General features: G+C 41.9%; 1 protein-coding gene across 1 annotated transcript; it reads right to left on the bottom strand.

Annotated features, from left to right (window-relative positions):
- Positions 1-26,007: 26,007 nt before the first annotated feature.
- On the bottom strand, positions 26,008-101,766 carry APCDD1 (APC down-regulated 1). Its single transcript, XM_066579543.1, has 5 exons — positions 101,517-101,766; positions 59,316-59,499; positions 53,633-54,167; positions 34,050-34,371; positions 26,008-30,757 (listed from the first exon to the last, which is right to left on the bottom strand). Exons 1-5 carry the CDS (start codon positions 101,578-101,580, stop codon positions 30,309-30,311), a joined length of 1,554 nt encoding a protein of 517 aa, XP_066435640.1. The 5' UTR covers positions 101,581-101,766; the 3' UTR covers positions 26,008-30,308.
- Positions 101,767-144,179: the final 42,413 nt, after the last annotated feature.

Below are 144,179 nucleotides of genomic sequence, written 5' to 3'. Positions count from 1 at the left end.
TGCGGGGAGTTTGCTTAAATTTAGTGCAAAATTGCATCAGTCTTTCATGGGGTGCTGTAAAATTTTGGACTGTTCCTTGATTCATAGTGGTCCTCTTTAATGTTGTATATAAAATGTAATGCTCAGAATATTTTGCTATCAGCAGTGTCTTTGGAAGAAGTCAACCGTACTAAATTATGAAATATGAATTAAACTGTCTTTGTTCCTTCAATGTCTTCCTCTGCTTGCTTGAGTTATTAATGTAATACAATATGACATGGGTTAAGTAGAAAGCTGCCTTGGCTTTTACTTTGTCATTGTTTTATATTTATGGCACATTGTTTCTCAATTTTAAGTCTTGCACACTCTGCAGGTCATATTTTGTATCGCTTAACCCCTTTGACGGCGCTCTAGTGTTTTTATGTCCTGCAGATGCAGGACGTGTATGAATGGTGATCGTGAGGTGCCCTCCCTTCATACATCCCGGGTGCCGGCTGTTTTATTACAGCTGAGACCTGGCGGCAACAGCTGCGTGGCTCATGGGGGCTGTTAACCCCATTAATGCCGCTGTCAATTCTGACAGTGGCATTTAAATCCCTATGTTTGGGGGGGTCCTGTACGCCCCCCTTCCCTGCCATGAAATCGCAGGGAGCCGTGCGGGTATCATTGCAGGTGTCACCTACCGCTGGTTTTCCAGTCCTCGCAATGGTCTGCGGCGCTGCCGTATCCTCCTCCATGCCAACAGGTCATTTCTTCTTGGAAGCGGGGCTTGAAGACCCCACCTCCACCAAACTAATGAAAGCTGGTGCTGGATTAACCAATCACAGCCATTCAATGATGCGATTGAATGGCTGTGATTGGTTAACCCAGCGCCAGCTTGCATTGGCTGACGCAGTGCTGGATTAACAAATCAGAGCATTAGCTTGCTCGAGGCGGGGAATTCAAGTCCCGCTTCCAGGAAGAAATGCTCTGTTGCCGTGGATGAAGAGGCAGCAGGACGACTACTATGCCGCTGCAGCCTGCGCAAGGACTGGAACGCCGGTGAGTATTGACTTTTTTTTTTTTTTTTTAATATATAGTATGGTTAGGGCTTATATTTGGGGAGGAGCGGAATGGATTAATGGTGTTTCAATTCATTTTAATGGGGAAAATTGATTTGGGATAAGTGTTTTTGGATTAAAAGCTCAGTTACAGAACGAATTAAACTCTTAACCCAAGCCACCACTGTAAAAATGTTCTGGTCCTGCAATATGGCACTACAGTGTTTTGGTTTAAAAAAAACAAAAAACATTGTGCAATAGTAGTGTAATAGCTACTTACCGGATTAAAACGCTCTCTGATATCACAGCAGCTCATTCCTTGAATGCAGCTTGAAACCCATTAGTCATGGCAGTAGCTTAGCTAGCTGAAACCAACTTTGATATCAGCGTTTCCCTGGCTGAAATCCACTCTGCCATAGCCAGGACTGCATTACACATAGAGCAAACAACGCACCCATACCAGGCCCTGATAGCAATGGAATCCTATGCTGTATCTTTGCCCTGTAGCGTTGGAAATTTTATGCTGGAGCAGGTTTTTTTCTTCACCATACACTTTTAATCAACAGGCCCCTATAAGGCTCCTGCCCACCAGCCTCAAAGAATGTTGGCACCCTGATACAGGTGATGTCATTACAGCATGCCATGACTCAGAGCGCAGGAGAGGAAACGAGGCTACACAAGGGGCACCTCACAGAGCCGGGTGCATTGAAAGAAGCACTGAATGAGGGCATTTGAGCAGGGAGAAGGGCTACAGGGTCTGTCTTGCAGAAGATGGACCCTTTGTACCTAACTTGCTCGGGGTTTCTGAGTTGGCACAATCTTGGCAATGCCACCTGTAATTTGACAGCTGACGTGATCACATGTGAACAGTAGACCATTGGACCCCATGGTGGCAGGGGTGTCTACTCATGGAGCATTGAAGATAAATGTGTAACCTAGAGGACATATTGGTCTCCTTACAGGCCCCAACTCAAAGAAAAAAGAAAGGTAGTACCTGCTCTTGCACAATGATTTCTATGAACTTTTGTTATTGCTCGATGCATTTCTTTGGAAGTAGAGTCTGATACTGTTCGTTGCCCTGTTGTGTGCTATTGCAAACTCTTCTCCTATCCCAATAGCTCGTGTATCACATGCTATATCTCTACTATCCCAGTTTATTCTATGCCCTATTCTAGGGGTATGGGAATAGTTTAATATTGTTCCACTTAAATAGGTCTGCGTTCAGGTCAAGGCTGTGAGATTAACACATGATGAGATGACAGATTGTGCTGATCTCCAGGGCGAGCAGTACCTGAGTCCCTGCAGGGCATTTCAATGGTTGTCACCATAACAGACCACCCATTTACCATGGCACAGTTAGCAAACTGTCAAATTTTGCCATACAGGTTGTCTGTTGGACCTGCCAAAAAGTAGATGTGACAAAACTGCTGCAGATGAAGCAGCAACATTGGCTGTTCTAGCATCCTTCTGCAAGATCCCCCATCATAGCACCTGGCGTCTGTCACAGGAGAGCGGGGTGAGTCAAACCGTCATCGGGCAGATACTGGCAACGCACAAACAGCACCCGTATAAGATCCAGTTGTTGCATTGTTTCACTGAGGGTGATCCCGATTGCCATGTTGAATTTGTGAAATGGGTGTCATGGCAATTGCAACAGCACCCACATTGTACAGAGAAAGACTATAGTGTTCAGTGATGAAGTAAACAAACAAAACCTTTGCTACTGTTTAGACACAAATTTGCATTAGACCGATCCCTCCAAAATGGTTTGCACACAATGTCATTGTGTGGTGCAGTTTGTAGGGTATGAAGATAGTGGGTCTATTTGACCATAACCCTACTGCTGCCAAGTATCTGCAATTGTTATGTGGCAAGGTGTTGTCACTACGCAACAAATATAGCACATTCCCAGTGTTCTTGCAGCAGCCTGGTGCCTTCCCACATTATGGACGTGATGTCCACAAGTTTTTGAATCATCAGTTTTTGGGGAAGTGGATCTGTCGTCTTGGCTTCGATTACCAGATCACATCCTCCTTGGACTCCTGACTGATGTCAAGTCCAGGGTTTACACAGTGAAAATCCGTGTGGCGCACATAAAAACTGCTTATCCTGGATGCATGTGCAAGCATTTCTGCTGAGGTGTTACACTCAGTGCATCGTTAATGGCAGAAAGAGAGAGCCTTGATTAAAAAAAAAAAAAAAAAAATGTAGAGTGTATCCTTTAGTGGATTGCTATTATGTTCCATGTCACGGAAAATTCTTAACTTTTACAGGAAAAAAGGTACACTACATTTAATAAGCATAGAGAGCCTGTGTGGTGCAGAAGTGTAGTACTAAACTCTCACTCACGATCCGCGTGGTTCAGGTAGCCAGCTCAAGGTTGACTCAGCCTTCAATCCTTCCGAGGTCAGTAAAATGAGTACCCAGCTTGCTGGGGAGTAAAAGATGACTGGGGAAGACAATGGCAAACCACACCACAAAAAGTCTGCCAAGAAAACTTCACAATGTGACACCGCCCCAGGAGTCAGTCATGACTCAGTGCTTGCACTTGGGGACTTTACAGTAAAGCATATACTTAGATTTCTCATCAAATTCTCTATTGGATACATGTGGCACATGCAACCTTTCCCATTTGAGAATGTCAACTTGGTTCCAAGATGGCAGCTTTCAAAATGGCCACCAGGCTAGACAACACCTCTCTGATTTGCCCCCTTTCTCTTAGCAACATGCCACACAAAGGATGACATTCCCAAGCACAGTTTTCCATTTATTCAGGTGTCTCCATACCTTTGGACTACCCTCTATTGCATTCTCTTCCAACTCTCTCCTCTGCAATCCCACTGTTCTTTCTCAGTTCTCACACATATCCAACTGTAAGCTATTATATTTTTAACAGCTTAAATTTGTTACTGTATCCTGTTATGCTAATATTTGTAGCATGTCATCAGTTCTGCTATTGTACTGCATCTGTTTAAGTGTCATTACAGCACTGTCATAGAAATAAAATTGACAATTAATGAGTTTCGATTCTTGGCAAGTTCACACTTAAATCCTTTTTACTTGGCCTCCTAATCTGTTAAATCAGCCCTGGTCACAACAGCTTTCCTGACAAATGCACTTTGTTGTAGTAGTATACTTGACCGATGTTTGTGCTGTCACAGCTACCTACCAGATTAAATAGCTTAACTTGAGCAACAGTGAACCCCTTTGCAAGAACAGAAAATAGGTTCCTTTATGTCTAACTACTGATTTTAGTTTCAAAAGGTTTTTATTAGAATAGAAAGCAACAATGTAAATGTCCTTCATGCATCAATAATCCCCGCACAGGGAGGACTCAATATCTAGACAAATTATATAACCTTCACATTTATTTAAGCAACCCGAATGGAAATTTTCTTCTCAAATCTCAGAATTTATTTCATATAAATGCTATGCCTTTTATAATATATTTCAACAATCAAGCTTAACTGACTCAGACTAAGGTCAATTAGCTTTTAATTGGTTAACCAATCTAATCAGGTTTGTGATAGAATATCTATCTGTAATCCAGTAAGCAGGCAGCTCTAGGTCGAAAGAAGCATATGCTGGAATCCCGGAATACCCATTAACTGTATCCAAGGTTCCCGCACTACCCTGTACCTTTCCAATGTATCAGACACTATGGCATGTAATCTTTCATCCAGTGCTATCTGCGAGATCTTATTCAGCACCACCTGAAAGGACAAATGTGGTTGCTTTCATCTGGCTGCAATATGGTTCAAAAAGTATATTATTTTTTCCTTTTACAGAAAAGTTAACATATCAAGTCAATAATTACAGTATTATCAACAAACTCTTTAGTCTAGAAAATAAAACTGTTTTACATAAACCGGTCTCTTTTTGTTTATTTAGCGGGTATAATCAAATAAACTCCTCTGTCCTCCGCCATGTAGATTTGTAAAAATATACGAGACTGGCCTGTTCAAACTCTAAATTTACCACTTCTACAAATATTATAAAACTAGAAAATAAAAGATCAAGGAAGAGAAAGAAAGAGCAGAAAACAGAAATAAAGATGAGAAACAGAAAAGTGGGTGGTTGGGTAAGGGGATAGAGAAGGATAACCGGCCTAGCTGCCATCAAACCATAGTCTGATATTCAGCCAACCTGGTGCAGGTTAGGGGTTCAGGGGGAGGGGGTACTTTCGTTAGAGACCCAATTAGTCAGGTCCGGCATATCACGGAACCAGTTCTAAGCAGCCCAAGCCACCATAAATTTGTCACACCTCAATTCATTCTTGGCACATAGTTCTTCCATGTGTTGGATTGTATCAAAGGCCTCCAACCATATCGCTCTAGAGGGCAGGGTTGAAGATTTCGACTTTCTGGTTATCACCTGACGAAGTGCCAGGATAAAGAACCGCAGTAGCAATCTCTTGGCTTATGCCAATGAACCTGGGAACATGGAAAGAAGTGTCAGCTCCGGGGTTAGCCAAACCTGGTCCCCACGTACCCAGAAATAAAGGGCACCAACCTTCCTCCACAAAGAAAAAATCAGCGGATAAAGGTACCAAATGTGGATAAAGGTACCTTTCTCCACCAGGCATCTGCAGCAGGTATCCGGATACTGGGGGAAGATTTTGGCCAACCTCTCCAGGGTTCTGTACCATCTCGTCAATATTTTATAATTCAGTTCCTGTAATCCACTGGAAATATTGATTTTGTGCGTCAGGATATATGCTTTTTTCCACGACTCCTCTGAGGGCGAGCCACAGAGCTCCCTTCCCCACTCTCTCTCCACCACTCTTCCCCTATCTCTTGTATCCTCACCCACCAAGAATCTATATAATTCTGATATTTTACTTTAAGAAGCGGTGTTACAAACATACAAGCGTTCAAAGGCTGTGAGGGCCACCCCAGCCCGACAAGCCCCTCCAATGGATCTGATGTAGTGGCATAGTTGTATGTATTGGTACCACACCCCAGTGGGGGGGTCTCCCAGCTCCACAAATTTTTCTCAGCTTCTTAAGTCTCCCCTCCACTATCATGTCTCGCACCATGGGGGGACGCTCTCTTGGTCCGTCACCACTGCCGTTCCCCTGGAGAAAGTTAAAAGCTCAGGGTTTCCCACCAGTGGGGTCAACAGATCTGGTCTGGTAATCAGCCCTGTCTTAGAAGCTGGCCCCACCCAGACTGCAAGTATATTTTTAACAAAGGGGGATAGTCCTAAATTTCTATGTTTCTCCCATCCTGGTATCCATGGTAGACCTGTCCCTCTGTTGGGTGTTAAACTCTGTTCTGTCGCTACCCACCTCTTCTGTTGTCCCCTGTGGAGTAAATCTAGCATCAGTCGCATCAGGGTGGCTCTATAGTAGATGGCAATGTTCGGTATACCCATTCCCCCAATCTGCTTTGGGCCTACAAGGCACCTCTAATTACGTCGAGGCCTATTACACCCCCATACAAATTGCATTATGGATTTTCTGATCCAAGTGAGGAAGGCCCCAGGCAGTCTGATACAGTTTGAAGGACATACAAAAACCTGCGAAGTGCATTCATTTTCACTGTGCTAAACCTACCAAACCAGGAGAGTGGTAGGGTCCACCATCTGTCAAAGTCCCTCTCGAGCCCTTCCAGCAGCGGCTTGTAGTTATTCTGAAAGAGGTTCTCTAAATCTGAGGTGATCATTATTCCTAAACATTTAATCCCCTCCTTCCATTTAAAGGGGAAAGCCGATTTCATGGCCTCCTCCTCAGTGCAATAGATATTGATATTCAAGGTTAACCTTAAAGTTTGACAGCTGTCCAAATCTCTGAAACTCCTTCAATATATTACGGAGGGCGATTCTGGGGTTGGATAAATAAATTAATAGATCATCAGCATAGAGAGCTATTTGTTGCTCTCCATCCGCAGAGAATACGCCCTTTATATTAGTATTCGCCCTCAAGGCGATCGCCAGGTTCTCCATTACGAGGATATATAAGAAGGGAGAGAGGTGGCAACCCTGCCTAGTGCAATTTCTAATTAGGATCTGCTGCGACAGTTGTCCATTAATTCGCACCCACGCAGAAGGGCTATTGTAGAGTGCCATAATCCTCTTCGGGAATCTAGGGCCCAAACCCATCTGGCTGAGGGTGGCCTGCAGGAACCCCCAATCCACTGTATCAAACGCCTTTTACGCGTCTATTGACATGAGGCACAGGGGATCCTCGATCTAGTTATTTTTGACACGAGTGCTAAAGTTTTAATAGGAATAGCTGCAATATGAATTCTAGCCTCCATGCAAATATTTTGAATCAATTTATGAGCCTGGTATTTAACCCTTGGCAGACGATCTCCTAATAGAAACATTGTTGGAGATTTGTGGAATGGACCTATAAAGAGCCTATGGAGAAGCCTGTGTACCTGAGACCAAAGCCAGGACGCCTCTGGGCAGGTCCACCAAATATGTAGTTGTGTGCCCATTTCTGTACATCCCCTGAAACAAAAAGTGATTGTTTTACAGCAATGGTACCATCAATGTGTATGGAGTTATTCTGGATGCCTCTAATTCTTCCCATAACGGAGCTCTGACGCCACCCAAAGTTTCTATCCATTGAGCAGTTCTGTCAGCTATGTAATATTCCATTAAATTAGGAACAGAGAGACCACCTCTGTCTTTTATGGAAGTGCATTATATTATTCCTTATTCTAGGGCGTTTGTCGGCCCAAATAAATTTGAAGATAAATCGCTGAAAATTAGTTAAAACTGTACAGGGGATTGGGAGAGGCAGAGTCTGGAAGAGGTACAGTATACGGGAGCGCAGATTTACTTTATTCGCATGAATCCTTCCCACCCAGGATAAAAGCGGTTCCTTCCATTTAGTTAGATCTGAAGAAAGTTTCTGTAGAAGGGGAGAGAGGGTAGTTCCATTTATATAAAGCAGACAGGGAAGGGATCAGGTTAATACCCAGATAGAAAATCTAAGGGACTTAATGTTAAAGTTAATCAACCTGAATTTTGGTTTTATCAGGGAAGGGGGGTGGGGGACTGACAAAAGCGAAGTCACATTAATCTGAATTTACCCTCAGTCCCGTGAGAGCCTCCCACTTATCCGATAGTCCCAACAAATTTGGTAAAGATATTAACGGCCGGGTTAATGCGAGCAGCAGATCGTCCGCAGACAGGCTCAGCTTATATTCCCCTCCCCCCATGTTAACTCCCTTGATATTGGAGTTTTGCCAAATTGCTATTGCCAAAGGTTTGATCGCTAACGGGAAAAGTATTGGTGAAAGGGGACATCTTTGTCTGGTGCCCCACCTAATTGAGATGGGGGTTTCCCTAGTAGTAGTGAGTTTTAGCAGGATGGAGGGAGTGGAATCCAGGGACCGAAGGGCTTGCACAAAAGCCCCTCCAGACCCCATTTGTTGTAATATATAGAATAAATATTCCCAAGATATGGAATCAAATGCTTTCTCGATAACCAGGGCTAAGAGAGTCAGAGGGATATTACTAGTCTTAGCATGATAACTCTATTTAGCACTTTTCTTATATTATCCGGGGCTTGCATATGTGGGATTAACCCCACCTGGTCCATATGGATCAGATCTGGGAGAAATTGATTAGGGCGAGCCGCCAGGATAGATGTAAAAATGTTAGTCATTATTCAGCAATGAGATGGGCCTGTAATTCTTAGGAGAGAGGGGATCTTTATTAGCTGTAGGGATAACTGTTAGGTTGGAGTTTAGGACTTCTTGGGGCAGAATATCTCCCTTTATCAAAGTCTTGATCATGTTCTGTAGAGGCGGTATCAGTATATCCTTATATTTTTTATAATAAATAGCCTTAAAGCCATCTGGGCCCAGAGCCTTTCCCAATTTCAAATTATCAATAGTCTCAGCTATCTCCTCTGAGGTGATGTCTGTGTTCAGAGACTCCCTTTGAGCTTGAGAAATAGTGGGCAGCGAGAGGGACTCTATGAACTTCGCGCCCCAAAGTCTCCCCCCCCCCCCCCCCCATCCTTATGCTCTGTGTATAATGATGTATACTATTTAGCAAATGTGTCATAAATCTTATCTGGATTACTGGTGGTGGTATTATGGGGGGTGTATAGCTTAAAGACTGAATTCATCTTTTGTCTCTCTCCCAATTTTGATGCTAGTAACCTGTCTGGCTTATTTGCATATTTATAATACTTGTATCTAGTCCACTGGAGTGCTTGCTTCACCTTTTTTGACAGAAGGGCGTTGAGCTGCAGCTTGATATCTCTAATCTCCTTGGTCATCGCCCTCGAGGGAAGACGCTGGTTATAATTTTCTAACGAACAGCCTTCTTTCTAGAGCCAGGAAGGCTTGTGATTTTGTTTTTTCTTTTAAGAAGACAAGCGTATGAGCTGCCCCCGAATATATGCCTTATGAGACAACGATACCCATTGAGACTGTGTCTCAGATTTAGTATTAAGACCAAAGAAATCGGAGATCTTGCCTGGAAATATTAGGATCCCAGATAAGGGTTTCGTTCCATCGCCATTTAAATACAGATCTGGGAGCTTCATCACAGCTAATCTCTTAAAGGACCAGGTTGTGATCCGACCAGATACAGGGATAATGTCTCATAGTAACCAGGTGGGTTGGAGGAATCTGGACAGCAGTATGTAATCGAGTCTTGAAGAGGCCCGACTCACTGATGAGAAAAAGGTGTATCCCTTCTCATTTCAATGTATCTCCCTCCAGCTATCCGACAATTTACTCTCCCACTCCCTCCGTTGTGATGCCGAGAATCTATCTTGGTAATTACTTGATCTAGCCAGGGTTAGGTTAAAGGGGAAATTAAAGTCACTCGCCCATAATACCTTATGTTGTGGATAAGTAAGGAGGTTTTTAGCAATCAGCCGCATGGTGGGCCAGGGATTTCCCGAGGGGGCGTACATATTAATTATGATCAATGATTGGTTGTGTAATTTGCCCAGAAGGATACAAAATCTTCCCTCCTGATAACTCTGTCTGCTCAACCTGAAAGGAGAATGAATTATGTAATAGGGTCTGGAACCCTCTGTTTTTTAGTGGCCATAGCTATGAAATATCTAGAGTAGTGTTGGTGGAAATAGCTGGAGACAGAATTGTGAGAAAAATGGGTTTTCTGAACACAGACCATATCTGGCTTATGTTTTAGGTATGTCAGGAAAGCCCTTTTTGTTTTATTTGGGGAGTTGAACCCCCTTACATTGTGGGTAATTAAACACACCATAGGATAACTTGACTTACGCGTACTTTAGCCTCTCCTCCCAGAGCCTCTGGTCTTTCCTGAAGCTGTCCATCTACCAGACCTGATGTGAGATTGATGACCTGTAACCATGAAAAAAAGATAACAGCGAACAAACTGATGAGTGATACAACTCACCTCCACACAACTTGGGGAGATATTGCATCCAAAATAAGAACTAATATAACCAAGGTCCTAAGGTGTCACTCATGCTGTGACACCTTTCAATATAGGCTCAGTTTGTTCACACTACCGATGGCCAACCTTTTTTCGGACATATTTTGTATGAATTCTGTGGTGGACTGCACGACCGCGCCTCATGAACTGAACATCAAGCCGACGATTAAAACGGAGTGGATAAGAAGAGTTGGTGAGCACATTTTTGTTTTTTTGCTAAGGCCTTTGTGGTCAAGAATGAAAACAGTTTTTCTTAATAGAAAGTCGACCATCATTGAACTTCCAGGCAGCTATCTATGCCTGTATTAGCACTTTTAATATATTCGCTATCATATTCCAACCTTCACAAAAAAAATGTGTAGCAGGTCACCACTAACTTGTTAGCAGAGCACACTCCCCCTCTATAACCTTTAAAATTCAACATTCAAATGATAGCGGGTAATAGAGCAGACCCAACATCTCTCATCCCCTCCCAGTCCGCTCAAAGTGCTTTGGCCGAGCCCGAAGAAACAGAAGTAGCCAAAACTTAGCGCCCATCATGATGGGCTGGACTGTCCTGCTCTATAGTCCTGTATCGAGGTTCTAGGCGGATTCCGCTGAGGACGTGGCATGTTCCAATTACGCCTGGGATGAGGTCTTACAGGCCCAGCTTTCTAAGGCCTGTCCACTTGGATTTGAGCCCCCTTAAGAGCTTCATTAGCCTCGTCCAGCGATCGAACCGTATGTGACCGTCCAAGGTATTGAAAATGCAGAGCAAATGGGAAATCCCACTTGTACCTGATATTGGCTGAACCCAGAGCCTGGGTAATAGGCTTGAAAGCTCTCCACAGTAGATGGGACTATTTCCGCATACAGTTGGACCGAGGAGGGCAGAGCTGGAAGATTCCTAGCCACAGACAAGAGCTGGTCTCGGACCTCGTTATAATGCAATTTCTAAGATTACATCTCTCAGAAGGTCGGGATTAGGCGGGTGAACCAATGCTCTGTGGATTTGATCTATTCATAGAGAAGTTGGATCAATTTGTGGCAACAATACTGAGAAAGGATTAATTGCTGTCACCTTCAGGGCCGTAATAGACTCAGGTAGACTTCTTATGCGAATATTGGACCATCGGGATCTGTTTTCTAAGTCCTCAAATTTGGTTTCTATAAGTTCAATTTTAGCCTCCAACTCCGCCACATGGTTTTGGTCCGCCTCCAGAGTGTCGACTATATCATCTGCTCTTTTTTTTTCCAGATCGTCTGTTCTCTGACCCAAGTCCTGAATCTGCTCCATAAAATTCTTTCACTGCGGCTGATAATTCAGATTTAAAGAACGCCTTTATCTGATCAAGCAGAGTGGAATGGTCATTTATCGTGTGACCTGTTTCCGATGGACTCTGGGAGAGTGTCGGGGAGGGAGGGTCCGCCTAAGATTAGGATGCAAAAATTTCAGGCAGAGTAGCTCTAGAGGGTGTCTGAGACAACTGCAGTGTTTTGCCTTTGTTCTTAATCATAGTTGTGTTAGAATCAGGAAATACGTCAAAGGGTGCTGGTCTTGCGTTGGATGAAATATTAGGTCATATCAGGGTGCTATCATCTGGATGGAGCAGACTTTAGGCATACATTCTCCAATGCATCCTGGTCAGCACAAGCGCCATAGAACTTAGCTTTTTACAAATAGAGCCATGCAGCCATCATACCCTGTCTTGACAGTAGGTGAGAGCAGAGTCCCAAGGGATACAATAGGAGCTCCTCACCGCTATAACCTCTAGCAGATCTTTTTATTATTGGAAAGCCCGTAATATCTGTCCCATAAGCTGAGGTGTAAAAGTAAAGAGGTTTCAGTAAGATCCTTCTCCTTCACTCCACGCACTGGGTTCAATTGTTGATCGCACTCATAGCAAGCTGAGCAGTAAAGCCAAAAATCTGCCCTTCCCTGTTGTGACAGTACGTGGCAGCAGAGTCTCAGTGAAAGCTACAATAGCTCTATAAATGTATAAGCTCCAGCTAGCTTCTTAGTGTCCAGCAAATAGATATGCCATAGCTTTACTGTGGAGACATATAATGGGGCCTCATCAGCAGCTTCCACCCGTTCACTGTGAGCTGGGCACTCTCATCTGGCAGGCTCACCTCTGGCTGCAGGCTAGTAGTAGAGGATGACCCCTCTCCTTCCTCTCTGCGTCTTTCCAGGCCTCCATTGCGGAGACCTCCAGGCCAGCTTAGGCCCCACCTCCTCCTCCTCTGCTCTGGGGCCTCTTGCAGAAGCGGTGTCCTCTCCACCTCCCCCCTCCAACCGGGATCACTGCGCTGAAGACCACAGGAGCCCGGCACAGTTGGTCACCTTCCTCCACTTCCAGGTGCCTGCGCCCAGAAGGATGCTGCTGGGCAGGTAGGCCGTAATCTCTAACCAGATCCGATCCACCTGCGGATGGTCTCGGTCTGTTCCTCTGGGTCTGATGGGCGTCTGGGGTCTCAGGAGATCACAAAGAAACACCGTTGGTCCCGGATTTCAGACCTCTGCTTCCTCTCTTAGCTGGCTAGGCCATGCCCTCTCCAACTACTGATTTAATTAATAACAGTAGGGTGACCATAGGCCACGTCATTTATGACTCTCCACAAGTAATTGTTAGCAATGGTTAGAAAGAAGCCCAAACATATGATCTAACAGCTGATATACCCGGCTTCGCCCGAGTTAATTTGGTACTGTTGTTTATCTGGTGTTACCACGGAAAGCGTTATGAAGTTGTGGTTACTTTAGAGTACAAATAAATTCAGATAAGATAGATTTAATAGTTTAATGGGAAGTAAATTAAATTTTTTTCAATATTCACAATTTTATTGTAAATTATCACGGTTGGACAATGAATTTTTCAAAAACGCCTGCCTATTACCTGAAGTTAAACGCCTAAAGGTAGCATGTGTGCCAAAAAGAACTTTCCTAGGCTTTATATATTTTTGAGAAAAAAAACCTCTGTCATAAATCGTATTTTTTGCTGATTTTCAGTGTATAGGCAGATAGAAGAGATTTTCCTCAGACTGTGTATGTAAAAATTTCCCTCCATAAAATGTCCACCTCTCACATGCTGCTCATAACACACAGATCAGATAGATTCCTCTCAGTGTATAGGCAGATAGGAGAGAGATTTATCTTAGACTGTATGTGAAAATGCCACTACACAGAATGTCCACCTCACACATGCTGCTCATAACACACAGATCAGATAGATTCCTCTCAGTGTATAGGCAGATAGGAGAGAGATTTATCTCAGACTGTATGTGATAATGTCACCGCACAGAATGTCTACCTCACACACTCTCCTCATTTCTACCCTAAAAGGTAACGCCCCCTTTTATTCAAATTTCCTACCCAGACTGAAGGTTGCAGCCCCTGTTTTTCCTTAAAGGCATACTCCATCCCAGAAGTCCATGTCCACTTCCTTTTGTACTTTACAGCCTTTCAATACATACAACAGTCAGTTTTAATCCTGCAAGTATATACTCATATTTCTAAATGGGGTTTGTTTTGCTGAGAAGATAACTGTCTCATATATTGCGGGGTACAGATATGTTATTAGTTACATAACATAGGAATGGTCATGCCAAATTTCAAGATTGTGCAGTACAGATGTGTGTTATTAGTTACATTACGTAGGGGGTCACTTACTTTTATGCATAGAATTGAATAATCAAGTTGTAACCCGTTAAATTTCCAATATTTAGTACGCAAAGAATGGTCATGGCAAATTTCACATTTGTGCGGTACAAATTTGTGTAATTATTTGTTGCATCGGGAAGTGAGAGAATTATATTACGTACATAAAATTTGGACGCTAATTCTTTTGCGCTTAGAATTCAATAATCGAGTTGGGACCCATTAACTTTTCCTATTTATGACATAATCAATGCTCGTGCCAAATTTCAAGTTTCTATGACATCGGGAAGTGAGAGAATTAGATTAAATTGATTTTGTACTGCAAGACTGCTAAACTCCCTCCCCCTTCTCTCCTCCCCTCCGGCTGTTTGCAATGGGAGGGGGCAGGATGGGGGCTGAGCTAAGCTCCACCTCGCTCCACCCCCTCCAATTGCTGGTTGCAGACAAGGGGAGGGGGCAGGTGCTTAGCTCCACTGTGTCCCACCCACTCCCATTGCAAACAACCGGAGGGAAGAAGAGAGGAGGTGAGCCGGGGAGGGAAGGGGAGGCAACGGCATTGTGGCCTTGGCGTATATGCGCTGGGCCCATGCCGTCTGAATGGGCGCACAAACATCAGATTTGTGCGCCTGTTCACGCATTTTTACGGTGTCGGCGGGCGCACATAAAAACACCTATGCTCATGTTAAAGAGCCCTGACTTTGTAAATTGGATCAGGCTCCTTAAGAGCTCTCATGTAAAAGTGCAAACGAAGCACCTATAGATGAAACTGTTACATGACTGCAAATATACTGCAGTGCCAATACTGTTTACAGGTTTTCTCCAACACTCACGCAGCGATACCTACTCTTGTTATCTATGGGGAAACAAATTAAAACCAATTATAAATTAAGCTAATTGGATCAAAATAATTCATAAAAAGTGGATAACCCCCATTTATTATAAATAAAATAAACATTTGAAGTGGCTATAACCTATACTAATGAATGGAAAAAGACTGACAGATTACCACAAGAGGGCAGTATTGTCCCAGGTTTGCTCCTGTGATTTCGTATCACAAGTTTGTTTCTGCGGTGGAATTTTGAGATTCATCACAAATAAGTAATTCATATGAGATTTGATATCTCTGTGCTTTCTGTCTTTCATTCAGTGTATCTGTTTACCGCAAGAACATGCCAGTAAATGGCATAAAACACCATTATTGTATAAAACCTGGAGGGCTAGACAGATTAGGCAGCAGCCACTTTGTGAAAGACATATATAATACGGTTTCAGAAGTCTGTATAAGACGAAGAGGTGCACCCAGTACACCTGCGCACAAGTCATGGCAAGTCATAGTGCCTAAATTATCTAGACCAATGGGGTTTATTAGCAGATGTGTCACAGATTTACAAATTTAATTATGGCTTGCATTTCCTTAGCATAAGGCTTCTTTCCCACAAGCGTATATCAGCCAGCCGTTTTCACGGCCGGCTGATATAAACTGTGATGTGATGCATTGGATTCCAATGCATCAGATCACATGGCTGTTTCTCTGAGATGTAAAAGCGCCTGGCCAGGCCAATATAGCACCGGGCGTTTTTACGTCAGGCCCAAAAGGCTGTGGACAAGGGGCGGGACGTAGGCAGAGCTGAGCTCCCGCCCTCTCCCCAATCCTTGTCCATAGCCATCAATGGAAGGAGGCGGGACGGGATGGCGCTTAGCTCCGCTCCTGTCCCGGCCCTTCCCATTGCAAAGAACAAGCGGGAAGGAGTGGGGGCGTTGAGCCTGCGATGGGGAGGGAGGGAAAAAGGGCAACAGCATGGTAGTCTCGTACCAGGATCCATGCCGTCTGAACGGGCACACTCCCGCCCCCTCTCATTGCAAACAGACGGCAAGGGGTGGAGAGGAGGAAGGGGGTGAGAGTTTAGCAGACACACTGCTAAACTCACTCCCACCTCCCTTCTTCGGCAGCTACCATTGGTTCCCATAGAAGTCTATAGAGCTGCCACCGTATTCCGGCCAGGAAGATAGTTCCTATATATCTTTACTGCCCGGTGTAAAAGCGCCTGGCCGAAATGCGCTCCTATGTGCTGGGTGCTTTTACACAGCAGGAATACGCCCATCTGAACTGATGCTTCAGATGGGCAGCGCATATTGGCCAGGCGTGAAGGTGCGTCCGATATACGTGTGAATGAAGCCTAACTTTGAGATGTCTGAGATTTCTTTTTGGTGAATTTATAATCACATCCATTCTGCCTATTGAATTGTATGGACTAAATAATGGGCAAAAGCAAGGTACTGTTCTCTACTGGTTACATTATGAGAGCAGCAAATGTAGCGCTTTAGAGGCCACTCGTCATTCAGCCAGGCACATACACATGCATATAGCAGTCATTTACGCAACCAATTTTTATGTATATTTAAAATGTTGCTGGATCCTTGCAGATGAAAAGAGAAGAACGTTTCCAAATAAAAATCTTTCTTCCCTCTATTGTGTCACATATATAAAATAAACATGGCATACTATTATGGTGATACTGTCCTCCCTTGAGCAGAGAGAACTGCAGTAATCCCATAACCTTGTCAGCCAGAATCCTCACTTAACTAAGTTTAGGCAGATTCCCACAGTTTACCCGAGTAATATCAGCCAACTGCCATGAGTCTGACTCCAGAAACTCTCAGCAAAGTTGATTATTGGGTTGACTTTGTTTTATTGACATCTCACTACGTTTATCAATTACAGTATACCATAGTCATCAGATTGCCCTGGAGGACTGTTTATCACACCAATTCTATTTCACAATTCCCTCTGTAGTTTGAAAAAAGGTTCACTGAGGCAGAGGGAACTCAACAATAAAGCCCTAATCACAGAAGATCCCTAAAATCAAATCTTTATTAATATATATTAAAAAACGGCCACCAACCCATCATCAGGGCTGGAGGCTATATTACTCTCTCTATCTATCTAGCCTAATGGGGTATTGTCCCCTGTTTCTGCGTCTGTTCTCATCCTAGATAGCTCAGGCCATCTTAGATGGCCTAGGTTCTAGCTAGTATTTTAGCAAGCAATCTAGACCTAGTTTTAAGCTACTTGGTTGAGGAGGTCAGATCTGGTTCATATTAGACTACCTCTATGCGATCTATAGGGATCTCAGAGCTAGCTATATGATAATATGCAAGGAATATAGGAGCTCTGTCCAACCTCATTGATAGAGCTACCTCCTTTATCATACCTCAGGGTTGCATTATTCAGACCCTCAGGCATCTACCCTTGCTATAGTAATAAGGATTTACTAAACATTTATCCTGGTGCTTGAAAGTATATGTCTATTGGTATTCATTACAGTAACATCCAGACACTAAAATCTCTGTCTGGGACTGGTAGGAGCATTCCGGGCCCCCTCCTAGTCATTTCTAATATCTTTGACCACCTGGTTCCTGAAGAGTTGCAGGTCCAACTGAAATGCATTGAACCACATAAATCACATCGGAATCTGAACCACATGAATTACATCTGAATCCTGTTCTATCTAGTTCAGTAGACCTCCTTTGTTGGAGGCCGACTTTTACCGTACCGCATTTACACTTGCGATCATCAGGATATGATTCTTTCCCTCATCTATTCAGGCTAAGTTCGTATCTATTATAGGTGGTTTGTCCTGTAAATCAGCCCAGAACACTCTGATCTAAAAAGGGGGTGAACTACTAGACCATACTATACCTACAGTCAGTTTGATTATCACGAACCCCATAAATTTTGGGACTGAACTCAGACATTACTGGAAGCTCTCTATTTTTTTCCATGGGATATTTATTCTAAAAACCAAATAAAACAAAATAAAGTTTGATATTTGAGACGAATCAAGATAGTCTCGTATAGAATTTTCCCCATTGGAATAGTGTGACACGCACGAGTATATTTGTTTCTTTTTTTGTCCTTATTATTCATGATTTTGTTCCAAGCCCAGTGTTTTTAATATATATTAATAAAGATTTGATTTTAGGGATCCCCTCTGTAGTTTGCACACAACCCAGAGAGTTTCTAGATCTTTGTATGTATTTTCAGTTACTGTTGATTTAAGACTGTATTTTGGCTTAAGGACCTACTCTACCAAACACCCCTCCTTTCTGCCCTGAATTTCATGGTCAATGCATATCCATGTGCAGCTATTTCCCAGTCATGACAAACCTTGAATTATGTCTCTGTTGTCACAATGAAATCCAATTTATCCCTATACTCTCAGCGTAAAAAATGCTTATTATAGCCTTAAGGCTGTAATTTTTCTGTGTAGGATTTGTTCACTATAGTTTAATCCACCCAGAAGATACAAAACACCCAAATGACTGGCATAGAAAAGGGTAAGAACTTTTTTTTGTTAAACAGTTAATAATCTTCCCACCAAATGTCACTAACCTGTAGTAGTTGAACAAGGATATATAACTATTCATTAAAGATCTCCTTTAATGATATTCGCTAGTAGTAATGAGTTTAAAGGGATTCTGTCATCAGCATTTCCATTACTAATGGTCCTTTTGCCTGACAGCTCGTCCCAGTAATGTTCTATCCTGTGCTGCTACATAGGAGCAAGCATCGTTGGCATCACTCACAGTGCTGCTGGAATGGAGGCAGAGCGAGACGGGAGCATTCCCCGCCCGCCTCCTTTCACAGTAAGCATGTAAAAGGGCCATAAGGTGTCACATTGAACAAAATCTGGACACAATGGGGCACATTTACAAAACTGTCTACAGCACTTATGACTATTCTTAGTTCTGCACCAGCCCTGGCACTTTTTCAAAAAGTGCATGGAGCTTGCCATGTGGGGTCATGTCCACCCCAAGTTGGCAGATTTATGTACAATTTATGCCAGAAATTGGCATAAATTATACCAATTCTGAGAAGGTGCAGGGAGCTACCGGAATCCGCTGAATACATGCGCCTCTTCGTATATTAAGTGAATGGTGCACCTAGGTGAAAGTGTACTAAGACAAGTGTCGGAAATTCCGGGCTTAGTAAATTTTCCCCAATGTTTGTAATACAAAGCAGAATATTAATTTCAGCAGAATCTTACTTTTATATTCTACCACACTGTATGGTAATTGACCCGCCTGGAGTCACAGACATGGGCCACACGAACCCCGACTCACAGCTTCCATAGCCCTGCCCCCTGCCCTGCTGCTGACATCAGCATAAGCTGTGATGAAATCCTGCATTTGTGCTGTGTGGCTCTCTCCCCCAGCTGGAATCGGATGTGCACCACTGAAGTTGAGGTGTGGGCCATAATAGGATTTTATCCCTGCTTGCACTGATGAGACTGGCAGAGAGAGGTGGCGAAGCTTTGGAGGGTGCATGCATAAATAATTACTGGAAGCTGTGACTCGGGGCTCATGTGACCCGCCTCTGTGACTCTAGGCGGGTTAATTACCATTCAATGTGGAAAAATATAAAAGTAAGTTTCTACTGAAAGAATAATCTGCTTTTTATCGCATACATACCTCCAAATTCTGTTAATACCTGGTGATACGGTAGAAATTCTGATGACAGAATCCCTTTAACAGTTTGACGGCCCCGGCTAGCAGTAAGAAGATTTCTGCGATTGAGAATATAGAACGGAACTGCAGATATCCCAGCTTCCTCCAAACTAAATGGCAGAGCTATAGAAGTAATTAGGACATTTGTACTTTAGAGAATTTTGTATTGTGCTAATACATTGATTATAAAATGTCATAAAACATGAGAATGAATGAATGTAACACAGAACAGGCAGGTTCTCTTTATGTCTTCAGAGATTCCAAAAGTGTTGTGTTCCAAGATCACTTTTATTACCAGGTTAAGTTCACTTTATTGGATTAAAGTAAAAATAATAGTGAGCTGTTTCATTGCAACAGCTTTCAGGCATAGAAAAACACTTCTCTCCTTAGATGTGCTTATCTCGGTCACATCTGGATTCAAGACCTCTTGAGCTTTGCAAGCCCAAACACAAGAACACTTACACAATATTTCATGTTGGTTCAATAAAAGATCACACACTGAAGAAAAAGCTCTGTTTGGAACTAAAATCCCACAAGGGCAGCATGTAACAGCAGATTAATGGACTGCCTGAATACAAACCCGTTAACCACTATGACAGTGTTTGGTCACTGGAAGGATATGTCTATAGGTCTCTAAAAAATGGTTGAAATGCCTTGCTATGCAGTCCGTTGCAGTCTAATTTGTAGCATGTGCTTTAATATAGGTTCAATTAGGAATTCACACATTTACAAGAATTTTTTCTGCTAGGAGAAGTGCCAACCAATGTTTTTATATTTCTGAGACTAACGAATAGGTAAGATGAGCAAACGTCCCGATTTAGGCGGGATAGTCCCGCTTTGGGACCCGGTGTCCCACTTTCCCCAGGGCCCCAAGCGGGACAGCCATTTGTGCCGCTTTGGGGACACGGGGTTACCATTAAAGTGATGTAGTACCCCGGCTGGTAATCACTCAGCGGCGCTGCGATTGGATGCACACACTGACGGCAGTATGTGCATCCAGGATCTTCCTCCCTTGACCTTTCCTCCATGGTTCCGCAAGAGGAGAGGACAAGGGAGAAGATACTGCTGCGGGCGCACACACTTCCCCTCACAGCAGGGCTGAGAAGACAACAATGGGGAGGAGGTTAGTATAGCGGTCTCAAGGGGGTGACTGTAGGGGTCACTAGTAATACTGGGGCCGATATACGGAGCACTATTAGTAATAGTGTCCTCTAGATCCGTCCTAGTATAATAGTATTATTACTGGGGTCACTATTACTACTGAGGCTAGTATAGGGGACACTATTACTACTGGAGCTACTGTGGGGGTCACTATTACTACTGAAGCCACTATGGGGTCACTATTACTGTTCAAGCCAATATAGGGGTGACTATTACTACTGAGGCCACTTAACCTGACTAAGGGCATGTTTACATGTGGCGGAAATGCTGAGGAATGTCTGCAGTGGAAATCTCCGTAGCAAAATCTGCAGCATTAGTAAACCCATTTTGACTGGAAAGTAGCTGTGTACCCGCAGCTGATTTCATACTATGCGGCGCTCCCCTTCACCTCCTCCATAGGCTTCCGGCTGTCATCTTCCGTCTTACGGTTCCCAACGGCTTGGTCAGGTGATGCTGGTCAGGAGAGGCCACTACAAGCTGCTGGGAACTGGAAGCTGGGGACCGCTGACAGCGGGAAGCCTTCGGAAGAGTGCTGTATAGTATGAAGTCAGCTGCTGGTATGCGGCTGATTTACAGTCAAAACCCACACCAATGGTACGGCTTTTGACTGCTTTTTGGATGCTAAAATGCTGCGGAATTTGCTCCTTGTCTTTTTTGAAACAGCCCTGTACTTTTTGCAATGATGGAGGTAAAATCATACCTCGTGATAAGCCATGCCCCTGGTCACACCCCTCTTTCCCACTGTGACCCTGGGAAAATCTGACCACTTAAAATATAAATGTGTCTGATGCTGCTGTACCTTATTTCCCTCTTGAGCTTAAAGAGAATGTACCACCTTTATTTTTACATACAGATATGTATTTAAAATCTATTAATATTGTCTGATGGGAGATGTTTTTCTAGATCCTTAGGATAGGTCATCAGTAGTATTTGCCTGGAAAACCCCTTTAAACTCCATGCAATTGTCTTGCTGAATGGTACTACTGTGCCTCCTGAAGTGACAATGAGGCATAAGAGTTTATAGATGGTAAATTAATTTATGAACGACCATATTTTTATACATTATTTATTGAAAATTTATATCTGACTTCAGGTTCTTCTAAAGGTCCATTTACACGGGACGAATGTCGGGCAAAAGATGCCCGACACTCGTCCCCGCACATACTAGCTCCTGTGCACCTGCACGGGAGCGAGTATTGCTGGCTCACAGCGAGGAGGCTGGAGGAGATTTCTCTCCTCACTCTCCCCCGCCCCTCCCCATTGACTTAACACAGTGGCCGTTCAGTACTAAAAAGCTGCTATTTACACTGAACAATCATTGTTCAGCTCATTGTCCATCATCTATGCTGCATAAGCGATGGACGATGAGCTGATCGCTCAGTGTAAATAGCAGCCGTTCCGTACTGAACGACCCCTATGTAACGTCAATGGAGAGGGGCGAGGGAGCGGTAGGCGAGAAATCTCCTGCAGCCTCTCCGCCCCCCGACTGGCCACTCTGTGAGTGAGCCAGCAATACTAGCTCCTGTGCAGGAGCGCGAGAGCGAGGACACACAGGGACGAGTGTCAGGCATCATTTGCCCAATACTCGTCCCGTGTAAATGGGCCTTAAGAAAGAAACAAGTGTCTAATGTTTATGGTCAACATTAGCCTACCATGGTATAGCCACCTTTTTATAAAGGTATTCACTTCAACTAACGGGGTGTACTTTTTTCACTTCAGAACATTTTTAGTCCAAATGACAGAACAAGTTCTATATTTTACTGCCAAAATCGATGCATTTGAAGGGTTTGCGATCAAATAGTATTGTCTCCTTGTCTCTCTCTCTGTGTAATGAATCTGTCTTTCCTGTTGATTTACAGAGCACTAAATACAGATACCTTTACACAGTATGACAGCCGTTCCAGTGAGTATTGCCGTAATGCTGTCACACAGGAGCAATAGTCTGTCAGAGAATAGAGGCAGAGCGGGCCGAAGATCTCTTTCAGCAGCCGCCTGCCTCAATTTACCACAAACAGGCAGTCGCTCAAATATTAAGCACAGGCATTGATGACTGTACCATAGTACCTCTCTTGTATTGATTTTAACATAGTATAATGAAGCAAGAAGTTTTTATGGAATTTTGCTTGCGCCAGACTTTCTTCATCAAACTCCTGTTTATATTGAGGGAGATGCCGTTCAGTAGTCATTCCATTTCAGCTCATTTCTCGCTCAGTGCCCTGTTGGGGGACTTGTGTACACCGGCCAATTGTCACCCATAATTGCTCGTTTGAGCGATTATTTGGGTGAATATCATCCTGTTTAAAGGTAAGGAATATCTGCCTGTGTAAAGGTAAGGAATATCTGCTGTGCAATGTAAAAAGATAATGGATTTTTCTATAAATACATATGGAGTAATTATTTGGGGGGAAACTGGTCTTTCTGATCATATGCTATTGTTTGTTCTACAATGGATGCTCACTGTTATTTGTATTCTGTATGCTTTAATCATTGCTCAGTAACCATATCTACTTTACGATATGCTTCCTAGACATGTATATATGTTTCACTGTGGGATTAATACCCCTAGAGTTCCTGTTCCCCCAATGATGGACTGGCGTTTGATATAGTTAACATTTGTAACTATATCTCAAATCATTTTTGTGACATTCAGTTAGGGTTGCAGTCCGCTAATTTTTGTTGCTTTTTATGTCTATTGCCCACCCCCCCTTTACCTTATGCTTCACTCTATCTCTTCCTTCTTTGTGGGTTCGATGGTCTGCCAGTTTCTTAGGACTAAATGCCTCAAAGTATGATTTGTCTTGATCTGTACCAATTACTTGAGATTAGGTTTCATACAGGTATATAGATATACTTTTCATTATGACATCTAAACCAGTTACTTTGATAGCTAATAATATTCAAGGCTTTAATTCCCGTTAAAAGAAGGAACGTTTTTAATCATAATGCAAAATTACGAGCTAATGTGGCGTTTTCCCAGGAGAGGCATTTTCCCTTCCATCTGTACCAGTTTTCTTTGATAGAAATTACTCGCTCTTCTTTTTCGCATCCTCCCAGGAAAAGAGAAAATGGCATGTGTATGTCCAAGGTATGTCTCCTTTAGGAAGTTTATTGTAGTCTTAAGCAATCTGAATTATTCCTGCATTATTTTTATTAATTATTATGAACCAAACTCTATAAACAGTTCTATTCATATAAAATGTATTCTCTACTTCCTTGGTTCATTCAAATCTGACTTTAGATGTATTTTGAGAGAAGTATAATTCAAATGTTTCTAAAGTAATTCCCTGCAACAAATCTTATTTCCCTGTCACCAAATTCCTACATACCCATTACTATTAGATATATGGCATAATCACCAACTGACTTTCTGCAATTTTACTTACTACTCCATAGCACATAACATGTGCTCAAGATTGACCACGTTTTTACTCACTCTTCATACTCTAAGTTACGTAAAGCAACAATATCTAACTTCCTGTCCAAATATCTGCCCAGAGTTGAATCATTCACCATATTTGATTGGATTTGAAGACCTAGGGTGCAATACCTTTTGGAACTCACTTGCAATTAAAGGAGACTACACTCAGCAAGGAGTCGATATACAAGAAAACCCTGCAATCTTTGGAATAGCTTTTTTTGATTAACTGTCCAGAGAATACTTTTCAGGTTAATAATTAGGAGGCCCTTAAGGCAGTCCTGAGAGGGAAGCTCCATCAGTTGGCTTCCAGAATTAAGAGTACTTGCAGATTTGCATTACTTGCAAAGAAGTCCAATTATTTCTCACTGCTAAAACAACATAAAGCTGACCCTTCTCTTGACCAAAATAGGAGCAGTGTTGCAAGCAGCAGCTGCAAGAGAAATTTTCTTAATGAAGGTGGGGAGCACTGATAGCATGAAGACTGCGGAGGTGAGGGAAGTGCTGTATCTTATGAATTCAGCTGCAGATATGTAGCTGACTTCAAATCCAAATCCACACCAACCTGTGTAGGAATTGATACTGACATTGGATTTGACATTGACCTGTGCAGGAATTGGCGGTTCACAATTGCCATGTACTCTTGCGGAATTCACCTCTTCTCAATGAGGATGTGAATTCCACACAAGTAAGCATGATAAAACCCGCATCAAATGGTGTGAGATTTAATGCAGACTTTCCACATCTAATATACCCTGTGTGAACCCAGTCTAACAAAACTCTTGTTTTCCTCTTTCCCTGCCATAAATCATCACTTAATGCATCATAAAATGCAACATAATTGTATCATTAAACTATAGAATAGATAGGTTTTTAGCAGCTTACTTATGAAATGTGCCACTAAAAACTTATCTGCGGCCCCCAGAAGTTTGCCGATTTTAACTTTGGTACCTACCAACTGCCAAGTTATGCAGGCCAGCTATACAATAGTATATAGTCATAGTTTATACTACAGTAACATATTTGAAAATTGTGTAACAAAGCCATTAATGCAAAAGTCACTGCATATAAATTTTCTCACATTTCAAGGCACGAGATGGAATACTGTAATATGTACCAGACTGTTGGCTCACACTCCAAGTGTATGTGCTGTACTATTTAATGCAGAACAGAACTTACTGTAAAACTCGAGTGCAAACTAACAGTGGAGGTTTGGCTTTCGTTTACTGTCACTTGAAGGAGGTAAGATGTAAGCTATTCCGTTGGTATAAGTAGTATTTCCTCTTTTTTTGTCTATCATAGTTTTAATGCTTGAGACTTACTGTGTTTATAGAGCAGTTTAGTTTAGCTGTAATTTTTCAGCCTTTATCTAGCAGCAATACTGGAAAACCTGTATGTCCCCCTAAAGTACTGGGAATTTACTGGCAAGTAACGGGGGACTGCTAAATGTACTAATATTTTAGAAACTTGAAGGGAACCTTTCACCTCCAAACAGCACCATAAACTAAGTTGTGTTTTTGGAGTTAGCTGGGAGATGTGAGAATTAAAAAAAGACCTGTTCTGCCGTGCACACGCTGTTCCCTGGTGAAGTCCGCATGCGGTCTGAAAATCTGATTGTTTTTTAGACAGCCATGTGTGTGTTTTCCATAGACTTCTGTGGGAGTGCGTGTGCACGGTGGTCTAAAAAGAGTCAAATTTTCAGACCGTGCATGTACTTCACCAGGGGACAGCGTGTAAACAGGGGAGCAGGTGAAAATAAAGAAAGACATCCCCTGGCTCCTCGTTACCTCCCCGATTTATGGTGCTGTTCGGAGGTAACATATTCCCTTTATATCTTTTGTTGGTATGCAGTAAACACTTGGTCTTATATTGAATAATCTTAACTTAAATGATTTATTTTTTTATTATAAAGAGCCAAGAGTGAATCTGCCTCCTGTTGTGTAAGGCCAATATACAGAAAGAATGGATAGAATGTAGGAAAAGACTGTTGTTTATATGATAAGGATCTTTCAATAAATCACAGCAGAGAAGAAAAGGGAAAATAGGACATCTGTATAAAGGCCCTTATGCTTGTTATACATAAATTGAAACAAGCATACAACCAGCGGTGACGTACCAATGTCATATCGTTCTCTTGGCATGCATTTACACTGAGCAATAATTGGGTAGTTTTGTATGTTCATTGGATCATAACAGCGCCTCTAGTCACTCTACTTCTTTCGAAGCAACAGAAAATAATGATTTTCCAATGAAAGATCCAATCAGCGATAATCTAACCATTTATTGCTGATCTTCAGTCTCTTGAGTACGTTTACCCCTAATAACTATCATGCAAAACCACTTCATCTAACGATTATTTGCATGATAATTGTACCATGTAAAAGGGGTTTTACTTACTTACTTTTCAACTTTTAATTAGTGATATAGAAAGACCCTACGCACTTCAAAAGTCATTTTCTTCAGGGGTCAGTACTACTTAAAATAATGTGATTGCAGGGTTTCTTGTGGAGTATAATGTCACTGAAACAAGTCAACCTTAAAAATATGTACTTAGTTATGTTCATAAAAACAAGATTTGACAATCATTTAAAAATCAGCACACATGGGGTATCCCATCACACAAACTGATAGCTTTTCACATTAGATATATGTTATCCTTTTCAGACTAGTAGAGGCCCTATTTGCCATCAGACATGCATAGTACAGATTTTCCCACGCCATTGTTAAAGCGATAATGCGGGTACCGCGACCTTTACGCAATGTTAATTGTGGAAGGGCCGCGGGTCAGACAGCTTCCATGGAAGCCGTCCGTGCTGACACCACACAAAAATAGAGCATGCTGTGATTTTCCCTCCACAAACGGAAAATTGCAATTGATTTTCACTATGGATGGTATTTGCTGCGGACCCTGGAGGCAGACACCCGCCCCGGATTCCGCAATGCAAATATGCCAGTGTGCAGGCAGCCTTAGGGAGCCCAAAGGCCACTCCATCACATAAGAAGACATCAGTATGATAAATAGCACATGGTAGGTAAGGGTATCTGTTACAGATTTTGGATTGAAGCCCAAGAGCTTCTAGTTACACCTCTGGTTGGAATTTTGACAGTCGGGCAACCATTAAAAAATAAATGTCTCAAAAATGTAACAAGTGCGGTATAGGAAACTGCTTTCAAGCATACTCTAAATTTTATCAGGGACTGTTGTAGAAGCTTCCCCTTATTCCCCAGCAGCATACGGAGTGTCTCTGTCCAAAGATGTTATCAATTCATATTTTTTCCTCTATTTCTAATTTCTGATTGCTAAATATTATCATATAATGTATGTAACAATGAGGTAAGACTTGGGACTTACATGTGTTGTATAATTTATACTACGTAACCACTGCAGAATATACAACATATACAGCGCCAATTTCAAAAAAGTTGGCAGGCTGTGTAGAATGTAAATAAATCTAAAGGAAAATTAATGCAATGAATTTGAAATATCATATAACCATATTTTATTCACAATAGAACATATCAGAAGGTGAAAGTGGGACATCTTTCATTTCAAAAAATAAACTCATTTAGAAATGGATGACAGCAACACTTCTCACAAAAGTTTGGACGGGTAACAAAAGGATAGAAAAATAAGTGATACTAATGAAAAACAGCGGAAGAGTCAATTTTCTACTAAGTCACATGACTGTGTATAAAGAGAGGCAGAGTCTCTCAGAAGCAAGGATGGTCAGAGATTCACCAATCTGTGAAAAACTGGGTCTAAAAATTTTGGAGCAATTACAGAAAAATGTAGCCCACCATCTACAGTACATAATATTAAAAGAGTCAAAGAATCTAAAGAAATTCAAGTGCACAAGGGACAAGGCTGACAGTCAACATTGGATGTACTACGGGCCCTCACTGCGTTAAATACAGGCAAGATTCTGTAATATAAATCATCACATGGGCTCAGGAATACTTCCATAAAATCATTGTCTGTGAACACAGTTCATCATGCAATTCACGAATGCAAGTTAAAGCTGTATCATGCAAAGAAGCCGCTATATATCAACACCAGAAACAGCAGCATCTTCTCAGGGCCAAAGCTAAATTAAAATGAACTGAGGCAAAATGGAAAACTGTTCTGTGGTCAGGTGAATCAAAATTTGAAATTCTTTTTGGAAACCATGAACACCATGTCCTGTGGACTTAAGAGGAGAGGGACCATCCAGCTTCCTATTAGTGCACAGTTCAAAAGCCTGCATCTCTAATGGTATAGGGTTGCATTAGTGTCTATGGCATGGGCAGTTTACACATCATAAAAGGCACCATCAATGCTGAATAGTATTTATAGATTTTAGAACAACATGTGCTCCCATCCAGACAACGCCTCTTTCAGAGAAGGCCTTGCATATTTCACCAAGTCAATGCTAAACCACATACTGCATCCATCACAAGAGCATGGCTACGCAGAAGAAGAGTCCGGGGGCTGAACTGTCCACCTACAGTCAGACCTTTCACCAATAGAAAACATTTGGTGCATTAAGAAACAAAATCTGGTAAAGACGTCCCAGGACTGTTGTGCAACGAGAATCCTACATAAGACAAGAATGGGACAATATTACCCTCCCAAAATCTCATTAATTGGTCTCACTACCCAGACATTTACACACTGTTGTAAAATAGAGAGGGGATGCTACACAATGGTAGATATGCCTCTGCACCAACGTTTTAGAGATGTGTTGCTGTCAACAGTTTCTAAATACTGTATATACTAGAGTATTAGCCGACACGAGTATAAGCCGAGTCAATAAGTTTTACCACATAAAATTGGTAAAACTTATTGATTCGAGTATAAGCCTAGCTAGACTCGAGTATATACTAGGTAAAAAAAAATTGCAATACTCAACTCCCAGCCGGCGTCTGTGTCCCCGGCGCGATGGTCTCCCCGGCGGTGCAGCAAGCTGCTTCAGACTTCTCTCAGCTCTCATCTCTCTGCTCGGTTTTCAATTCCCCCATCGTCAGCACTGTGTATGTAAGCTCCGTGATTGGATTGAGCACCAGCCAATCACAGTCGGCACTCGATAAACCAATTACAGCCATTCAGTGAGGTCAAAGCCAATCACAGCAATTCTGTGAATGATCGAGCGCCGGCTGTGATCCTACACAGCGCTGATGGCAGGAGCATTCAAAGCTGAGCAGGAAGATGACAGTGGGGAGAATTCTCAAGCAGCTTGCCGCTCCACCGGGGAGACTATCACTCCGGGGACACAGACGCAGGCTGGGAGGTGAGTATTGCAGGGTTTTTGTTGTTGTTTTTTTTTTTACCTCACTCGAGTATAAGCCGAGGGGGGCTTTTTCAGCATTAAAAAATGTGCTAAAAAACTAGGCTTATACTCGAGTATATATGCTAAGTTTATTGTTTTAAATTAAATTGAAAAATGTCTCCCTTTCACCTTCTGATATGTGTTCTATGTTCTATTTCTTCCTTACATTCATTTACATTTTACACAGCGTTCCAACTTTTTCGAATAGGGGTTATATTATCTCGGGTCTATAAGATACCAACAGCTACTATTTTTATCTAGAATTTGTCAAGAGTTTATTCTTTGGTCTAAAATGTGTAATATGTTAATATAAATCAATGTATCTTTCATATATATTTATGTACAGTATGCAGATATATACAACAAATTTTCAACTCATAGGGGTACATCAGCACCTCCACCCCAAACAGTAAAGGAATAGCAAAAGAGTGAAAGTAAAGAAGCAACTGTCTTTAGGTTAGCGGCACAATACTGCATAAAGTATATCCTGATTTATCAACACTGTGAAGAAGAACAGACACAACATTTTGGAACGTAATAAGGTCACAACAGTAATATGGCACGGACGAAACTGAGACTTCAGTGGTGCATAAAATAGTTTTTTCTCTAGAATATATTAATAAAAAATGTCTGCTGGCGTAAAGTGCAATTACTGTTGTGCAGTCATATAAGGCAGGATAAGGCTTGGTGAAGTCCAGAGATCAAGTTTTAAATCGTTTTGGATTTACAGAAAAGGGTGCCGTAGACTATAGCAGGAAGGAATTGTTGTCAAGGTATCAGTTCTTAGGCATCCAAGTGCGTCAAGTAAACAAATTTAACAGGTCCTTGGTCCCATGATATCAAATACAAAGAATGTTTCTGCTAACATTTCATTTAGTCCAAATGTATATTGATGCCACTAGGCACCAATAAGGCACAGGAATACTCATAAACCAAGATAATGAATTTATGGATGTTCCAGATCCCATTTTTTGGCTTGCCTCAAGTGAACCTTCGGATTTTAAGATTGAGGAGGAACATTTGACCAGTGGCACTTGGTATGATGTTGCTCTTTTTTCAGGTCTATCCGGACTTGAACCATCGCTTGGTCTTTGGCCATTATAAAGCAAGTATCTTCCTTGTGAATCCTGTTCCATCCTGAAGAGCTCATATTCTGTGTGAGGAAGTCTTATTCCCAAAGCTACACATCCATTGGTGTGAGTGACATCTTGTTCCACTCCAACTTTCCATGATTTCTCTGCTCCACACTCATTTCCATTGAAAACATTTAGTAGAGAAGCTGTAGCATAATCCATTGGGGTCACCTTCATGTGATTTACTACAAAATAAGAAAAGGTAATGTAATTAAGAATGCTTCATATGCTTCCTATATGCCAAAATACATATACTAAAATCATGGCTGGCCTTAGCTACGTGCCACCTATGCAGTCACACAGGGTGCCAGCCACCAGCTTGTAAGGGGGGCATCAGATGGATGTAAGCAATTTTCCCCATTACGTTGACTTGGCCACATCAGCATCATCCTTCATGTGACAATGTTTTGTGAAACTACACAAATCAATAAATCATCCTCCTGGCTCTATCTCCTTGCTCCTAATGTTTTGAGGCGCTGCTGTCAGCACTCCCACAACAGAAGCACTTAGTTCTGCTACTGTATTTATGTTATGAGCTTGATTCTGGTATTGTATCTGCGCACTGAGTTCTGGTTTGTGCTGTATTTCTGTCGCTCGTTTCGTTCTGGTACTGTATTAATGTTATGAGCTTGCTTCTGGTACAGTATTCGTTCACTGAGCTTTTCTGGTGTGGGTATGTTGCTATCTTCCTGCTTTGTGCACAATAATACAGGCAGACTATTTATCAGTGCAATAGATATAGTTTTTTCTTCTTATGATGGTGGGGGTGCCCCCAAAAAATTTTGCACAGGTTGCCATCTAACCGAAGGCTGAGACTCCCTAAGATGCATAGGAAATGATTATAACTAGAGTTGAGCGAACATACTCTGTGGAGCTTGATGCTCATTCGAATATTAGCGTACTTGATGGTGCTCGTTATTCGAATGAGCATCAAATGGTGTTCGACCCTGCCTGAGCTTTTGGCTCCTCCCCGCTGTGATGTGCCCGTTTTGGCCCCTCCTCGCCAAAGGGAGAGAGAGAGAGAGACAGAGAGGGGGAGAGGGGGAGAGAGGGGGGGAGAGGGGGTTAGGGAGAGAAAGAGAAAAGCTCGGGACCCGGCGTCCCACATAGAAAAATACTCAAGTCTCTTATTGTAGCCAATGGGGTTCGTTACTCGAGTAGAGCTCTCGAATTTTACGAAAAGCTCGACTCGAATAACGCGGACCCGAGCATTTGGGTGCTCACTCATCTCTAGTTATAACTACTGCCATAATAACTGATATGTGGTCCAGAGGAAGAAAAACCACTCATGTGCAGAAATGTTGTTCCTTATCATGCTAGCTTTCTGGTGTCTGCCTTTTCTATATGGAATCCGCCTTTGTGAGGAAGATCTACTATATATTATTCATTCTTTGGTTGCTGCTCAAAGGGAATAATATGTATTGCATGTTATTTTCATTATTTATTGTTTATATACTTAAATCTAATGTGTTTGGTCTCTTTTTAAATATTGTAACTATCTTCTTTATAAAACATTCCCTGGGGGCGGCCATATTGCAGACACACATTTCCTGTACTTCCTGTTAGGACAATACAGCAGGATGCATGTGCTTTATGGCAGCTGACATGAGCAGAAGTTAGGTGCTGTTTACATTATGTTTTAGGTAGGAATATAAGATTAAATATTTTTAAAAAAACTTATTGAAACAATTGGACGATGTATCCATAGACTACAATTGGTCAAACTGTCAAACTTCGACCAAAATTATTATTTTTTTTTTCTGCAGCATAAACTACCCTTTTGCATCTTCATGAGCTGATTGGGGGCATATCTGCCAGGCCAAATCATCAGCCCAACCATTTCTACATGTAGAAGAGCCTTAAAGGGGCTGTTTGAGACCAAAGTAAAATTTTAAAGTAGTCCTAAAGCATCACATAACATACTATAGTAAGTCCATCCATTACCTTTCCGCTTGATTTCCTGCTCTTCATTCTCAGAAATCCACTCTATACTGTTGCTTTACATCTTGTTCATAGACTTCCTGTGCGCTGCTTCTCTACATTTCCCAGAATCCCCTTGTCTGCCGCTCAGACAGCATAGTATTCTCCTCCCACACCTCATGACAACTACTCATGACTACACATATGATCATCTTCCAACTCGGATTCCACTGTAGTTTATAATAGTCCTGTTAGCAGGATATTTCTATACTGAGATGACAAATTCTCATTGTGAAATCAGATAAAGCCATCTGGGGTGTTATAGGAATTCATAAGCGATATGTGGCAAACAGATTTCATTCTACATGGGTGTTTTTTAACACTTTTGAGATACCATATAGTGTTGTCTGTCATAATCCTGCTTTCTTTAGAACCATTCACTTAGAGTCATGGAATACCCCTTTAAGCAGCTGTACAGGTTTAGAAAAGCATGGATGCTCTCTTCCACAAGTTGTGTGCAGTACTGCAGCTCCATTCCCCTAAATGCAGCTAAACTGCAGAATCGGACACATATCCGATTGTTGTGCTGTTTGTGGAAGAAAGCAGCCATGTTTCTCTAATTCTCTACAACCAGTCTAAGGCTGGTTTCACATCTGCATTGGACCTCCTGTCGGAGATGCAATTGCAGATCCAGCTGAAAATACTGGAAGAAAAAGCACTGCATGCATTGCTTTTTCTTCGGTCCGAAGGCCTGAGAGCTTTGTGGAAAGTGGGCGAACCCCATTATAGTCAAGGGGGCTCATCCGACACTGTTCGGTTTGGCCACAGGGATTTCCCTTTTCTGCTTCCCAAACTGAGCAAGAAATCGGAATCCCAAAGCAGGAGTGAAACCATCCTAACTCACCTATCCTATAAGGACATGATTCTACTAGAAATGAGTGAGCGTACTCACTAAAGCAAACTACTCGAGCGAGTAGTGCCTTATGCGAGTACCTGCCCGCTCGTCTCAAAAGATTCGGGTGCCGGCGGGGAAGAGCAGTGAGTTGCGGGAGTGAGCAGGGGATAGCGGGGGGAAGAGAGTGAGAAAGAGATCTCTCCCCTGTTCCTCCCTGCTCTTCCCCGCCGCTCCCCGCCCCCCGCCGGCACCCGAATCTTTAGAGACGAGCGGGCAGGCACTACTCACTTGAGTAGTTTGCCTTAGCGAGTATGCTCGGTCATCTCTAGATTCTACTCGTCCTCTGCATATATTAAAAGGAATTTGTCACCAGTTGTGTGCTGCCCCATTACTTGGTCTTTGGCCATTATAAAGCAAGGGTCTTTCTTGGGAATCCTGTCCCATCCTGAAGAGCTCATATTCTGTGTGAGGCATAAACTAGAGACCCCCATTGTAGCGTCAGGTCACTTTATTGGGTGCAGTACGTTTCATAAAATCCATGTTTCTGGATTTTAGTTATGCCTTGTTCTTTTTTTTTTTTTTTTGCAGTTGTGCGATATGTTGAAAGATACAACTATAAACCAATGAAGAAAATGATGCCCTTGCTCTCAAGGTTTACTCACCTTTGAAGACAAATTCTGTTCCTCCCATGACCTTAGTTGAGTGCACTCCTCTGCTGTAGCGCCCCTTGGCATAAATGGTGAATGTAGGATGCTTGCATATTGGGTCAGAGTAGTGATAGTAATAACCTTCCCATGTATGATTTTTGTCATGGAAGATAAAGTGTCTGGTGAGAAAAAGGACTTCTGGACGTACTTCACAACGTTGGCTCACCCATTCTCCATTTAGTCCAATAGTCAGGTCTGGCTTAGGAGGTAATATTGGAGGATGGTGTTCATCTGATCGGAAGATGATTCTACATGCGATGCAGGACTGGTCATGGTTCTGAAACATAGGTATGAAAATATGATCTTAGATTCATTCACACTATGCAAGGTCATTTTCTATCATCTTAATATTCAAAATATGTAACCAGTTAAGCTTCTTGTTATCAGAGTAAGGCCATTAATCATCTCCTCTCCATTATATAACTATAGGTATACACACACACACACACACACACACACACACACACATATATATATATATATGAACAAAAATCTACAAAAATTCTCTATACAATTTTGGCGCCTGTGGTATACATGTATGGTGCACTTTGGGTGCCCTGTATGAAACAGATTCAGGAGTACCCACTCCATATATGGTGAGTATCAGCCATCCTTGACAGCCAACACCCACTGTCAGTGGCATTTAAATATTCCAATCTGGACTCCAATGCTCTGAATAGCCCCTCTGTGGTGAGATTACAGGGTGCTTTCCAGGTCTTCTGAAGGCCCCTAGGGCTGTCATGAATTATTATCTATTAAGATGTGCCTATTAAGGGTGCCTAGTAGGGATGAGCGAGTATACTCGCTAAGGCACTACTCGCTCGAGTAATGTGCCTTAGCCGAGTATCTCCCCGCTCGTCCCGAAAGATTCGGGGGCCGGCGCGGGGCGGGGAGCTGCGGGGGAGAGCGGGTAGGAACGGAGGGGAGATCTCTCTCTCCCTCTCTCCCGCCCGCTCTCCCCTGCTCCCCGCCGCAACTCACCTGTCAGCTGCGGCGGTCCCCGAATCTTTAGGGACGAGCAGGGAGATACTCGGCTAAGGCACATTACTCGAGCGAGTAGTGCCTTAGCGAGTATACTCGCTCATCCCTAGTGCCTACCCACTAGCTTTTTTTCCACTGTGAATTCGCTGTGTTTTTTTTTCCAATTGTCAATGGGACTTTCTAATGTTAAAAACGCAAGTTGCCGTTTTTGGTGCAATGCGTTTTTAACATTAGAAAGACCCATTGACAATTGGAAAAAAATAAAAAACGCAGCGAATTCGCAGTGGAAAAAAAAACGCTAGTGGGTAGGCACCCTTAGACAGTAGAATGCAGTACGATGGTATGTAATATAAAGAATTTTTAATTGTTAGAAAAACAAAACATTAAAAGTTAAAAAACACTTTCCCCAGTTTTGCTTAAAAAAAATAAAAATAAATTGCTATCACTGTGCCTGTAAAAGTACAATTTTTAAAATATCCCATATGCTGTGCCAGAATTGTGATATTTTGGTCACCCTGTCCCAATTAAAAAATTGGATATAAAGCGATCAAAAAAAGTGTATCTACCCCAAAATTGTACCAATAAAAATTACAGTTCACCTTGCAAAAAAAGAAGCTTTCATACAATCAGCAGCAAAAAAAAGTTATGGGGGGTCAAAAGATGGAGACAGAAAGCAATTTTTTTTAAAGGTACTTTATTTTATCTTAAATAGTAGAACTTAAAAGACTATGTAAGTTTGGCGTCACTGTAATTGTACCAATCCACAGGATAGCGATAACATCATTTTTACTACATTGTGAACTCTGTAGATAGAAATGCTCCCCAAAATGATGCAATTGCATGAATGGTTGTAATAGTCATTCGGTCTGAATATAGTATATTTGCAATTTGAGCTCTCTGGGCTTCTCTACTGTCTTCATAAAAAACCCTATATTTCTATAATTCAGTTTATTGACACAACCATATCCAAACATCAATATTCTGCATGCACGCTCCAAGGAGAAACGGCACCAGTATGGTTAAGCTTTGTGTGGCCAGATACTGTAGCCTGGCACTTGCTTTCTAGGGCACTTCAGTGCTGAGGAGGTTAAAATTAAGGAAGAGGCTGTGTTTGATGTTATATCAAAGCCCTCTTTGATCTTGATTAGAATATTGTGCTGCTTTTCCATAAAGGAAATGTTTGTCTGCAAGATCTGTATCACTAGAAGTTGTCACATGTAGTGCTTTTTATAGTTGTTGGTGAATGGCAAGAAGCACAGGCGTAACTTAAAGCTCCTGGGCCCCAATGCAAAATGTGTAGCAGGGCCCCTAATTATAATGTTTTATTAATAGTATTGGGCTCCCTATATGGAGAAGAGAGGCCTTATGGGTCCCCTAAAGCTCCTGGCCCCGGGTGCGACCGCATCCCCTGCACGCACTATACTAACGCCCCTGGCAAGAAGGAAGAATGCTTTAGCTTTAACAAAGCAAAAATATTTCATTCAAGACATATATATTAGACACAAATACAGTATTACTATAAATATTACAAATAATGAGTCTAAAAACCCTAAATATTTAATCCACACATTATACTGTCGATACACACTTTCTATATTACAAATGTCATAGTTATGACCTTTATAGGATATGTCAGATGAGCTATTATTGTTCACATGGTGTAGGCAATGAAATCCATGGAAGATTTTTGTACTTAAAGGATGGATAATATTTTCCTTCTAATCTGTGTATACATCTCCAATGTCTCGTGTCTAGGATGGCAATCTGCAAATAAAGCCCAAGTGCGATCTAAATAGATACCATGGAAGCACATATGCCTACAAAAGAGCTGCATACAAAAAGTAATAGGATATTTTAGTACGTTCACACATTGTGGAAATGGTGTTTTTTCGCAGCAGAATCTGTGCACCAAAATCTGCGTCACAATTTGCACCATTGGTGCCGATATGCAGCTAATGTCACCCTTTCAATAGAGGGGGTGAAGTCTGGTGCAGATCCGCACCAAAATCCAAGTCAATTTGCTACATGTGAATGTACCCTTAAAGGGGTTTTCCAGGACTAAACAGAAAAATTATACGGACATGTTATGGTGTAAAATTAAAAATAAAAAATAAAAACATACTCCCCTCCTTAAGTGGCCCCTTGCTCATTACAGGAACCCTGGTCCCCACTGCTTTGATCCTGGAAGAAGCTGCAGTGGTCACATGCCGTGTGAAAATCGCATGTGCAGCGGTGGCTTTCTCGCAAAACGCATCACATTTGCAGCAAAAATCACAGGCTTGCTGTGAGTTTCTTGGACCGATATCATACTTGCCCATGTAAATACACTCTAAGGGCTCATGCCCACGACTGTGACTGACTTGACCAGTGGAATATCGCAGCAGAGTCTATCAGGGTGCCCCCCCAGTACAGCAGTACATCGCATGATGCGGTGGGCAGGGTCGCGTATTCACGCGATACTTCCGCTGTACTGACAGCGAAAGTATAGCGTGACGGCCTGCTTCTATTGACTACGGCAAATAGGATGTACCGCGGTTTATTTCCACAGCGTGAACATTGAGCTATTAAGTTCAATAGAATCTAATAGCTGTTGTGTAACGCCATGGATTTCCACCGTGTTTCATGCGGTGGAAATCCGTCGATGGGCATTAGCCGTAAGGCTGCCTGCAGACGGCCGGGTCAGATCCCACTGTGAGAATTCTCGCAGCGGGACCCGACCCGAGCCCCTTCAGGAAACAGTGCGGCGCTCACCTTCTCCCGCAACTCTGGCTTCTGTGATGTGCCGGCCAGTCGGCGCATGCGCAGAGCAGAGCCGGGGCGCCGGGAGAGACATTTCTGTGCGGGCCTCTGCGAGACTCACACAGAAATAGGACATGCCGCGATTTGTTTTCCACGTGTGTTTTCACGCGGACAAATCGTGGCCGTCTGCATCGGATTGCGTTTGGCAATGCAATCCTATGCAGGCGTCCAGGGGCGGAAATTCTGCGGGAATTCCTGCTGCAGGATTTCCGCCCGTGTGCTGGGGGCCTAAAGCTTCTTTTTATTTTTAATTTGATTGTTTTAGACCAATTAAATAATTGGGCGCAAAAGTGTACATAGTTTTTATTTAAGAAGATGTATCTAATTTTCCCTGTGAAATTTTTTACTAGATCAAATATTTAGAACTGGTCAAAGCTGAGCTGAAATAAAAGCAGCACTCCGATGTGCAGAACCACTATTGGTAAAAGAGAGATCACAATGAGATAAAACAATCCTAGCTGAGTGCACAACAACCTATAGCACATCTATACACGACTGGAGCTCTCTCCCAGGACTCGTGAAGATGCATGCATGGGGAATGAACGGCGCTGCCATGGAGGTCATCTCCGGACACCAACCAATTGGTTTGAAGAAGGGGTTGGTGCAACTTGGAAACGTGTTGCCATTAAAGGTTTATCCTAACCTCTGGTGCCCTGAGATTGCTTCCACGGAAGCACCGTTCATTCCCCATTGCTCCTCCTCATTTGAATCTTAAAGAGTGACTCTCCATTCTGGCTGATAGAGGGAGGGGTTCCAAGCAAGGATCTCCTTATGTATCAGCCTATGGCCGCCTGCACACGGGCGGAAATCCCGCCGCGGGATTTCCGCCACTGAAAGTTTGCATAGGAGTGCATTACAATACGCACTCCTATGCAGACGGCCACGGTTTGGCCGCGCGACATCTCACGCGGCAAACAAACCGCGGCATGTCCTATTTTTGTACAGGGCACGCACTCACCCGGCCGCCAGCTGCGCCGCAGCCGGCACATGAAAGAGCCGGGGCCGCCAGGCGCGGGTGAGTACGCGCCCGTCCCTGCAGGCTCTCGGGTCGGGTCCCGCGGCGAGAATTCTCGCTGCCGGATCCGACCCGCTCGTGTGCAGGCGGCCTATTTCTAGGTTTTCACAAGGCAACTCCTCTAAACAATATCCAAGTTAAATACTTATCCAAATGAATGGAAATGGAATATTGTATTCATTCTTCTCAAGCCGGAGCCAGAAAATGAATATACTGTGGCAATGTACGTATCCAAAAATCATGGACGGCTAACAATATTTATGGACACACCGTAAAATCATAATGAATGATAAAGATTATAGGTGATACATGTTTATAAGTGAGATTCTGATATGAACTCATTATCAACATTTACTGTGAGCCGTAAAATCATAATTACAATCCTAATAACTAGCTCAAGTGACCCCAGCCTCAACAAATCATGGATTCATCTATTCTTATTCCCCTACTTTTACGGATGGTCCAGGAATTTCTGGACGGTTGGCTACCCTGATGCTCAGCTACTCTGCTTCACTTAAGATGCCAGGACTGTAAACAATGCAAAATGAATAAGTGAACCAGTCAGACGGGTCAGATCTGTATCCGTTGGCTTGGATGCTTTCAGCAATTCAAAAAAGTCTTTGTGTGACCAGGGAAAAATTACATGTTTTTGGCAGTGGCGGATAATATAAATACAATTTAAATAAAGATGTGCCAATATTAGGGCTTTTGATGTTCTACATGGAGAATAGAATCACTGAGGATATCCTGTATCCTTGAGAAACAAAAACAGTTGGAGGAAGACATATAAAAAGAGAACAGATGAGCAGTTATTCCATTCACAGCAGCGGATGGCAGATTTTCCTTATTTGAATAATAAATGTAGACATAGGGATTGAGGCGAATCCTTTCTATCAGGTAGGGATCATGTGTGTGCAGAAACTCTGACAACTTAAGCTATTGTTTTCTTGTGGGTTAAATATAGGAAATTCTAATTCACAGATCATCGGGTTGGTGATAATATACTGCATACATTGCAGACTATATTTTTTCACAAGTACTTCATCTATTCCATTCGCAGCCATGTAAATCCCTACTAACTCTCACCAAGCAACACTTAAGCTGATATATTGCATTAATGTTAGAGGCACACATTTAGGCCTCGTTCAGACGAGCCTCTTGAAATGTACATGCCAAGCATATGTCAAGCGAACGTGATGTGAACAAAACCTTATACTTACTGTAATATATATATATATATATAAATAATACCATGTTTACCCAAAAATGAGACCCTGTCTTATATTATTTTTTGCCTCAAAAGAGGCAGTAGGTCTTATTTTTGGGGGTGTCTTATTATACTTACCTAACAGGCTCGGTCCAGGTCGCTTCTGTTGCTCTCAGCAGCTCTGACGCGCTGAGCCGCACCATTGATTGGCTAATTCATGAAACCCGCCTCCACAACCCGATGGCTGAGAGTGGTTCTTCGACCACTGCTCAGCAAATCAATGCAGTGCTCGATGAACCAATCAATCACAGCCATCACATTGGTTCATTGAGCACTGCATTGCTTGGCTAAGCAGTGCTCGAGAACCAATCAGAGCCATCACTTCCTGGAGGTGGGATTTATGAATTGTATAACCAGGAAGTGATCTGCTGTGGCAAAACACTGTTTATATTTCAAGACTCCTGGAAAATCTCTGAAAATCAGGGTAAGGGTTAGTTTCAGGGTAGGTCTTACTTTCGGGGAAACAGGGTTTATTGGGGGGCTGGATGGCAAATTTTAGACTTGATGACAAACACACAGCACTGGCCATGAGTAGTGGCACGGTGCAATGCAGCACACAGCCACACAGCCAAACCATGCCAGCCTGCGGCTGCAGTGGGTGCACACATTACCGAATAGATTGTGCTGCCACTGGCTGCAGTGTGTGTGTATAGTTTGCCCATGTGTTTCAAGCCTAAACTTGCTTATCTATTTAATATAAATGAAGTATCAGAACCAAGATCATAACAAAACTACAGCACCAAAACCAAGATCAGTGCATATATACAGCACCAAAATCAAGGTAATAACATAAATACAGCGCCTCAACCAAGATCATGGCACATGTGCAGCAAAGGAATCAAGTTCTATGCATACATGCATACAGCACCAGCACTAAACTCATAACATAAATATAATAGCAGAACCAATGTTATAACAAATACAGCCCCAGAACCAAACTTATAACATAAATTCAACCTTGGAACCAAGCTCAAAACATAAATATAGCACTAGCACTAAGCTCATAATTAGAGATGAGCGAACGTACTCGGTAAGGCCGATTTCGCAATCGAGCACCACGATTTTCGAGTACTTCACTACTCGGGTGAAAAGTACTCGGGGGCGCTGTGGGGCGGGGCATGGTGTGGTGGACCAGGGGGTAGCTGTGCGGAACAGGGGGGAGCTCTCTCTCTCTCCCTCTCCCCCCACTCCCCTCTGCAAACCCCCGCTCACCCACAGCACCCCCGAGTACTTTTCACCCGAGTAGTGAGGTACTCGAAAATCACGGTGCTCGATTGCGAAATCGGCCTTACCGAGTATCTTCGCTCATCTCTACTCATAATAGAAGTACAGCACAAGATGTAAGTTCATACTATAAATACAGCATCAGACGTGAGCGCATTACATGAATATGGCACCAGAACCAAGAACTATATTCCTTCTCTATATAGTCAGTTTCAAATTAGTATATTATGGACACATTTTTGCACTTCTATTACAGACAAGTGTCACGGTCAGACTGTGTCTACTGGCCCGAACTCTCAGCATCATAGGAATTGTGCATTAAAAGAGGTATAGGGGCGAGGGACGAGAACATTATCCTCCCACTATATAAGGCACTTGTCAGGCCCCACATGGAATACTGCGTACAGTTCTGGACACCGGTGCTCAGGAAAGATGTAGCAGTGCTTAAGGGGCGTTCAAAGAAGGGCAACTAAACTAATACATGGAAAGAAGGGACTGGAATACCCAGAGAGGCTATCCAAATTGGGATTATTTACTCTAGAAAAAAGAAGGCTAAGGGGTGACCAAATAACTATGTATAAATACATGAGGGGACAATACAAGGATCTCTCCCATGATCTGTTTATACCCAGGACTGCCACAGTAACGAGAGGACATCCGCTACGTCTAGAAGAAAGCAGGTTTCATCGCCAACATAGAAAAGGGTTCTTTACTGTAAGAGCAGTGAGACTGTGGAACTCTCTGCCGGAGGAAGTGGTGATGGCAAAATCCATAGAGGAGTTTAAAAGGGGACTTGATGTCTTTCTGGAGCGGAAGGATATTACAGGATATAAATCTTAGGTTAATTGTTAATCCAGGTATACAGGCAGGTAGGAAATATTAGGGGTTGATCCAGGGATTAGTCTGATTGCCATTAGGGAGTCCGGAAGGAATTTTTCCCCAAATTGGCTAATTGGCTCCTGCCTCTTGGGGTTTTTGCCTTTCTCTGGATCAACAACATAGGAGGATAAACAGGCTGAACTAGATGGACATTGTCTTCATTCGGCCTTACATACTATGTTACTATGTTACGGTTAGGTTGGTACAAATGTACCTATAATATGCTCATGTGAAACTGTCAACTGCTTGCAAAGGCAGTCAGTAAATTGGCTGCAGCCAATCACAGATCTCAACAATTGAACGCTGCAGTACTGGAGCTGCGGGTACCCGGGAGCAGTGAGTACAAGATCTCTTGTTATGTTTCACCATTGGGAGCATGTATTAAAAAAATAAATGGGCACCAAAATCTGCATCAAATTCCACAATACTGGTATGGAGTTTGATATAGATTTTGATGCAGATCCGGCTTCCGGGTGTATGGACTGGCAGAGGTCAGGTGACATCTGCGGTCAATCAGAGGCCACATCGTCATCGTTGGAACTTCTGGCATGAACGCTCACATCATGCATGCCATGATGCCAGGAGTTTGGGAAGGTGACACTGCAGCCTCTGATTGGGCACAGCGGTTACGTGACTTCTGCTGGTACATTCATCCAGACGTCAGGGCTGTGGGAGCCATTCAGCTGCATCCAAGGTGGTAATAAGTAGATGTGAGTATATGCAATTTTTTTTAATTTTAGGGTGGGTCCAGGGGCTAGAATTTTTTTTGTTTTAACGACAAAACCCTTTTAAGCAATATTATGACCCATAAAACTAGTAGCTTAGATTTTTTTCCTAATGCGTCAGCACCAGATAATTTGTACTCCAGTCCATACTTACATTTGCAGATGCAGTATCAGCTCTTTAGAATGATGCTGCCTAGTATTTCTGGTATGGTATCCTGCGGCATATTAGTCCACATTTGCTGTAACTGAGCCTCTAAATTGTGCTAACTTCAAGGCTGTTGAAGTTGGCGTTCCAGATGGTCCCATACATGTTCTATGGGCGATAAACCTGGGGTCCGGGTACCCATGAAAGTCTGGCAACGTTGTTGATTCATTCCTTATACACCCCTGCTGTGTGCGACCGAGCATTATCCTGCTGCCTCCTGGAAGCCGCCATGAGAGGAACACATGTGGCTGCAGGATGTCCTGAACATATCACTGAGCTGTCATTGTCCCTTATACTACTACTTGAGGTGACCGACTGTCATATGAGATGGCTCCCTAGACCATCACATGGGATGCTCCACAGCAAAGGCAGAATTGAGGTGCTAGCCCCCAGTTCTCCAGACGCGAACACGGCCATTGTCTGTGCCCAAACTAAATCTGGATTTGTTGCAGCAGTCAACCTGGTTGCACTCCGCAGCAGTCCAGTTTGGTCGTTTATGACACCACTGCAAACACAGGAAATTCTAAGACTCGTACTCTAGATTTGTGATGTACAAAAGTCACAAATTATGGCTGATTTCATAATTTTTTTACTTTTAGTCTTTTTATGCCAGCCACCACCACTTTTCTGGGGCCATGCAAAAAAGGGGTTTCGCCATTCACAACACCAAATGGAGGCAATGGTGGATGTCAAAGGCAGTACACGTAGTGGGTGTCGTGAGACCAAATTTCCTGTAGCCCAGTACCTGGAAATGGTAAGACAGACACGGGCCTGTAACGATGGTGCCTTCTGTCTCTGTAAGACAGACAGCAAAACATTTGGAGCTGCTCATGCACTTCGGATGATCAAACGATTCCCCCTACAGTGATCTGTTAAGGGTGTCCTTAGCCCGGTTACCTTGTGTACCCTCACACATCCATTGGTCCATCACCTTCTAACAGTCTGATTAGAACAGCCCAGGTGGCGGGCAATTCGTCGATATGACTATCCAATAATGTGCCCCCTCTCAAACTCTAACTGTGTGAAATCTCTTTGATTGCGTCATAGAGGCGTCTAGTAGTCAACAAGCTCTACACAAGCGGAAAAGAGGTCACCAGGGGCGTAATTATAGAGGATGCAGGGAATGCGGTTGCACCCGGGCCCAGGAGCCTTAGGGGTCCCATAAGGCCTCTCTTCTCCATATAGGGAACCCAGTACTATGAGTAAAACATTATAGTTGGGGGCCCTGTTACAGGTTTTGCATTGGGGCCCAGAAGCTTCAAGTTACGCCTCTGGAGGTCACAACACCAAGGAGCCTCTTAGAGCCTTCTTATAGACCAAGGGTGGAACCACTTTTAGGGTCTCAGGTGACGAGACCGTTCATCCAATCACAAGCAACTCTAATCATTTACATATCCGCGTGAGTTGTAACTGCATGCCGGGCTTTGCATCAAAACGACAACTCCTTCTAGGTGCTGGATGTTTTTTTGACAAAGAGTGAATGTATATATATAATATATAGTGAGTGTTTGTACACTTTTTATCAACCTCAGCAACTTCACTGCATTATGAACCAGCTTTCCTACAATGTCTGGACAGATTTCATATTGTGCCAAGTTTTCATCATATGTTACTCAATAATATATAATGATCCCTTTCATGTTTTTACTTCATAAATTTTGCTGAAAACATTTCTTTATACAGTTCAGGAATAGGACTTTTCTGTTTCACTTTCAACTCTGATTTATGATCCACTCTGAACCTGATGGCATACAATATACTTCATACTTCCATGTCTAATAGAAAAAAAAACATTAGAGTCTAATTTTCTATCTGGATTTGAAAGGTGAACTTCACTGCAACATGTAAGTTATCTCGGTGTGAAGGGTTCTTGTTGTAACTAGCAAGGACTATACATTCATTAAAATGTGGAAAGCTGTGAACCCAACGGATTCCCACATTGCTAAGAGCACAGAGATCAAACAAAATAATTCATATCTTTAAACATAAAAGAAAGTCTCTACTGGCGATATCAATCAATTTATACAGAAACCTTTGACCCAGATATGGATAATAATATGGTTTATGGATTCAAAAAAAGCTTAATTGCAAACAATTATGAAAAGTCATGTGACTGTTGTTAGATAACCAACAGTGGGAATTGAAGTCCAATAAGCTTAAAGGCTATGCGCACCTTTAGGGAATTCTTTTTTCACTTAAATTCATGCGTTTCGGAATGCCAATCATTTTAACAATAGGGTTTAATTAAAATGCTTGCTCCATTTGTCTTCTGCAGTTTCTACATATCACTGTATATAGACCCTGCAGCCTGTCCCATTTAGATGGGACGACCGTCGTTTACACAACTGCAAGAGCGTTGACGTCACCGCTAAGGTTATAAGCGCTTGTGCAGAGCATTTAGACAGGCAGAGTTCACCGCTGGATTGAAAATGTCTCGCTCAGCGCTTCACATTCCGCGTGAAGCACTGATAGGGGAGCGTTTAAAATCAGCGAGAATCCCGTTATCCAGCAATGTTCTTTATGTTGACTGAAAGTAACGAGAAGTCAACAATTAGTAGACAAGTTTTTTGCATTTACACAGGACGATTATCGTTAAATTTTGTTTGTTTGAACAAATTCTGAGCGATAATCGTCCCTTGTAAATGGCTTTTTAGTATTAGTAGGAGATCTGTCATTGAGGCTGGACTGACGGCTTATGCCCCTTTTACACGGGATGATTCTAATTTGCCCCAAGTAACGAGTTGGTGACATTATCGTCGGCTCGGGCAGCCTGTTTAGACTGCACGATACTCATTAAAGGGGTTGTCCCGCGAAACAAAGTGGGGGTATACACTTCTGTATGGCCATATTAATGCACTTTGTAATGTACATTGTGCATTAATTATGAGCCATACAGAAGTTATTCACTTACCTGTTCCATTGCTAGCGTCCTCGTCTCCATGGTGCCATCTAATTTTCAGCGTCTAATCGCCCGATCGTCTTCTCCGTGTTTAATGGGGCTGCTCGTGCTGGAGAGCTGCTCCTCGTAGCTCCGCCCCGTCACGTGTGCCGATTCCAGCCAATCAGGAGGCTGGAATCGGCAATGGACCGCACAGAAGACCTGCGGTCCACCGAGGGTGAAGATCCTGGCGGCCATCTTCGCAAGGTAAGTAAGAAGTCACCGGAGCGCGGGGATTCGGGTAAGTACTATCCGGTTTTTTTTTTCAACACATGCATCGGGTTTGTCTCGCGCCGAACGGGGGGGCTATTGAAAAAAAAAACAACCCGTTTCGGCGCGGGACAACCCCTTTAAGAATTGTGCAGTACTCGCTCACTTGTCATTCAGTGTTTCACATTCCATGTTTAAACTGCCCGACAAGTCAATATAGCGCCGGACGCTTTCACGCCGGGCTGAAAAGATAGTCTTGGAACTATCTTTTTGGCCGGAATACGTCGGCCGCTGCATGGGCTCCTATGGGAACAAATGACAGCGGCCAGAGAAGGGAGGTGGGTGGGAGTTTAGCAGCATGACTGCTAAACTTCCTCCCTCTTCTCGCCTCCTCTCGCCTCCCCTTCGTCTGTTTGTAATGGGAGGGGTGAAATGGGGGTGGAGCTTAGTTCTGCCCCCTCCCATTGCTGGCTGCGGACAAGGGGCGGGTGCTTAGCTGTGCCCTGTCCCACCCACTCCCATAGCAAACACCTGGAGGGATGGTGAGAGGAGTTGAGTCGGTGAGGGGGGAGGTAAGGGGAGGCAACGGCATTGCGGCCTAAGCGTATATATGTGCCGGGGCCTGTGCTGTCTGAATGGACGCACAGGCGTTAGATTTGTGTGCCAGGTCACTTGTATTTACAGCGCCGGCGGGCACACGTAAAAATGCCTACAGCTGTGTGAAAGAGGCCTGAGGCTTAGACTGCAATGTCTACACAAAGCAATATGTAGAAGCTGCAGAGGAGCCACAGTTTTAATTGAACTCTATTGCACAATTGATTTTCTGCCCAAAATCAATGCATTTAAGTGAAAAAACAAATTTGTCCATAGCCTTTAAATGATTAGTACTGTAGACAGTTGTTCATACAATCCCACTTTAGTACCAAGTTAGTTCATAACATAGAAAGATTCTGATTATTTTTGGCCCCGACTGCCCCCTAATACATGCAGTGAAGTCCTGGAAAAGGAATAGTGGGCACAGTGATATCACAGTACAAAGAAAATCCTCTTAAGCAAAATTGGGAGTGAGGAATCATGCAGACAATAATATCTCTGCAGTGGAATAATGTGCAAAGTGATGCTACAGAATAAGAAGAATGCACCCAGTCATGTCACACAGTGATCTTACCACACAGAGGTAATGTGAACAGTGCTGCCACAGTAGGAGGATAATGCACTCAGCAAATATATAGGTCTGGAATCATAGAAACTATGATAGGGATAAGGAATGCTATCTTTTCTCCTTAGAGAGAACACCTAGAAGGTGAGTGAAGAAACTTAGGCCTCGGTCAAACGACCATTTTTTGCCGCGATGTGCGGATGCGCATGCAATCTGCGCATATATAGAACCATTGCTTCGCAATGGGATCGGTCACATGTCCGCTTTTTATGCAGATATGCGATAAATTATAGGACACGACGAATCGCAGATCGCGCCTATCTGCGTTCTGCGATTCCTTGTGTTCTATATATGCGCTCAATGGGGCCGGCGGCAGCAGCGCCGACCCCATTGAGAACATATACTATAAAGATCATTCTCCTCTGCCACAGCTGTAACGATGCATTCTCCTCTGCCACAGAAGAACGATGTTCGCCCATTGAATTCAATGGAGCCGGTAATACAGCCGGCTCCATTGAAAGCAATGGGCTGCTGGTGAGCGCGGCATGAATTTTCGGGAAGGGCTTAAAAATATAAGCCCTTGCCTGAAAACCATCCAAAAATGTGTAAAAATAAAAAAAATATTTATATACTTACCTTGTCCCTGCAGCCGGAGTTCAGCTGTGGCCGGCCGGCAGTTCTCCTGAACTGCTCTGTGTAGTTTTCAGCAGGCGGGGATTTAAAATCCCCGCCTGCTGAATGGGCTGCCTCTGATTGGTCACAACCCTCACCAATCAGAGGCAGCTCTCACTCACCCATTCATGAATTCATGAATGGGTGAGTGAGTGCTGCCTCTGATTGGCTCAGCGCAAGGACCAATCAGGGGCAGCTCTCAGCTATTGAATGACAGCTGAGAGCTGCCCCTGATTGGTCCCTGCGCTCAGCCAATCAGAGGCAGCACTCACTCACCCATTCATAAATTCATGAATGGGTGAGTGAGAGCTGCCTCTGATTGGTGAGGGCTGTGACCAATCAGAGGCAGCCCATTCAGCAGGCGGGGATTTTAAATCCCCGGCTGCTAAATACTACACAGAGCAGTTCAGGAGAACTGCCGGCCGGCCGCGGCTGAACTCCGGCTGCAGGGACAAGGTGAGTATATATATATATATATATATTTTTTTTTTACACATTTTTGGATGGTTTTCAGGGAAGGGCTTATATGTTTAAGCCCTTCCCGAAAATTCATCCTGCGCTCGCCAGCAGCCCATTGCTGTATTGCCGGCTCCAATGAATTTGAAAGGGCGGACAGCACTCCTTTGATCAGGCCCGTTTTGCCGAAAACGCTGCTAGCTGCAGATTTTTCAGCGAACCGTCGGCCCCGGTCGCGCGATTTGCGGATGCGCATCCGTCATGCGATCCGCAAATCGTGGCAAAAAACGGTCGTCTGACCGAGGCCTTATAAGGCCATTCATGCTCCTCTGGGTAATATGCAACTAATGGAGATGGAACAATACCTCTGAAGCGCCATCTATTGGAAGGCAGCATTCCTCAAAGTCAATGTTAGTCTCTTTATGCAAGCCTTGTAACAATAACCGGGAATTGTAAGCCAAGCCAGAATCCATACACAGCCAGCTGTTTCGGGGTGTTTGCCCCTGATGGGTGTGCAGTATGTTTCTGGCTTGGCTAGCGAGAGGCCTGGGATGGGGATCAGGAACACTATCTTTTCTCCTTAGAGAGAACACTTAGAATGTGAGTGAGGATTTATAAGTCCCAGGGATAATGTACACAGTTGTATCACATTGTACAGTAATAAAGCCCTGGCCTATTTCCTTGGTCTATTGGTGAACTGCATTCAATGTTTCATGTTTCCTTTCAACCTCACCTCTGAATGGAGCATGCACCCCTTTCTTCTGCCTCATATAAATGGCACAGAGCATTCCGTGGTGATCTCAGTCTTTGCTGACAGCAGAAGTCAAGTAACCACTGCAGCCAATAAGAGACTGCAGTGTCACCATCGACTCTCCTGGCATCAGAGCTTTAACTCATGCGCGGCATGATGCCAGAAGTTTGGAAAGATGAAGCTGCCTCCTCTGATTGGCTGCAGTGATCACGTGACTTCTGCTGTGCCATTGAAGACTCTGCTCATTTTACTAGGGGCATAAGAAAGATGAGTATGGTTTATTTTATTATTTTAGTGCATGGCCAGCTTGTTAAAAAAAACTTTAAGTCGGAAACCCCTTTTATATGTTTATATATTAATAAATGCTGTTGCTCTTTAATTTACCCCATTTTACCAATAAAATTAAGTCAAGTACACTTAAGAGTTATCCTGAGCCTGCTCTTTTCTGCTTGTAGGTTTTTACTGATGTTCTTTAATGTGTTGATGTGAATCGACATGATTTTAATAAGTAGGTAGCTCCTCAACATTATTATTCATTTTTGGCCATTTTCTTGCTATTTTTGCCCCAAATTACATTTTCTACAGCATGCTTGTCCATTCATATGGACTATCCAAACGCATGGTCCTTAGTGAAGCCAGAAGTTTCTAAAATGTCTTGGCAAGCAGAGGTGCAGATATTAGCAGACACTCCAGAGTAGTTAAAGCTGCTCCAAGGGTGAACCATAACAGTCAGTGTTGAACTTGATTTATATTTGGTAATTATAAAAACAAGAAATAAAATAATACTGAGTCTTGGAAGGGAACATAACCTGCTATTCTTTTTATTTAGCTTGTGAAGTGAATTTATCACCTTGAAGTCAGATCAGAACTGCAAAAATCTGGAATGTGGCCAGTTTTCCGGAAGGCTGATTTTGTGGTTATGGCAGCTTTCCACATCATGGCAAGCCTGGACCTCTCATTATCACTCATTTGAAGCCACAAGTGAAGCCACAAGTAAGTGGAGAATTAGACACCGGTGATCATTCCCCAGCTCAGCAATCTAAATATTTAGTCTGTACTTGTTTTTTTAATTTCTTCCACTGATTATTTTTGCTTGAGCTTGGATTATATGAAAATTATTATTTTAGAAAGCAAATTTAATGGAAACATAATAGCAAAACAGCAAACAGCGCACCTTATTTTATGTTACTCCTAATCATATTCACATCTAATATAAAAAAGCCTACAGGCTTTTTCTTGCACCCCACTTTGACCCCTTTGCGTGACCTTTCGTGGATGATTTTGGTGTCATTAGATTAGTGACATCCTCACCGCTGCCATAAAATCATAAAATTGATAAATTGACAGACCTGTCAGGCAAGGTCAGAGTGCCTATGTTAAGTCTAGCAGCGCTGTTATGCTTCAGCCAACAGCGCCGGTAGGGAGAGTCAAGTGTTGCTGAGCAATGTTTATATCAAGTGCTTACCAGTCTGAGTGTTGCCATTTCCCCAAAACGTGGATGACCAAGCCGTGGATGACGCAAAGTTCAAGCCGAATCCTTGGCTTGAAAGTTCTAAAAACATTTACAACCATCTTTCCAAACATTCTATGCTCGCGTAGAGAACATCGGGCTTTTCCTCGACAGCAGATGTTGGGAGAAAGAACAATCAGGCTACTGAATTTCAACATGTCTCTCCCTATGCCTGTTCATGGTGGGGTGTCGAGAAGAGTAGCTGTTGACAGAATCGGAGTCTGGCCAACAACTATCTAAAGTGTATAGCCAGCTTATGTGTGGTCCCTGAGGAGCAACAATTGGGCTACATAAAAAGAAATTAGTGGTAGGGAACGCTAAATCTAAACTATTGGCTTGTGCTGTCTTTAAATGGATGAATTCTCATGAATACAACCCCCCGACTATACAATTTATTGTGGCACCTTACTGCCATAGAGGTGAAATCCTTCATTTGGGATTATCCTCTATGAGCCAGTGCAAAGAGTGTCACTCTCTCTCACTGGTGAATTTATGTAATACTATAGTTATTGGTGGTTAAAGAAGTCAGAGCTGTTGCTGTCCGCTGTAACTTATAGTTTGTGGGCCTCAATGCAAAATTTGTAGAAGGGCCAGGGCAGTTTCTAGGGAATGTGAACAATAGGGCAAACATCAAAAAATCACCACCTACCCCCATATACCAAAGCATTATAAAAGCTACCAAACAATTGCACACAATTTAAAAAATAAAACCATTTTTTTTATTTTGTGAAAGTGAAATAAAACCACACACATGCTGTTGCTGCTTCTTAATAACTCATATAATTACCTCTATACTGTCACTCAACTAAACCCACTATCCCAAAGCTAACATTACCAGTAACAACACTATATAAGGGCCAAATTGTACCACAACACCATAATCAGATATTGCAGCCACATAGGGACTGAATAATACCACTTAAAGGGGTTGTCCCGCGGCAGCAAGTGGGTCTATAGACTTCTGTATGGCCATATTAATGCACTTTGTAATGTACATTGTGCATTAATTATGAGCCATACAGAAGTTATAAAAAGTTTTTTACTTACCTGCTCCGTTGCTAGCGTCCTCGTTCCCATGGAGCCGACTAATTTTCGCCCTCCGATGGCCAAATTAGCCGCGCTTGCGCAGTCCGGGTCTTCTGCTGTTCTCTATGGGGCTCCGTGTAGCTCCGTGTAGCTCCGCCCCGTCACGTGCCGATTCCAGCCAATCAGGAGGCTGGAATCGGCAATGGACCGCACAGAAGAGCTGCGGTCCACGGAGGTAGAGGATCCCGGCGGCCATCTTCACCGGTAAGTATAGAAGTCACCGGAGCGCCGGGATTCAGGTAAGCGCTGTGCTGTTCTTTTTTTCAGTCCCTGCATCGGGGTTGTCTCGCGCCGAACGGGGGGGGGGGGTTTGAAAAAAAAAAAACCCGTTTCGGCGCGGGACAACCCCTTTAACTGTTACTAAATGACCACTACAGAGGTCAATATTACCAATAACAACACTATATGAGGGCCAAATTATACCTCCGATCGTGACCACCTAATACTGAAAAAGCAGCACATAAAGACCAATAATACCCTGACACAGTGACCATATACCGTATTTCCCCCCAAAATAAGCCCTACCCTGTTTTTTTATGATTTTGGGGTAGACTTGAAATATAAACCCTACCCTGAAAATAAGCCCTAGCCACATTACATAAAAAAGGAATACATCACCCAGCAGGCTTGGTCTGGTTTCTTCCACTGATCTCTAGAGCTCCTGCAGTCTTTGGCCGCCCAGAGAAGATCACTTCTTGGTTACAGGATTCATAAATCCCGTCTCCAGGAAGCAACGGCTCTGATTGGTACTCGAGCGCTGCTCAGCCAATCAATGCAGCGCACAATGAACCAATGCAGTGGCTGTGATTTGTTCATCGAGCGCTGCTCAGCCAATCATTGCAGTGCTCAATGAACAAATCACAGCCATCGCATTGGTTTATCGATCACTGCATTGATTGGCTGAGCAGAACTCAAGAACTATATGAAATCTAGTGGTTCTCAACATGGCACGGAAACACTATATAAAGTAAATTCCATGTTGGGAACTGCTAGATTACATAATGATGGGATTCTGGTCATAAGCATTGTTTCAGTTTCTACCATGGTTTGATTTCAAGGATGCGGTTCTGAGGCATTTTCTACGTGTGGAGAAGAGGTGGTGATCTCAGAAGGTTACACATCCATTTGATTCATGCATGAAATGGAGGAAGTTTATTGTATGCAGACATATCTGGAAATTCACCGGACTCCAATATCCTACTTCAACTGCTCCATGGGAGTGTGTATGCTTGTTTTATTGTGTTTTATTTGCTAATCAAAGGGCCATGAGATGCATGGTCCTACAGACTGATCAACTGAAAGTGATCAATAGAACGCTCAATGACTCTATCAACTAAGTGGTCAATAAGCCGGGATATACTGCTTTTCATATAAAATGTACTAGCCTAGGGTACTCAAATTAGGGGTTTAGTAATGTGAACTACTTCACCCAATAGTTTAGTGTTGCAAATACGTCCAATTGATACTTTTTTATTTTGAGGTCTGTTGCCTTGATGGATTCTCTTCAAAAACACAGAATGGTTTGGTCAAAATCCCAACATTTATATATTACACATGTTAACTCCATAGCTTTTTCTACTTTAGAGAAGCCAAAAAAAATGACTTTGAAGCAAGTGTTAAATTCACAACAGACTAGTGTTTTTGAGTTCAGGAAAAATTACCTTGGCATTTTGCAGAGCTGGCTGATAACTGGATGGTCTGTAATACATTCTATGGGTGATGTCCGTATGAATATCTCCAAGGAACAGTTCCTCCACCAAATGATCCAAGTTATGATGTAAGTATTGCTTTTCCACACGGATAAGTTGAAGTTCATGCATTGCAAAATTAAGAGCCTCCAAACATTTAAAACTGTTGTCTTCTTTCCACAGATCATAAGCAACATCTGTTTTCCAGGGCTTGTCTGCAGGTAGTATGAAGCCAGGACAGGTTTGGTTCACCAACCATGTTAGATTCTCTGCTACACTTTCACTGTGAGGTACTACTTGTACATGGTGAAGTTGGTAATCAGCCTCGGTCCCACCGCGGACAATCCATGATGCCTGGCGGAGACGGCTCTTTCCACGAATGACCAAAGTGAAGGTGGGATTTGTACAGTGGTTGCCTCCATAATAGAACTGATATGCTTTGAATGTGTTATTGTTATAAAACTTGTAGGATCTTGTGATGAATTCAGGTCCTGATCGAACTTCACATCTAAATTGTTGAAACAGTTTCCAATTAATTAAATGTGTATTTCACTGTTTTAATACATTTTTAGAATGAATAAAAATAGTCATGCAACTAAATGGACACGTGGTAGAATTGCATTTTTTTCTAGGATTAGTCAAAGTTGCAATTTGCACTTTAGGCATTCAATGTGAATTAATAACATCACTAGGCGGTTGAGGTTAAAAAATAGCACATAAATAGTATGCGTTACATTTTGGGCATATATGCACAGCATATACAGAGTTATACAACCTCTACTGTAAGGGATAGTCACCTATCAGTGCAAAAACATATAGTATAGGATTATAAATGGTGTAGCTCCTGGTCAACACAATGGGAGAAGGCTAAATAAGATACTAAATAGTTGGTTTGGAAACAACTGAAAATCGTAAAGTGTGTTCAAAATGGAGCTACACATGAAATAGTTTGACAAGACTTGTAATAATCATTATAATACAATAAACTGCTATTATTATATGTCTAATTCAAGAAGAACATTCTAGCCAAAGAAAACACCCTGTAATTTACTGTCTCTGTGTGTCTGTAAAACACACCTTAATAGTTTACTGTTTCTATGCTGCGCAGTGTAGATTGCTAATGCCTAAGGGTGCAATCCTTTTCTGTAAAACACAGAAATGCTGATTGCGGCCAGTACCTGGGCTCATCATAGTGATTGATCAGACGAGCCCAAGTGTTGGCCGGAATCAGCGGAGCTCCGTTTGCGCTTTGCAGCTGTAAGACACTTGTTTAGCACCGTTATGGCTTGTTTTTTTTTGGACAGTATATTAATGCCTGGTACAATTTAATGCAAATTATTTAAAAATGTCTCCCCCCAGCTGAAAATCTGTTCCAAAACCTCGCATGGGCACTTTTCTGTCGAGCTAAAAAAAGCTGACAGGAATAGAATTCTAGTGAAGTGGAAACCAAAGAGGTCTCTGCCACACCTGATGAAGCCTATGGTTCTATCTCAGTTCCGTCCTGGTTTCTGTCTTCATGAAGTTTGCTGCATGGAGGACAGAAACCAGAATGGAGCGAGCGCTGTATCCCAAAAACATGATATGAAAAGAGCATCTAAAAGAGCATCTCTGCTCTGAAAGACCCATATACAATATTTCATTGGGTACTATGTAATACCTTCTTTTTCCTGTAGTGGCGTTGCCCAAACCATAAGCAGCATGAAGACCAAACAGGCATTTCAGGAAAAAACATACTTGAAAAGGCAGCCGAGACGGGGGCAAGAGTTACCCGGCCACACCCTGCCAGCTTCTACCAGCCTGAATAGGTAAGAATTGACAGGTCTATTCCTGTTGAGTAGAAGGAGAGATTGGTCAATCTGGCTCCTCTAAGTGGGGAGAAGCCAGTTGGGCCCCGTGATGCTTCTCCCCGTTCCTGGTAGCTTTTTTGAATATGTGTTTTTTTTCCTAAAATGCTGCAGATTTTCAGAATAAAATGTACATCTTTTTTGTGGGCGCCTGTCTGGTCTTCATGCTGCCTGTGGTTTGGGCAGCATGAACCTATTGACAGGTTCCCTTCAGTGGGTTAACATATTCTGAAACAATTGACAAGTATTAATTCTGCACTGTAGGTAAATTATATTGTTCGTTCATAACAAATACTTGTCGATAAAATATAATGGTCGGATAGTAATACTATGGCATAAGAGATCAAACATTGTATCATTTACTGTAAATCCCTCTCTGCCCTTTGAGATTTCCCAGTTGTTCTGGTTTGTCTACTGAACCCAAGAATTCTTTTTCCTTCAAACATGAACACAATCTGATATTCTTCTATGGAACCACAGCATCTAAGTGTTTATATAATCCAATCTGAGTGGTATGTCAATTGTGGGGAATGCAGCTTTTAATGAAAGCTCAGATACATTAATAGCCGCAAAGCATAGCAGGGTGGGTTCTGCATTCCAAAATGCTCAAAGAGCCCCCTCTGACAACCAAATTAAAACATGTGAATTACAGCCTCATAAGGAATGAATGTACTTGATTCTAAATATAAATGTAAAAGAAACAGCAATGGTTTGCCAAGTACTTCTAGGGCCAGACAGCAAGGAAACAACTCTCTATAGACAGGTTTTCCCTACTGTGTCCTATGCCAGACCACAAGGATACAGGAGACAGCTTGTTGTGGCTGCCGCTCCACCACTTTATGAGTGGACACCAGAATCTTGAAACCAAAGCAAGTGCTAAGACAGTCTTATGCTGTCTCTTTGGTGGTTGAACTGCAGGTTACATTTTTGACAGTGACGGTCAGCAGAGTTTGATGTTTTGTGGTTGTGATGTCATTGGTTTGGATGTTAGGAACTGTAGGACGATTAAAGTCATCATGTTCTTGAGTTGTCATTTTGATTACAAAATATTTAATTTGCATTGAGAAAACTGGAGCGGGTGTCCGCCTCTGGATTGCACAGCAAATACAGCCCCGTAGCATGCTATGACAAAACACGATTTCTTCTACACAAGCGGAAAGCAATTGCGAAAAATCACAGTATGCTCTATCTCTGTGCGGATTCCGCATGGACGTCTTCCATTGAAGGCAATGAAAGCCATCCAACCCGTAGCCCTTCCGCAATGACAGGCAGGGATTTAAAAAAAAAAACTGTACTGCACATGTCCGATGGCGAGCCGTGTGGACCATCCGCAGTACAGTAAAGAAAGAGGAAATGTTAGGTACGTGCAGACGCCAGCTGGGACATAGGGTCGTATTCCGCTGCGGGCTCCTGCTTGCCAAATCCGACCCAGCTGTGTGCAGCCGGCCTTAGGAGAACCATAACGCCATTTGTGCTAAATATGTCAATATATAATTCTAGAAACAAAGGTCTTTAGGATAGGCGTGAGCCAACAGCACCAGCAATCGCTAGAGTTAGCACGCTTTCATAGATGTGAAGACACTCATTACATGTAGTCATTATTGTAACATATGTCTGTATAGTCACATTATTATTGCTAAGTGCATGCACAGATAGTTCGCTATCTTTGATGGGTTTTTTTTTGTCCAGGATGAACATATATGTATCTCAAGAGAAAAATCAGAAGAAAATGATATAATGGCAGCCTAGATAGATCATGTGGTCTTTTTCTGCTATTAATCTTCTATATAATTTATGATTTTCTTAATTTATTCAGTCGGAATACAAATTAAAAATGCACAGCATAGGAAAAATTTCCAAAGAGATAAAAAATATGGGAAGAGTAGATAAAGCATAGAATACATAGACATGCTTTAGAAAATAACAGGCTGGATTCACACGCAGGATTTTTTTATGTTTTTTCCATAGCGAACAGTATTGGCTTTTTTCTTGGCCAAAAACAATGTTACTTTGTAGAGTAACTAAGCTTTGTTTTGCTTCTGGGATTTGAGTTTTTCATATGATTTTAAGGTAATTTGTAATATCCATCATTAGAGGATTTTGCTTCCTTTTCTTTTAAACAGTTTCTAAGCTTCCCTCAACGCAAAACTTGACAGATTAAGCAGTGAGTATAGAGTAGGGAGTATGCAATGTCTGAGTCAGGGTGCCTTTACACCTAAAGATTTATCGTTCCCATGTCAGAATTCATTCGTTTGCTTAGGCAGCCTGGCTATACAGGAAGATAAATCATTCGCTTGTTCGCTTGCTAAATCATTCAGTGGTTCACATTCACCGTACTAGTCAATGAGAATGACTGGACAATCGGTATTTAAATCGAATGATTATCAAATGAGCCAATGATGATTTTCATGTATGTATGAAATTAAAGGAGATGTCCCGCGCCGAAACGGGTTTTTTTTTTTTAAACCCCCCCCCCCGTTCGGCGCGAGACAACCCCGATGCAGGGGTTAAAAAAACCACCCGCACAGCGCTTACCTGAATCCCGGCGGTCCGGCGTCTTCATACTCACCTGCTGAAGATGGCCGCCGGGATCCTCTGTCTTCATGGACCGCAGGGCTTCTGTGCGGTCCATTGCCGATTCCAGCCTCCTGATTGGCTGGAATCGGCACGTGACGGGGCGGAGCTACACGGAGCCGGCATTCTACACGAGCGGCCCCATAGAAGACAGGAGAAGACCCGGACTGCGCAAGCGCGGCTAATTTGGCCATCGGAGGGCGAAAATTAGTCGGCACCATGGAGACGAGGACGCCAGCAACGGAGCAGGTAAGTATAAAACTTTTTATAACTTCTGTATGGCTCATAATTAATGCACAATGTACATTACAAAGTGCATTATTATGGCCATGCAGAAGTGTATAGACCCACTTGCTGCCTCGGGACAACCCCTTTAATGATGAACGATCTGTAAACAAATTATTATCCATCGTTCGATCGTTGGCCGTGTTTAAACTAAACGATATCGTTCAAATTTGAACAATCTTGTGATTTTTTGAACAATAATATACGCACCTTAACCTTTCCAATCCATTTTGTATCCTGGTTTTCCTAAGGGGCTTACTCTTTTTCTGCTGTTATACAACGGCGCTATCTGCTGGCTAAAGCCAGTACTGCATGAGGTGACACGTTGGATAGGCTCCAACACCAGAAAGGCTGGCAATATGCAGTAAGAGAACCCCGACGGACGTCTTCCAACATCAGAGCTGTACAGCCTTAAATCATAATGTCTTCAGAGGTCAGACAGTGGATTGGGAAGGGTTAAGGGAAGTAGCTGTGTTATCTGCGTACAAAAGACCTATCTTATCAGCTCTCTTATCATCTGTTTCACACTCCCTGTGGCAGAATTATATAAAACATAACATAGAAAGCATTTTGTTTTTTAGTATTTTTGGGATTACAGAATTAAAAATGCCACAAAAAATATTGTACAAACGGTATGAAATGCATGGAGTGGCTTATAAGCCTTTAAAAATGTTGCAAAAAAAGCCATATGAATAAACCATAAACATAAAGTAAACCAGAAATTTCTATGCCAGGTAACGCAAGAGCTCAGATTCCATGTGCTGATCATAGCGATGTATGATTGATCGCTCCATTGAATGCAATGTATCATATTGGGGGTATTACTTTAGATAAGTTAGTACAGCAGTGACTTGAGAGAAATATTGTATAATGTCTGAAGTATTTCGCCAATCACAAAAAAACTATAGATCACAAGTTCAAAACTTAGAAAAAAGCGAGACATATTCCTTTACCCTGTAGAAACCCAATGTCCCTCGATGTTTGGAGGCATCTGCACTGTGACTCGGGCTCCATTGTGTAAATGTTTCAGCATATGGTGACATTGTGACTCTTTGTAAGTCCTCCATGCTGTTTTCTCAAGAGATCTGGGATGTGACCTACTGTCACTTAACAGTACATTGGACCCGTCGCTTAAACCTGCGAAGAAGAGAAAATATAAATCAAATTCAACGATTCATTGAATCACACATGAATGTCTCATTCTTGTAAAGATCTATTTCCACAAACAGTTCTAGAAAGGATTACATCAAGCCTTTGGAACTCTGCATAATGAGTCAAATCTGTGTCAGAACATGTGCGAATATGCAGTATAAAGGTAATTAAGGTAACTAGCTGGTATAATGTGATGGTGATTAAATGGAAGATAACATCTAAACAGCACAGGCTATGGCATAACAACTATAACATCTAACCTCTGGTCTTATCTATTGCTTTATTACATTTTTTCAGTGGTAACTAGAGATGAGTGAGCATACTCGGTAAGGCGATATACTCGGGAGAGCATCGCCTTTTTCGAGTACCTGCTGGCTTGTCCCTGAAGATTCGGGGGGGCCACGGGGTCGGGGGCGATGCGGGGTGGCGGAGGGGAGCGGGGTGGAGAGTGAGAGAGATCGCTTTCACTCTTTCCCTCCCGATCCCCTCCAAAACCCCCCGCTCACCCCAGCGGCCCCCCGAATCTTCAGGGACGAGCCAGCAGGTACTCGAAAAAGGTGATGCTCTCTCGAGTATATCGCCTTACCAAGTATGCTCGCTCATCTCTAGTTGTAACTCATTTCTTGGTTTGTTTTTAATAAGTAAACGTATAAAACAACCTGTCACTGAATACTGTGGACCCTCAGGGTTAAGGGTCTTTTTACATGAGTTGACTGTTGTACCAGTGATTAACACTCCTGATGATCATTCAGTGAATGGAGGCGGTGCAGGCGCTTCCGACCACCTGTTTCCATTTACAGTGAACAGGCAGTCATTCATAGATGAATGACAACCTGTTCACAAAGTCAGATCTTCATTTTTCTACTTGCACAAACTGAAGGGCCCTTTTACATTGAACGATTATCCTTCAGATTCTCACTAGATCGCGTGAATCTGAGCGATAATCGGTTAGTGTAAATGCTGCGAATGACAAACGATAATTTGTTCCTTGTTCCGTTTCTGCAGGCATAAACATTAAATAATAATTACCCTGTGTAAACAGGCAGTCATTTATCTATGAATGACTGCCTGTTTACCATGGATGGAGGCGGGTGGCCAAAAGTGATCTGCGGCTGCTCCGTCTCTATTCACTGAGCGATCCTTGTTCCTGTGTGACAATTGTCCAGTGTAAAAGGACCTTTAAGTCCCATTTACACACAAATATAATCTTTTAAACGACTGAAAGATTTTGCGATCTTTTTGCATAAAGTGTTAATGGCCATTAATGATGGATTTTAGGTTCACCTTAAAATCATCGTTCAAATGAAAAGTGCATGATGGCAGTGTTTACATGTAACAACTATCGCTCATTTTCGGTCATTTGAACTAATTTTGAGCGATAATTATTACGTGTAAATGGGCCTTAACTCCTTCTGATCGAGCTTATTAAGTCTAGTATTATGCAAATACTCAAGACAAACCAGCTATTTAAACACACTGTTAGCCACTTTCATTTGGTAGTATTTGGTCAATATATTTAATCCATATTTGTAAGCTAAAACCAGGAGTCAAATGGAAGAAAGAACAAATATATGGTTTGAACATCTGCTTCTTGAACCTTTAACTTTGACTGAGGCATCTGTGTTAGTGGACAAATGAGTCCAAGAGCCCATTCATAATAGTTCAACAGCCTGCTCTCAAAACAATACATATCATTTATAATATAATAGACATATAATATGAACAACAAATCAGTCAACAGCAACTTGATGACAGTTTACAGCCAACAGGGGTAGACTTCATACTTCAACACTAGATTTTACGTTTGGTAACTATATAGGCAAAGTACATATATATATAAAGTGAAGTTCAATATATATATATATATGCATCCCGGACGAGCCCCCAAGCCATTATATATATTTTTTCATATTTGACTCTTAACATCTCTACATAGTTTGATTTAAGATATTTATTGAGCCAGCATATTATTCATGGTAGACAGTGAGCTTCAATGCTTCTACACTTTTTAATTCCAATAAGTTTTTATTTAAATGTTAACAGATATCCACATTTACATTTTCAGTAACATATTTATGACCGGTACATTTGGGGTGTCTCTGTACATCAAAACCACTTATAATTTTTTAATTTTTCCAAACATACATGGCGAACGTGCATAGGGGTGGGGGAGGTGGTGGTGGTGGGGAGTTGGGGGGGGGGGGAAATTTAACAAGGTTGGGGTATGTGGGTGGGTGTCAGGCACAAAACGAAATATTTGTTTCTTTAGTTTGTGTTTGTCTGTCTCTTGTTATCCAGGCTCTTCTTGGATTGGTATTCATAGTTGTGTTTGGTGTTGGTGTGGCAACAGTCCTTTTGTTATTCCGTCCAGCCAGGGCTGCCATGTCTCCCTGAAGTCACGCTTTCTGTCTTGTTTGATCGCATACAGTTTTTCAAACGAACAGTGCTCAGATACCATGTCAATAAGCTCTAGACTATTAGAAGTCCATCAGAAGGTACTGACGAGATGGTACTACTCTCCGCTGAAATTAGCATCACTCTTTCCGAACGCATCAGAACTATGCTGGAGAGGATGCGGGAAAGCTGGATCCCTACTACACCTATTATGGGAATGCCCACACATACAGCCATTATGGCAGTCAGTACTAGCAATGATTAACCGACTATTAGGACTGAGATCCTCTCTTGGACCACAGACAACTATACTACTACTAGAGCTGGAAAAAACACCACCCCATAACAGGAAGTTGATAGCACACATTCTCCTTAGTGTCAAATTATTGATTGTCAGAGAGTGGAAATCCACTAAAACTCCCACCCTAAACAATACTTCTACACTTTTTGAGTCCAAAGATGGATCTATATTATCTCTGCATGTTTTGAGACAAAATATTTCCATGAGTCTATTCATCATTTTTTAGACACTTTTTCGTCATTATTGAATGTAGATGCTTGATTTGAGCTAGTCCATTCCTCTTTTATGTAGCATCATGCTTTTTCATTGAGTGTGGTTGCTACTCCACGAGTTGACTAGCTTGACCTGTTATCTCTCTTTTATTGTATTTAGGTTTTGCACTCTATCTTTGGTCTGGCTTAAATCAAGGCACCAGGATTATAGGTAAGGGATCACCTATCAATTGAGTATGTAATCTGATTAGAAGTCTTTTTATCAGGCACTTTGAGGATCAATGAATTCTCCAGATGGGATTTGATATCTATTTTTTGAGTTATTAGTATTAATTAGGCATCAGGTTAATCAATCCATCATATCAAGAGATTGAGCAATATCGGTTGGGTGCTTCTAGTCATTTATGTTTTGTTCCTCACGTAGCCCTTTATTTTAAATTTATTATCGAAATTAGAGTTTAACGGAGTTGTCTTTTCTGTGAAGGTCATATATATATATAAAACTAAATGTATATATATAAAACTAAAGCAGTATAATCCAAATTCGTATGTAAGACAAGTTATGGATAAAACATTAGTAAATAGGCAACTATAGTAGCAATTTCTATTCTGTGTAGAACTTTTTGTTCGTACTACACACAGTATAGTGCTGAATATATCCTGACAATTACCATGTCCATTTCAAGATACCGTAAACAAGCAACCATAATTAGTAGCCTCGGTCTGTGGCAATCTGTATTCATGCAAACAAGCAACAGTCTTTTAATGACATAAAATGAAAAGGTCCATTGTTGGAGAGGAAATCATCCCAGATGCAACGAACTTGAAAGTGACAGTGAGGAAATTAGCATCATGTGGTTCAAAGCGGCACCACATCACATTAGAGAAGAATTTGCCCTAATTACCAGATACACACTTTCAGCATATTGTCACATGTATTGAAGACTAGGAGGCCAGCATTTTAATTAGGCAAAATGCAAAAGGCCACCCCTTGGTATGTTGTTATAGTATTGAGAGATCAATGTTAGGTATATGCAATTTAGGACCCATTCAGGGGGGTGTATATTTTGGTTGTGTGCTTATTGTGTATTCTACAAACAGCACATTGCTCCATAATGGCCCATGGGGCTATTCACATGGACATCTTCACAGACAAGAAAAGCACATGCAATGTGTATATCAGATGGCACATAGATTGATGTTCGTTTGCTGTTGAGTTGTATCTGAGTATCTTAGGCTCAAGTCACATGTGGCCGTCTGAATTGGGCCTTACTTAGTGGATTTTTTGTATGGTAACAGGGGATTATTAGTTATCCGTGACCCGTTCTGTTTTCCAGGATACACTCCCGAAATTTTTTAAGATGAAAGAATTGCACTAACCTGAGTGTGTGTGCACCTAGCCTAAAACTGAGACTTATCTAGTTTTCTGGTAGTCAATCTAGATATCTACTGTGATATTAGAGCATGTCTATGTAATAACTGGATCCATAAACTACCTAATGTGAGTTGTATGGCAGATGCATAACGTGAACTCCTAGGCTCCAAGTCCCACAACCATCATCTCCGATGTATAGTATTAGTGATAGAGGACCTTTGGACGCCATCTGGTACCAGGACAAACTGTACACATGCTATGTCTGACATATGCTAGTACTAATCATAAATACTGTAAACAGTGCCTTGCAAAAGTATTCATTAACTTGGTGTTTTTTCCCCCCGTTTTATTGCATTACAAGTTGCATTTAAAATTGATTTTGGCGGGTTTGTACTATTTAATTTACACAATATGCCTACCACTTTGAAGGTGCAAAATATTTTTTACTGTGACTCAAACAATAATTAAGACAAAAATATATAACTTTAATGCACATAAGTATTCATCCTCTCAAATTCAATACATTCTGGAGCTAACTTTTGTTACAATTGGAGATGCAAGTCTCTTGGGGTATGTTTCTGTTAGCTTAACATTTCTAGACACTGGAAATTTTGCCCATTCTTCTAGACAAAAGTCATCCAACTCCTTTAACCCCTTAATGACGCGGGCATTTTTCTTTTTCCATTTTCGTTTTTTCCTCCCCCCCTTTAAAAAAATCATAACTCCTTTATTTATCCATCCACGTCGCTGTATGAGGGCTTGTTTTTTGCGGGACGAGTTGTATTTTTCAATGGTGCTATTTAAAGTACCATATAATGTACTGAAAAACTTTAAAAAAATTCTAAGTGGAGTAAAATGAAAAAAAAAACGACATTTTGCCATCTTTTAGTGCGTCTTGCTTCTACGGCGCACAAATGGCAACAAAAACGACATGATAACTTTATTCTATGGGTCGGTACGATTACTACGATGCCAAACTTGTATAGGTTTTTTTTTACTATACTCCTCTTTTTTTTTTTTAAAGACATAAAAATTTTTTCAATTATTTTCTGCGGTCATTTTGTGCGCGCAATAACTTTTTTATTTTTCCGTCGACGTAGTTGAGCAAGGTTTCATTTTTTGCGGGATGTCCTGTAGTTTCTGATAGTACTGTTTTGGAATACATACAACTTTTTGATCGCTTTTTATTGCGTTTTTTCTGGGAGACAGGGTAACTAAAAAAATGCATTTCTGGCGTTCTTCATTTCTTTTTTCGAACGACGTTCACCGTGCGGGAAAAATTATGTGGTACTTTGATAGTTCGGACTTTTACGGACGCGGTGATACCAAATACATATTTTTAATTTATTATTTAGATTTTTTAATAGTAGATATGGCAAAAGGGGGGTGATTTAAACTTTTACAACTTTTTTTTTTTTCAATTAAAAAAAAACTTTATTGATTTTTTTTTTTTACTTTACTTTGAAGTCCCCCTGGGGGACTTTAAGATGCGATGCTTTGATCGCTCCTGCAGTATGACGTAATGCTATAGCATTACGTCATATTGCTTTTTGACAGGCAGCCTATGAAGCCACCCCACGGGGACGGCTTGATAGGCAGTCTGCTAACGCAGCTCTGGGGCCTTTCATTAGGCCCCCGGCTGCCATGACACATGCACGGCTCTCCCGATCTCACCGCGGGGGGGCCGTGCGGGACCCCCGAACATCGTTCGGGGGATTTAAATGCCGCTGTCAGAATTGACAGCGGCATTTAAATGGTTAATAGCCGCGATCGGCCGCGTGGCCGCTCGCGGCTATTGCCCGCGGATGTCAGCTGTTATAAACAGCTGATGCCCGCACTGTATGAAGAGAGGTTGCATCGCAACCTCTCTTTATACATACCCCGACGCTCCATGACGTACCAGGTACGTCATTGGTCGTTAAGGGGTTAAGTTAGATGGATTCTGTTGGTGAACAGCAGTCTTCAAGTCATGACACAGGTTCTCAATTAGATTAGGTCTGGGCTTTTACTTGGCCATTCGAAGACATTTAAATAGCTCCTCTTAGACCCCCTCCAGTATAGCTTTAGCGGTATGTTTAAGGTTCTTGTCCTGCTGGAAGATAGACCCCCATTCCAGTTTCAAATCTTTTGCAGACTGGAATAAGTTTTCCTGAACGGTTGACCTATATTTACTAACAACCACAGAAAATCATAGAATCATAGAATGGTAGAGTTGGAAGGGACCTCTGGGGTCATCGGGTCCAACCCCCTGCTCAGTGCAGGGACACTAAATCGTCCTAGACAAATGTCTGTAGAGGCTCTGTTTGAAGACTTCCATTGAAGGAAAACTGTGATCTATTAGTATACCCAAGTCTTTTTCACATGTGCTGTTGCTTAGCCCATTTCCTCCCATTCTGTGTGTGTTTTTTTTTCATTTTCCTTGCCCAGATGTAGGGCTTTGCATTTCTCATTGTTAAATAAATACCATTCTGTTAGTCGCCGCACACTGTTCAAGCTTGTCTAGATCTTTTTTAATCCTCTCCCCTCTCTTCTGTAATGTTAGCAATCCCTTTGTGTTGTTGGCAAATTTGATCAGTTTCCCCTCAATTGCCTTATCTAGTTCATTTATAAAAATGTTGAACAACACTGGGCCTAGAATAGAGCCTTGTGGTACCGCACTTGATACATTCTTCCATTTGGATGTGCAGCCATTTATGACCACTCTTTGAGTACGATCACTCAGCCAGTTCTGAATCCACCTAACAGTTGCCTTGTCAATCCCATATTTGGTCATCTTTTCAATAATCATGTTTTCTTCAATCCTGATCAGTTTTCCACTTCCTGCCAATGAGAAACAACTTCACAGCATGATGCTACCACCACAGTCCTTCACTAAGGGAGTGGTGTTCTTGGCTGATGAGAAGTGTTGGGTTTGTACCATACATAGAATTTCCCATGATGCCAAAAAAGTCCAGTTTTTGTCTCATCTGATGAAAGAACCTTCTTCCTTGTGTTTGAGGAGTCTGCCACATGCTGTTTGGCAAACTTCAACCATGTTTTCTTACATTTTTCGTTAAGCAATAGCTTTTTTCTGGCCACTCTTCCATACAGCCCCACTCTGTGGAGTTTATGTCTTACAGTGCTGCTCTGGACAGATACCTTTATTGCTGTGGATCTTTGGAGATCCTTCATGTCCTCCATGCCCAGCCTGTGAGTTTTGGTGGGCAGCCTTTTCTTGACAGGTTACTAGTTCTGCTGTATGATTTCCATTGTGTTATAATGGATATAATGGTGATCTTTGGGATGTTCAAAGTTTGGGATATTTTTTTTATAACGTAACCCTGATCCATACTTCTTCACAACTTTGTCTCTGACCTGTCTGCAAAGCTCCTTGGTCTTCACGTTGCTTGTTTACTGGTGTCACAGATTTCATTTATACTGAAACATGACACTTTGAATAAAATTTGATTGTTCTCAGTAAGAGAAACCAAGCAATCTTGAAGATATGATACCTTTTATTGTAATGTAATCCTGCAGGGAACAGATCTATCCTATGACAGAACTGAAGAATGCCAGATAGACCCCATTAACTATAATGGGGTCCATCCAGCTTTTACCTTGCTCTCCTGCATTTTTTGGGGAAAGATTTGTGCCGGAGGCCTTTAATTGAGTTTCTGACACAAGAAGATGCTACTTCCTGTCTGGTATATTACATCCAATTAATTGATTAATTTAAGCTGCAAATACAGATTATTCAAGCAAAGAAAAGTTTCCACTTATCCGTTTCACTATGCAAAGACATGTCTGATTGAATCTACGCCTGGAGCTCTGGACTGATCACTACAAAAGATATTCCATGCACATTTTCATTTTCTCTCTGTTCTTAACAAGTGCACTGAATGTAAATACCAGAAACAGGAATGTGTATGATGTGAAACTACAAATACAGCGACATAACCATGAGGACCAAAGAGGTAGTAGTTCTATCAGGGCCCTTGTGCCTGAGAGGATCCAAAAGTCCTTCTGGCACATAATAAGATGCCAGTAGTATTATAAATGGTACATGAGAGACCTGTTACAGATCTAACATGGTGATGGTGGTGGGGGTGTGTGTCGGGAACTTCAAGTTACACTGCTTTACAACTCCCAGAATAACATGAAAGCTGTAGACTGTTATGGTGTGCACCTACCCCATTTTCCTGAAAATAAGACCTACCAAGAAAATAAGCCCTAGCATGATTTTTCAGGATTTTTGAGGATGCTTGAAATATAAGCCTTCCTCCAAAAATAAGCCCTAGTTACAGTTAATAAAAAAAGTTAATTTAAATAGTGTCCAGGCAGCTATACAAAAATTTATATAACACGCTGTCTCATTTTCAGGGAAATGGGATAGATAGAGTTGTCGTTTTGTTGCAAAACACTGTATGCAGTTACATCTCAGTCAGATATGCAAAATATTAGAGTTGTGGTGTAATTAGATGAATGGTCTTGCCACCTGAGGCCCCAAAATTGTTTCCATCCTTGGCTTGTAAAAAGGCTCTCAGAGGCTACTCGTGTGTATTGGACCTCTTTTTTCACTTGTGTAGAGCTTGTTGACCACTAGACATACCTCTACAATGCAATTGAAGGGATTTGACAGAGAGGGGGCATTATTGGAATGCGAGAAGCTGGATGGTTGTATCGATGAATTGCCCACTACCTGGGCTATTTTGACCAGACTATTAGAAGATGTTGGGAGCAGTGGAAGTATGAGGCCACTCACACAAGTTGGCCAGGCGCAGGATGCCCTTGACAGACCACTATTAGGGAGGATTGTCTGACTGTCCGACAAGCACAATCAGCTCCAACTGTTTTGTTTGCCATCCAGAGTCAGCTGGCATCATCATTACAGGCCCCTGTCTCTGATGGAACGATTTCCATGTGCTTGGCTGAAAGACATTTGGTCTCACAGTGCCCATTATGTGTACGGCCTTTGACATCCACCGCGCCTCCCTTTGAAGTGGTGTCCTGAACAATGAAACTAAACTGCTACAGAGTGGGACCGGGTTGTCTAGCAGTGAGTGCCTCAATCCTGGCTTTGCTGTGTAGCGTCACATTGCCCCCACTGCTGGTGTGATGGCCTGAGGGGGTCATCGCATACAACAGTCGGTCACCCATAGTAGTCATATGAGGGACAATGACAGCTCAGCGATATGTTCAGGACATCCTGCAGCTACATGTGTTCCTCTCATGGTGGCTTCCAAGAGGCATTTTCCAGCAGGATAATTCTCAGCTGCACACACAAGGGAGTCACAGGAATGTCCCCAAAACATTACCACATTTCCGTGGCTGCCCAGTCACCAGATTTATCGCCAATAGAACATGTATGAGACCATCTGGGATGCCAACTTTGACAATCTACGAGTTTGCACAATTTAGAGGCTCAGTTACAGGCAATGTGGACCAACATGCCGCAGGATAACATACGGAAGCTGTATGCCTCCATGCCCCCCATATCACACCTTGTATCAAAGCTAGAGGTGGTATAACAGGGTAATAGAGCCTCCATGCCTATCGGTATCACATCTTGTATTCAATCTAGAGGCGGTACAACTATAGAGCCTCTCTTCAAGGGGTCAGTTTTTTGCAATAAATTCTCCTTTTGCTCTGATATTGTAATCACCTATATCAATGTTACAATCACACATACAACGGTTCATTCCATTCCGACAACTCCTTCTAGGTGCTTGATAATTTTTTTGATGACGCATGTATAAATATGGTTATCCATCCATCCAATTTTTTAAGTGCTTTTTGGGTGGTGTTATTCTTGCACACACATCTTTAGCTTACAATTTATTCTTGTGCTTTTTATTTCCCATAGAGAAGTCTTTGGAAAAACTTCTGAAAACACGCCACTCCTAAAGCAGTCTGCATTTTGAAAAACACAGCACAGGGGCCCAAAAATGCGCCCAAACTAGGGAAAGAAACTTTGCAGAAAACCACAAAACAGAGCAACCAAGAACTGTTTGCAGTACATTTCATATTTGCCTACTGGCTTACAGCTAACATCTGGACGCAGCGGTTTAAAAAAAATGCAGGATAAAACACCAGGAAAACAATTCTTCCAAACCACCATTACATTATCTTATGTAAAATTGTTCATTGTCTGCATATGTTCAGACACAGACTTGCTGTGATGGTAAGTGTATGACATTATGCACACACTTGGCAACAATCAGTGATGACGTTACTTTGAAATGATCTCACCCGGGATTTGGATTATGTCTGCTATTCTAGTTATAATAACTGTTGTTGTGTTAGATACTGAAATCTAGAATAAATCCACTTTGATTTACTGATTTTATTTACATAGACCCAATACAATTTATTACAAAGAGGAGTAACAGTACTGCGGCGCACAGATTATCATTCTTTCTAATTAATGTGTATATGTACAAGAAACTTTTCAAATGAAGAAAATAGTTTGCATATATGTGTAAATATCCGAATTAGACCGATTCACATGTTGTTCTTCTGTTCTGCTATGGAACAGAACTGCAAAAATCAAATGGTTGCTGGATCTGTCAAACTGAAGGAACTTGGCAGGACCCGAATGAACCCATTGGCTGTAATAGTTTCTGTCTGGATCCGTCTTGGGGTTCCATCTTTTTACCATTTGTATATTTTATGTATGTAACACAGAATAATGTAGTTGTATACGCTGTTCTATACTCCAAATATAATGGAAACAATTGGGGACCTTGTAAAAGAGACACCAAAGATGTGTCCACTTCACAATACAAGTGAATGAACCCATTTGTTTCAGTTCAGGGATTCTGTCACAGCGCTGCTTTCAAGTGTATCACACAGCGTGTACAATAATGCCATGTGATATGATCAATTAGTTTACATTTTCATCAGATATCCATTATGATCAATTTTTAACAGATTCCATTTTTGCTTGTGGGAAATGTAGCTATATGTTCCATCTACATGTGCAGCTGTGTTACATGGATCCGTTAGACGGAAGCATAAGCCGATACAAACAGAATAGTATCCATTTGTGTCCGTCCCACATTGACAATCTTTAAGAAGAAAAAAGGAAAGCTTCATTCTGTTTGGTTTCTGTTATTTTGATAGGAAGATAAATCCAGCAGGTCAGTGTATATATATATATATATATATATATATAGCAAAAAGATATAAGCCAAACAGGCAAACTTAACCCTTTCCAATCCAATTTCTATTCTGGTTTTCCTAGGGGGCTTACTCTCTTTCTACTGTTATATAACAGCGCTATATGCTGGCTAAAGCCAGTACTGCATGATGTGACACATTGGATAGGCTGCAACAGCAGAGAGGCTGGTAATATATAGTAAGAGAACCCCGACGGACGTCTTCCAACATCGGAGCTGTACAGCCTGAAATCATAATGTCTTCAGACGTCAGACAGTGGATTGGAAAGGGTTAATGGGGATTTTACAAGACGCGGGTTTTTTCCACGTCTTTCTGCTTTTAGGATGGAGCAGTTGAACAGAAAACTGAATACCGATGTGAACATACGAGCTGAAGTGGTAATATTCTGTCTGGCTGCAGACTCCACCAGGGAAAAGTTACTACATATGGATTTATGCAGTTTCCATGGAACTGTGAGCTGTATATATCTGTATGCAGTAAGCAGTATTCCCTCGAAGCTGTGCATTCTGGGAAGGAAAAAGTTAAAACAACCTACTAGTGAGGAATAATGACCCCAAGAAGAGCTCTTGCTGCAGAATTTGGAATTTTTAACTCTTTCCATGCCATAGCACACAGCTTGAAGGGAACAACAGTAGTTAACACTAGTTAAAGGAAAATTGTCACAACCACCAGCATATTCCGCCCTGTATAAATGGTCCCTAAGGCCGATTTCACATCTGTATCAGAACCTCCAGACGGAGATTCCTTCACTGTTCCGGCTCAAAATACCAAAAGAAAAATCGAGGCAGCTGGGCGGAAAGTGGATGGACCCCATTATAGTCTATGAGGTCTGTCCAGCACTGTTTGGATCCATCCATAGGGTGACTACCCACTAGCGTTTTTTTTCTCCTGCGAATTTGCTGCTATTTTTTCTTCCGATTGTCAATGGGACTTTCTAATGTTAAAAACGCAAAGTTGCGTTGCGTCGTGTCGCGTTGCGGTTTTAACATTAGGAAGTCCCATTGACAATTGGAAGAAATAATAGCAGCAAATTCGCAGCAGAAAAAAACCTCTAGTGGGTAGTCACCCATAGACGGAGCCGTTCAGCTACAGGGATTCCCCTTTCCTTCTCCCCGAATGCAGCAGGAAAGCAGAATCTGAGCTAACAGAAGTTGTGACTTTTACAAGGCACAGTGGGGGTCAAGCTCCGATGCAGGGCCAAGGTTTTCAATAAGACACATCTGCTTTTGCTCCAGGGCAGCAAATACATTTTTTTTAATAGGAATTAAAAGGAAGAGCATAGATAACATTCATTGCTGATAACACCTTTACCTTTGACCCCTTATTACATATATTCACAATTATTTTCACTCATGCAAAGCTCAAGTTTTGGAATCTTTCATAGGCCTCCTGCACATGGGTGGAAATTCTGCGGCGGGCTTTCCCACAGAATTTCCGCCTGTGCACGGTGCAATAGGATTGCATTAGATAATGCAATCCTATGCAGACAGCCGCGATTTGACTGTGTAAAAACCTGCGCGGTAAACAAATCGCGGCATTTCCTATTTCTGTGCGAGTCTTGCAGAGGCCCGCACAGAAACATCACGGCTAACGCACCAGCTCTGCTCACATGCTGGCTGGGCGGCAGCCAGCACATAGCAGAGCGGAGAGCATGCCGGGAGGAGGTGAGCCGCGGTGGTCACTGCAGGGGCACGGCGCACATCCGGCTGCGAAAATTCTCGCTTCGGGATCCGACCCGGCCATCTGCAGGAGGCCTTAAATGTCACTCTATACTAACAAAAAGTTGCATTGTATTTCTTTGTTCACTTCTAACCAGTCACCTTAACTGATTCTTAAAATGACACATGTACAACCTTAAGCTACATTTAACACCATTTTTTCAGTGGTTTTGCATTTTCTTATTTGCAAAGTGAAAAAAACTTACTATCATAATAAAAAATGCTGCGTAAACTGTAAAAAAACGGTGAATGTGAACACAACCGTACACTTATCAATAAACATTTGTTGAGCCCTCAATATCATTGCAAGCATTGCGCTGTTTATGATGAGAGATTTGTGCTTTGCTTCGGGGAAGAAGCTGCTTAACTTGTTTATTATAAGAAGGAGCTGCTCTTGAAGATGACAAGAAGTGAGAGATAAAAGGCACATTTCAGTCTCAAGTTCCTTCTAAAGTAGATCTCTGCTGATACAAAGAACAAAGGCATGTTTTGTTTGGAAAAAAAACACATGTAGCTCAGCACTTGTGATAGACAAGACATCTTGAGAGAAGCTTTTATGAGCTACGTCAAGATACAGTACTACTTAGAGGCATATTCTATATCCCCTTGGATATGTCAGTCTGATGACTTCAGGCAAAACTTGCTCATCTTATCAATGAGAATTTTCCAGTTGAGGGTGAGGATTAACTGCATCAAAGCACAGAGTGAATATTTCTTGAGGAACCATACTTCCTTAAAGGGGATTTCCAAGTTCTACTATTTCTGTACAACCAGCCCCATGCAGTAAAATAACAAATAAGCATATATTCACTTCTTCTCCCTGTGCCACTTGGTTTTCCTCGCCTGTGTTTGTGTACCGGCTGCAGTCCCGCATGGTTTACGGGACATCACAGGCTTTGCAGCCAATAATAGAGCTCAGCAACTGATCACTGAGCTTTGTTATTGTGACACCCTATAAGCAGGTTGGGACGCCTGTAACGTGGCATCAGAGGCTGGAAGTAATGGTGTGGGACACAGAAGGAATGGGAAGAGGAGAATATATGCTTATTTGTTATTTTACTGCATGGGAGTCTGTTTGTACAGAGATGGTAGAACTTGGAAATCCCCTTTAATAACCACTTTCTGTCATTGAGGAAAAACATGATTGTTTGGAAAACTAATTTTACTATTTAAAATAGATATTTTGGTCAAACACTGGTTCAGTATTTATGAGGCTATGGAAATATTGCAGAGGTAATTGAAATTAATCAGTAAGTTCATTAAAGGGTATGTGGCATTGATTTATACAAAATCACCAAAAACTGCCATATGACTTGTAATGTTACAAATAGTTTTTGATGAGAATTGTGCCTTTATTTGCCACTAACTCAACAGTAGCCAGAGCAGTATGAGTGTAATCAATGTGTATGCACTGTTCTGGGCTTATTCTGTTATGTGGAAACTGTGATTGGTGCTGCTATGGGCCTTGCTCTTGGTGTAATATTGGTTGCTGGGGTTGTCTGTTTGGAGGATACTTTGTTAGTGAAAATAGGGCATTGTAAGAAAATTAGTGCAGCATACCAGGTTTTCAAATCTTCAAAAATTGTGATTTATGGTGGACATTGTGATTTGTTTGTGTGTGATCCCATTTGGTTTTTCATGCTTAACAACGATTCTCAATAAATCTTTCTGACTGTTGGAGCCGAAACTGTTTGTTTAAATACAATACATTTTCTAGCCAAGGAAAAATGAGAATAAACTTGTTTTTTCTCTGTTATATTACCTAAGTGTTTTTGAAAACCAAAAAAAGGCTTTTCTAGGACACTACTATTCCAAACACCCCTTCATTTTGTAGGGCTGCCACCTGCCCCTTTTATTGAGAGGATTTCAATGGCTGTTTCTCTTAGTTCCTTCGTCCCAGAAGGTTTTTTTGCATTCAGCTAACTTCAAGCACATGTTTACAGACACATTTAAGAGCCGTCTAATTGCCTTGTCTTGCACTGACCGACATGCAATTTAGTGGAGAACGTCAAGGGCAAGTGCCACCCTGAAATGCTGTCAAGCAGAAACCGCTTATTTAGTGATACACGTTATGTGGGCCTGGCAGACACCTGCAATTTCTTATACTTCAAAATTAGCTGATACACTAGAGATTTATGTTACCGGTCTCACATTACAGAGGGGATACCTACTGGACCAGCAAAAATGCCAAAAACATATAACAAAAAGCAACTCTATAGTATGCATGTGGTACGTAGACATTTACAGATATACTAGTGCATTTTGTTTTATTTTTAAAATAAAAAAGAATATATATAAAATAAATTTCACTGTTAAAGAGCCAAGAGATGATATCTGGGTACAGATCTAGCAGTGCTGTTGCAGTATACTAGTTTGCTAATGAGTTATATCGAGCCACGATTCGGCACCGGCTATGCTAATTCAGTTACACCGATGCCATTAAGTACGCATGGCAGTGGCCACACTATGTAATTAGCGTAGTGTGGCCAAAAGGCACCTGACATTCTGTGCTACAGATGTAGAGTGTCGAACTGTGCAAAGGTTTTAGGTAGGTGTGGAAAATGCTGCAAAGTAAGAATGCTTCCAAAAATAGAAGTGTTAATAGTTTATTTTTGTCAAAAAGTGAGTGAGCAAAAGAGAAATCTAAATCAAATCAACATTTGGTATGACCACCCTTTCCCTTCACAGTAGCATCAATTCTTCTAGGTACACTTGCACACAGTTTTTGAAAGAACGTGATAGAGGGGTTGTTCTAAACATCGTAAAGAACTAACCACAGATCTTCTGTGGATGTAGGCTTGCTCAAATCCTTCTTTTTCTTAATACAATCCCAGAGAGACTCTGTGATGCTGAGATCCCGGCACTATAGGCGCCATATCATCACTTCCAGGACTCCTTGTTCTTCTTTACACTGAAGATAGTTTTTCATGACATTGGCTATATGTTTGGGGTCTTCCAGCTGCACAATAAATTTAGAGCCATTCAGACGCCTCACTGATGGTATTGCATTGATGGATAAATTGAGTCGATTGGCCTTATTTCTACTTCAAAGGTATGGCTTTTTGCAGCAATTTTTCCCTGAAGACTACTTCTCGCCAACCTTCTCTGAACAGTAGATGGGCATACCTAGGTCCCACTGGTTTCTGCTAGTTCTGAGCTGATGTCACTGATGGACATCTTCTGGTTTCGAACGGAAATTATATAAATGATCTGGAGGAAGGAACTGAGGGAAAGCTGATGAAATTTGCTGATGACACAAAGCTAGGAGGAATAGCTAACACTAGAGAAGAGAGTGATATGATTTAAAAAGATCTAGACAAGCTTGAACAGTGGGCGGCAACTATCAGAATGGTATTTAACAAGCAGAAATGCAAAGTCCTACATCTGGGGAAGAGAAATTAAAAAAAGACACAAAGAATGGGGGAATTGGGCTAAGCAGCACATGTGAAAAAGACTTGGATATACTAATAGATCATAGACTGAAGATGAGTCAATAGTGTGATGCAGCAGCCAAAAAGGCAAACACAATTCAGGGATGTATTAAGAAAAGCATAGAGTCTAGATCACGTGAGGTCATTATCCCCCTCTATTCTTCCTTAGTCAGACCTCATCTGGAATACTGTGTCCAGTTCTGGGCACCCCAATTTAAAAAAGACATAGACAAACTGGAGCAAGTTCAGAGAAAAGCTACCAGGATGGTATGAGGAACGGTTAAAGGATCTTGGAATGTTTAGCTTGCAAAAAAAAAGGTTGAGAAGAGACTTAATAGCGGTCTACACATATCTGAAGGGCTGTCACAGTGCAGAGGGATCAGCCCTATTCTCATCTGCACAAAGAAAGACTAGAAGCAATGGGAGGAAACTGAAAGGGAGGAGATAACGGTTAGATATTAGAAAACTGCCTTGTGATTTATTGCTGTGCTCAGTCTTGCCATGCTGTATGATCTGTGGCCAGAAATTATCTTCCACATTCCCACTTTTGTAGAAGAGTTTGGCTGTTCCTCACCCAGTTTTATGCCTCCTACACAGCTCTTTCTGTTTCAGTTAATGACTAAATGACATATGAAAAAGGTGATCATTATCATCTGTTTGATATAATTGGTTAATCCGACATCTGACTATAATCCTACAAAATCCCAGACTTTGTGTAAATGTACCCAGAAGAATTGATGCTGTTTTGAAGACAAAGGGTGGTCACACCAAATATTGATTTGACTTAGATTTCTCTTTTGTTTGTTTACTTTGCATTTTGTAAATTGACAAAATAAACTATTAACGCTTCTATTTTTGAAAGCATCCTTAATTTTCTGCATTTTTCCAACATCTGCCTAAAAATTTTGCACTAGTACTTTACTATATAGCCAGAAATTGATATTATTCAGCATACTGAATAAGATATATAGACTTCATCTGAACCTCCCAACAGATTTCTGTGGGAAGCACGATCCCTACTTGTGGTCCAAATCCGTCTTTTAGAACCGATCAATAGATCAACTTTAATGCAAGGTATTATTCTTAATTTAGTCTAAATCTGATTATGTTGAGCATTTATTAGAACCCACATTGTATAATACTGTATCTAATAATTAATTATAATTTGGTGCTCATCCGTTTATACTGTATATTTAGCTATTTACTAACAGGGTAAATGAGAATCTACTGCAGTTGATAGCCCAGCTTGAAACAGCCAATCTTTTGTACAATGAACCATCAGGCATAGGGATTTGACAATTGGCAGTGTTTTCTGTGTTGTTGGATTTAAATTAAAAACCTACAAAAAAATGTGCTACTAAAATTAATCTAAATGTTATTACCTGTTTTGAATATTTTATATGTTGCATGTATGTGATGTTTGCCTCCATCGATTTCAATGGAGGAAAAAACAACACATCAGATCCCAGGCTCTCTATGGCAGGGCTTGATAAAAAAAGTCAGTCAATGTGAACACAATATTTAATAATCCAATATATGCTAGAAAACTGCTGTAATTGCATTGATAAATATGCCCTATTACATGAATAGAAATTCAGATGTTTTATCCATGACATGTAACATCTGTGCTTTTGCAGTTCTGCACATGTAACAAATGCAAATGAGGTACCTTGCATGAGAGAGTTAGAATATAAAACTAGTGTTACAAAGTGTATAAAAAAATGCAAAAGCAACAAAATAGCATAAATGAATTTCACGGTTGACTTTTAAGAAAGAATTTCACATAAGCAAATGGGTGATAATGGACACGTTCCAGCTGACATTCTCTGACATGATGCAGGATCTATAATATTTTTACTAGGTACGTTTCCCCAAAGGATACCTTGTTCAACATTAAGGGACTGTCTGCATTATTGCATAGAGGTTTGCTTTTTTATAAAAGACAGGTTCACGAATCTGGGAGAGCTGCTTCCAATCAAGTGTTCTTGGTCTACATTTCACAGTACGAATACATAAGTTTACTTAATCAAATAAAGAAATGGCCTGAAGATGTCTGAATTTTCAAAGTGCTGAACTATTCCTGTTGGCATGTTTAATGCACACAAGAGTTCAGGAGAAGTCATCATTCCTTTGCTTTTACTGCCAAATGTTTTGGGTGGGCTTTTTGGACAGAATTTCCTTATTCTGTGGTGAAACTATTGTATTGGTGGGAAAATTTAAATATCGTTGTCTATGCATAATTGTAGAATTGATAACATTGACTTGAAAGCTAAGCTCCACCTTCCAGCTGATTTAAAGGGAACCTGTCACCTCCTAGAAGTGCCATAAACTAAGTTATGGTCTTATAGGATAGGTCCTGCTGAGTCCAGGAGTTGTAATTTGCATACTTGCAGGGCTCCCTGCTTCCACACTATAACCCCAGGAAGGTGGGGGTCTGTCTATTAGTGTGACTCTTTTCATTCAATCTGTGCATGCACGCTGCCATTGAGGACAGTGGAATGAGACTACCAAAGGCTACCCGAGCAATCCAGGACTCGCAAAACTTCAGGCGTGCTCTAAAAACGCACCTCTTCAGGGAGGCATACCGAATTCCCTAAACAAACCCCTCTGTACTCCGCCTGATAACATGCTCCCTGTCCTACTGACTGCAATCCCTGCTAGCCATCATAAACCGCTCCTGCAGTCATACTGTTTCTGCCGTCACACGGCTAAATGTCTGACCATTGTCTATGTGTATATCACCCCTCACTCTCCATCTCGCCATACCGTGCATATCTCCTGCCCCTTTACCTTCTGTATCACCCCATTACTTGTAGTATGTAAGCTCGTTGGAGCAGGACCCTCACCCCTATTGTTTCCATCAATTGATTACTATGTAACTGTGGTTCTGTAATGTTTGTACTTTTGTCTTTCTGTATCCCCCCTGTCTATGTAAGCGCTGCGGAATATGTTGGCGCTATACAAATAAAGTTTATTATTATTATTATGTTCATGCATGGACTGAATGAAAAGAGTCATATTGAAAGATGGAGCTGACTTACCTGGGTGACAGTGCAGGAATGGGGAGCCTGATAAGTACACAATGTACACCCCTGGACTCAGCGAGAGCTATCCTATAGGTACCATAACTTAATTCATGGTGCTTATAAGAGGTGATAGGTTACCTTTAAGGAATGTGAGGGTATTGCATGCTTAATAATGAAACTAATAAAATAATGCCATTTCATTGGCTTGCTGGGTTTCTCATTTTCTTTGTAGATGTCTGTTTTATGGCAGCCAGTAGTCTGCTGATGCATCTGCAGGGAAATCATGAGAAATCTGAAACCTGAGACCGGAACTAATTCAATGCATAAAACATTTCAAGCAAAATCAGCACAAAGTTGCAATTCATGAACTTTCTTCATTTATTAGGGACCCTTTTACATGGGACAATTATTGTTTTTTGCTGGATCATGCAAAACTAAATGATAATTGTTCAGTTTAAGCACTGCCAGCAACTAAATGCTGAACGATAATTCATTCACTTATCTTCATCATTCAGTTAATGCGGGCATAAAAATCAAAGATGATTGGCCTGTGTCAACAGGCAGTCATTCATCTATGAGGTGGCGGCCAGATGGATCTCCAACATGCTCCGAACTCTATTTACTGAATGATTCGCTCCTGTGCGAAAGCAATGTACCTTGCAGCATGACTGATGAAGGGGTTCAACCTGAAACATGTATCTATGGCTGGTTTTAATCCAATACAAGAGAAGTCGGATATTTTATCCCATAGCCTCCCAACTTTTCCGTGGAGAGTTGTGCCGACATACCAGTTATTTGTATCTGCAAATGGCCCCCTGCACACAGGTGGAGATTCCGCGGAGGGATTTCCTGCAGAATTTCTGCCCCTGCCCGCCTGCATAGGATTGCATTACAAAACGCAATCCTATGCACATGGCCACGATTTGTCCACGTGAAGACACGCACGGAAAACAAATCGCGGCATGTGCTATTTCTGTGCGGGTTTTATAGAGGCCCGCACAGAATTGTCACTGGTGACAGGCCGGCTCCGCTCTGCACGTGTGCTGGCTGGTCGGCAATTGGCACATAGCAGGAGATGGAAGACGCCGAGAGCGGGTGAGTCGCAGGTCTCTGCAGCAGCACAGGTCCACATCCCGCTGCGTGAATTCTTGCAGCGGGATTCAACATGACCATCTGCAGGTGGCCTATCTGTAGAGAAAACTTTTCAGCAGTCTCACTAACATCACAGGCAGGATTGCAGTAAAAGGTGACACCTACATATAGATAATACTTTATCCACCATTCACTATAGGTGATAAACAGTGACTATTTACTCCCCCTCTCTGCAAAATGACCTCTGCACAGGTCACAGAACATATCTAGAAGAGTCAATGGATCAGTTCCTGTCCATTATGTGAATGGGCATGAAGCTGCTGTAAAGCATATCTCTAAATGCTGTTAAATATAGCTCAGGCAACATGGCCGCCCACATAGTTATATACAGACAATAAAATAAAAAAAATCTACAATCAGAACATAAAAACTGATTAGAACATGGAATGCATTCTCTACCAGGATTTAATTAGTAAAAAAATATATATATGTGATATAAAGCCTCAAAGAATGACAAAAACCCCCCAATGTGTGACGGAAAAAAGAATCAAGTTTTAGGATGGAAAGAGGAGTCTACATTCTTATATCTGGGGTCATTTTCTTCTGCTGCTGCCGATTATACAATTACTAACGATGGCAAAGAAATGCAGGTCACATTAGTAAACTCTCCTGGAAAACAGCCCAGACCTTGCTGAACAGTATAGGTCCATTACATTAAAATATCACTATTCTCCAAGGTGGAATTGTTCTTTTGTTGAGCTTTGATAGGAAACAAAAACATATACGAAATCACTCGGCAAATGCACCTCCGAGGACATATTCACTAAGAAAATGTTTAGCTGGAGGTGATGTGAAGGGCTGGGAATATTAAAGCACTGCACATGTGACGGCTTGATAATATTCCATGCCTGGCCTCAGAGTTAATGAATTCTGTCCTATTTACATCACCATATAATCTACTGTTGTGGAACATAACATTAGTTTTGATGCCAGAGAGAACTACATGCCAAGATCCATGGCTTGTAAACACTGGTTGTATAAAATATATACATGGATCGTGAGACCTCAAGTTTTCTGCATAATTGCTTGTAAGTCATGAGATACTATCCCAGAGAAGAGCGCTGTAGCTAGGATAAGTGTGTGCCTTTGGAACACATATTTTAGCTGAACACTGAATAGTTTCCCCATTTCATCTATTTGGCAGCTGTTGTTTTGATCTATCTGTGGGCTCCGAATTGTCTCAAGGTTATGCTGGGGATTAAAACTTCTCTGTAATTCTAAGCAGATGGGTCTAGGAGAGCAGGCCTATAATTATTCTTCATGCCCTCAAACCACAGACTCTTCATCTTCAATCCCAAGCGGGTGATCACAGAGGTACCTAAGCATCTTTAAAGTTGCGAAAAGAGTAATTAAGCAATCTGCAGTTTGTCTGAGTGATGTATGTCAGACCAGATGTACCCAAATCAGAAAGGTAGGTAATATATATCACTCATTATTATAGTATTACACTGCAGGTATGACCTGTGCTGCTGATTACTGATAGTACAAAGCTTTCATATACATACAGGTAAGTTTTGGGTAGGTGGATAGGAAACCTAATCTCCTGGATAAATTATTAACTATTTGCTGACGCAATGTTGTATTCTCAAGTCCCCATGTGTGTCTCCTACAACTAAGGCCGCATGCACACGGGCGTATTTGCACTGCCGGATTCGCAGCTCTGAAGCCACAGCAATTACAGCCCATAGACATGCTATGTGTAATCGTTTTTCCCATCCCACGATTAGAAATCAACTGCGATTTTCTGCTCGCGGGGGCAAAATCGCAGCATGTTCTATTTTGGTGCGAGCCTCACACGGACAGCTTCCATTGATGTCAATGGAAAACGTCCGTCCTGGGGCCTGTCCGCAGTCAGCAGTGCACACAGGCCGCAGGATCTGCATCATCGCCCAGTGCATGAGTGCCGGTGTGACGGCTAGCACATTTGCAGTACAGAGGCCGTATGCACACAAAGCAAGCGGACAGGTATGCCGGGGTTACCGCCGTGGCACAGGGTTCGATTCTGGCTTCGAGATCTCACACCCGTTAGTGTGCATTCGGCCAAAAGTAACCAAACAGCTTTGTTACAACCTAGCAGCATTTTATAAATCTGTTTATTTTTCACTTCCGCTAAATGTAGACCAAAAATAGTTTGATACCATGTCAGCCAAAAAATCTATGTGATATTAAATAATCTTGCAAAAAAAAGACAAAAGTATTAAGCCGGCTGCACACAGGCATATTTTCATTGTGGAATCCAGAGCGGGCGTCCGCCTCCGGATTCCACAGCCAATACCTCCCGTAACATGCTATGGAAAAGCGCTTTTTCCTGCACACAAGCGGAAACCAATTGCAATTTTTCGTTTGTGGAGGAAAAATCGCAACATGCTGTATTTTTGAGTGGATTCCGCTTAAATGGCTTCCATTGGAGTCAATGGAAGCCGTCTGACCCGCGGCTCTTCTACAATTAACATTGTGAAAAGGTCACGGGATCCGCGTCATCGCCTTGCAACGACATGGGGAAATCTGTACTGAGCATGTCCGACAGCTCACCGGCTGGACCGTCCACAGTACAGAAAAAGAAGAAAGGTATGCAGGGTCAACGGCTGGACACAGGGTCGGGCTCCCGCATCTGGAATCCGACCCGTTCGTGTGCAGCCGGCCTTGTACAGATGATACCTTTATTGGCCAACCAGAAAAATTATATTGGCAAGCTTTCAAGGCTACTTAGGCCTCTTCATTAGGCTGAGATTACAGATTAGTCTTGGGAAACACATAGAGACAACAGAGTCAGACATGATGTGATTCATTTACATTTAAAACAGGCAGAATAATAAATGGGAGGAAAAGTACAGCATTTAAATAATGAAAAAACAGTCATAGAACCGAGGATTGTGTATAAAATGAAAGGGGGGAGAGGTGATGATTTAGGATGTCACAGATCAGGCATAATGAGTCATAAAAGAAGGTGCTGAATTAAGCCTTTGTGTTCATGTCTGCAAAGTTCTTACCCATTTGGATTCACAAATGTTTCCGTTTCTGTCATTTTTGAGATGACCTTTGAGTACTACGACTTTTAGATCCAGTAAACTATGATCCGGTACAGATTCAGAAAAGAGGGGAAGGAAATTGTACACAGCAGAGAAGATTGTGGAAAGGGAGGAAAGTATCCAAATCAGGGTCATAACTATAGGGGATGCAGGGGATGTGGTTGCACCCGGGCCCAGGAGCCTTAGGGGGCCCATAAGGCCTTTCTTCTCCATATAGGGAGCCCAGTACTATGAATAAACCATTATATTTGGGGGCATGTTAGAGATTTTGCATTGGGGCCCAGAAGCTTTAAAGGGGTTGTCCCGAGGCAGCAAGTGGGTCTATACACTTCTGCATGGCCATAATAATGCACTTTGTAATGTACATTGTGCATTAATTATGAGCCATACAGAAGTTATAAAAAGTTTTATACTTACCTGCTCCGTTGCTGGCGTCCTCGTCTCCATGGTGCCGACTAATTTTCGCCCTCCGATGGCCAAATTAGCCACGCTTGCGCAGTCCGGGTCTTCTTCTTTTCTGAATGGGGCTCCGTGTAGCTCCGCCCCGTCACGTGCCGATTCCAGCCAATCAGGAGGCTGGAATCGGCAATGGACCGCACAGAAGCCCTGCGGTCCATGAAGACAGAGGATCCCGGCGGCCATCTTCAGCAGGTGAGTATGAAGACGCCGGACCGCCGGGATTCAGGTAAGCGCTGTGCGGGTGGTTTTTTTAACCCCTGCATCGGGGTTGTCTCGCGCCGAACGGGGGGGGGGTTTAAAAAAAAAAAAAACCCGTTTCGGCGCGGGACAACCCCTTTAAGTTACACCTCTGATTTAAATCATATGTGTGTGTGTGTGTGTGCGTGGTGGGGATAGGGGGTGGGGACAGGGGGTGAGGGGGGTGGCCTAAAACTTATTGCAACATTTTAAAGGAACACTCCAGAAAAATTGATGCACTGTTGTATGCCTAGTGCCACACCTAAAGGGTTGGAGTATGAAACGGATTCACTAACTGGTATTCTGAGAATCCCTGTGCCATGTACCACTCTTCGGCCCCTGCCCTAAACAAGACATGGTGTATTTACTTCGCCTTGATTATTCCTTAAACCCAAGCTAATCACTTACATATCTTAAAATCTTTTGTTCCATGTCAAAGATGCCCATATCTTTTAAGTTGTGTTATCCTTGTGTTATTCTAAGTCTCAAATTTCTGTGTGTGAACATTTATTTAGATCAAGAGGGGTGCCCCCCCCCCCTGCATGTTATATTTGTGTGCCATCCAAACTAGTTTCATTCAAGCCTGATGAAGGGTTTATAGAACCCAAAAGTTGCTTTAACATCATGTATTTTTGTTAGCCATTAAAAGATATCATATCTACAAGATTACTTGGTTTCTCTTGCTGGGACCAATCACGTTTCACTCTACTGGCTAACACCGTACCAAACCTTTTTTCATATTTACTAATTAAAAACAGATATTCAAACATATTTTTCCTAATCTGTTTGTATCTTCTGATTCTACATTTGTTATTTTAATCTTGTTAAATTGTTATAGCGGTCATCATCTTGTTCGCTCTCCTGTTCTGTTCTACTAATAGCATATCAAAGATCTGCTTTATTGCACATGGACATAGGAAACTAGTGTCTGGAAAAAACTCATTGACATTTCTGGGAGATTTTGTACGTGTGCATGCTTTGTGACCTGTGTAAAGGTCACTGTACACAGAGGGGGAGGAGGTGAGATGCATCCAATTTTAGGTTTTTCTGTTAAGGCCCTTTTACACACAACAATTGTCGCTCAAAATGCATTCAAATGGTCGAAAATTGTTACGTGTAAATGCTGCCATTGTGCACTTTGCATTTGAACAATAATTTTAAGGTTAACTTAAAATCCATCATTCAGCCACTGAGAGATAAAGCAAACACATTTATCTTTCAATAGACCGCATGCTGTTCTCTTCACGGCATGTTTACACTAGCCAGGAAGAGAACAATGCAATCTTCCGGCAGCCAGGAGAGAACAAAGGAATGTGCTGGCAGCTGTTTGCACAGATGGGCGTGTGTTTAAACACAGGCTGGGCTTTGCAAACAACTGTTAGAGGCCCTTTTACCTGCAAATGAAGATGATAAAGTGTTAATGGCCATTAACACTTTATGCAAATAGATAGCTAAATCTTTCAATCTTTCAGTTGTTTGAAAGATTATTTTTGAGTGTAGAAGGGCCTTTATTCCTCCCTGAAATGTATGCATCAATTGGCAGTTAGGTGTTACCATTCCCTTTGTCAAAGGGGTGTGTTCAGTCTGTGCTGACTGGATAGTGTGAGAGTATACAGGGACCCACCACTAACTGGTAACACACAGATATCAATTTATCCATAAATTGTAGGAAAATAGTAGGAATAAAAGAGGAATGGCACAATGCACAGATTTGAGAAAAGATGATCCAGAATTGTTATATTATGAGAAATACAATTATTTACAAAACCAGACATTTCAGGAAAGTCCTCTTTAAATTAGCATAGTATTCATTAAAATTAAAAGAAATACTACTGGTACCATACACACTAAATAGTTGTTGACTGAATGAGGACTGGAGAGGGATGAGTGGCCCCTATACACATTAGGTCATTGGTTGATCCCACCAAAATCAATAGGTTTGACCAAGTTCTGTCTAATGTGCAGGAGCATCTTGAAGCCCCTCACACTTCCAAGTGACTTTTATAGGATATGCTTCAATGTGTGTGCACATCAGTAATAACACTATTTCTGGACATTAAATATGATTTGTATATGTAATTTTTCACCAGTTTTCACAGGCTGCATATCTATTTATCAGTTCTCCCTGAACTGGTGGCTGGAAACTAGTTGCTATGATGTCTCTCATACACTGCACATGTAGGGCAGCAGAACATCTCCTCTAGCTTTTTGTAGCATTCCTCATAAGTAATAGCAGCCTGGAGGACATTATACAGCAATACGGAGCAGTGTAGCTGTGACTTCAGTAGCTGTGAGATTGTAAACACTAACTGTAAGCTGCAGAAGCACATCTGTGTGTCTTTATGCTTCTATCTCCCTCCAGAAGCTTCCGCCTCCTCTCCACTTTTCTGTCCATAGAATTCTATAGACAGCATGAGAAAATAGCAACAGCCATACTTTTTTCCTGTCATCCTTCTAAGTGTCTCTATAACTAGAGATGGACTTCACATGACAAAAAGCAGAGGACAGCAAATTACAAGGAAGTGACCAGCACTGTAGAGTAATTTTTTCAGCCTAAAACCATCACTTTAGGTAAATGAAGTGTTTTCACTTTTGCTAATCACATTGGCTATCACATAAGTATAAGTTTGTTTAAAGTAAAGTGACTATTTAAGGGCATTTGCACATACAGCTTGTTTGTTTTTTAAAGCTGCAGACTTGTGGCAGTTTTTCCTGCAGGTTTCAACAGTAACAGGAAATGGCGCAAAAAACAACTGTGTGTGAAACCATCCTTAAGCTACCCATATAAATAAGATAGGTGTCAGGGTTGCCATACTTGATGATCTCGCCAGATTGTTTCAAGACTTTGGATAAAAATATGTAATCTAGCTAGTAATGATCACGATTGCAGGAGGTGTGACTGTGACTGTGTCCTGGAGGGAAAGGGGACCCACCTGGGTCCCCAGGCAAACGTTACTTGCGAATGAATCAGCATCCATAGGCCGCTCTCACACTGGCTGTGTTTTACCATGATTAGTACAGCGTTCGGGACACTGTGCTAATCGCGGTACAATGCTCCTATTGATTTCAATGGCGCGTCGCAGACCTGCGTATGAATGTGGCGTTTCTAACACTGCGATTTTTGAGCACCGCCTGTTCTATTTTTCTCAGCTTTCGTGTTTTTTAACGCACCTCACCACCCATCAGAATGATGGGGTGTGTTAAAAAGCTTTGTCAAAAGCTGTACTATGTCTTCAAAAACGCTGCTCGAAATTGCAGTACAATGATGCGGTTTCAAGCGGGGTTTATCTGAATGCATGTGTGCGAGTGGCCTTAGGATGCAATTCCAGTTGAAACATAGAAATATAGAAAATTGAAGGGAAAAAAAGTCCTCATGGTCCATCTAGTCTGCCCTCATATTATTTTCCTCTTAGGATAGATTTATGCTTATCCCAGGCTTGAATTAATTCACGGTTGATTTTCCAACCACGTCTGCTGGAAGTTGGTTCCAAGCATCTGCTACTCTTTCTGTAAAACAATATTTTCTGACATTGCTTTTGATCTTCTTCTAACTAATCTCAGATTGCGCCCCCTTGTTCGAGTGTTTAGCCTCCTAATAAAAACACTTCCCTCCTAAACCTTATTTATACCATTAACCCTTTGCAATCCAATTTTGGATTCAGGGTTTTCCTAGGGAGCTTTCTCTTTCCGCCATTATACAATGGCGCCATCTGCTGGCTAGAGCCAGTACTGTGGTATGTGACATGGTGGAGAGGCCCCCCGACAACAGAGTGGCCACTAACATATAGTAAGAATACCCTGCCATACGTGTTCCAACATCAGAGCTGCACAGCCTTCAATCAGAATGTCTTTAGACGTCAGACAGTGGATTGGAAAGGGTTAACATATGTAAAAGTTTTGATCATGTCCCCTCTTCCCTTCTTTCCTTCAGGCTACACAAATTAAGTTATTTAAGTCCTTGCTGATAAGTTTTGTTCTTGAGACCTTCCACCATTTTTGTTTGCCGTCTTTGGACTTGTTCTATTTCATCAATGTCTTTCTGTAGGTGAGGTCTTCAGAACTGAAAAGGTATTCTAGATGTGGCCTCTACAGAGCTCTATACAGTTGGATCATAATCTCCCTCTTTCTGTTGGTAATACCTCTAGCTATGCAGCCCAGCATCCTACTTAGTTTCCATGCTGCCTGATCGCACTGTTGACTCATTTTGAAGCTGTTAGAAGTCCTGGTCTGAAGTCCTGGATATCACACAATAGCCAATACTATCTGTATTCCAAGGATTCCTTCTCATCAAGTGTGTTATTTTACATTTGGAAACATCAAATTGCAGTTTCCACAGTTTTGACTATTTATCCACTAAAACGAAATCATTCTCCACATTCAAGGAGTATTAACCCTATTGCCCACTTTAGTGTCATCAGCAAACAAAACAGACAGATCTTACCAATTAAAACTTTTCCTATGTCACTTATGAACATATTAAAAAAATAGGACCCAGACCAGGCCTTTGTGGTCACCACTTGTATCGCCTCTCTGTTCAGAATATACTCTGTTAATAACTACAAGTTATCGTTTACCAACTATGAATCCATTGGACTAGCAACAGATTAAGTCATCTTTTTTTACAATAATTTATCTATCTCGTATAAGCTCTTTATGTGGAATTGTATCAAAGACTTTACTGAAATCCGGATAGGCGATATGTTTGGCAACACCTTCATCCACCACTCTTGTGACATAGTCAAACAACTCAACAAGATTAGTTTGACATGATCTGTCCTCGGTAAAGCCATACTGTTTAGAGCTCAACAGGTTGGTAGTTTTTAAGTGGTCAAATATCTTCTTTTAAGCAGAGTTGCCAAAAACTACTTAAATCTAAGGCAATGGGAAAAAATGCTCTTGCTCCCTCCCTTACTACTTCTATTAGTCGAGATGGGGAGCAGCTTAGATTCCAGCTGGTTCAGGTAGCGCGATGACATCACAGCACCATACTGCTTACGCTTTGATGCGGGCAGCAGGAAGAAGACCCGGCTGCTCGACATGAGAACAAGGTTAGTTAAAGACAAAATGAATAGGATGATGGTTTATGAAAACATTTCTGCCCTCCGATTTATTAATATGGAGCACTTCCTGATCACTCCAGGACTATCTTTGCGGGTCGGCGTGAAAGCGCTCAGCGCTATATTGGCCCGGCCGGGCACTTTCACACCGCGGGATTACGTGAAAACAGTGGCCGATATACGCTCATGTGAAAGAGGCCCTAAGATCGGTTGTTCCAGGAACTTGCAGAAAATATCTTGAGATGAGCAAAATTGTATGTTCTTTTTCAGCAAAAGTAGAATGCAATCCATTGTTTGGTTTAATAAAGTAATGGCATCAATTCTCCCAACATTCCCTGCTCATAGTTAGGGGTATGTCTGTCCATAACAGTGACTGATCTGGGTAGCAGGCAGTAAAACTTAGTTCTGGACTATGAGGGTGTATTCACATACACCCTATAATTATTCTCTATAGCCACAAATTCTTCATCTTCCATCCTAGACAAGTGATCATAGAGGTACCTAGGCATCTTGAAAGTCTAACAAGAACTAATTAAGCAATCTGCAGTTTTCATTTCAGTGACATATGTCAGATTAAATGCTGCTAAATCAGAATAGTAGATAATATATATCAGTCATTACATATCACTGTAAAAGGATTCCCCCTATAAAACCAATACTTTAAGATTTACTTTAAAAAACATACCCCAACTGACAAACAAGTAATAAATATAAATAATACATATAAAGTGCACATGTACTTATGAGGATCTATGGGGTAATAGGTAGAACAACAGCTGTTTACTACGTACTCACAATTAGTAGAATCATATTCAATATTCGTAATACAAGATATATATAGATGATGTTCCGGAGCGGAGGAAGATGAGATCAGCACAGGCTTCGGCTGATCAACTGGAAACCAAACTCCCTGCGATGGCCCTTAAATCACTCTGCCTGTATGTGGGTTGATCGCCTTGAAAGGAAAGCCCCCATTCCACGGAGGCTAACCTTGCTATCCACTTATAAGACCCTACGGCATACCACGCTTAAATTCATCCAAATTCATTTCTCCCAGGCAACTAGTCCCTGGGGTCTCAGGGGATTCTAAAGCAAGGTGGGAATATAAAGGCATCTGATAAACCAGTCCCTCGCTGATATGGACATGTGGATAATGAATGCTTAATATCATTCATTACTACAGTATCTGTAGTATTACACTGTAGGCATGACCTATTGTGCTGATTACTATGATACTGCAAACCTTTTGTATACATACAGGTAATTTTTATCACTCATTACTACAGAACCTCGTATAGGGACTAAATATTAAGGCAGCAGAAATGCAATCCTAAACTCTCGCTCACGACCTGAAGGTTACAGGTTCAATCCCTGCATGGTTCAGGTAGCTGGCTCAAGATTAAATCAGCCTTCCATCCTTCTGAGGTCGGTAAAATGAGTACCCAGATTGGGGGGGGAGATGACCGGGGAAGGCAATGGCAAAAACAATCTGCCGATTAAACGTCACGATGTGATATCCCGCGAGGAGTCAGTCATGACTTGGTGCTTGCACCAGGGGACTTTACCTACTACGCTATCTGTAGTATTTCACAGCAGGTATGCTCCATTGTGCTGATTACTATGCTAGTACAAACCTTTCAGATACATACAGGTCATTTGCGAGTAGATGGATAGGAAACCTGTTTGCTGACACAATATTCTGTTTTCATAACCTTGGATATATTTCTTTCTTCCCTTGCTTTCGCAGTTAGGTAGACTAAAAGGATCATAAACAGCTTAGACATAACATGGCAGCATTTTACAGATCCCTTCACATGCAGTCACATAGTAGTGAGAACTGGTCGTTTTACACATGCCGATACTTGGCCTGATGTAACATGTGCCAATCGAGAAAGCATGTTGATTGGCATTTGTTGAGATTTCTTTTGCATGGGCTGAAAATTGCTGAAATGAGGAATGAACAATCATTACTATGAACATTCACCCTGCTATAGCTGTCACTGGTCAGCTGCACATCTCCCTGTTCACTAAGGATGATGTATAGCCGACCAGTGAGCATTATTTATGCTTGCCGATGAACAAACACTTGGTTACTCACTAGCTGATTGTTGTCCCTTTTACATTCCCCAATGATTGGGCAATTAAATGTTCAGGTTAATGTTTGTGCCCCATAATAGAGTCATGTAAGAGGGCCTGACCTTATCAGAGCCGCTGACTGACAGAGAGGGATCAAGTCATGCACATTATGACCCACAGATCCAGATAGTTCTTTCTTTTCAGTCTGTTTTCTTTAGGTAACCTAAAATTGGCAGACCTGATCACTTTTTAATGCTTCTACTTCCTGCCATTCCACCAACATTGAACACGTTGGATGGATGGTCTAAAGGCAATAAAGAAAAAAGCAGAGGGCAGCATAATAAGTATGCAATAGCAATATCTAGATACAGAAGCATTTTTAAAAAATGACTCTATTTAAAAAATTACTTTATTTTGTGTGGTTTAACAGAAAAATGTTACGAGTAATCCTTGGACAAGCCCTTTAATTCCTCCACAGTTTTGAGCTGTTTAATAGATTAATCTGTATGTAGATAATGCAAAAAACTAACCAGAGTCTGTATTTAGGACGAATCTCTTTAAATCAAGTTATCTATGGTTGTTCCAATATGTCTGAGTTCTAATAGAGGTAAGGGCTTAAACACATGGGTGTAAAAACCATGGCCACATAACGGGACGAAACCATTGATTTCAATGGTTTCGTTTTCACTATTGGGATTCTTGTGCGTTAATACTATGCGAGAAAAGATAGGACTTGCCCTATCTTTCTCACACGTAGTTTTTTCAAACTCGCGTATATTAGCATAGAGTTAGAATAGTCCATCACCTCCTTCCCCCCCAGGTTCATGTGCCAATACGCCCATAGTGGTGAGCATATTAGCATATAAGCCCTCAGTATGAGTCCACTGAGTAGCACCAAAATATCCACTAGTTTCAACTCTAGCAAACAATGTCCCAATGTCACTAATACAGAGCAAAAGTGCAGGTGAAGTCCACCATGAGAGGCACAACGATTTTGGTCCTGGGCTGATCACTCCCTCACCAATGGCCATGAATATTAGTTCTGTCCAGAAAAGGACATATCATAATGTGAATGGTAAATAAGATATCTGCTGTACGCGCAAATGTGTATGACTTTTTTCTGTTAATTTCCCTTTAACAAGAGTCTAAACGCCTTTTCTGTGGCATGTTTTGTATGAACATTGAGTGTTGCCTATAGCCATAGAGCCCATGAATACTCACATTGTATATATGGAGGTGCTGGCATATGTACCAACATCTTACTTGACAGATTTTTAATGAACAGAGTTATGAGGCTAGCATTGCCTCTGTGTATGGATATAAGCTGGTCTCCATTCGTACACCAGTCTACCAAGTATACAGACCTAGAGACCATTAACATCTACATATTCAATTGCTCAATATGGGGTTCCTAAAGGGGACCATTACCATACATAGATGTATTTGCGTATGCAAAATTTGCTCACGCAATACACAGAGAATAGATGGTTTGTTCCCATCTTTTTTTTTTTTTGCATGCACATTTTTTGCACATGCAAAAAAATTGGACTTGCTCTATTTTTGTGTGCATCTGTGCACCTTCGGTCCTCATAGAAATCTATGGAAAGTGCAGAAATGCCCGTGCAATATGCAAGGGGATGCGTGAAACACTGTGTAATTCTGTGGAAAAAGAACACATCTGGAACTCATTAGGCTAAATAGCCATTTAAATTGAAGCATGTTAGTGTACAGTGTGCAAAAATCCATGCCTCACATGCGCATTAAGTACAGCAAAATACGCCGATACGCGCGCCAAAAGGCTCATCCATAGCACAAACACGTTGCACCACTGCAGCCCCTATACTCACACCAGTGCTGTATATGACACCTAAGCCACATGTCTTCTAACTAGAGATGAGCGAACGTGCTCATTTAGGACAATTACTCGATCGAGCATCGCTTTTACCGAGTAACTGCCTACTTGGGCGAAAAGATTCGGGGGGCGGCGGGGTGGAGCGGGGGGTAGCAGTGGGGAACAGGGGGGAACTCTTTCCCTCTCTCTTTCCCTATGGGCGGCAAGAGGTGCGAATCTCCCGCACAAGAGACACGCACAGATTTTATAATTAAAATCCGCCTGTGGACATTGGGTCTAAGTGTGATGGACACCCTATAACAGTGATGGCGAACCTTTTAGAGACCGAGTGCCCAAACTGCAACCCAAAACCCACTTATTCATCACAAAGTGCCAACACGTCAGGGGGCGGGGCTTATCACGACGTACGATTTTACCTCAATCGTTATAAAGAGGACAAGGCTGTTTTAAAATAGACATTGCAGATTTTAACTGATTTTTGGATGCAGAAATTCTGTGGAATTTGCCACAGAAATTTCCACTGAGGACATTCTGCAGCATTTCCGCCACGTAAAAAACGTACCCCAGTAGTAATAGTGACCCCCACAGTGGCCTTAGTAGTAATAGTGACCCCCACAGTGGCCTCAGTAGTAATAGTGACCCCTTCAGCTATAATAGTGACCCCTATATTAGCCCAAGTAGTAATAGTGCCCCCCTAGCACGCATATACTTACCCCCTTCTCCTCGTCGAAACACTGCTGCTCCTATGATCTGCGCTGATCCCAGTGGCACACTGTGACACCAGTGTGTGAGTCCGGACACCTCCCCCCTTCTGCTTTCGTAGAACCAAGGAGGAAACACCAGTGGGAAGAAGTATTCTGGGTGCACACTGATGTCACAGTGTGCACCTGGGATCAGTGCTGCTAGCAGCACCGCTGAGTGAATATTGGCAGGGGAACCACTAGAAGCGCTGCTGAGTGAATACCGGCAGGGGAACAGCTGTCTTTACATCATACATTACATCATACTGCAGGAGCGATTAAAGCATTGCTAGTTGTGGTCCCCCAGGGGAGAAAAAAAAGTAAAATTAAGATCAATAAAGTTTTAATAATTGTAAAAAAAAGTAATAAAACCTTAAAATCACCCCCCTTTTGCCATATCTATAATAAAAAAAATCTAAATCATACAACAAAAATACATATTTGGTATCGCCTCATCCCTAAAAGTCCGATCTATCAAAGTAGTGCATTATTTACCCCGCACGGTGAACGTCGCCCGAAAAAAAAACAAAAAAACGACAGAAATGCACTTTTTCAGTCACCCTGTCTCCCAGAAAAACTGCAATAAAAAGTGATCAAAAAGTCGTATGTATTCTGATGGTAATAATGTTAACAGGGCATCCCACAAAAATTGAGCCCTCGCACAACTACGTCGATGGAAAAATTAAAAGTTATTGCGCGCAGAAGATGCAGCAGAAAATAATTTTTAAAAATTAAATGTCTTTGAAAAAAAATAAAGGTAGTAGTACAGCACAAAAAAAACAATACAAGTTTGATATCGTAGTAATCGTACTGACCCATAGAATAAAGTTATTGGGTCATTTTTGTTGCAGTTTGTGCGCCGTAGAAACAAGATGCACTGAAAGATGGCGGAATGTTTTTTTTTTCATTTTACTCCACTTAGAATTTTTTAAACGTTTTTCAGTACATTATATGGTACATTAAATAGTACCATTGAAAAGTACAAATCATCCCGCAAAAAACAAGATGTCATACAGTGACGTCGATGGATAAAGGAGTTATGATTTTTTAATAGGGGGAGGAAAAAACGAAAATGGAAAAAAAAAGGGAGGCCGCGTCATTAAGGGGTTAAACGTGACATTTGAGCCGTCTGCACACAGCTGGGTCAGATCCTGCAGCGGAATCCAACCCTGTGCCTGGCCAGTGACCCCCGCGTACCTACCCAGAAATTGAGCTTATGAGAGCCGCGTGGAGGTACTACGTTTTGAAGTCATTTGCCTGCACTGTAAAGTCTTTAATTGAACTGCCATGTATTATCTGTCTCAAGTTTTCAAGTAAAGTTTATGTCGGGCTCTAACCATTCCTAGAGACCCGTGGTACTCAAGAACTGACTGTGGCTGCATTTATTTTCTGCTGAGGGTCATGCCGGTGTGTGTAGGAACGGTGGCGTCACACGTGACAACTACAACCCCTGTTATCCTGTTTAGTGGGCATCTCCCTATCCTAGGGGTGTCCCAGGAGGCCCACAGTTATACTCTGGCCTTGGCTGCGTGTGTCCCACTGGGAAGGAGTCTGGTAAGTGCCACCATGACGCGTCAGCACTATACCCTCCCAGCTCCCCACGTATGTCAGGTGTTCGGGGTCTCCCAATGGGACGCTGCATAGCCATGGAATTTATCCTGGGTAAGTGCACAAGTGTTGAGCTGAAAAGGGAAAAATCATGCAAAGTAATGGTATTGAAATGCCCAATGGTTAAATTATAAGATGTCAGAAGCTTGAGGCCTATAAATACCTTGGCATTGACAGTTGAATAAAATCAAGCACGGGCAAGTGAAAAATGTGATCAGTAAGGAAGACATCCAAAGAACGAGTAAAATAATGTAGACGAAGCTGAATGGCATCCCATCAGAGCCATTAACATCTGGGCTATAACCGCCATCAGATCACTGCTGCTATCCTTGACTGGACTCAAGCCAAGCTGGATGCTTTCGATCAAAAAACAAGTAAACTGATGACCGTTCACTATGGCTTCCATCCACGTAGTGATGTCTGTAGACTTGATCTGCCCAGGAAGATCAGGGGCAAAGGACTGCTGCAAGTGAAGCAAATGGTAGAAGAGGAGAAACAGATCCTGGCAGATTGCACCAAAGAAAGTACAGAATGGACACAGACTGAAGTAAACAAGCAGAAGCTACTTAAAGTGCAGCAAGCAAAACAAGAATATCGGAATTAAACTGTGAAGACTCAGAATGCACAAGAATAAGTGATCAGGAAAAAGCCAGGGTAGAAAAATCTACAATATATGTAAAATGCCGGGTCTGTAAAGAAGCTGATGAAACAATCGACCATGTACTCAGCTGTTACAAAAAATGTACACAAATTCAGTACACACAAAGACACAATTTGGTGGCAAAGCTAATTCACTGGAACCTCTGCAAAAACTACCATCTGTCCACAACAAAGAACTGATCGGACAATTATCCTGGATCAGTGGTTCAAAATGAAGCAGTAGAAATATGGTGGGATTTCCATATATAAAGTCTTGGTCCATAACATTGGCAATCATTGAAAAGAAAGGGTGTGCCTCATTGACATTGATATGCGATGGCAGGGTCAAAGAGAAACAACAACAGAAAATTGACAAATATGGTATACAGCTGAGCGCTCCGAGCGGGGTATGCAGCTGTATACAGCAGTTTTCTTCTCGGAACGCTCAGCTGGTATACAGTTGAGCGCTCCGAGCGGGGTATGCAGAGCACAGCTGGAGTGCTGTCTTCTGCATACTTAATACATTTTCCTGATTTTATATCCCAGTGGTTCTGTCGTGCACACCTACAGTATATAATTCTGTATATATTCTATTATGTATAAGACTCCATCATATCCTACAGTAACATTGCTTTAAAGTTAGGTTACTAACTTGCAGAATATTTACTGCAGGAGATGCACACCATGTCCCAACCCGCAGTGTCCTCATACTGTGCTTTTTATAGGTGCTGCACAGTGTACAATCATGACCGTGGGGCCGGATGTAATTTTTTGCGCAGGGAATCCTTGGCTTACAAATATTATGAATAGCTGCTAATTATTTTGCATAAACATCATGGCTGTGACAACTGCTTTTCTGCAATAAGAAGATGATGGATTATATATAAGCAGCACTGAAGAGATCATGGAAGATTTTTTTCGGCACCTGTAGAATATACAGCAGTCAGATGGGTCTTCCTAGCCCTGTGAGTGAACAAATAAAATCATCTTGAGAACAGGGTCTTTTGAATGGCCACTGGCCTTGTGCAGTGAACAATAGACAAGGGGACAGCAGAGGTTACTAGACTGTAAATCTCACATAGTTTCTGCAGCACATCTGATCTTTTTCAGACAGCCTTCTGGACAGTTTCTCATAATAACTTTTCTTAAGAGGAAAAGAAAAACAAACTGTGTGACCTGAATAAACTAAATGCACAGCCGAAAACTTCACAAACTTTAGCAAAAAAAAGATTTGGAACTGGTCTCTGGCAAACAGGTTACAGCTAGATTGATTGGATATCACAAAGCAGAGAATAAACAGCCAGGATTAATGCACAAGTAAAGTCAAACAGCATGCTCCTGGCAAGCAGCGATTCTCATGGCTCCAGCTGAAATCATATTCTTCATTCAAACACTGCTAAATATGTGTTGACTGAATCCAATGACTACAAAGAAAAGACTGCAAAGAAACTGACAGAAGGAACTTTACCTTTAGACTCATGTGAGAAATGCTTGACTTACTTTGTAAGATACTGAGACAAAATTTCTTTCACCCCACTAAACACTGATAGAAAGCAAGTCATTGAAGAATGACAATGGGAGCAATGCAGCAGCTCAACATAGGGTTTCCTAAGAAAACATTGTTAAGGGTCTTTAAGCCTGCGCTTACACTGGGAACACTAATACATCAAGACAGTGTATTATGTTCAGTATGTCTAATGATCACCTTTATTTTTATAGCATATGCAATGCATATTATGCAGGACTTTACATTGAGTTCTGTCCCCATTGGGACTGAAATTCACCGATCTGTATGTTTTTGGAGTGTGGGGGGAAACCAGAGTATCCAAAACAAGTCCATACAAACATGGGGAGAACATGGTCGGATTTGAATTTAGGTCCCTTGATTAGCGAGGCAGCTGTGCTACGACTGAGCCACCATGCTACCCCTCAAGCTCTTAATTAATCAATCAATCAATCACGGAAAGTCTTCAGTATTTACAACATTAAAATGTGTTGTGACATTGTGATGTACACTGGGAAGTCTTGTGGATATACAATACAACTGCTGAATGCTACATTGGATAAGATGCTGCCCATTTACTTATTGATGCCACATTTTCTGTAGATCACTGCAGACCTTTCAGAATGAGTTCTAGACCCCAGAAATGAACTACTAGTGAAATGATCCCTGGAGCTAGTTACTAAAGAATATATTGTACTTCCTCTAATTTGGGAGACTGAACCTTTAGTCTATACTGATTTACTGTGCAGTTGAATGTTAGCTCTCAGTACCTTGGAGCAGCTATATTGTGTTGAAGAGGGTCTGGCCATAGTGTAGCCCACTGAGGTTAAAGTCCAACCTTTTAACAAGCCTTGTACTATGGCTAAGAATATAAACCAAACCAGAGTTTTCTCCATAAGGAGGTTCTGGTTGACTGGGTGAGAGGTCTCTGATGTGAATCTGGGGAAAAGGGGGGTACATGTCAGAGGCTTTGTACTCAGACAAACAGAACCCTACTCTGCACTGATAGGGAATAAGACCATAAAATAGCTGTCTGTAGATGGGTGTCTTTCCCTTATGGAAAAGACCCTAGTTTGGCTTATATCCTTAATCATTTTACAAGGCCTATTAAAAGGTCAAACACTGACTTATAAGAAAGCTTCTCTCCAATAGGTGGTGCTATAGGGGTATTTTTCCATCCCATTTACATCCCTTTTTCCCAGGGATCATTGCGTGGCCTATGAGACTCCCTACGTCATGTTGCCCTCCTGGCTCAACAAGGTAAATGACAGGTAGTCCAAAAAATATTTGCTTACTATCTACTTTATGTCACATATATCCAGTAATGGGAACATTCACATACATGCACATGAGTAAGGGCTCATGCCCTCGAGCGTTGCGAGATACGCCTGCGGATTTACGCCATGGGAGTACCACGATTAAAAACGCTATAGTGCCTGTGAGTGATCGCAGATTTCCGTAGTCTTCATTAATATGCTATATTATTGGAGACCTCCCAGAAGATAAATCCGCGGCAGAATTCCGCAAGTGAGCGTTGGCAGGCAGAAAGCTATTAGGTTCAGTACAACCCAATAGCTGCAGAATTCACACATAGATTTCCACCGCGGGAAACGCAGTAGAAGACTTTATGTTTAGTGTTTTTAAAGTTTATCCTTCAAGGACTAATACGAGTATAACGGACTTTTAGGCTAAACATGAAAAAGCAAAGTAATATAATGTTTATTAGTAAGTCAAAGCACAAAACACTAGTCCTTGAAGTGCCTTGAGGTTATATTCTAAAAAGGGTAATGTGACATATGTCAATCATACTTACCAAGGGTATATCCTAAGTTACTCTTCATTGGAACCTAAATGAATGTTTTACGATTGCTGTGTATTTATTTAAGGTCACTTCTTCTAGTATACATAGTTGATCAAGCTTGTATATTCTAAACACTACAAGTTATTTGTACACAATAATCCGTTTGTTGCATAGTTTAGGTTTATGGTCACGTATGGTTTACTTTTAGATAACATTATACATCACACATCATAAAAACATCATTTAAGGCAAACATTTACTTGGACTGATTTGAGGACTAGCATAAGTATTACATGGCATAAAGCCATTTTATTTCTGCATTGTTGGTTTATCATTTGCAAATGTGGTTCCCAATAACAGTAGTTTGTCTATCTATCTATCTATCTATCTATCTATCTATCTATCTATCTATCTATCTATCTATCTATCTATCTATCTATCTATCTATCTATCTCTATCTCATATCTATCTATCTATCTATCTATCTATCTATCTGATATCTATCTATCTATCTCTATCTCATATCTATCTATCTGATATCTATCTCATATCAATCTATCTGATATCTATCTCATATTTATCTATCTGATATCTATATCATGTCTATCTATCTATCTTTCTATCTGATATCTATCTATCTATCTCATATCTATCTATCTATCTATCTCATATCTATCTATCTGATATCTATCTGATATCTATCTATCTCATATCAATCTATCTGATATCTATCTCATATTTATCTATCTGATATCTATATCATGTCTATCTATCTATCTATCTATCCGTCTGTCTGTCTATTATAGGGGATATATTTCAGTTCAATAATATTCACAATATTTTGAGAGAACATTTCAGCCCATTGTACCTGTACATGATTGAAACTAGCAATGTTCTACAACTAACTCAGAGATGTTTTAAATGCAGCTTCAAAGATGCAATCCTGCGCTAATGACCACAGTATGAGTAAGCAGAATAATCTATTTCAAGTAAAATGTGTTAAGAACACCGACTGGCGGATCATCTTTCAAACATCTGATAATCTGAAATAGCATCAGCACAAGCAGTAATGATCTAATAATGGTTATAAAAGGTCATTCAGGAAAGAGGACAGTGTGGGCACAGCAGAAAGAGAATGTAGTATACATCTCTAATAAACAGCTCTAGACATATCTATATTTTAAATCACTCTGTTCCATTACCTTTTGTTGAGTCTGACATATAAGTATATATGGCTGTCTTAGAATGAAACCTTTTGGTTATTTTACATTATTTTCTGCAACACATTCTTTTGCTGTAGTAGGATAGATAGATAGATAGATAGATAGATAGATAGATATGAGAGATAGATAGATAGATAGATAGATAGATAGATATTAGATAGATAGATAGATAGATAGATATGAGAGATAGATAGATAGATAGATAGATAGATAGATAGATAGATAGATAGATAGATAGATAGATAGTAACTTGAAAGTCTTTGGCCCCTAAGCAGAATCTGTCACAGGGCCCCATAAATAAAGTACTGTGGTTCTTGGCTATAACAGCAACATCTTCACCCCCTATAAATCTTATCTATCTATCTATCTATCTATCTATCTATCTATCTCTGCCAATGTAAAATAAATGTTTTCTTATCCTCACACTCTCTAATCAACCTGAGATTTGGACACTTCATTTATAAAAGTCCTCCACATGTATTTATTCTGGCATTACCTGTGCACATTATTATGTGTCAAAATATTGCAATTTTAGTCCTCCTGACAAGTGATTTAAAAACCAAACTGTAAAAGTAAAGTTAAGACCCAAATGCAAAGTGACTACTAGTTCAGTGTATGAGATTGTATATCAGGGGAAATTGATTTTAGGGTTACACATGTGAAGTCACATAAAACATGTTACACTATTGTGATACATGTTGACAGAAGTATTACAATGGGAACATAACATAGCAATCCCTTTGTATAAATGGCCTTTGCAAAACTGTCACACAGTGAGGATAAATGCATTTATAGCTATTTAAGTAATAGCCACATGAGTGGACTTTATCAAAACTTAATCTAATCTGTGACCACTAGTATCTCATTATCTTCTTCGCTGCTGTACTATTCTTTGAGGTTTAGTACATTTTGTAGGATATTATGAATGTGTAGGGAGTAGGAAAACATTTCCAATGAGCAACAAAGTAACAGAACTGCAAATTGTAACAACCAGAAATGCACACACGTACCAGATACGATGAACACTGGGAGAAAACAGAGGATGGCAGCAAGACACAGGCATGGGATCTCCATGGCTTCTCACATTCACTGAACTTTGTGCACTTTACAATCCGAGCATGTAGATTATAATCCAGCAGTAGTGTCCCCTGGGTGAGCGAGCAGTGTCCAGGGCTCGGTGCAGATCACTCACAGCCCTCCATGCACCATCCCCTCCAGTGCACAGACTATGGCAGGGATGAGCTTGTCTCCTCGCAGTGGCTGAGCTCCTTCCTATAAGTGGAGGGGCGTACAGGGGGAGGGCTGGCTGACATCTCAGCCCTGTGATCAGGTCTACACCAGAGCCCTGGAAATTGCTGCTGATGTCCTGCGCTTGTCATGCTGGAGATACCATACTACACAGACCATGGACACAATGATATCTGTTGAAAACTGTTGAGTTTATCATTCATAATGGATATTAGTAATAATGCATTTGTTATACTACACAACTAGTATAAGTGTACTTCACAGTCAAATATCGGGCAGGAGATGCTCAAATTACTACACAAGGTTATATCTTTGCTAAGGGACTTTCACATGGGACGAAATTGTCTGCAGGATGCAGCACAGATGCAGGTTTTGTCAATTTTTGTTGATTTTGTGGCGCCTTTAACTACGGAATGCGTTCTATGGAACGTCTTTAATTGTGGAATAACATGTCCTGTATGTTAGAAATCCGCAATAATTATTCCGCAAGACGTCCTTAATTCTGCAGCAGAAAGCTGCGAAATGTAATCTTGCAGTTTTGACGTAAGGACGCGCTGATTTTAACTGGTGCATTTAAAAAAATCTCCTTCACATGGTGCGGAAAATTTATGCAACAAATCTGCAGCATTTTTGAAAAACACTTCTGATTCTGAATCGTTAGCTTGTCTATTTGAACTGCAGATTTATGCAGTGTAATTCAACCATTAAGATACAAGGGTTGAATCCCGCTGCATTTCCGCAATTAGAAACAATTTAGGTGTGAATGTGGCCACTGCAAATTTACAGTGTAATTGCTGCTGGTTTTCCATTGCAGAATGCCTGCAGCAATTACGCTTTGTATGAAGGTGCATGAGTATATAAAGCAGGTAGGGGCTCAAGAGAGAGGCAAAATGTTGTATTGGCACTGATGGGTGAATAAAAGACTCAATATTTCTATCAACATATGTATGGAGTGTTGCCTGTTTTTCATTTTTTATTACTGAAGTGACCTGGGGTAAGGCTCCGGGATTGTTCACTCTTAGTGCATATTCAGACTGTGCTACTGCTTTTGCTTTTTACCCATCCATCCATGCATTCACCCGATGTTAGACAGCACCTTCTAAAAGGGAAACAGCAGATGAAATTCTACAATGATTGTAATATAAAAGCAAACAAACACAAAACTTGAATATGCATGCACACATGGGATTATATGTATCATTAATGTTATATTTACTATACCTTAAATGTAATATTCTCATCAGTAGCGTCGCTTGATTTTTGGGCCAGATCCCAGGATCCCTGGGCAACTGCTGCTTTCAACTATAATGCTAGGAATTGTGGATATACTTTATTCCTTGCAAAACCATTCACTCTCATAGGCCAAAGGTCATTTTATGCCTGCAGCCTATGAGTCACCAGGGCCACATGAAGGCTGCCACAAGACCTGCACATGTAGTGCAGTACAACACATCATCACGCTGCCTCCACAGAGATAAGTTCATAGAACATTACCTTTATTTTTTATTTCTAAATGTTCAAACAAGTAAACATGCAGGGTTACTACTAAAGAAATAGGCACTTTTAACATCATATAGAACCTAAACTATTAAATACGTAGACACTAGGGATGAGCGAGTATACTCGCTAAAGCACTACTCGCTCGAGTAATGTGCTTTAGACGAGTATCTCCCTGCTCGTCCCTGAAGATTCGGGAGCTGCCGCAACTGACAGGTGAGTTGCGGCGGGGAGCAGGGGAGAGCGGGCGGGAGAGAGAGATCTCCAATCCGTTCCTCCCCGCTCTCCCCCGCTGCTCCCTGCTCCGCAGCAGCCCCCGAATCTTCGGGGAAGAGCAGGGAGATACTTGTCTAAAGCACATTACTCGAGCGAGTAGTGCTTTAGCGAGTATACTCGCTCATCCCTAGTAGACACGCAATATGAGTGATAGCATAGAATTGGGGTGAAAGTTTCTGTGACTTCAGCTTTTCGTGACATCAGTATCATGTGCGTGCCTGTGGAGCAAGACATTTCAGAACACTGGTTGTTTATCTAAAATGAAAATTTTGGTAGGCACCTGTAGCCAATGAACAAGTGGATCGTGTTCATGAAAAGACTCACGCATAAACATTTGTAACTTGATCAAACTTGGACATATACTAAATACCATGTAAGTATTTTGGCTATATCAATAATACTTTGATTTCTACAAAATGTTAGGACTGTCTATTTCTTTTACTGTAACCCTATGTATATCATAGATCCATATGTAATGCAAGATGACAGACAGCTAAAGAAGATGGAAGAGCCTAGATCTTGCCCTTTTAAGGCCCTCCATTATTCAGCTGCATATACAAGAAGGATAGCTGCCCTTGACAAAGATGATCCTGATCCGTAACCAAACTGCCCTGTCCCTATTAAAACATATATGATAATCACTTAGTAGCAGAGGTTCTAAGTAAAGTGCCGGGCAGAAGGTGATAAAGTGCTAGAGGGGAAAAGATTTCGTTCAATAGCTCAATAACATTATCAGATTAAAGCAACCCTCCCGTTTTGGGACAAATTTCTGTCCCTGGATCAATGGGGAATGGAGGTTTCTTATCTGCCATTATCCTTTCAATCCGCTGGCACCGAGTCATGTTTTCGGCCATCCAAGTTGGCCAACATAATCTTCAGACTAACTAGTTCCTCAAAAAGCATTGCTTGTGTTAGACTACCAATGCACTATACCTGCTCTCTGATTGCCCAGAGCTGCTCACATGTTCAGCTCTGGCCAATCAGAGAGCAGCACACAGTGTGCATTATGCACATAGTTAGCAAATCGCTGCAGCTATCCTGGACAGTTTAAAATAGGGCCCGAAATCGGTAGATCGGAGGGTCAGCAGAGAAGAACAACTGCAGATAATATACCCCTCTGCCCCTCCTACTCTGGGACAGAATTTGTCCTGAAACTGAATCTGTCGCCTGGTTAATGTTGCCTGAACCACAGACAGCATGAACTCGGGACAGGTATGCCTATTGCCCCCTTGTATTCTCTATTCTGAAACACTGAGTTCAAAGTCACGAAGACGGGCTGTGCCAACATCTCCCCACCTGCAACATGTAGACTGACAACTCTTTCCCTATAAACATGTTTAAGGTGGGGAGAAGTTGGCGTATCAAGCATTCGTGACCCAAAACTCACTTCCCAAGTCAAATTGCAGTGTTTCAGAATGAAACGTATTGGGACAAAAGACATAATTGCATAACTGTCTCTGGGTAATACTGCCTATAATGCCGGCAGCACGAACCTGGTGACAGCTTCCCTTTAATACATAAAATATGGATGCTATAACTTGATGCAATCATTCTTATTGTCTTGATTTCATAAATACTTGTGTGCTCTCTGTAAATCATGACAGCATTACGGCTCACAACCCCCAAATGCACTTAGGCTGTAAGTACACTGCAGGCTGACTCCCAGTGTATTCCTTCCTCTGATCATCCACCAACCTGTTCAAATCTCGTGCAAGCAGGGACCTGCACATGCACAGATCGCCGAGCCCTATCGCACATGGGCCGGTCTCTGGGTGTGTATGGCACATGCCTGAAATTTGGAGGGGACTGTGGATAACATAGGAGACGTCACCCACATCTCCCATCAATCACAGAGTGAATAGCCCAGGATTGGAGAGCACTGCAGGCAGCAGAGACGATTTAGGCCTGCCTCTCAGACCGTCCCTGATTCTTTACTATACTGCCTAGGAAGGCTTAAATCTCACTTTTACAAGGTATAGGGGTGTAGCAGGCTTGAATAAAAACATAACTTTGCCGCACTCTCCACTGTATTATTCCCTACATACCATTGGCATCACCAGCTTCAAGTTAGTGACAGCTTCCCTTTCAGTAGTGCAACAAAGTTGCCCCGTGGCCCAAGCTTTATCCTATATAATATCATGCTAAAGAGGACCTGTCATGTCCTTTTGTCAGTGTGGCCAGTTGCATAGCTTTGCAGTCATAGCCTCACTGCCTCTATCACAACCTTTCTTTTTTGTTAATACTCACTCCTGTTCCCCCCATACCCGTTCTCCTACAATCTGTCTCTAGGTGCTGTGAATGCATCAAGTTGGCAGTCCCCACTTCTCACTGCCAATGACATCTGACATCACCCATTGACTATGATTGGTCAAGACCATTCACTTGACACATTCCAAGTGTCAGGAGCTGAATGGGGGGTAATGGGGGTGAGTGTAGCAAAAAAGGCTGCAATAGAGTCATTGGGGCCACCGCTGTAAAGCTGTGCAGCCAGCTCCACTGATGCGATGACACGACAGGTTCTCTTTAAGTAAATAATATAGTGATATATTTATGTATATATGTCTGTTTCATTTTTGTGTTGCTCTGGTATGAAATGCCTCAAGTATTTTTATAGAATACCACAGAAGCTCAGTTCTGCGTGCTTTTTTGTATGTATTAAAGGGAATGCATAATTAGAAAGCATTATGCAAATTAGGATTTTAGCATAATTTTTTAAAACCCTTGAAGTTTTTATTATATTTTTATATGATTATCCATAGAAATACAGAAAGAGTTTAATGTTCCCACTAGCCACAAAAGTGCAGACAATAGGCTGACATTACTGTGTAGACTGGGGTGGGGTCAGCCTAGTCATCTCATTAGAGAGTGGGGGATTTAATGACAGCACTATTGGACTTCTGGGGGTCTGAATAAAGCAGGATAGCAATACTGTACTAACAGATAAAGCTCCTATACCACTCCTTCTGGGGGCAGGGCAGTACTAGATCTCTTCCTGAACACTATATTCGTTAATTGACTACTTTCTGTCCATTAACTCCTATTCTCTACCATTAGGGCTTTTTCATACAAGTGCTTTTTGGCAGCACACCATATTTGCTACGTTGCATACTTGCTGCGTGCCGACAATTATTTAAAATAAAATTAATACATGAGCCATTTTTCTATAGATAATTGCTGGGACATTACTACTGTCATGATTGTCATGAAAGCTTGTAAGACTACATACGTTTTTGCACCTACATACGTATGTAGACATATGTATCTGCACCTACAGTAAATGTGAACTGCATTCAAATTTTGTTTGGTTGTTGGTACTTGTTTTTGTGTGTTTCTCCCAGTTTTACATCCTACGCTTCAAAACAGTCTAAACTTACTTGGATTCATATGAAACTGTCCGTATGGATTGGATTGTGTGTGCCCACAGGGAAATAACAGTGTGAGCTTGGCAGCATCGGCTGTAAATACAATCTCTGCACATTGCCATGGAATAGGTTGGCACTATATGAATAACCTGCAGACCAATTATAATTGATAATAAACTTGCAGAAGTGTCTTTACTTGTTTAGTGCTTTCATAGTAAAGATACCAGATATGTTTCTGAACAGTCATAGTTGTTTTATAAAGGAAGCTTAAAGGGGTTGTCCCGCGCCGAAACAGGTTTTTTTTTTTTTTAAACCCCCCCCCCCGTTCGGCGCGAGACAACCCCGATGCAGGGGTTAAAAAAACCACCCGCACAGCGCTTACCTGAATCCCGGCGGTCCGGCGTCTTCATACTCACCTGCTGAAGATGGCCGCCGGGATCCTCTGTCTTCATGGACCGCAGGGCTTCTGTGCGGTCCATTGCCGATTCCAGCCTCCTGATTGGCTGGAATCGGCACGTGACGGGGCGGAGCTACACGGAGCTACACGGAGCCCCATTCAGAAAAGAAGAAGACCCGGACTGCGCAAGCGCGGCTAATTTGGCCATCGGAGGGCGAAAATTAGTCGGCACCATGGGAACGAGGACGCCAGCAACGGAGCAGGTAAGTATAAAACTTTTTATAACTTCTGTATGGCTCATAATTAATGCACAATGTACATTACAAAGTGCATTATTATGGCCATGCAGAAGTGTATAGACCCACTTGCTGCCTCGGGACAACCCCTTTAAGCAGTCACTAAACATATCTGAAAAGGTTGAAGTTCAGCGCATTTCCAAATTCATATCTTGTATATTTCAGAACCATAATTCTGTTTAATTGTAATAAATCAGGAGAACGTTCTTCATGTCTTTGTGCTTCAAAACACTTGGAAGTCAGTCACTAAAATGCGGCATGTGTTGTCTGTGCGCCCACATATCTTATAGTGGCTGGAACCTCTCTGAAACAGGTCTTCAAATCTACTTAGATATAGATTTAAAGAGGACCTATCAGGTACATTATAACAAGAGGGGCGGGCTGCATATCCTTATAGCCCCATCTCCACTGACACCATTGCAACTTTTATTCTTCTTTTAGACCCCCACCCCCTATGCCATTCAGCTGCAATGCCTTCTACTATATACAAAGCCTTACACTAGTCAAGTGGGCAATCTTCACCACCTAGCATCAATGGCTGATGTTACATTTGATTGACTCAGTAACTTAATAATAGAATAGTGGCTGTGTGCAGCCACCACTAGTGATGAGCAAATGGTCGAAAAGTTCTGTTCAGCTGGTGTGCCAAACTTTTTAAAAAACATGTTTTCTACTGGTTTGGCTTGCTCAACACTACCCACCACTAGAGGGAGCTTAGAAGCTGACTGCATAATATAGTACAGTAAAGTTTCTTTTTATAGCTCTGGTCTTGTCCAGCAGCTGTTCAAAGATCTGCAACACAGCTCCATTTAAAGGGGTTTTCCAGAGAAATACTATTGATGACCTGTCATCAGCATAGGTCATCAATAGTTGATCGGCTGGGGTCCGCCTCTTGGGCCTCCGACCGATCAGCTGTGCGGGCACATGCTGTCAGTGCCGCAATAACACAGAGATTGGAGCAGAAGCCTCCTCACTGACCTCTGTGTAGTGGCCGACCTCTGTGTTGTAACTGCAGGCACAGCTCTCATTGAAATCAATGGGATATGTGCCTGCAGTTACAAGCGCCGGCTACTACATGGGAGGTTGGCACGGAGGCTTCTGCTTCGACCTCTGTGTATTTAGAGCGGAAGTCTCCACGCCAACCTCCCATGCAGTGGCCGGTGCTTGTAACTGCAAGCACGGCTCTCATTGATTTCAATAATAGCCATGCCTGCAGTCACAAGCGCTGGCCACTAGATGGAGGTCGGCGTGGAGGCTTCTACTCTGACCTCTGTTGTTGCGGTGCTGGCAGCATGTGTCCACACAGCTGATCGGTCGGGGTCCTGAACGGCGAACCCTGATAACCAAAAGTATTTCAGTGGAAAACCCCTTTAGGTGAATGGTTCTGTGTTACATTTCTTGCACAGTGGATGGACAGAAGGATTATTTTGCAGGAAAAATTGTGCAGGAACTGTAGTGATTAGCTATAAGTGTACCCCAATAATTCAGAGGGTCAGTGTGGGTCCCAGCAGTCAGAGTAGAAGTATATCATACCTTCATCTGTTGAAAAAATTTTAGAATTGTCATGACTTGGGACTATTTTTTTTTCAGTTTTCATGGAACACAGCAGATAAATGTATTTACATATGTATTAAGTAAAAAGGGGTTAGTCACCCACTTTTACCCCTTAAGTACCAAGAGCGGCAAATATATGGTGCTTGGTCCTAGGTTTTAATTTCCACCGATAGCAGAAGTATGGCGTGGGTTTAAAACCTCTGCTACTGCAATCAAACAGCAGCAGGTCGGGTCCTCAACTGTCAAACACAGCCGAGGACCTGGAGAAAAGGGAAAAAACAGTTTTTAACTGCTTCTGCCTTTTCCTTTCCCGGCTTCATAGCGCTCGACAAGCGGTATATACTTAAATGTGAAAGTATTACTTCCACGGTGCGACCTGGCGATCACGTGACCTCCAGGTCACCCTGTTACAGCAGAGCTGTAGGGTCCTAGCAGACTCTGATCAGCTTTATTAGTGAATATTGTCAATACAGGGAAATGTTTTCCCCTGTAACTGGGGCTCCAGCTACAGTGGAAAAGTGTGAAATAAAAAAAAAAAAAAAATTCAAAATATGAATGATCCCCAGAGGTCTTATATGATCTCATGGGGGGACATACAACTATTATTTAAAAAAAACAAAACCCTTTTTTTTAGCTTTTTACCCAAATAAAACAAGAAAACAGAATAAAAAGTCACTAAAAAAAATTGCCCTATAAGTCATGGTAAAAAAAAACGCAGCAAAAATAATTTTGGTAGCTGAAGGAAATAAAATAAGGCAGTAAAACCACCACATGGGTAAGATCCCTAAGAAGTCTCTCGTCCTTTAGGACCAAAACAGCCTGGTCCTTAAGAGGCTAAAGATAATACCAGTGAGATCAATAAATCCAAGTGACATCTTTTTGATACAACATTTCCATTTATTAATACAGTTGTTTCAAACAGCCTTTTTCTATACCTTCATTTGCACAAGAGCCTCTAACAGTGCCTGATATACATACCTAATGGAATCGCGATGGGTGATTCTTCATTCATAAAATGAAGCATTAACCCTACCTAGTGACCTTTAAGTCCGCCCCCATATTTCTTCACACATGATCTTCAGTAACTTCTATTCTGAATTCAGTACTGCTTGGCAATTAGCAGTAAAAAGTTGTTTTTTTTTGTAACTTCCACCTGAAAATATATGAAAGTGAGCTCTGCATTTCTTTTCAATCTGAGAAAATAATAATTGTATCAGTCAGGTAATTTGAGCTTGAATAAAGTCATCTATAGGTTAAAGAAATTACCACTAGGGCTTCCTTACTGTGTACAACTAATGGAAATATCCAATAATATGTGCTTGAGTAAAGAAACTGTGATGTTTGTCTCTCCGTTTGTCTGTGTCTGTCTGTCTATCTATCTATCTATCTATCCCTCCATCCATCCATCTGTCATTACTTATGTAGTTAGCCTGGGCAGGAGGCTTAAGTCCTCGGTGCACTGTAGTAAATGATGCGGGACTTGATGGTGGGTGCTGGTCTCTGCTCCTGATGATTATCTCACAGTGTAGCATGGTAAAGGACCCCTCAGTGGGAAAGGAGCTTCAGGATCAGGAAGGGATTAACAGTAACATTTACATTTCTTGTAACTTCAGGTGGCAAACAAAGTGACATTCAATACAGTCCATTCCCATACATACAGCTTATTAAATGATAACTGGAGATACCTCTGTTCATAACAAAATTCCCGTACTGCTTATCTAGATTTTTCACAGGAGCCCTGGTATAAATCTTACGACGTTGCATCTGGAACCTTGCCCCTTCCTCAGACTTAGGAATAAAGCTGTAGATAACTTTCCCTTAACCAGGTGTAGGCACTTATTGCTACACCTGAGGTGTTCTCCTTTCTGAAGATTCTAGAACTGAACAGGGGTCTTTATAAACTTCTGGGGTTCTCTCTGCAGCTGAGAGGCTAGACAAATACAACAGACAGATGCTGAGCAATACTGAATTACAGGGGATACTCTAACCCTCTGATCTAAACTTTCAGATCCTCCAGTCACCAACTCCAATATAGCCATCAATTCAGCCCATTCAAAGAGTATATTAAAAGATATGAAATCATCGGAACATGTAGAAAACACTTAAAACATATAATCACCCTCTCTTATTTTCCCAGAGTAAGATTAATACTCAGTAGTGACAACTCTGGGACACTACACTTATATAACACAAACATATTCCCCTCCAGTATGGAGAAGCACTAAACATAATAACAACAAAATAAATAATACTGAAAAGCAAATGAAAATCCAGACTGCAATGATGTAAAAAGAGAGATGGCCCTGTTCATAAGAAATAGCAGGATATCAAAGCTGTATTACAAAACAATACATGGATGCACCAGGTCCGACAGAGTCAGAGCAGTTCTCCACCCTGGTTATTGAAGCACAGTGAAGGTCAGATCCTTAGTTAGTGAAGGTTATTGTGCTCACTTGTGTCAGTTCCTGTCCTTACAATATAAGCTACCTATTTCAAACACACACTTTCACTAATCATCAGTATGTTTTTGGAAGTTGCAATACCCTGAAGAAACTCGCACAAATACAGAGAGAACACACAAAGTGTGTGCAGATGTGTCCCTTGTTCAGATTAAACCTGAGAGTCCAGTGCGGCAAAACAACAGCGCTATCTACTGCACCAATCTGCTCGCTCACGTGATTGTAATCAGTTTGTATGGTAACTAGAGATGAGCGAGTATACTCGCTAAGGCACATCACTCGAGCGAGTAGTGCCTTAGCCGAGTATCTCCCCGCTCGTCTCTAAAGATTCGGGCGCCGGCGGGGAGCGGCGGGGGAGAGCGGGGAGGAACGGAGTGGAGATCTCTCTCTCCCGCTCTCCCCCCCGCTACTCACCTGTCACCCGCGCCAGCCCCCGAATCTTTAGAGACGAGCGGGGAGATACTCGGCTAAGGCACTACTCACTCGAGTAGTTAGTCTTAGTGAGTATACTTGCTCATCTCTAATGGTAACCCAAGTATGACCACCACCTTTTCACCCATAGTAGTTACACTCATACATACTTACTCATGACTTGTTTGTGATAATATTGTGACACAAATGTGACACCTAGACCAAGCCAAGGGTCTTCTGAGTCTTGACTTTAGATTATTTGACATCTGGGGGATTAGTCACTCGCTAGGATTGCCATCTTCTTACATAAAATGGTTGGCACATGCATGGGATCTCACTTGCACACAACGGATTCTTTTTAATCTGGCTTCAGGCAGCTTTATTGTTTCTTCACAGTAAAATATTTCCCCATGGCATTTAACATCAATACAGTGCGGGAACGGTAACTTAACACCTGGCTGTCTGGCCTCTTACTAAACATATAACGAAGACCCTCTCTAACAGTAAGGTCCAAAGCGTCACAAAACCATGCACCAACACAGGGTGCATCTCCTATCTGGTAGTACAAGATAGTCACTAACGTACAGCTCACACAGGCTTTCTTGCGTAGCTTTTCTCTCTCTCCAGGTGGGGTGCCACACCTGAGGGTCTTCCACCTCTTTTGAACAAGCCCTCGAAAATTGGGCACAGTCAGGCAGCTCCACAGCAGAGAACAACCATTTTCCCATCCTATGGCCCCCTGTTGGCTCAAACATGCCACTGCAGTGGCCCCTCTGCCACGGACACTAATATTTTTTTAGTTTATTAGACTAGAACTGCCCGAAATAATATGACTATGCTCTAGGCTTCATTTACATTTCGAGTATATTGCAATGTATGACATAACGATGCCACTTGGTGCCCGTGTTCACACAGTTCAAAAACAGTTTTTGTCATTTTTGGGTTCAGTCAGTTTGTGTACATAAGTCTCGGAAGAGTTAAAATATGTGAATAACACCACTTGACAGCCCAAATTAAAATTTGACAAGTTTAGCAATAACAATTCCATCTTTTGTGTTAATCATTTTGGACCACGGCTTCATACTTAAGGCTTTGAAAATAAATAGTGAAAGAATTTCTTTCTGATTAAACGTCAAGATTGTTTATTTCTTTGCCATGGATTTGGCGCTTCATACATGGCTGCCATATCTGATTTTTTTTTTTTTATATGATAAGATGAGAGGGAAACATTCTGTAAGTGATTAATAAAATAAAACATAAACTTGTCATAATCTTGCTGACATTCTAACTATTATAATCTTTCATATCACATTTGTAGAGCTAGTTACGAATGCTGGAACTATGTTACTACAAAGACAGTGCTTTCTTATGGCATGGAGTATGTTTTCCCCATGTTTATATGGATTTCCTCCAAGTATTTCATTTTCCTCCCACATAGCAACAACATACTAATAGACTGGCCTCCTATGAAATGGTTGCAAGCTCTGTGGGATAGGAGAAATAAGAGTCTGATTGAGAACAGGTACTGGTCTGAATGGAGACAATCTCTATGCAGCGCTTCAGACTATGTTGATGCTACACAAATAACAAGTAGCATGGTTAGTTTGCCTCCAGAGACAGACTGGTTGCTGAAGAAATGCTCTATCATAAGGTCAGTCTCAAATCCCTCAAAGTAAAAACAACTTGAAAGTAGTTAAGTCATGTTATTGACTATCTCACCCGCTACTACTACTAGATTTTCATAAACATACAGTCAATTTAGAAGGAGAGAAGTGTTCCAAGTGCTAAACTCTGTTGGCACAACTTATCGTGTTGGAATACTTGGTTGGTTGCCTAAGATTTCCTGTTTGGGATTTACACAGTTGCTTAATTGTATTTCCTCTTGAAATATTGCAAGCACAATTTTAATTACAGCATATTATCCAATAATATCAAATCACAAAAATAAAATCTGAATCTTTCATTGTGTTCCAGCTATGGAAATCGGTAGGTATTCTCTAGACTAGAAGTCCCCAAGCCATCTTATGTTGAGCCATACTTTAAGGCCTCCTGCCCACGGCAGGGTCGGACTGCGCCAGTGGAATATCACAGCGGAGTCCAACACGGCGCCCCACAAAGACCCCATACTCATCTCTCCGGATCCGCTGTGAGAGTTCCATCCAGCGAGCCGGTGCGCATGCGCAGTGTCGGCGGTGGGCAGCAGAGATGAGCGAGCATACTCGTTAAGGGAAAATACTTGAGCGAGTATCTTCCTTTTCGTTGCGGGAGTGAGCAGGGTGGAGCGGGGGGGAGAGAGAGATCTACCCCCTGTTCTTCCCCGCCACCCCGCCGGCACCCGAATCTTTTCTGACGAGCAGGTAGGTACTCAAGAAGGTCAATATTCGCTCGGGTATAGTCCCTTAACGAGTATGCTCCCTCATCTCTAGTGGGCAGTGATGCATAATCACACGATACTTCCGCTGTGCTCACAGCGGAAGTATTGAGTGACGGACGTCTTTCATTGACTACAATGGAAGCCGGCCACGCGTTTCTCCGTTGCAATTAGAACATGCTGTAATTTCTTTCATGCTGCGGAATTCCATGGTAGAATTCCGCAGCGTGAACATTGCAAGGCAAAAAGCTATTAGGTTTAATAGAAGAGGTGCAAAAATACGCAAGGCAAAGGGTATAACACTTTGCAAAATAGAGAAAAGAACACTCTGGACCTCATTGGGCTTTAAATAGCAATTTTAATCCACATAAAGGGTGTGTCTAGCTATTAAATCCACAGAAAGGTTTTATCACACACAGGTGTGAATTAGCATGCGCAAAAAGTACAGTATTATGTGCAGACACGTTTTTGTGCCTAGGCTTGTGTGAAGCCACTCAAAATGTTACAATTTTACATTTGTTAACTGATTTTAATAATAATTTTTTTATGCTTTTGAGCATCATCTTGTGAGTGCCAGGTCTTCTGTGGAAATTGTTACAAGGAATAAGATCCTAATGTACTTGAACACCTGCCATCAGCATCAGAATGCCATTCAACCATTACCAAGGTATTCTTCCTGACTCCCCCACACACATGCACTCCCAGTTCAACCAAGCATGCATGAGTTCTTACTGTCAAGAGGGGAGTAAAATGTTTGCAGATCCCTTTGGCGGTTATCTCCTATGAGAAGAAAGTATTGAGCATACATAAATTCAACATGCCCAATCCTTCGTTCATCTGAAATCATTTGTTGAGGGAAAGTTGGAACCCCTCCCATACATAAGATAGTCAGCTGGTCCCAACAAAATTGTAACATTTAGCTGACTTTATGTGTTTGGTAGTAAAACTATTTTTCTGTTTCTACATTGTTTCTTATATTGAAGTCCTCTATAGTGACGGCGTATGTTCCAATGGATTTGCGCATAGCAATTAAGGTATCAATATTCAAAAAGGGGTCGAAAAGCAAACCTGGAAATTACAGACCGGTAATCCAAAACAAAATAGAAGGTAGGCAGCACCAGGGAATCCAAAAAGTAGATCAGCACAGATCAGAAAAATTCCATACTTTTATTGCAAGAAACAGCTAACATGTCCAAACACCAACAAACTGCTGTTTGTCTGGGCAAGAATGTGAGTAAGTGGGTAAGTAACTGGTGCAAAGATAGAAAGTAGAGGTTGGTTATAAATGGTACATACTCTAATTGGGTCACTATTACTAGCGGGGTACCATGGGCGTCGGTACTGGACCCTATTCTTTTTAGTATATTTATTAATAGCCTGGTAGAAGGATTGTAGAGTAAAATACCAATATTATGATACCTTTCCCGACCCATGTCTATAGACCTATCACTAGCCAAGCCAGAAGCCTACTGCACACAAGTGAGGAGCAAAAACCCTGAAACAGCTGTCTGTGTATGGATTATGGCTTGGTTTTCAATTCACAATCATTGTTATAAAGACCTGTATAAAGAGTTGGACATTGATTTGCAGGAGTGCTGCCAGCCAATAGGTGCCGCTGCAGAGGTATTGTTCCATCTTCCTTATTTACACTAAATGGAAAAACACTGGGTAAAACACATAGAAAAGGACATGGGGATTTTAGTTAACTGTAAACGTATTTAAAGCAAGCAGCGTCAGGCAGCTGCTGCCAAAATAAATAGGATCATGGAGTACATTAAAAGAGTTCTAGGGGCACATGATGAGAAAATGATCTTTCCTCTTTACTAATCACTGGTCAGACCACAAAAAGAAATATTATGTACAGTTTTGGGCACCGGTACCGAAGAATGACATATCAGAGCTTCAAGTTTAGAGGTGGGCAACAAAATTAATAAATGGAATGGGCGGACTACAATACCCAGAGAGGAAATCAAAATTGGGGTTATTTTGTTCAGAAAAAAGACTAAAGGGCGACTGAATAACTATGTATAAATATACTAGGGGACAATACAGAGATCTATCATCTATTTATACCCAGGACTATTATTTGTAACAAGGGGCATCCTCACTGACATAGAAGGGGGTTCTTTACTGTAAGAGCAGTGAGTCTTTGGAACTCTCTGCCTGAGGATGTGGTAATAGAGAAATCTCTAAAAGAGTTCAAGTGGGGCCTGGATGCCTTTCTTGAGTGTAGCAATATAGAATGTTATAGTTACTGATTACTTCAGAGGGGTTGTTGATTCAGGGATTGTTCTGATTATCAGATTGGAGTTGGGAGGGATTTCTTTTTCCTTAAAATGAGGAAATTTTCTTCTGCCTCATTATTTTTTTTGCCTTCCTCTGGATCAACATCGGGGGTGTCATAGGCTGCACTGAATAGACATGCCTTTTTCAACCTAAAATAACATGTTCCTATGTTACAAAGCCAGTCTGTATAGCTAGCAGCACACCAATTCTAAGCAGAACACTTGCTGAGGCCCTTGTATCCTTCTACCAAACGCCACTCAGAAGTCAGAACTAGAGATGAGCGAGCGTACTCGGCCAAGCCCCTTTTTCGCCCAAGTACCGCGATTTTCGAGTACTTCACTACTCGGGCGAAATGATTCGAGGGGCGCAGTGGGTGAGTGGGGGGTTGCAGCAGGGAGTGGGGGGGGAGAGGGAGAGAGAGAGGGCTCCCCCCTGTTCCCCGCTGCTACCCCCCACGCCCACACGCCTCCCCCCGCCCCCCGGCGCCCCCCGAATCTTTTCACCCGAGTACTGAAGTACTCGAAAATCGTGGTGCTCGATCGAGTAATTACTCGAAACGAGTACGTTCGCTCATCTCTAGTCAGAACCCATATTTCTGTGTAGATAATCAAGCTTGATAAAGACTGGCAAAGTCGAAACGTCACTGCTGATTTTAACATGGAGGAATAAAATGGACTTTTAAATTGTATGCCCCATATCTGTTGCCACTCTTCTTTCTTGATTACTATGTTACAAAGCAACAGACTAGAACTATACTGATCTGTTCCGTAATTTTAATGGATAGAACATGCTTGCATGAATCAAATTCTAATGTTATTGCCCTCCAGAGGACTTTATTTCAGGTGCGGACTTTGGTAGAAAGTCTGCAAAAGACATAAAAGCTCCAAATCATAGTGTTTATGAGCCAGTGCTTACTATGTATCGCCTAAAACATCAGAAGGCATTCCGAATGGATTTCTTATATTTGAAACTTAAACTCCGACAGGAATCTAATGAACTGACACTACAGAGGTGTGACTAGCTTATATACACTGCAGACTATAACAGAGCTCCTTAATGATCAATAATGTCAGCCATGAAATACAGTTAATGGTTGGGGAGATCTCTTTAGTGTGTATTTTATGTGATGTGTAAAGAAGTTCCCAGCCCCTGTGGATACATTTGTCTAGTTAGTAAATGATTGATTTTCATATTCAGGTCATTTGCTGCTTGCAGAAATTACAAACTGAAGATTGTGTGGTTTTCCATCCCTTATTGAAATCCCAGCAGTGTTTTCATTCCGCAAGTAGCAAGACCACTTCAATGGGTAGACAGAAATATTTACCCTTTAGTGGCAGTAAAGCATGTTGAAAAAATTCTCTATCACTTCAGTGTGGTAACACCATGTGCTCCAATAGTTACTATGTACTCCAGAAACATGATAACATCTGTAGCAAATGTGTTTAATGTAACAAAGTGTTTGATGTATCTGATGTCAATCTGTAGGATGACAAGGAGAGACTGCAGCTTCAAATCTTGTGGTTTTAGTGATGGTCATGAGAATGAAAGCAAATGTTACCTGTGATTGTGATGTCTATCAAGTTACTATTGTTGTCTAAACCCAAATGGAAGTCGATACAATACATAAGACAGCTGTTTTCAGTACTGAAGTTATATTTACCCTCTGGGATGATTATGGACAATATATTTTGTAAGTAACAGTTTAAATTATAACTCTACTTGAACATCCATCCTCTAGGTAGAACAGAAATTACAACTGTAACATAGTATGTAAGGCCGAATGAAGACAATGTCCATCTAGTCCAGCTTGTTATCCTACTGTGTTGTTGATCCAGAGGAAGGCAAAAAACCCCAAGAGCAGAAGCCAATTAGCCCTTTTGGGGAAAAAATTCCTTTCCGACCCCCTAATGACAATCAGACTAATCCCTGGATCAACCCCTAATAGTTCCTACCTGCCTGTATACGCAGATTAACAATTAACCTAAGATTTATATCCTGTAAAATCCTTCTGCTCCGAAAGACGAGTCTAATAAACAACTGTAGGTGAGGTCTAATAATCTTTTTATGGTTCCCTAACCCTAATGTTTGATGCAAGTATAAGGTTTGTGTAATTCCAATATAATGATGTAATATGAAATGCCACGCTAAATGGATGTGCCTTTTGTACGTGTACTAAACCAACCTAATTCTTCATTGACTATACCATGATAAAATGTAAAACAGATAATAGATTTTCAAATAATTTGGAGTAACCAAGGTCATGGGAACATGGCTAATTATTCAGATATATTTTCATATATATTGACATATCTTCTATTTTTACATATTTCTGGCATGTGAAGTACTTGTCTATCAGAATCCTACTCTGTTCATCAATATTAGTGTTGCACAAACCGAACCAGTCAAACCCTGTTTTGGGTCAAACTTTGGTTCAAAGCAAACCTAAACCTCAGGTGGTTCATCTTGACTAAACCCACTAAAAAAGGTAATCCAGTAGTTAGCACTATTGTCCTGCAGCACTGGGGTCCTAGGTTCAAATCTGACTAAGGACAACATCTGCATGGAGTTTGTATGTTCTCCCTGTGTTTCATAATAATCACCTTTACTTTTATAGCAGTATAGGCACAAGCAGCACTCTCTCCAACTCCAATAAGGCAGGGCTGTATTATTTATGCACGCCACAGAGGGAATTTGGATCCAAAATTCCTAAATAAGCCATAGAAAAGAAAGTCCGTGGCAGCATGCAGGGATGCAATAAAATCAACTTTATTCCTCCATAATAAAAGCTGCAGCTTTCTTTTCTTTTACTTATATAGCACATACCTATTTATGTAGTGCTTTATATCGCTTGATATTTCCTGTCCTCGTTGGGGCTCACAATGTTTATTCGCATATTAGTATGTTTTTGGAGTGTGGCAAGAAAGTCCAATAAACACAAGAACATACAATCCCCATGTAAATGTTGTTTTTGGTCAGATTTCGACCTAGGACTCCAGTGCTGGGTGAGGAGAAGAGGAGGAGGCATTGTTTTGCGGCTCTTAGTTTCAGCGGTGTTGGTTAAGTTACAGTTTAGTTCAAATGAATACAGACTGAACCAAAATTCAACAAACCAGCCAAACCGAACTTTTGAAAAGTTCGCTCAATACTAATCAGTATTTTATTAAAGGTAAAAAGCTATTCCCCACCAATAGGACAATCAAGTTAACCCACTCATAATTACATTAAAGTTAGAAAAACATCCCTAAATGTTATTGTCATTGTAAATATTTAATTTATGTGTCATGTAAATATAATTGGCTCATAATTTGGGTCTATCCCCTGCATTTACACCCCTCAATGAAAAGATGTCATTGATTGTACTTTCGCCCCTATGTTTGCTTGGACATAACTTTTTTCATCAATGAAAGTATGTGAGGTCGTTTTTTGCAGGATGTGCTGTGGATTTTTTGGAACCTTTGAAAAATGAGAAATGTATATAGCATTCAATGTATTTTATTTATTTTGTAGAATTTTATGCACATTTTTCCAACCCCCCTCCAAATGTAAAAAAAAGTCATACAGCACATTATATGTACCCCAGGGTGGTGCCATTAAAAAACACAACTTGTCCCACTAAAAACAAGCTCTTATTTGGCTATGCAATGAGTTATGTCTCTTGCAATGTGATAATCAAAAGGCACAAAAAGGCTGCTCTCTAAGGAGTTAAGAATCAAATAGGATATCTGGTATTAAGATAAACATGATTGCTTTTAGGATATGAACTGCAAATAATTAAATGCTGTCATGGCAGCAGATGTGACTTGGGATTAGATCTGAGGGCTGCACCTGGGGGTCCTAGTTTCACCTTTTAATCCCACCAATCTGGTCTTCACTACAGGGAACCCCAAACCACTACCTCAGAAATAGTCTCAGTAAAGAGGCAGCACTGGCCATGACTGCTAGAAGGAGGAGGTAAAAGACATTGTTAGGCATGACCAGGGACTATAACAGTACGCCCTCTTCTTTAGGCCAGACTGCTGGTGAAATTTCTTCAAGAGAGACATGGCTTTAATATTCTCAGTGGGATACCATGATATATCTTCTGGACCATAGCCCTTCCAGGCCACTAAATATAGCAATTTTCCTCCCACTCTCTTGGCATCCAAAATTCATTTTACTTCAAATTTCTTTGCAGGAACTATATCTGCGGGAGTGGAGCAGAAGACTAGGAAAAATATTTAAGAATCAGGGGTTTCAGCGGGGAGACACCAAGAGGAAGGCCAAGAGGAATGCAGTCATATGGTTGATTTTGACACAATGATTATCGCTCAAAACTCGCTTAAAAGCCATTGTCTTAGCGATAATCGTTGTGCCTATCTTGCGCCTGTCGTGCAGTTTTTGTTTCATTCCAATATCTGCATGTCTTTCTGACCCCCTGACAAATCTTAGTGTATAGTATTGGCAGACAGCAGGCAGAGAAATCGCAGCCAACTAACAAGCTGAGGTCAGGAGTAGAGAAGTCAGGAAAAGCTGGGTGAGACAGGCATAGATCAAAACCAAGAAACGGTCTAACATTTTTGCACACTAGTAGACAAATTGCTCAAGCACCCTCTAGTGGAGAATGGCTGGAGCCCATCCGGATTGGCTAGGGACAGAAAAGCTGGGTGCAAGCTTTAAGAGGTGACTCCAGCACTGACTGCTGGAGTGTGAGGAAGAATGACATGGTATCTGATGCAGGTGACATGGAGGAGACAGCGCTAGCCATGACAAATGGCAAGAAGAGGTAAAAGACACAGTTGGCCATGACAAAGAGCATTAACATATGCTAAAACCTTATCATGTTAGATCATTTTTTCTAGAAACAAAAATAATTATGCACAATGCGTCTATGCTGACACAATATTGAAGGGGTATTTCAATGGTTATATCATAAATATCTAATAAGTGAAGTCCTGTGTCCCCATTGTGCCTTAGAGTCTAGCAGCAAAAGGGAGGAGATACAAGGGATAGGTGGCCACATGTGTATATGACTCTATTTTAGATTCTATTGGGAAATATATGGAAACAGTCAAGCCCTGGAGGAATCAAAGAGAGTTGTTTAAACTACATGTTCAAACACTTAAAAAACAAAATGGACAAATATATATTTATAACATCCTTCCAACATTCCTTTTACTTAAGGGAATTAAGTCTGACATATTTAATATTGCAGAGAATGACTTTTCTGACACCTCTTACTCATTTTCAGTCTTTTTGAGAGCTGTAAATACCAGGCTTTAGAAAGGAGGATTAACATGTGTGCTGTTACTTATGCTTTGTCTCACCTAATAAAGGATTTAGTGTGATTCATACTTGGATTGTGCTGCAGTTTATAGGGTATGTTTCTGTTCCAAATGCACAACATATTCATTTTATCGGAATAACAGGTTAGTGGACAGTCAGAACGAAAAAATTATTATACAAATATTTAATTGTTGGTGAATTAAATCTATTTCTTAGTGATATGGGGCAGCTTATATTGCGTTATATTGTAATTGACCTTTACCTTGCATTTAACCATTGAACATTTTATTACTTGTCTTTAAAGTATTTTTTCGACTCTGCTTGTTCACTTTTCACAGCCTATAATTGATTGGATTTGATCTTGTATGTCTATGTTGTGTGTTTGTTCATAGATACTATACTGAGGGCGGCTTACCACGAGCGTATGCACAAAATGTACACAATATCACACCTTTTTGCACTGTGAGCACCACATTATTGCATGGGTATCTGCACATTTTACTGTACTTTTTGCTCTGACCGGGACTGTTCAAAGGGCATGGGACACAGCCGTGCCCTGAGTTTTAAAAGCTATGTAGCCTAATTAGTCCCAGGTGTGTTCTTTTCCCTGCAAAATTTCTCAACGTATTGCGCATTTGTGCGGGGCTTGGGTACGCACCCCCACAAACTCCTATGGCGCCTTTGGTGTGCAAATGCCCACTAAGATAGAGCATGTTGCGTTGGTTTTTTTGGTGCGTGCAAAAGCGAAAATGAGAATACACCTATTGAAAGGAGACCACCCTCAGTCTTATAACATGCTAGTTGCTATAGTTACATACAGTACACTGAACCTGATGGCATATAGCTACTTATATGCTTTGATTTTTAAGAGTAGAAATTAGGAAGGAAAATGGTGAAAAATGAACATAAAATGTGTAATTTTGTTTCCAGGACTCAGAAGAATATTATAATTGATAGAAGTTTGAATTAATGCTTTATTAAACAGTATTACTATCACACAAGATGTGGCTAGGAGAGGAGGTGGCTCGCTTGCTCAGGCAACTATAAGGCACTGGAATCACCTTTAAACTATTGGAGATGCGACCAAACTCTTCACTGGAGTTTTCCTTTAAGAGTATAATTTTCAGTCCAACTGCTGGGCTATAAAATCTAGTTTTTGAATTCACTTATAATGAATTTGATCATACATGTATTTCAGTGGTATTTGATTACACCGTAACAGTAGTTTAATAGATCAAATGTAGTCAGCACTTTTAATAGCAATTGTATGATGTTGCTGACTGACAAGCAATCACTCTTCACATCTTCTACTTATGACTTTAGTAACAACTGACCCATATTTTAGATGTGAACATCACCTGCAGGTTTTTCTATCATAATGAAGGGCTGAGCAGTAATTCCTCTGCCAGTTACGCTGGATTTAGTCTGAGGGTGACGTTTGTCACCTTTTTCCCATTTAAGAATTTTTGTAGTTTATCATGTCCTGGAACATAATTAAATCAACTGATTATTTCAAACAAAGGGCTGATTTTTTTCCTATGTTAATTAAAGGAATTGTCTGCTTTGGGTAATTTCTTTTTAGTGGAGAACATCTGTGGAGACAATCACATGTGTCAGCACATTTCCTCTGTTTCAGATTTATGCTGAAAACCCATAATGTGACCCTGCACCATGCCAAACAAGGCTTTCACTATTCTCATCTCCTCACTATCTAATAATCCAAAATTACATTTTTATACTTTTCGCTCCCCTCCTTAGTCCTAAAATGCAGGTGCTTATCAGAGATCTTTGCGCAGAAGACCTGGCCACATTTTTCAAAGATAAATTTGACCACATCTGACACAATATTGTCTTCCAGTCTCTTTTGAATGTCTTCTTGCTCATTTTCAGCATTTGACTTAATAGTAAATGCCTCCAAGCTCCTCCCCTTTTCTCACCCTACTACCTCATTAGTGACCCTATTCCTGTACAGCTCATCCAGTCTCTCTCCCCAGATGTCACTATTTATCTAAGGCTGGATTCACATGGCTGTATGTAAGTTGCACCCGAGATTCATGAGTGCAACTCGCTTCGAACAGCACATGGACACACATCCATGTGTGGTCTGATCCCCACTGGCAGAGGAATTTATATGTCTGATTTTTGTCCATGATAGGGATGAAAATAGCATATGTCGCCATTTTTTTCACCTGGACCATTGTGTAGCCTAATTGGCTATAATGGGTCCATTGTGTTGTCTGTGAAATACACGGACAGCACTAGGAACAAAAATACTGCAGTCTGAATGGGCCCTAACTAAAATATTTAATGTTTCTCTTTTTCTTCTAGTATGTATCCCTCCTCTTTGAGAACTTGCTATCATATCCCCATTACTAAAAGAAAATTCTGTTGAACTGTCCTCCACCACAAACTACCCAGCTGTCTCTCTGGTCTACTCTTACCTAATTAACGATCTCTCTGCTAACTTTTCTTCTTGATCCCTTAACTAGGATTCACACGGAGCGGATTTGCCACTGAATTTCCATACGGACGCTGCGGCATTTACTGTAGCAGCAAAGTGGATGAGATTTTGAAAATCTCATCTACAAGCTGCGAAAATAACCCACACAATATCCATGTGGAAATTGACTTGTGGCATGGAATTCATATCTGCAGCATGGCAGTTTTATGCGTAATTCATTCTCTTTCAATGAGGGGTGAATCCCGCAGAGGAATTCACAATGAAACCTGCTTCAAAATCCACATGGAATGGTGTAGGTTTGGAGGCAGGCATTGATGGTTGATCTGCAGCAGAATACCCGCTGCGGACATTCCCCTGGAAGTCAGCCCTGTGTGGGCCCAGTCTTACTTTCTGAAACAATCTCCTGATGGCTAAATCTAATGCCAACTACTCTCTATTGATTCCTCTGGATTTCCCTGCAGAGTTTGACATCATAGACCGCTATCTTCTATCTACCTTAATGACACTGTTCTCTATTTAGTTTCCTTCATACTGTATCTCTCTGACTGCTTGTTTAGTGTATCATTTGCCAACCCTACTTTGCCTTTACCCTTTTGCTGTTAGAGTTCCCCCAGTTAGGTCCTATGTCATCTTCCCTATGTGACAAACTTCAGCAAAATTGGCTTTCAGTACCATTTTTGCATTGATGACACCCAGTTATACACTTCTTACCATGACATCACCCCTGCAGTACTACAAAACATAGCGATTGTCTGTTAGCTGCCTCTAACATTATGTCCTTTCTATCTGAAATTTATTCTTCTAAAATCTTCCAAACTCTTAGGCTGCACACTCTCTGTCTTAGGGTTATATTTGACTTTCCTTCACTCACTGGCATTCTCACCTTTTTTCTCAGAAACATCTCCAGAATCTGCCTTTTTCTTACTTTAAAAACAGATAAAACTCTCATTGTTGTTGAATCATTCTCATCTTGATTACTGTAAGAGAGAGAATCTCTCTTTAGCTGCTCTCTATGTACAGCTTATTGATGGAGGTCCTGAATTAAAAAGATATATAAGACAGTGTATCCATTGGGCTTTTCTGGCAGCAAAATGAGCTATATTGGTAAAAGGCTCATGGGCCCGGTTGCAAAAGTTTATGTCGGGGTCCCCCAACTTTTCTTAACCCCTAACGCAGAGGCGTAACCTGAAGCTCCTGGGCCCCGATGCAAAACCTGTAACAGGGCCCCCCAACTATAATGCTTTATTCATAGTACTGGGCTCCCTATATGGAGAAGAGGGGCCTTATGGGCCCCTAAGGGTCCTGGGCCCGGGTGCAACTGCATCCTCTGCATCCCTTATACTATAGTTACTATAAAAAAATCTATAGAAAATAAATAGAATTTAAAAAAATACATTTTGTAAAGTAGATGCTAATTTGAGGAACTAATAAAATATTAAATGAAAAAGACCCTGTGCAAGACTGCCCATTACAGAAGAACTACATTGTTAGCAAATGAGTGTGTGTGGAATTGGCCCATGGACCATGAAAAGGGCGACTTTGTTCTGAGAGACAAAACTTGATACCATAGTGGGAAGCCCATTGTGATCTCTACAATAGGGTCTCTCTCTTTTATATGTGCCCCTGACTGTTGGAGCTGTAATGGCAGCAGCCCTTATGGTCATCATCCAGCTTTACCAAAGTGGCGAAAATATCAATATGTGCCCTATCAGTGCTAAACCTATAAGATTTCTAAATGTAACTAGAGGCAACTTCCTTTTGGAAAACAAGGTTGTAATACAATGTTTTACTTAATTCTTTTAATTTACAATGCATTGAATCTATTTCTCTGACTTAATGTTTAGTAACTAATTGCTTTGCAATGACATAGTTAATTCCACCCTGATGGCATAGTCACATTTGGGCTGAGATTCAACACTGGCTTATTTTTCAATTTATCAGGTGGTGTAGGATGAGATAATTGTATGATCTAGAAGTGAATACGAATTATATTAACCATCAAGAGAAATGATGTTCGACAGGCTTTAAAAAGTATTATATTACATCATCACTAAAAGACGTCCATTACCCTCACGAGCCACTCCTTAGTTTTTCTTCTGAAATAATTTTTTTGGCTCTACCTAAAGTGTTACTTTATAATCTTTTATGAGGAGAGGAACGTAAGACATATCCTAAAGATGCAAGTCTATTTTTACTTTGTGTCTGCCCAAAGTGTGTCACTGCTGTCCTGAAGTATATGCAGCATTTACTTCTCTAACTGGTATGGCCACCACAGAGGCTTGACCTAAACTTTAGCAAGGCTCTCACGGATTACCTGCAAAGATAGTTGATCAGAGTTTGTGAACCAGTTCTCCACTATGAAAGAACAACTTCCCAAATGACTTTCCTAATAAAACTGGATAACTTTGTAATAGTTGATGCAATTTTAAAGAAAAAGATCATTCATGTCAAATGTTGATTTGCCTTTTTCACTTAAATGCCTTTTATGGTAATATTTTAAGAAGGCTAAATTAAAAATTACATAAAAAGCAGATAAAAGCAAATTACATAAAAACCGGATAGGACTGATGGACCCTACTGTGATACTTTCTTTGTTGAGGACAGAAGTTTCTACAGGGTCATCTAGTCTACAGTATACATAGTAATGTAATATTATAGCAGGGCTGATCCCACCTGGTATCCAATGGAGCACCTCATCTAAGTACAGGTAGATAGCCAGTCAGTACATGTAGTACAGGTCAGTATAGTCCTTTATCTATGGGCTCTTTCACATGAGTATATATCGGCCGTCATTTTCACAGCTGGCCGATATACGCTACGATTTGATGCAGTGGATTCCAAGGCATCAGATCACATGACCGTATTCCCGCGGCATAAAAGTGCCCGGCCAGGCCAATATAATGCCGGACTGAAAATATAGTCCTGGAACTATCTTTCCAACCAGAATAAGCCGGCCGCTACATGGGCTCCTATGGGAGCCAATGACAGCGGCCGGAGAAGGGAGGTGGGAGGGAGTTTAGCTGCGTGACTGCTAAATTCCCTCCGTCTTCTCTCCTACTGTCTCCTCCGTTTCGGCTGTTTGAAATGGAAGGGGTGGGACAGGAGCGGAGCTAAGCTCTGCCCCCTCCATTGCTGGCTGCAAACAGGGGGCAGGGAGGAGTGGGTGGTTATCTCCGCCCCGTCCTGCCCATTTCCATTGCAAACAGCCAGAGGGAAGGAGAGAGGAGGTGAGCCGATGAGGGAAGGGGAGGCAATGGCATTGTGGCTTCAGCGTATATTGTGGCCTTGGCGTATATGCGCCGGGGCCTGTGCCATCTGAACGGGCACACAAATGTTAGATTTGTATGCGCGTTCACGTGTTTTTACGGTGCTATTAGACAGATAACCACTTTAGTAATCCAACACCAATTGAAGGTTCAGTGTGCTTTCAAGGTACGATGGTCAGGGAAAGTCTATTTTAATTTAAAGATATTGTAAACTGGGTCATTATAACTTGAAGGAGCACTGAACACATCATACATACCAAAGTACTTGGTTATGAATGCATTAGCTGTAGCAAACATTCCTTCTTCCAATCATTCAAGGGCTATTGACCTTTCAAGGGCTCCTCAAACTCTTTTGAAGATGTGTTTGTGAGTTAAGGAATTCAACATTCTCTGGAATTGATCTATTGATCTAGTATTTCTAGGTATTCATCTAGTACTGGCTTGATTTGGGCTGGAAATTACTAGCACTTAATGACAATGTGTAATTAGAAAATCACCTATTGCATAAATCAAGTTTTATGTTACACATTTTTTAAAGAATTTTTGTGATTTTGCTTCTTAATTTTTCTTGTTGTGATATTTATTATTTTTTTGAAGGCATAAAATCCTACATATTACACACTGACCACTGAAGGCCCATTTACATGGGACAATTGTCGGGCAAACACTGCCTGACACTCGTCAATGTGTGTATTCGCTCACGTGCTGCTGCACAGGAGCGATTATCGCTGGTTCGCTCAGCAGGTGGGCTGGGACAGCTAGAGGAGATTTCTTTCCTCGCGCTTCCCTGCCCCTCTCCATTCACTTAACACAGCGGATGTTCAGTACTGAACGGCTGCTGTTTACACTGAACGATCATCGTTCAGCTCATCGTCCATCGTTTATGCCGCTTAAATTCCTGAACTATGATCGCTCGGGGTAAACAGCAGCCATTCAATACTGAATGGCCGCTGTGTTAAGTGAATAGAGAGGGGCGGGGGAGAGCGAGGAGTGAAATCTCCTCCAGCCGTCCTGGCCCCCTGCTGGCCGCTCTGTGAGAGAGCCAGCGATGCTCACTCCTGTGCAGTAGCACGGGAGATAGTATACATCAGGGACGAGTGTCGGGCATCGCTTGCCCGACATTCGTCCCATGTAAATGGGCTTTTAGCCTAATAATAATCTGACACTTCCTGTTCTGTAGATAAAAGCCTTTAGTGCTCATCTCATTATCATCAAATCCAGGGTTACAATGAAAGGTAATAGCTCTATATAGATAACATATGGATACACTATTCACAATAGATGATGTTACAGGTCCTGGACCTCTAGCGATCAGTTAATTCCTCTGGTCAGTATTTTTGTGTACTGAGCTGCTTTGCTGCAGGAAGCAGACAGCTCCGTACATTGCATAGTGGTGTTATTTGGAACTGCAGGCTGAGTCTCGTAACAACCTGGGCCATGGTGCAATGTACGGAGCAACCCTCTTTATCTACTTGTATAAATGTATCAGTGCACCAACCTGAAGCTTGAGAGCACATTTGCAGGTTTACAAATAGCCCTCAGACTTTTTAGATGGATGTTATCTTGATATCATTCATTTTGTCTTGTTAACATTTTGTACCTGGGTTACCTTTTATACCTGGCTTGTGGAGAGGCTATGAGACAGATGACTACAGAGAATTGCTGTTTGAAGCCATCAGTCTTTTTTTTTTGCATTGGCTGATGAAGTAATTTCACAAGCAGTGAATTAGTTTCTAGGAGCAGTACATATCCCTTAAGTACTTAGTACATTTTACTATTGTGTTAGATATATTTATACAGACATCTGCTGTACATAATGTGCAAATCATCAATCCTGAAGATATACTTGCCAGGCCAAACATCTCCATGTATTGTTCTGACCAAGTCTGTTTAAATTTCAAGAGTGCTTTATATAATCCAAACATACACACATTTATTCCCCTCTCTGTGTTAACACATATATCACTGTGTAGTCATCCAGCAGATTGTTCTCTTCTTACCCTAGCAATGAATTGTACTAATATCTTTGCCATAATCACTGACACTTTCAAGGCACATAGTAAACCTGACTGTAGATATGTGACTTGACTCTCTATACTTTAAGGTAAAGTTTGGACTCTTCTGAATGAATCCCTTTGGAACTATTTATGTTTGGGTTACAAATTTCATTCAGATTTCTAGCATAGTAATCTCCAACCAGCGGTTCTCAGAGTGTTGTTCTACAACTCTCAGCATGGCCTGACAGCTTCCAAGTTCTACCCATAAATGCTTCACATCTGATGGCCATTTCCATATCTGTCTTCAAATCATTTCTCTACACCTCATTATGTTGCTCATATTCATTGAGGACTTGGCTGCAGTTTGATCCATACTTAGAGATATCATGTTCATTTATCTGTGTCTTGTGGTTGTTACCTTGGAATAATGATGAGCAAACTTTTCAAAATGTAGTTTTGGCTGGTTCGCTGAATTTCGGCAAAAGGTTTGGTTCAGTCTGAATTAGTTTGGTTCTCAAAAATTTTATTGGGTTTTGAATAGAGTAATAAATTAATAATACATGAAAACATATAGAAACAAAGCAGTCATTATTTGATAAACATCGAATATTGGATACATCAATGAAACTTCTAATCCTGATAGGTCAATCGTACCTTGTCAAGATATAAAAAACAAACTACTCACTTTTGTCCAATTCAAAATATAGTTGTTAGGAATAATTATCCAGAATTATGAGTGCCAAAACATTAATAAAGAAAAGGAGGGACAAGAGAAAAAAAGGGAGAGGGGGAGACACAAGGTTTGTATATGGGGAGCGGAGATGGTTAGAGATTGGGCACCTTCATATCTGCCTGGTCTATAGAGTTCTTCCAATCTCATGGTTTCATTTGAGCCACTTCTCGTTAAACAGGGCATTCTGAATTTTTTTTAAACTGAACCAGGACTTCCCAAGGTGGCTTTCATTTTTTTCTCACTCCCTGCGGGCACTCCCAGAGGCATATCATTTTTCTACGAGAACTCATTTTCGCAGATAACACAACACAAGTCAGTCCATATGTCACTTTGGGAAACTGATCTTAAACAACATTACAGCCTGGAGCAGTGGACCCGTGCACTTGCTTGGACTAAAAAAATATCAAACGGCATCGCCCACTGGGAGACATCCCAAAAAATCTTCCTCCGATGGTACCTGACCCCAGCAAGGTTATCTAGAATGAACAAAGAGGTCCCGGAGACATGTTGGAGAGAATGTGGTGCGAAAGGCACATGTGGTGGTCGTGCCCAGTCGTACGGTCTTTCTGGAACACTGTATTTGACTTTATTTACTCGGTCACACACCAGTTTGTATCCCCAGACCCGGCACTGGCCCTTTGTTTCTTGAACATTAACAATCTGCCCCCCTTCAACTCAGCTCTTGCCTCGCATATCATTCTCGCGTCACGTCTGACAATCGCCAGATATTGGAGATCAAAAGAGGCCCCCTCTATTTTGGAGGTGAGAAACTCAGTGAATTGCACCTTCCACTTAGAGGAGGCTTATATGCGCAGATCTACTACCAAGCCCCCTAGCCTATCCTTTTGGGCGGCTTGGTTGGATTACACAACATCCAACCCTCAATGATCAGGACTCTGGAGGCAGGGTGGTACGCGGCAAGAGACCTTCAGACAGATAAGGTAGTCCGAACTTAAGTGCAGCAAAACACCCTCTCCCCAATTTCCCCAATCACCCTCTAGCCAATTACACACACATAGCCGCCAATGCCCCTACAAATACACAACCCCTGTCACAACTCTCCACACAGTAACGTTTGTCTTGTAAATAATTTGTATAAGATAATGATGTATACGGAAAATGGAACTGTACCTCCGATGTTTTGTTTGGTTTGTTATATATAATCCCCCCCCCCCCCTTTTTTTTTGTTTCTTCCCTATGTCCTCCACTTATGTTTTACTCTGTATGAAAAAATGCTAATAAAAAATATAATTATAAACTGAACCAGGACTTTACTAATGCCCCTAAAACTGGTGTATAACTTTGTCTAAGAGCCATATAAGCCTCAGATAACACTCTTGGATCACCTAGGAGTGTATCTAAGTGCTTGTTTTTAAAAGGTAGCTGTACTTTCATTTCAGAGCACTTTTGCTCCATAGGCCATTTTCAGCTCCTGTCGGCAGCTGAAGACAGCCCCGTGTAGCACTATTTAAGCACTATATGGAGTTATATGAGGCCATCTTCAGCTGCTGGAAATGGACCATGGAGCAGTAGTGTCTGAAGTGAAAGGGCAGGTACACTTTAAGGCAAACTTAACCCCTTAAGGACTAGGCTGTTTTGTACCTTAAGGTACACTTTTAAGGGATTTTAGCCATGTGGTAGTTTTACCGTCCTATTTTTTTTCCTTTAGCTACAAAAATTATTTTTGCTACATTTCCCCCCTCCCCCCCCCCCATGACATACAGGGATATTTTTTTAACCTATTAATAACCAAGCACTGTAAATTTACGGCGCTTGGTCCTGGGCTTAAAGCCCAGCCGATAGTAAAATTACGGCGTGGATTAAAGCCTCCTGCTTTAATCCTCCTGCAATCAATCAAAAAAACGAAAAAAAAAAAGCCAGGACCAGGCTATTTTGTACCTTAAGGACCAGGCACTTTTTAGGGATTTTACCCATGTAGTGGTTTAACTGCCCTATTTTTTTTTCCTTCAGCTACCAAAAATATTTTTGCTGCATTTTTTTCCTGTGATTTATAGGGCTATTTTTTAAATATCTTTTTCACTGACTTTTTTTTCCCGTTTTTTAGTTTTATTGGGGGTATAGTTATTTTTTTTAAATTAGTATATTTACGCTAAAATAAAGTATGGGAATGGGTTCCTCCTTTTTTTTTTGGATGTTTTGATATATAATATGTATGGTTTTGGATTACAGGGTACATACAACGATGGTTTTGGTTGGCGTCGACTTTGGGTTATTTTCTTATTTATGTATATATTTTTATTTTATTCTGTAATTTTGTTTTACTTATTAATGTAATTATGTTTTTTTACTATCTATGTCCCCCATGATGTCATATAAGAACCTGGGGGACATTCACATGTTTTTTTTTTTTTTTTATTTGACACGTTTCCACTGTAGCCTGGGCATCCATAGGAGCCTCAGTTGCAGGAGAAAACATCCCCTGTAGTGACAAAAGTCACTGGCAGAGCTGATCAGGATTTGCTGGGACCCTGCAGCTCTGCTGTGCCAAGGGATGCCGACTTCTGTGATGGAAGTTATACTTCCTCTTTCACTTCTTAGTACATAGTGCTCATTAAGTGCTGTGTACTAGGGAAAGCAGAAGGCAGAAGGGGTTAAAAAACACTCTTGCCTTCTCCTTCGTGTTCTCAGCTATGACTAACAGCTGAGAACCCAACCTGCTTCTGATTGATTGCAGAAGCAGGGGCTTTAATCCCCCGCCGTATATTTATTATCGGCTGGGATTAAAACCCAGGACCAAGTGCCGTAAATGTACTGTTTGGTGCTTAATGGGTTAATATACACCAGATGTAAATAACAGAGCATTTGTAGACAAGTGCTTTAACATTTAATTGTCAAGGTGCATGGTCGTGCTTTGTTTATTGGCATATGCTTGTTCATATGGGCAGGATGAGGTTAGCTTCATGTTGCATTCGGGAACCTCATTCAACAGGAATGTTGGGAAATGCTCCCACATGTACAGTTGCCAGAAAAAGTAAGTTAATGCTTTTGTAGCCTTTTCCAGCTTCATATGTGTCTATAAATTATCTTAGGTTTTATGAAAGTTTCTAACATAGAAGAATTTTGTACATTACCCAATTTATCTTGAGGAGAACAAATCTGTCAGTTATCAGGCTTTGTGTTTCTTTATTTAATGTGCAAAGCACTTGTGAAACCCACACTTCCAATGTTATGTCCTTAATTAAAACACCTTTTGCCATTAAGTTCTTGAAGAAGTCATTAACATAAAAGTTCATTACTTTTTCTCCCAGCACTGTGAATGCTTCCTCAATATGCTCAATAAAAGACATGAATGGTATAACTGTTTGTGTTTTATTAGTTTAGATTGTGTCTGTCTATAATGCGGACAATCAGTCCACATTTTATTATTAGTCAATGTGGAAATCAAGGTAATTCCAAATGGTTCACTTATTTTTTTCTTGCTACTCTAAATCTAGCATGCCTATAGACTTTCATTAACCAAATGTATTCCAAAGTAGTTTGTGTGATAAATGTCAGTATACATTTCTCTTCCAAGTGTATAACGGAGTGTAGCTTTTCAATACAAAAAAGCATATAGATAGTATATTTTATTTTTGCACTGGTAGTCAGTGGCAGACAGAGATATACAGCTGCATACATCTGGGGCATATCTTCAATGGCACTCTTCAAAAATGTATGCCGAATATATTCCTGTGTGCAGTGTGAAGAGAATCAAAGAAAAACCATCACACAGAATTATTGCCATTGCTGCCCACATAAGGCTCAGTATGAACAGAAAGGCATTGCTAAAATGGAACAAGTCTAAAAATGGGTTACACAAAGAAAGACTTGAAGAACTAACACCCCATTTACACACAAAGATAATGTTTCAAATGACTGAAGGATTTAATGATTTAGCGATCTATTTGCGGAAAGTGTTAATGGCCATTAATGGCCATTAACACTTTATCATCTTCATTTGCATGTAATAAGGCCTCCAGAAGCTGTTTGCAGAGCCCAGCGTGTGATTAATCATATGCCCAGCTGTGCAAACAGCTGCACTGTTCTGCTCATGGCTGATGGCGGATTACATTGTTATCTGTCGACTAACGTGGAGATAACAGCTTGCGGTCTATAGAGAGCAGAATGGAGCAGAATTATGGATTTTAAGTGCACAATGTCCACATTTACATGTAATGATTATCGCTCATTTTTGATCATTGAACGAATTTTGAACGATAATCGTTATGTTTAAACGGGCCTTTAATTTGTATAGCCTGGAAGAGAGAAAGGAGAGGAGGGACATGATCAAAAGTTTTATATGTGTTAAAGGTATAAATAAGGTTTGGTAGGGAAGTGCTTATATTAGGCGGCTAAACTCTAGAATAAGAGGCAGAATCTGAGATTAGTTGGAGGATAAATCAGAAGCAACGTCAGGTATTATTTTTTACTGAAAGAGTAGTAGATGCTTAGAGCAAACTTCCAGCAAATGTGGTGGGAAAATCAAGACTAAATTAATTCAAGCATGTCTAGTCTACCCTTAGAGAAATATTATAAGTGCAGACTGAATAGACCATGAGGTCTTTATCTGCCACCAATTTTCTGTGGTTCAATGTATATGAGCAAACTCTATTATTAGTTGCGCCCTAATATTAGGACTGCACTTCCATAATACTGTGCATTCCCTTTGTTTATATTTCCATCATATAAGTAAAATGAACTGTATCATGTTGTGATCCTTAATGTTATTGGTAGTTTTCTTCCCCTTCTAGTTTGCGTAGGGACCATTGACTGACTTCCTCCGGTCTTTTATCCTGTGTTGACATGCTGGTTTGCATTCTCTTACAAAGAATCTTTCACTGTTTAGGACATTCACATTCTTCTCATAACAGGCTGGTGTGTTGCTCACACTGGAGTCTAGTTTTTATAATAAATCATTGTCTTTTAGTGCATAGTCAGTCTTTTATGGCTATTTATACTGTACAAGTGCTTTTGTTCAAATTGATTAGCAGTTTAAGTAGCAGGCACTCCTTTGCACATTATTAGTAACCCAATGCAAACACTGCATACCATGTGAACTATTAATCATTCTTGAGTCTAGTATATGCTATGTAAGTGCAAATGGGATGCACTTGACAAATTCACTTGAGTAAGTTGTATCTCTCATAATATAGTATTTTCCAGATAGTTCAGCACAGTTTAAAGAAGTTTTGCTATGTAAATGGATTTTACCATTTGATGCAGAAGCATCCGATTTTCTTTCGCATTAAAAGAACTTTTATTAAAACATCTGTTTGTCATTGAGTTCTATATTGATGTAACCTTACTTTTGGCCCAGTTTTGACTAGAGCTTGACTGTAATGCTACACTTATTTCCTATGCTATAGCTCACAGTAGGGAGGTGTTATGTAAGCAAATCACAAATGTATAATGGAGGTCATGGTATATATTCTGTTTTCTTGTCCATAATTGGTTGATATATAAAATGAGGCAGCTCGGAATGGGTGAAAACGTGTGTATCTGGGTAAAAAACTGGCTCAGAGATAGAAAGCAGATGGTGGTAATAAATGGTTGGTACTCTGAGCCACTGTTGCTAGTGGGGTGCCACAGGGTTCAGTACTAGGCCCCATTCTGTTCAATATATTTATTAATGACCTGATAGAGGGGCTGCACAGTAAAATATAATATTTGCAGATGATACAAAATTATATAAGACAATACAACGGAGGACAATGTATGGCTACAAAAGGACCTAGATAAGCTGGGGGCTTGGGCAGGAAAATGGCAAATGAAGTTCAGTATTGATAAATGTAAGGTTATGCACATGGGAAGGAGAAATGGATGTCACCAATACACACTAAATTGGGGAACTGCTAGGGAAAAGTGATATGGAAAAAGACCTGGGGGTGCCAGTGGACTGTAGATTTAACAGGAGCAATCAATGCCAGTCAGCTGCTGCAAAAGCTAATAAAGTCTTGGGGTGCATTAAAAGAGGTATAGGGGCGAGAGCAGAGAAAATGATTCTCCCACTATATAAGGCACTTGTCAGGCCTCATGTGGAATACTGTGTACAGTTCTGGACACCAGTGCTAAGGAAAGATGTTGCAGTGCTTGAGGGGGTTCAAAGAAGGGCAACTAAACTAAGAAACGGAATGGGAGGACTGGAATACCCAGAGAGGCTATGAAAATTGAGATTATTTACCGTGGAAAAATAGACGACTAAGGGGCGAATAACTATGTATAAATACATTAGGGATAGAGATGAGCGAACGTACTCGTCCGAGCTTGATACTCGTTCGAGTATTAGCATGTTCGAGATGCTCGTTACTCGAGACGAGCACCACGCGATGTTCGAGTTACTTTCACTTTCATCTCTGAGACGTTAGTGTGCTTTTCTGGCCAATAGAAAGACAGGGAAGGCATTACAACTTCCCCCTGCGACGTTCAAGCCCTATACCACCCCCCTGCAGTGAGTGGCTGGCGAGATCAGGTGTCACCCGAGTATATAAATCGGCCCCTCCCGCGGCTCGGCACAGATGCATTCTGACATAGTTCAGGGAAAGTGCTGTCTTGCTGGAGTTGCTATAGGGAGAGTGTTAGGAGTTATTTTAGGCTTCAAGAACCCCAACGGTCCTTCTTAGGGCCACATCTAACCGTGTGCAGTAGTGTGGAGGCTGCTTTTTGCAGTGTTGCACTTTTTTTTTTTTTTGTATATCGGCCATGCAGAGCATTGCGTCCTGCAGTAATTTTACATTGTCCAGGGCCAGTAGTGGTGAGGCAGGGACAGAAGACATATTTACTGTATATAGGCAGTGGGCCTTTCCAAAAACATTTGGGAAAAAAAATCTATTTGGTTTGCCTGTGACCGTCCTCAGTGTACTGGGTCTCTGCTGGGGGTAGTTGTCCTAATTCATACGCAGCCAGCTAAGTGTTACTGCAGGCTTGCGCTAAATTCTTTCCTGGCTCTGTGTTGCCTGTTACATCACCGCTGCATTCCTGTCCACAGTGAAACAGTCTGCAGTAATTTTACATAGTGCAGGGCCAGTAGTGGTGAGGCAGGGACAGAAGACATATTTAGTGTATATAGGCAGTGGGCCTTTCCAAAAACATTTGGGAAAAAAAATCTATTTGGGCTGCCTGTGACCGTCCTCAGTGTACTGGGTCTCTGCTGGGGGTAGTTGTCCTAATTCATAGCAGGCTTGCGCAAAATTCTTTCCTGGCTCTGCTGTGCGTTCCGTAAGCGAAGTCAGCCTCCAACCACAGGCCAATAAGCGGCACATTTAATTACAGCGTTCTGTTTCTGCACTACTGGTAATACAGCATTCTGAGGGGTAGGGGTAGGCCTAGAGGACGTGGACGCGGGCGAGGACGCGGAGGCCCAAGTCAGGGTGTGGGCACAGGCCGAGCCAGTGCGGTGGCCAGGGGTAGAGGCAGGGCCAGACCGAATAATCCACCAACTGTTTCCCAAAGCGCCCCCGCGCGCCATGCCACCCTGCAGAGGCCAAGGTGCTCTAAGGTGTGGCAGTTTTTCACAGAGACGCCTGACGACCGACGAACAGTGGTGTGCAACCTTTGTCGCGCCAAGATCAGCTGGGGAGCCACCACCACCAGCATGCGCAAGCATATGATGGCCAAGCACCCCACAAGGTGGGACGAAGGCCGTTCACCGCCTCCGGTTTGCACCACTGCCTCTCCCCCTGTGCCCCAACCTGCCACTGAGATCCAACCCCCCTCTGAGGACACAGGCACGAGTGCCTACCGGCCTGCACCCACACCCTCACCTCCGCTGTCCTCGGCCCCATCCAGCAATGTCTCTCAGCGCAGCGTCCAGACGTCGCTAGCGCAACTGTTTGAGCGCAAGCACAAGTACGCCGCCACGCACCCGCATGCTCAAGCGTTAAACGTGCACATAGCCAAATTGATCAGCCTCCAACCGGGCATGGTCGTGTGTGACAACGGCCGTAACCTGGTGGCGGCTCTGCAGCTCGGCAGCCTCACGCACGTGCCATGCCTGGCCCACGTCTTTAATTTGGTGGTTCAGCGCTTTCTGAAAAGCTACCCACACTTGTCATACCTGCTCGGAAAGGTGCGCCGGGTCAGCGCACATTTCCGCAAGTGCAAGACGGATGCTGCCACCCTGCGGACCCTGCAACATCGGTTTAATCTGCCAGTGCACTGACTGCTGTGCGACGTGCCTACACGGTGGAACTCTACGCTCCACATGTTGGCCAGACTCTATGAGCAGCGTAGAGCTATAGTGGAATACCAACTCCAACATGGGCGGCGTAGTGGGAGTCAGCCTCCTCAATTCTTTACAGAAGAGTGGGCCTGGTTGGCAGCCATCTGCCAGGTCCTTGGAAACTTTGAGGAGTCTTCCCAGATGGTGAGCGGGGATGCTGCAATCATTAGCGTCACCATTCCTCTGCTATGCCTCTTGAGAAGTTCCCTGCAAAGCATAAAGGCAGACGCTTTGCACTCGGAAACGGAGGAGGGGGAAGACAGTATGTCGCTGGATAGTCAGAGCACCCTCATGTCTATATCTCAGCGCATTGAGGAGGAGGGGGAGGAGCATGAGGAGGAGGGGGAAGAGACAGCTTGGCCCACTGCTGAGGGTACGCATGCTGCTTGCCTGTCATCTTTTCAGCGTGTATGGCCTGAGGAGGAAGAGGAGGAGGAGGATCCTGAAAGTGATCTTCCTAGTGAGGACAGCCATGTGTTGCGTACAGGTACCCTGGCACACATGGCTGACTTCATGTTAGGATGCCTTTCTCGAGACCCTCACGTTACATGCATTCTGGCCACTACGGATTACTGGGTGTACACACTGCTCGACCCACGGTATAAGGAGAACCTTTCCACTCTCATACCCGAAGAGGAAAGGGGTTCGAGAGTGATGCTATACCACAGGACCCTGGCGGACAAACTGATGGTAACATTCCCATCTGACAGCGTTAGTGGCAGAAGGTGCATTTCCGAGGGCCAGGTAGCAGGGGAGGCGCAGAGATCAGGCAGCATGTACAGCGCAGGCAGGGGAACATTCTCCAAGGCCTTTGCCAGCTTTATGGCTCCCCAGCAAGACTGTGTCACTGCTCCCCAGTCAAGGCTGAGTTGGCGGGAGCACTGTAAAAGGATGGTGAGGGAGTACGTAGCCGATGGCACGACCGTCCTCGGTGACGCCTCTGCCCCCTACAACTACTGGGTGTCGAAGCTGGACACGTGGCCTGAACTCGCGCTGTATGCCCTGGAGGTGCTTGCTTGTCCTGCGGCTAGCGTCTTGTCAGAGAGGGTGTTTAGTGCGGCTGGGGGAATCATCACGGATAAGCGTACCCGCCTGTCAACCGACAGTGCCGACAGGCTTACACTCATCAAGATGAACAAAGCCTGGATTTCCCCAGACTTCTCTTCTCCACCAGCGGACAGCAGCGATACCTAAGCAATACGTAGGCTGCACCCGCGGATGGAAGCATTGTTCTCTATCACCATCAAAAACGGGGACCTTTTTGCTTCATCAATCTGTGTATTCTATTCATCCTCCTCCTACTGCTCCTCCTCCTGAAACCTAACGTAATCACGCCGAACGGGCAATTTTTCTTAGGCCCACAAGGCTCAGTCATATAATTTTTGTAAACAATTTTTATACGTTTCAATGCTCATTAAAGTGTTGAAACTTGCACCTGAACCAATTTTTATTTTAACTGGGCTGCCTCCAGGCCTAGTTACCAATTAAGCCACATTAACCAAAGCGATTAATGGGTTTCACCTGCCCTCTTGGTTGGGCATGGGCAATTTTTCTGAGGTACATTAGTACTGTTGGTACACCAATTTTTTTGGGCCCTCGCCTACAGTGTAATCCAATTAATTTTTTGCCCACCTGCATTAAAGCTGACGTTACATCAGCTGTGCTGGGCACTGCAATGGGATATATTTATGTACCGCCAGTGGCTTCCTGGGACCCACCCATGCTGTCGGTCCACATGGACTTCCTATTAGGGAGATGTACGTGCCTGTGTATACTTATAAAAAACTCGAGCCTGACTGGGGCATGCAGTGTGGGCCGAAGCCCACCTGCATTTAATCTGACGTTAGCTCTGCTGTCCAGGGCACTGCAATGGGATACATTTATGTACAGCCGGTGGGTTCCAGGGAGCCACCCATGCTGTGGGTGCACACGGAATTCCCATTGCGGAGTTGTACCTGCCTGTGACTATTTATAAAAAAACGCAGTCTGACTGGGGCATGCAGACACCTTGACAGAATGAATAGTGTGTGGCACATAGGTTCCCCATTGCTATGCCCACGTGTGTAGCTCCTGATGGCGGTGGCACAGGATTATATTTCTCATTGCTTCTGTACAGCATTGTGGGCTATCGCCCCGCCCCTTTTAAAGAGGGTCGCTGCCTAGCCGTGCCAACCCTCTGCAGTGTGTGCCTGCGGTTCCTCCTCATGGCAGACGCACTTATAAATAGACATGAGGGTGGTGTGGCATGAGGGCAGCTGAAGGCTGCGCAGGGACACTTTGGTGTGCACTGTGGACACTGCGTCGTGCGGGAGGGGGGGGGGGCGGTTGGAGGTAACCCAGGAGAAGTGGCAGCGGAGTGTCATGCAGGCAGTGATTGTGCTTTGTTGGAGGTAGTGTGGTGCTTAGCTAAGGTATGCATTGCTAATGAGGGCTTTTCAGAAGTAAAAGTTGTTGGGGGGGGGCCCACTCTTGCCGCTATTGTGGCTTAATAGTGGGACCTGGGAACTTGAGATGCAGCCCAACATGTAGCCCCTCGCCTGCCCTATCCGTTGCTGTGTCGTTCCCATCACTTTCTTGAATTGCCCAGATTTTCACAAATGGAAACCTTAGCGAGCATTGGCGATATACAAAAATGCTCGAGTCGCCCATTGACTTCAATGGGGTTCGTTATTCGAAACGAACCCTCGAGCATCGCGATAATTTCGTCCCGAGTAACGAGCACCCGAGCATTTTGGTGCTCGCTCATCTCTAATTAGGGAACAATACAAGGATCTCTCCCATGATCTGTTTATACCCAGGACTATGTCGGTAACGAGAGGGCATCCGCTACGTATAGAAGAAAACAGGTTTCATCACCCACACCGAAGGGGGTTCTCCACCGTAAGAGCAGTTAGACTGTGGAACTCTCTGCCTGAGGCCGTGATGATGGCAAAATTCATTGAAGAGTTTAAGAGGGGCTAGATGTCCCTCTTGAGCAGAAGGATATCACAGTTTATAGACATTAGGTGACCAGCGGGGTTGTTGTTCCAGGTCTTACATTCAGGTAGGAAATATCAAAGATTGATCCCGGGATTATTCTGATTGCCATTATGAAGTCGGGAAGGAACTTTCCCCCAAATGGGCTAATTGGCTTTAAATTGTAAGACCTACAAAGGAATCCACCGGCCTATTTATGAATGATTTTGACAACCAATATGTCGTCGTTATAAATAAGGAAGGTCAAGGTTTGGTAATAGATGAACATAAGTGTGGAGATATATGGTAATCAAGAACATCAGTGTATTGGTAAGCGTACAGCAACATAATATCTTTGTTGACTGTGCCAATAAGTAACGTGGTAATAATAAATTAATTAAAGTGAATGAATGAAAGAATATTGAGCCTAGAGAAGACCTGTCAGTCCTCTTGACATATGTTCTGATTTTGCATTGTGCCATTCCTTTGGTATTTCCTATTGTCAACAGGTTGGGTCTCTAAACAGTCTGATAACATTAACACTAAATGGACCATGTGCTATAAGAAAAAAGAAACATTGTGTCACATTGAGTGATACGCTCCAAGTAGGAAGGTGTTAAGCTACATTTACACGGGACGAATGTCAGGCAAACGATGCCCGACACTCGTCCCTGCATGTACTCACTCCCGTGCTGTTGCATAGGAGTGAGTACTGTTAGCTTGCAGCGGGGAGGCTGAAAGAGATTTCACTCCTCGCTCTCCCCTGCCCCTCTCCATTCACTTAACACAGCGGCGGTTCAGTACTGAATGGCTGCTGTTTATACTGAAAGATCATCGTTCAGCTCATCTTTTTAATCATTTATGCAGCCTAAACAATGAAAGATGATCTTGAACGATGATCATACAGTGTAAACAGTACACGTTCAGTACTGAATGGCTGCTGTGTTCAGTGAATGGAGAGCGGCAGGGGAGAGCGAGGAGTGAAATCTCCTTCTGCCGTCCCCGCCCCCTGCTGGCCGCTTTGTCAGAGAGCCAGTGATACTCGCTCCCATGCAGCAGCACGGGAGTGAGTATATGCAGTGACGAGTGTTGGACATCGCTTACCTGACATTCGTCCCGTGTAAATTGGCCTTATGTGTTGTAAAAATTGGGTGCTCACCTATGCTTGTTGCAATAAATTACAACAATTGTAAAAGCATGGGTGAAGCAGGCTGACGTCACTAAGATCTTGCATTGAGATACAGAAATAGCATCTGCTATTTACAAACACAATCACTACCAATTGTTCTTATCAGCACCCATGTCAACTTTTGTTGAAAAAAAAAGTTACTGGAGTCGAACACAACCTTCCCTTGATGTACCGCCTCGGAAGGATTCCGCAGACATTCCACTAGCAACAGAAGCCTTACTAGTAACGTCTCGCCAGCCACAAGAAGATTCCTGTTTCTTTTGGGTACCTCCTCATATATTTTGAATTGCCTTTCTACTCTTCTACAACTTATTACTTATAGACCAGACCTCAATGCTGGAATTCTTTTTTTTTTGCTTCTGCTTATCTCTTTATTGTTATTAAAGGGGTTCTGACATGAATAATTTTTTTATGCTTTAGCAGCCATTGTCCCCTGGTGTGCCTAATGGACCCAGGGAACCCATGGTTTAATGGCTGCTAAAGCATAAAAATATAACACTTACCTTGTCTTCTGTTGTTGTTGACATCGGGGGGTCAGCTCCCGGCAGGCAGTCTTCTTCCTCCAGCAGCCGCGCCGCTCCGGGATCGCGCGCATGCGCAGTAGAGAGGTGCCCTCTGACAGGAGTCAGGACGGGCTGCGTCTCCACTGCGCATGCGCAGCACTCCGGAGTTCAGCCGGACGGACGGGCCGCCCACAGCAAGCACTGCTTGTGACGTGCTTGCTGTGAGCGGTCCGTCCGTTGACCTCGGAAGTGCCTGACGGACGGAGCAGAGCCAGGAAGCGGTCTTTTTGACCGCTCCTGCTCTGCTTTAAAGGCACAGAAGATGATGCCGGCTGGAGGGGACATGCCTGGCGATCGGGCCAGGCCAGGCAAGGTGAGTACAATTTTTTTTTCTTCATGTCAGAACCCCTTTAAACAATCAATTCGGAAACTTCTTGCTTACAGTCATGTGATTCATTTTGTAGGGGAGCAATGATTCTGAGTTTTTAATACTATTTTAGGATTACTTTTTTATCTGCATCAATTTCATGTATTGTGTACTATTTTTAAAATTTTCTAAGTAAATATGTTTTACTATGATTCTTTATTTTTTATGTGCTTTTGATTGTTTTCTGAACTCCTCTCCACTTGTTGATTTTTCCGCATTAATTGTGTATATAATGTTGCATGTTTGTGTACTTGCTATAGGTCCTGGGTAATCTGGAGATGGGGTATAAGCTTTATGCTTCTTTCACATGAGCGCATATCGGCCGATCATTTCACAGCCGGCTGATATGCACTGTGATCCGATGCATTGGTTTCCAATGCATCAGATCACATGGCGGTATTCCTGAGCCGTAAAAGCGCCCGGGCAGCCCAATATAGCGCTGAGCGTTTTTACGTTGGACCCAAAACATAGTCCTGGAACTATGTTTTGGGACGGAATACGTCAG

The sequence above is a fragment of the Eleutherodactylus coqui genome, chromosome 9 (assembly GCF_035609145.1).
Source record: "Eleutherodactylus coqui strain aEleCoq1 chromosome 9, aEleCoq1.hap1, whole genome shotgun sequence".
Lineage (NCBI taxonomy): Eukaryota > Metazoa > Chordata > Amphibia > Anura > Eleutherodactylidae > Eleutherodactylus > Eleutherodactylus coqui.
The sequence above is the reverse complement of the archived record's forward strand: the minus strand, read 5'-3'. Positions and strand labels throughout refer to the sequence as shown.

Coding starts and splice junctions, on each gene's coding strand:
- APCDD1 (XM_066579543.1), bottom strand. CDS start 101,580: ATGGAGATCCCATGCCTGTGTCTTGCTGCCATCCTCTGTTTTCTCCCA. Junction 34,372..53,632: donor CAGCTCTGCAAAATGCCAAG/GTAATTTTTCCT, acceptor CCTATGTTTCAG/AACCATGACCAGTCCTGCAT. Junction 30,758..34,049: donor AACAGAATTTGTCTTCAAAG/GTGAGTAAACCT, acceptor CTTATTTTGTAG/TAAATCACATGAAGGTGACC.